This window comes from Panthera pardus, unplaced genomic scaffold (assembly GCF_024362965.1).
Source record: "Panthera pardus isolate Hobbes unplaced genomic scaffold, ASM2436296v1 HiC_scaffold_16, whole genome shotgun sequence".
NCBI classification, from domain to species: Eukaryota; Metazoa; Chordata; class Mammalia; order Carnivora; family Felidae; genus Panthera; species Panthera pardus.
The window spans coordinates 103,479,708-103,585,973 of NW_026526721.1; the positions used below are offsets into that span (position 1 = coordinate 103,479,708).

Genomic DNA, 106,266 nt, shown 5'->3' on the forward strand with positions numbered 1-106,266 from the left:
AAATCTGTTGCATTTCTATACATCAGTAATGAAGCAGCAGAAAGAGAAATCAAGAAATCAGTCCCATTTACAATTGTACCAAAAACCGTAAGATATCTAGGGATATAAACCTAACCAAAGAGATAAAATATCTGATTCTGAAAACTATAAAACACTGATGAGAGAAATTGAAGAGGACACAAAGAAATGGAAAAATATTCCATACTCATGAATTAGAAGGACAAATATTGTTAAAATGTCTATACTAACCAAAGTAATCTACACATTTAATGCAATCCCTATCAAAATACCCCCAGTATTTTTAACAGAGCATAACAAACAATCTTAAAATTTGCATGGAACCACAAAAGATCCCTACTAGCCAAAGCAACCTTGAAAAAGAAAAGCAAAGTTGGAGGCGTCACAATCCTGGACTTCAAGTTATATTACAAAGTTGTAGTGGGGGTGCCTGGCTGGCATGCGACTCTTGATCTTGGGATTGTGAGTTCGAGTCCCATGTTGGGTAAACAGATTACTTAATAAAATCTTTAAAAAAGAAAAAAGCAAAGCTATAGTGATTAGGACAGTATGATACTTATGCAAAAACAGACACATAGATCAATGGAACAGAATAGAAAACCCAGAATGAACCCACAGCTGTATGGTCAACTAAATCTTCGACAAAGCAGGAAAGAATATCCAGTGGAAAAAAGACAGCCTCTTCAACAAATGGTGTTGGGAAAACTGGACAGCAACATGCAGAAGAATGAAACTGGACCACTTCCTTACACCACACACAAAAATAAATTACAAATGGATGAAAGACCTAAACATAAGACAGGAAACCATCAAAATCCTAAAGGAAAACACAGGCAGTAACCTCCTTGCCATCTGTTGTAGCAACTTCTTACTAGATATGTCTCCAGAGGCAAAGGAAACAAAAGCCGAAATAAACTATTGGGACTTCATCAAAATAAAAATCTTCTGCACAGGGAAGGAAACAATCGACAAAACTAAAAGGCAACCTACAGAATGGGAGAAGATATTTGTAAATGATGTATCTGATAAAGGGTTAGTATCCAAAATATATAAAGATCTTATAAACCTGAACACCCCCCAAAAAACAAATAATCCAGTTAAAAAAAATAGGCAGAAGGCATGAATAAACATTTTTTCAAAGAAGACATACACATGGCTAACAGACACATGAAAAGATGCTCAACATCAGGGAAATACAAATCAAAAGTACAATGAGATATCACCTCACACCGGTCAGAATGGCTAAAATTAACAACACAGGAAACAACAGGTGTTAGCAAGGATGCAGAGAAAGGGGAACCCTCTTACACTGTTGTTGGGAATGCAAACTGGTGTAGGCACTCTAGAAAACAGTATGGAGGGAACCAACATATGATCCAGTCATTGCACTACTGGGAATTTCCCCAAAGGACACATAAATATATATTCAAAGGGGTACATGCACTTCAATGTTTAAAGCAGTATTATCTGCAACAGCCAAATTATGGAAAGAGCCCAAATGTCCATCAACTAATGAATGGATAAACAAGATGTGATATTTACACACACACACACACATATAATATATGATGTATATATATGATATATGTATCATATGTATATATATAAATGGAATTTAAGAAACAAAACAGACGAACATAGGGAGAAAAAAAGAAAGGCAAACCAGGAAACAAACTCCTAACCATAGAGAACAAACTGAGGGTTTCTGGAGGGGAGGTGGGTGTGGATTAAATTGGTGATGCTTATTAAGGAGGGCACTTAATACCCTCCTTGTGTTGTAATGAGCACTGTGTGTTGTATGTAAGTGTTGAATCACTAAATTCCACATCTGAAACTAATATTTCACTGTATGTTAACTAACTAGAGTTTAAATAAAAACTTGGAAAAAAAATCCTAGGCATGTGCTAGGGTGTGAATACATGTCAGCCATCTACTGAACTGAGGCCAGGAGGGGATGTGGGGCTCTAAATACATTTAAATAGACATTCAATTGTTTCTTCTGTTTTTATCTTTACCTTCACATCCATTTTCAGAAATACTAACTCTTTTTTTTAATGTTTATTTATTTTGAGAGAGAGCACACATGAGCAGGGGAGGGGCAGAGAGAGAGGGAGAGAGAATCCCAAGCAGGATCCATGGTGTCAGTGCAGAGTTGGACACAGGGCTTGAGCTCACAAACCATGAGACCATGACCCGAGTTGAAATCGAGTCTGATGCTCAAGCAATTAAGCCATCGAGGTGCTCCCAGAAATATTACAAATTCTTAAAGGTTTGGGATCTTCTCTAGAAAAAGTTAGCTGCTTCTCAGCTTTTCTTTTCATACATTCAGAAACCATTCATGGTTAGATGTAGGGTTGAGGGTTAGGGTGAGGGTGCCTGGTATCCTGCAGTTCAGAGACCTCTCCTGAGAAGTCTCCTTAGACTTCTGCTGGGTGAGAATAGACATGGCTATATACTTTTTTAAAAAGTTACAATTGCATGTCACAAATGTATTATGGGAAAGTAGAATGCACCACCCTGCTATTGGAGAACAAAGCAGAGGCAACAACAACCCAGAAGGGAAAGACTTGCTAAAGAAACTAGTATCTAAGCTGAAATTAGTTCCTTTAGAGCAGGGATAGCATGCTGTTCCACAGGCCAAAGAGGGCATGGAATATCTACCTGAGAGAAGTTGAATGTGTATGGACATAAAGTATGCTGGAGAGGGAGCAAGGAATGCAATAAATGATACTAAAAAAGCCAACCCATGGAGGACCCTGTGAACCCTGTGAAAGGGGGAAAGATTTTATTATGTGCATAAGAAAAAGACATAACTTGACATATATTCTAGATGCATTAGAATGAACATTGTGAAGAATGAACTAGAGGGAGGCAAGATTGGAGGAAGAGAGACAGGTTGGGAGGCCATTGCAGTAAATTAGCAGGAGATAATGGTATTTAAAACTAAGGCAGTAGAGATGAATTGAGAGATATTTGGGGAAGTAGAAATAGTGGGACTTGAAGATTGTTTGGCTAAGCAATGAAGAGTGAAAAATGAAGGTTGACACCCGGTTGCTGGCTTAAGTCACCCTGTTGACAATGATGCCATTCACCAGGATAGGGAATATAATAAGGAGTATTATTTTTCTAGTTTTCTAGTTGGAGAGATTTTGAGGAGGAAGGTAATGAGTTCTGTTTTGTCTATCCTGTGTTCAAAGTGCTTGAAGACAGTGAAGTAGAGACATTCAGAGTGCAGTTGGTGCTTAAGAGACATAACTGTCCTGAAGGCATAAATTTGGAAGTCAGCATTGTACGGATATTAACTAAAGCCATGAAGTAGAGAAAATCTAAAATCACCCCTAAATAATATGTAGAGTTAAAAGATTGACAGATTCAGTATACAACACAGGGGAATACTCACCTTTAAATGAAAAGCAGAAGAGAAAGAAGGTCCCTCAAAGAATGCTGAGGAGGAACAAAGAAAAAGGAAGAAAACCAGAAGATTGTGTGTACAGAAGCTAAAGGAAGGGAGATTTTTCCAAGAGTGTTAGGTGGGCAACAGGGTCAAATACTGCCAAGAGATTATATCAGGGAAGTCTTGGTGATCTTAACAAGATGAGTAGCAGAGGAGGTAGCTGCCAAATTGCAGTGGTTGAGGACTGAATGGGAGGTGAGGTGGTTACTGTGTCTGATTCTCAAACACCCACTCCCTCTCCAAAATTGGAGAATCCTAATCTCTGGTTACTGACTAGTGTAGACACATAATAATTACAGTACAGTTAAACCTTGAATTGAGAGTAACTTGTTCTGTGAGTGTTCTGCAAGACGAGCAAACGTTTCTAATAAATTTTAACTTGATAAACAAGCAATGTCTTGCAATATGAGTAGTGCGTGATGCAGGATGTCACATGATCACAATTGAGCCAATGATTCTTCTCTCTCTCTCTCTCTCTCTCTCTCTCTCTCACTGGAGATTGTGGGTAATTGTCGCCCATGCTCGGATGCTCGGTCTCAGGCTGTGATGTTTAGCAGAAATCGGTGATTTTTCAGAACATTGGGAGGTGTCCACAACTGGCACTCATGTATTTTCTGTCACTTCAAAGCATCTGTGGACAGTTCTTCGCTTTTCCATACAATAGTAAGCTTAGGGATGCTTTGCTTCATTCTAGGTCAGGCTGCCTGCTGATTTAGACCCTTTCCTCTGCTGCCTTATTGCCAATTACTTTAAATACAGTATATGAAAAGAGTTTATTAATACTATACTGTAGTCAATATCCGTGTAAGTGTATACAATGGCCCCCCATGCAGGAAAAGATTCCATTGAGTCAACAGATAGCAGTGATTCCATTAGTGATAGTGAAAGTCATCCTACACAGTAACCATCCTCTCTCTTGTCTCCCTCACACCAGCCACAAAAGTTTTCAAAGGTAAGTGCAGGTTAATTTTTTTCTTTATATTTTGTATTTTATTATTTTGTATTATATTACAGTATTGTAATCATTTTTATATGAATATTTTGGGGTTGTGGAATCATCTGAGTTTCCATAATTTCTTATGGGGAAATTCACTTTGATATACAAGTGCTTTGGATTACAAGCATGTTTCAGAAATGAATTATACTCGCTAACCAAGGTTTTACTGTACTAGTTTTAGACAGCACAGTACACACTCACTAGTTTAAGTAGAAAGAGATTTATTCAAGGGTATTGGTTAATTTACAGTATATCTGGGAAGGCCAAGAAACCAAGCTCGGTTGTTGTATGCTCATTGATAACACAGCCATGAGAAAAGCCCAACCACACCATGAAAACTTTCCAACAGAAAAGTTCTTGCTGTCACCACCTGATGCTTGATACCCATGAATCAGGATCTGGTCACTAGAATCTCTACAACAGCTGCAGTAGAAAAAACAAAAGCCTCTACATCTGTGCTTGCCAGAACTACGTGGCCTCTGCCTCGTGATGCTCACTTCTGCCTGCCAAGTCTGGCAGGGGTGCATCTGCCTGGCAGAAAGCATGAGTAACCCTCGCTATACTTCATGGGAGCCCAAAAAGGCATGCTGCAATGGATAGAAAAGGTGTAGAATGAGACAGTTGGTAATGTTTGCCACTGTCCATCCCTTTGGTTATTCAGCATCTGTTCATCTTTCTCCCCTTAAAATTGCACACCACAAACATAGATCCCTGAGGTTTTTCCACTGGGCACAGTTGCCTTCCTTGTGTGGTAGAAGCCCCATCTCCCCTTTAAAATCTACATCAAGCACTCCAGCCAATACATGTAATCCACCTTGCCTTGTTCATGAAGCATGAGGAATCCAAAAAGATCAGGTGTCAGTCTCAACCTCCAGTTCACTGTAACCACTTTTGTGTTTTCCAATGAACTAATTCCTCCCTTGGGTAGTAAGACTATTAGACCAGCAAAGTTGAAAGTTGCAGGGATAGAGAGAAAAATTTTGAGAGTGGGTCATTAAGCTTATTAGTGGGAGGTGTCACTCTTACTTCACATCCATTGGTTTCTGACCCTATGTATTGTGGCCATGAAAGATATATATGGAGTGCATCCTGACTGACAGCATTACAGCCTCATGGCTGGTATCTTAATTGGGTCTCCCAAAGGACTGTCTACCTTTCTAAAAGCCCACCCACTTTTGGGTGATAGGATACATGGTAGGACCAGTGAATCTCAAAAGCATTAGCCCAGGGGCGCCTGGGTGGCGCAGTCGGTTAAGCGTCCGACTTCAGCCAGGTCACGATCTCGCGGTCCGTGAGTTCGAGCCCCGCGTCGGGCTCTGGGCTGATGGCTCTGAGCCTGGAGCCTGTTTCCGATTCTGTGTCTCCCTCTCTCTCTGCCCCTCCCCCGTTCATGCTCTGTCTCTCTCTGTCCCAAAAATAAATAAAAAACGTTGAAAAAAAAAAAAAAAAGCATTAGCCCAATGCTTTATTTCATTCACCAATAGATTCCCTGGTCAGAAACAATGGTTAATAAGATACCATGACAAAAAAAAAAAAAAAAAAAAAAGATACCATGACACTGAATTAGGTGCTTGATAGGACTATAGATAAGGATGCAGGTAAAATTTTGGCATGCAGGGAAAGTAAACCTGTATTTATAGTTAATATGTGTTTGCACTGAGAAAAAATGCTGCCCTATCCATGATGGAAAGAGGCCTATGTAGTCAAACTGGCAGTAGGTGGTTGTTTGATATTCCAGGACTGAGGGCTAGATCAGGACCCAGCTGTTGGTCACTGCGGCAGGTATGTTAGGCACTCAGGAATTGTAGTAGCCAAGTCAGCCCCGGGGGCGGGGGGGGGGGGGGTGTTAATATTGAACCTAGGAATAATCTCCTTCCTTGCCATTATCAAGACTTTAAAAGCCTATTGAACAAACACTTAGATGCCTGGGAAAAGGCCAGTTTGGGAACATTGAGAGTATCCTCTGTAGTAGTCCTTGACAAGCATCCATGGGACACAGTTATTCTCGTAGTCTGGACACAATCTAAAGATGTCCATCTATGCATTTCTTTCCCCATATCTCCTTGTTACAGCCTTTCAATCTGTTTTTTTTCTATGACCTGACTTAGTTTTTCCCATGAACCAGTATAGATCCACACCTCAGACAAAATAGACTGTGATACATTCCTTCCAAAACTTGCATGAGTGCATCTGAAAACCTTGATGATGATTTCTTTTCCCCCATGAAGAAGAGGCAAAGTCACCTGCTAAAAGTGAGGGAAGAGGGGCATCTGGGTGGCTCAGTCAGGTTAAGCATCCAACTTCAGCTCAGTTCATGATCTCACGGTTCGTGGGTTCAAGCCCTGAGTCAGGTTTCGTGCTGACAAGTCAGAGCCTGGAACCTGCTTAGGAGTCTGTGTGTGTGTCTCTCTTTGCCCCTACCCTGCTCACACTCTCTTTCTCTCAAAAATAAATAAACATTTAAAAAAAAATTTAAGAGTTTCAGTTTAAAAAAAAAAGTAAGGGAAGAATGTGACAGAGTCAAAGATGTGAGAAATTCAAAAGTTTTAAAATACCCACACATGAGAGAGAGATGATTTGGAAAAATGATTTGGGGACAGTTTTGAAGATGTCAAATTACATGGTTATGCGATTTTTCTCCAGGAGCAAAGTCACTGCAATGGATAAAATATAGCATGTTACTGCAGCCTCAAGACTATTCTTTCCCCTATGTTTAAAAAGAATTGCTAGTTCACAAAATTAATTTAATTGTAATTCTAGCTAAAGTGGGGTTATTATTTAGATATTTTATTTGTTAATAGCATCTTTTGTCTAAGATATAAGAGTAATATATAAAAAATAAGTATTATTTGGAATAATCATCTTTTAAAATCTGTAAAATCAACTGATAACAATCGTTGCCTTTGGAAAGAGGAATTAGGTGGCTGAAAGATAAGAGTAGAGGGAGATTTACTTTTCTTTCACTCTATATCCCTTGTAGCTTTTGAATTTTATATCTATTCATAAAAAATACCTATACAATCTCTTGATGTGTCCAGCCTCACTTGATAAAAGTATGTTTCTCTGAGAGTTCAGGTCTGTGCATCTGTGGCCTTCTGTCTGTTAGGTCTACTCTATACCAAAGGGCACGTGGAGATGATTTTCTAAGCTATTTCTCAACATCAGCTACACAGAAGGACATTTTCCAAAATCTGTGTGATGAGTATGTGAATTATTTATTTTTCCCTGTATTTTGTAAACTTTCTATAATGCACATAGTCAGGGAAAGAACTCATAAATATTTGTCATGTATCCACTCATTCACTTGTCCCTGTATTCAACCAATTCTTAGCAAGGTGTGTGTGTGTTTTCTTAAAACCCTTATGTGATGTGTTCTAGGAAATATAGAGCTACAAAGAGAAAGCCTCTAGTTAGTCACCTCAATCTTTTTTAATGGGGCATAGTATAAATAAGGAGTATAAATACCTTCCAGGTATTTACAGACAGATATGTAGGAAAGTCCTCAATAGAACAGGATGATCTAAAAGCTCTGTGTAACAAACATTGTATTATGGAAGTGTAGAAGAAACAATTCATCCTGGGCGTATCAGGAAAAGTTTCACAGGGAAAGAAAAAAACAAAACCCAACACATATTTGAGCTATGTTTTGAACAATGATTAGAATTTTGGAGAAGAAAAAGAGATGGAAAATGCATTTCAGGTTGAGGAAACAGCTTGAGCAAAGGCATAAAAACACGAATATGTGTGGCAAATTTGCAAAAATGGTCACCATCTAGTGAGATAAGAATGCAGTGTGCATGGAAATACTTATGGGAGCAGGATGTCAAAAGGAACAGACAAGTCATGCTGCCTGAGACATGTCATACAAGATGCTGAAAATTTGTGAAAGGAAGGAACAAGTCTCACTCATGTTTTAGGAGGAATTATATTTAGGCAGTGTGATAACATAAAAATCATAGGCTTTAAAAGTTAAGCAGACGTAAATTTGAATCTTATCTTGTACTCACTAGCAGTGTCATCTGGGACAAGTCACCTAACTTCTTTGTTCTCAATTTCATCCTGTCAGATGAAAGCTGACAAATGAAAAGCCCTCAACACTTGCATGGCACACAGGAGAGGTTAAATAAATTATAGGTATTTATTTTTATGGCAATGTGGATGGTCTATCAGCAAGGTAGGATATTGAATATATGGGCTAGTTTAGGGACTGAAATGGAATCTAGGGAAGGTGATGAGGGCCCTAAGTTAACAACGACTATAGGAACAGAAATGGCAGAACATAAAACATCAACATCTAGTGGACAGAGGCCAGTGATCCTACAATGTATAAGACAGCCATCAAAAATAATTATCTGGCCCAAAGATCAGTAGTGCCAATGATGAAGAAACCCTATATTAATGGAAAGAAATCTAAAAAGTTGAATGAACTTTTGTCAAAAAATGAAAAAAAAATTTTTTTTATTACATTTATTTATTTTTGAGAGACAGAGCACAAGTTGGGGAGGGGCAGAGAGAGAAGGAGACACTGAATCTGAAGCAGTCTCCAGGCTCCAAGCCATCAGCCCAGAACCTGATGTGGGGCTCCAACCCACAAACTGTGAGATCATGACCTGAGCCGAAGTCAGATGCTCAACTGACTGAGCCACCCAGGCGCCCTTTTCATCAACATTTTTAAAAATTGGGGCACTTGGGGCTTAGTCGGTTAAGCATCTGACTCCAGCTCAGGTCATGATCTCATGGTTTGTGAGTTGGAGCCCCACATTGGGCTCACTGCTGTCAGTACAGAGCCCACTTTGGATCCTCTGTCCCCCTTGCTCTCTGCCCTTCCCCTGTGCTCTCTCTCTCTCTCAAAAATAAATATTTAAAAAATTTTTTTTAGTTATACACTATTTAAACATATTTAAAATATAATAAATATCCACATACTTACTACTAAAATTTAAGACATATTCATAACATGGTTTATCCACATCAAGGAGAAAGAGACAAAGCCATGAGTCTAGATCATTCTTGAGAAACACTAGCCCTCTGTAACTGAGAATGAGTTGTATCTGATGAAAGAGTACTTAATAATCTTCAGGTAAAGGTCCTTTGTTCCTCCTTCACAGAGCTTTAAAATGGAAAGTTTCTGAAAGGAATAATTTATTACGTTAAGAGTAACAGTTTTCTCTTTGGCTCATTAAGCAATTTAACGAATATCATTAAGATAGCATAATATCTAGAAAAGAAAGAAAAATTGGCAGTATGCTATGAAGAAAACTTTCAACAAATGAAGCATGACATTTCATGGGGACTTTGCTTAAATGGGATCCGACAGAAGAACACAATCTAGTCTTACAAGACCCTCATAGCTCCATCAAAATGTGACACTGGGGAAGGATTCAGTCTTAGCACGAGCATGCCCCCAAGTCTGTATATTCACTACACATGTGATCTCTTCCTTAAAGTGCCACAAACATAAATGATAACAATTAAGTGACTCCTTCAGGCTTTTAGTGAACATTAACACTTGTGAGATAAGTACAGAAATACAGACAAGGGACGTCAGACAGGCTTAAATACCAGCAAAGGAACTGGTGCCATAGTCAGGCCAATTCAAATTCACACCACAGCAAATTTATAAGAACTACAGCAAATTCACAAGAGTCACTCTTGGGCAGGTAATACTACAAATATAAAATCTGCACATGCCAAGGACCCATTGCGCAACTATTAAATTAGAGTACTTACCCTTCTATAGGTAGGCTCCCTTCTTTGATCCATACCTACCTACCCACTCAGATCTTATATTTACATGTGTATATAGGATATGCACTTTTAATCCAAAAGAATCCAGCTGCCTTAAGCAGAATTTGTGTGGATTATTGTATGTCTGTGGTTTAACATGCTCATGTAAAGCTCTAAAGCTATACTGTTCAATACATGCTGCATGTGTTTACGGAGCACATAAACCAAGATTAGTCTAAATTGAGATATGCTATGAATGTAAAAAACACATGGAACTTTGAAGACTCACTGAAAAAAAAGGAAAAGATCTCATAAATTTTATTACATTATTACACATTAAAATTACACTATTTTGGATATCTTGGGTTGAATAAATTATATTATTAAAATCAATCTTACCTTTTTCTTTTTACTTTTTAAATGTAGCTCCTAGAAAACTTAAAATTCATATGTGGCTTGCATTATATTTCCGTTAGACAATGCTAACCTACAACTTACACTATGCATCTAGCCATTTTTAGGATCAGATAGATTCTAACTCAGACACACTGCTAATATAATATACATGGCATGGAACCAAACATTCAGACATCAGTTTTGAAAGAAATATCTTTTTTTAAATGTTTATTTATTTCTGAGAGACAGAGAGAGACAGAGTGCAAGTAAGGGAGGGGCAGAGAGAGAGGGAGACACAGAATCCGAAGCAGTCTCCAGGCTCTGAACTGTCAGCACAGAGCCTGATGTGGGGCTCGAACTCACGGACTGCAAGATCATGACCTGAGCTGAAGTCGGACGCTTTAACTGACTGAGCCACCCAGGTGCCCCTCCAGAGAAATATCTTTAGACTGTACACTCAACAAGTGGCATTGTGTTAGATTACGCTGTGCTAGAATAGGAGTTGTCCTACTCATGATGGAGGTTTTATCCAGGAAGGAGTAGCTGTAGTCTTATTTTCTTGAAATGGAAACTGATGGAATCAATTATAAAAGGTATTATTTCTGGGGTGCCTGGGTGGCTCAGTTGGTTAGGCGTCCAACTCATAATTTCGGCTCAGGTCATGATCTCACAGTTGGTGGGATGGAGCACCCCCCCCCCCCCCACTGGCACCCACCCCTCCCCCACTTGTGTTCTCTCTCTCCCTCTCTCTCTCAAAATCAACAAATAAACATTTAAACATTAAATAAATAAAAGGCATTACTTCTGAATATGTACATATACGTGATCCCAGGGAACAGAAGGAATGATTCTAAGAATTCTTAAGGCAAAAGTCATACTTGATTAGACATTTTTTATAGGTAAATAATTAAGTGTAGAAAAAGGACTCTATAATATCTATTTTCTCAAAGTTCATTGTGACCAAATTCCATGTCGAGAGATATTAATAAATGGATGGGAAAATAGTATGTCAGAAAAGCATTTCAGTCAAGGATGGACATATTCATTAGTTATCACTACATAACAATATTATTGTAAGTTTAGTGGCTTAAAACAGCATACATTTATTATCTTTGTTTTGTGAGTTAAGTTTTGGAGTACCGCTGAACTGGATTCTCTGTAAGATGCAATTAAGGTGGTGACTAGGCCTGGATTTTCACCTGAGATTCAACTGGGAAGGGATCTGTTTCCATACCCATGGTTGTTGGCAGCATCTAATTTCTTCAGGATGCCAGGCAGAGATCCTCAATTTCTTGCTGGCTGTTGGCTGGAGGCTGCCATCAGTTCCTTGCTTTATGGTCCTCTCATTAGGGAAGCTCACAACATGGCAGCTTGCAAAAAAGCCTTCCAGCAAGACCGATGTTACAACCTCAGTAGGTGATCACATCCATGGGGCACCTGGATGTCTCAGTCAGTTAAGCGACCAACTCTTGATTTCAGCTCAGGTCACAATCTCATGGTTTGTGGGATGAAGCCCCATGTAGGCCTGTATGCTGACAGCAAGGAGCCTGCTTGGGATTCTCTCTCTCCTTCTCTCTCTGCCCCTCCCCTGGGCACGTGCCCCTCCCCTGCCCCTCATGTGAACACATGCGCATGCTCTCTTTCAAAAACAAATAAAATAAAAACTTAAAAACAAATGAAGTAATCACATCCATGTGACCAAGTACACCCCGTCACCTTTACTGTGTTCTACTCATTAGAAGCAAGTCACAGATCCACCCACACTCAAGGGAAGGGGATTTCACAGGACATGAATACCAGGAGGTAGAGATCATGGGGCCTCCTAAGAGTCTGCCCTATGTAATAGGGAACTGGCTTAGGGATAAAAACTAGGGAGAGGTACCACAGTGGTGCCCAAAGGAACTATAAGGACCATTTTAGTTATATGTTTCAAATGATCTGGAAGAGAAGAAAAATAAAAGAATTTCCTAGTCTTCCAAAGAAAATAATTTTCTAGAGATATCATGACATTGGGAACAAGTGAAGAAAGACTGGTAAATGGAAATCACAAGCAGCAACAGTAGCAACATCATTGGCAAGCTGTATGTGGACTTACATCTGAGAACGAAGACACAGAAGCAACAACTAAAACAGTCTTGGGGCGCCTGGGTGGCTCAGTCAGTTACGTGTCAGACTTCAGCTAAGGTCATAGTCTCAGAGCTCGTGGTTTTGAGCCCCACAATGGCTTTGGGCTGACAGCTCAGAGCCTGGAGCCTGCTTTGGATTCTGTGTCTCCCTCTCTCTCTGCTCCTCCCTTGCTTGTGCTCTATCTCTCTCTTTCAAAAATAAAAATATATTAAAAAAAAAAAAAAAAAAACTAGAACAGTGTTGGTGGCATCTAAGAGTAAGACAAGGTACTTCCCTTCAGGAAGTTCTGGTAATGTTGCCCTGAGAGGTTAGCAACAGTGGAGGAAAACATTCTGGTCAGCACCACAGCAAGAGAGATGTGGGTGCGTGGTGAAGTTTCTCAGAGATTCAAAAAAACTTTCCAGTAAAAGTCCAGATAAGATAGACAGACTCTGTGACTGCTTTGAAAGAGACAGGGGCGTGCCTGGGTGGCTCAGTTGGTTAAACGTCTGACTTTGGCTCAGGTCATGATCTCATGCTTTGTGAGTTTGGGCCCTGCACCAGGCTCTGTGCTAATAGCTCAGAGCCTGGAGCCTGCTTCAGATTCTGTCTCCATGTATCTCTGCTCCTCCTTTGCTCGCTCTCTGTCTCTCAAAAAAAAAAAAAAACAAAAAAACAAAAAAAAAACATTAAAAAAAATTCTTTTAAGAGACAGAAAGATAAAAAGACAATCTGTATTCAACTCAACAATACAGGGGTATTTGACTTGTACAAAACTGACTAGGCCGTAGTATATGGCTATCAAAGCTCAGAAAAGATAACTAATTGATTAATTTCTTTACTGATTCAGTTGATTATAGATGCACTTTAAACAAAACTCTCATAAATTAAACTCTGTTGTGTTTTGATATCTACCCTCATTTGTTTCCAACAAATATTTATTGAGCAGTTATCATGCTAGGAAATGCTATAGGTACTTTGAATAAAATGTGACAAAAAAACAGGTGAGGTCTCTGCTCTCATGGAGTTTATAATAGTGGAAAAGATGGACATTGAATGAATAATTACACAAATAACCATATAGTTATTACTGGTGACTGTTATAAAGAACAGGAATAGAGTGCTTTGAGAAAAATACAACAGGGGAATCCAATCCAGCCTGCCAGATCAGGATTCAAGGAAAAGTGACATTCAAGCTGAGACCTGAAGGAGGGTTTCTCCACCATGAGGATAAGGCAACAGAGGAAACAACACATAAGAAGGCCCTGAGATGGGAAGGAGTTTGAGGGATATGGAAGGAGGAAGGAGGTCTATATGGCTGGGGCATAGTGAGTGAGCAAGAGCTCAGAATGACAGTAACAATTACGCAGGACCTGGGAGATCATGTTAAGGATTTTTAAATTTTATCTTAAGGGCAATGAGAAACCACTTAAAGACTTTAAGCAGAGAAATGACCGGTATGGTCACCCCTCCCCCCAATTCATGTATAGAATCCTAACTCCCAAAGATGATGGTATTAGGATGTAGGGACTTTGGGGGTGATTAGATCATGAACCCCCCTCCTGAATGGCATTAGTGCCTGTAGAAAAGAGACTCCAGAGAGATCTCTAGCCCTTCAAACATGTAAGGGCATTGTGAGAAGTTGCCAGCTATGAACTGGAAGAAGTCTTTCACCAGAAGCATCTTGATCTTGGACTTCCAGGCCTCCAGAGCTGTGAGCAATAAATTTCTGTTGTTTATAAGCTAACTGGTCTGTGGTATTTTGTTACAGTAGCCACAACAGACCAAGACAAATGGCATAACGTGATCTCTCTTTAAACTATCACTCTCATAGCTGTTGAGAATTGGATTGGAGAAGGGGCAAGTATGGACATGGAATGGCCAGTGAGAAGGTTTTCACCATCAGCCAGAGAGATACATTCGTGGCTTGGACTAGGGCAATGACAATGAGATGGAGAGAGGTGGACAAATTCAACAAGTATTTTGAAAGTAGAAAAGTCACTGATTGGATGTGAAGTACACTTCACAAAAAGATGTAATTTTCAAGCATGACAACCACATTTCTACCACAAGCAACTGGATGGACAGAGCTACCATTTACTGATAAAAGGAACAACTAACTGGGAATAGATTTGAGGACAAATTCTAGAGGCTTCAGTTGAAAGATGCAGGATGCTCCTTTCTATTGCCTGTGGTGGTGGTAATAATGATTTTAAAAGATTGTAGTGATTAGGTAACAATTGAACCACATGATTTTTGCTTTTCAATACAATATAGGACTTAAAAGTTAGGAGATAGAGTGTATCTGCTACAGAAGCAGACCATGATGTTACAGAGGAACCTTAGATTTTTTCTACAATTTATTTCTGAATGGAAGTGCGAATGACACTGTCTTAGTTTGGCAATGTTCTCCATAATCAACTCTAGCAAGTTAGTACTAAACAAACCAAGCACCCCCAGTTCCCCATACTGGGAGTAGCTACCAGAAAGTAAAACTTTTTGAACTAGGATGAAACAATTCTTTCAGAGTTTGTATGACACAAATTAAAATCGTGAATGACCAAACATTGCTATTCTGAATATAACAGAATAACATTTCTGAGCTCTTGTCCAATTATCTGAGGATACTAAGTGACTATTTCTCTAAGGGTAAAGTGTATTCTGCCAACATTATTATTATGTTTCACCATGGTGTCCTGATTGTAAGTGTATCTTCTGTATTAACATTTTATAAAATTGATTCGTTCAAGTGTGTTTTACTGTTCCATGTTGGTTGGCTTCTCAAGCCAAACATTGTGAGACAGTTAAAAATGGCACTATGTCTTATCCAACTTTGAGCCAGAGTGCATATTCAATGAATGTTTACTGGATAAAGAAATGAATGTTTATTGTGTGGATTGTAAAATGTAGTGACGATCAATAATGGCTGTAAAAATGCAGAAATATGACAACTGAATTCAGTGTGGACAAGTGTTAAGAGAAATATATTGGAAGAAAATAACTCAGATCACACTAATGAAATATTGGGTTCTGGGCTATCAAAGTACAACCAAAGAAATAATCTAGAACATAAATAACTTTTTTATAGAAAATATCTATTCTATATTCTCTCTAGGATTGTAGCTTAATGCAGTGAACTGTAAAGGGAGACTATATTCACCATAATTTAGAAATGTAGTTTTCAGATATCAAAGATAAGCAGGTATTGATCATGAAAAGACAAGGAATTTCTTATGTGAAAAAAATATATATCAAAGAGCAGTGAATGGGGTGCCTGGGTGGCTCAGTTGGTTAAGCATCCGACTTCAACTCAGGTCATGATCTCACGGTTTGTGAGTTTGAGCCCCATATGGGGCTCTCTGCTGCTAGCGCAGAACCCACTTCATATCCTCGGTCTCCCTCTCTTTCTTCCCTTCCCTCACTTGCTCTCTCTCAAAAATAAATAAACTTAAAAAAAAAAAAGAAAAAGTGGTGAATGAAAAGATAAATATTTATAATTTGGCTTATAAAAATGGATTTATCTTTAACACATCTATCTCTTTGAAAACTATCAAGGTAACAATTACTTTAATGTTTATTTATTTTTGAGAGAGAGTGAGAAAGAGACAGAGTGCCAGCAGGGGAGGGGCAGAGAGAGAGAGAGAGAGATGGAGACACAGAACTTGAAACAGGCTCCAGGCTCTGAGCTGTCAGCACAGAGCCCAACACAGGGCTTGAACTCACAAACCATGAGATCAGGACCTGAGCCGAAGTCAGACACTCAACCAACTGAGCCACCCAGGTGCCCCTGGTAACAATGACCTTAAATAGTCATTCAGAGTCTGTAACACTGAGGGAGGGGGAATATTCCAAACCATAAATTAAAATGAAATTGTTTTAAATCTCTGATGCATGTTTCACTTATTACCATTTATTTCCATAGTTTGGTTTCTTTAGCATGGTTAAACTGTAACCTGAACAGTATCTATTCAATGATCCACAACAGGGCATTCTAATTTTTATTGTGCAATCATTTGTAAACCGTGGATCGTATCCACTTTACATGTAAGCAACACCAGTGATGACTCTCAGGAAACCAATGCTGTGTGGCTTTTTCCAACAGTGCAAAGTTTCATAGCCCAACCTGGTTTTTTAAGTCTTTAAAAGACTAAGATTGAGTTGCAAAGGGATTAATGCGCCACCTGCTCATCAATCTTAGCTTCAGAAACTGTTACTGTCTTTTTTAGAGGGAACCTTGAAGACTGGGGAGCAGATCTGGGAGGAAGATTTGTTTTTTTACTTGATAACTCCCTACTGTTTGATTTTCTTTAAGTATTTTTACCACATGCATTATTGATTACCTCACAATAACCACAAACCACAACTTAAAAAAAAAAAAAAGCTACATTTTTTTAAACTACAGAAGTAGTTTTTTTTATCTGCTTTGGAAATGGTGCTTTCCCCGAAGTTCCACAGAATTTACTAATATTGTTACTATAAAATCCTCTATTGTATTTTTTTAATATTACCTATTTATTTTGAGAGAGGAAGTGGATGCACGCATGTGAATGGGGAAGGGGCAGAGAGAAGGGGAGACAAAGAATCCCAAGCAGGCTCCCCACTGTCAGCTCAGATCCTGATGCGGGACGTGATCCCACGAACTGTGAGATCATGACCTGAACTGAAATCAAGAGTCAGACACTCAACCAAATAAGCCACCCAGAAGTCCCAAAATTCTTTATTGTATTATGTAAAAACAAAGCTGAATGTCTATATAGCCAATAAGAACAAATTAATTATCGTATTCCCAGGGTCATGGTATCAACAATAAACTGGACTCTTCAAAATTCAAATCTCACTTCAATCAAATATTTTGATCATACTGCAACAAACTTTATGTTAAAAGCTGCTAACAAAAAATAAAATGGACTGAGTCAAACTGAGTTAAATATTCTCATCTCTTAACCTCCAAGCTCCAATGAATGTGCCATGAGCAGTGAAAATGCGCTTTTTTTTTTTCAATTTTTTTTTTTAGAAAAAGGGCAGAGAATTGGACAAGTCATGAAAGGATTCAGTCACTGGGCAAGAAAGAAAGAATTGGCTGTGTTAGGCTCTGAGGTTAAGGTGCTAGGAAACAACACAGGCACAAGTCACCTGGAGTCCAGGGTCCAAATTCACATTGGAAATGAGCCCCAGATAAAGTGGTTAATGTTACCTGTGCTCATCTGTGGCTCAGTTGTACTAGTAAATTAACTTATTATGAACACTGGGCAAAAAGGTCTAGTTTGCCTTCATTTCCCTTCTTGGTAAGGAAGGCCCACTTGGAGATCCAAAGACTGGATTTGAAATTGTCTTCGAGAAGTTCTAGGACCTCTATGTTCATCAAAATCCAGTTAAAACATTTTTTTTTCCTTCAGCTGTATGTTGGCTCAAAGAAATGAAACCAGTTATGAAGAACTTAAAAACAAGTTGCTGACAAAGCCATCCCTTTTCTTTAAGATTTTTCAACATGCATTTAACTTGATGTTTTATGTAACCAAATTTAGAGGTTGGAAAAATTTCCATGATTATCTATGCTAGAATATACAACCTCTGCACATAGTCCAAATATCTCTCCAATTCACCTTAGTATTTCATATTTGTGGTTTTCAGTTAGGGCAGGATGGGCTTTACCGGGGTACTCTTAGTTTGGAAAATCTACCACAGTGATTTGAATATATTCAGTCTGTATACACCTCCAGTGTACTCTTTACACACATGCACACACACATCAGGGTCTATATCACTATCTGTCAGACTTATTCTATTCCATTATAGTGCCTTCTCATGGTTGAACAACTCATCCACCAGCAGAACAGATTTTATCAAGCTCAATTTTCTTGGGTTGTATTAGGAGAGCAATAGTCATATTTAATTCATTTCTTAAAATTGCACATGGTCTCCCACCCTGAGAATGATTGTTCTAAGTTTAGCATTCAGTTCTGCTAACAGCATCCTTTTCCTGAACATATTCCTCACACCTTTATGATGGTAAAATTCCAATTCATAATGCATTACAAAGGATTGCTCAAATAAATTTTGAGTGAGTTTTTACATAAGTATAATGTCTCCATAATATATTGTGACATTTGCTGCCATTTATTAACTGACATTGCTGCCACTTTAATGGTTCTGGCTTCCAAAAAAAATGTATTCACTTTTCACAAAATTGCATTTAGTATAGTAAGGCACCACAATCTTTGGATTGAAACCACAGGGTCTAAGATTGAAATTCTCATTCTCTAGTGATGCACCCATGATACGATAAAACAAAAGGTTCATATTTTATTTAAAATAATAATTTTTACTAGAATTACTCAACATTTATTATTTAAAAATATTTTAAGGCTACTTTTGAAAGTAAAGAGATTTAGCAGCTTTATTAATAAACCTGGAGGCAGCTGCCCCAGGAGCCCTGTGCTGGGTCTAAAGTGCAGGAGCCCTGGAGCCAGGCTCCAGAGTAGGAAGTTCAGCTCTGCTACTTTAATTTTGAAATCTTTCTTGAGGTTTTGTCACTTCCTTTTTGAATTCCCATTTATTTTGCTCTTTCATTTCTTATATAATTTTCTTCATGTGGTTTAACTTCATTTTGAACTAAAACAGTGCTTTGGACCTGCGTTTTGGGCCTGTCTTTCTGGTATGCTTTTATTGTCTATATGGCTGTTATTTAACTCCTTATTCTTTTTTCTTATAACTTCATCTGGCATCAGATCGTGATTTTTTTTTATTGCTCATTTTTATGTGAATTTCGTTTTCCTGAACCTTAAGAAGGAAGACACGTTCAGATAGACATTTATAACTTTGATAAAAAATAGGGCAGTTTGCTTTCCGAGGCTTTCTGAGTGTTTCCCTTTCCCACATTAGTCTGGATCTTCTCTTTGCTTCTTCACTGTTCCATCCACCTGAATTTTGACTGTGCTCGCAGCCATTTATCCTCAGCATGAGACCCTAGCCTCCAGGTAAAACAAATGGGTCAGTCTTGAGAGTTCTTGGGTCTAAACCACCCTGGGTCCTATAGGTGTTCCCTTGAGATTCTCAGCTTCCCAGTCACCCGCTAGCTGCGTGACCTTAGACAAATTGCTCTTACCTCTCTGTGCCTCCTCTTCCCCATTGGTAAAATGGGAAAAATAATAGCCTAATGAGGTTTCATTCAAAGTAGTTAAAACACGATTTGACAGGCTGTGATGACTTTTTGAAAGTTGGTTTAATAAGTAAAACACCCATCTGCACCTTCTTTATGAACTTACTTTAAGTTGTAAAAGCTCTCAGGTCAATTGATGGCAACTATCAAAAATCCTGAGTGCCTCAGGGTATCGACTCATGTGATAACCATAGTTAAAGCTTTGGTCTACCTGGTTAACATACCTCACACTATTTTGGTTTTAATAAAAACTATCAAGAGAAAACAAAACTGCTTAGGGTTCTCCTACTAGGAATGCAATTGCCCCTGTCTCCAGAATTTACTCATTTCTCATTATATCTACTTCATTTTTTTCCCTCCTTTGACTCTCTAGGAACTAAGAGGTCACTTTATTTGTTTATAATCAAATAGGACTTCTTAATACCTGGTATCATTAGCAAATGTGGCAATCTTTTTAGAAAGGCCCTGAGAAGACTTTTGTTAAAAGTCCAGAGCATTATTAAAAGGGTTTTGACATTTTTATTTTTTACAGCTTATGATTTACTGCTTCAAATTTCTATTATTTATAGTCAGTGTGTCACTTCTTTAACCTGTTGGATCTTATTTTTTTCCTTTTTAAGCAACTTTGCTTTAAAAAAATACAAATACCAAAAAAAAGGTAACCAACCAGGTTTTTGAAATTCAGGTTGCCAAAAGGTTTTTTGTTTTTTTTTTTTTATATCAGCTTAGAATATATCTAGGAAAATATGACCAACAAAAAAGGTGTGTGTGGTTGGGGGGAACTTATGACAACTAAATATAATGTGTAACCCTAGTTTGAATCCTGAACTGGAAATTTTTTTCTTCATTTTCTATAAAGAAAATTATTGGGAAAATTAATGAAATTTTAAAAATGTGTAAAAATAATTTTATATCAATTTTCCTGACTTAGATAAATACACTGTGATTCCATAAGAGAATGAACCCAAAACATGTGGGGTAAAGAGGCATCATGCATATAACTTATTTTCAGAGTTCAGAGAAAGAGCAAGGATGTTAAAGCGAATGTGGTAAAATGCGAACATTTGGGGAATCTAGGGGAAGGTATATGAAAATTCTGTGTACTAGTCTCTTACAACTTTAGTGAAAGTCTGAAATTATTTTAAAATAAAAAAGGGGGGGGGGTGCCTGGGTGGTTCAGTCGGTTAAGAGGCTAACTTCGGCTCAGGTCATGATCTCGTGGTCCGTGAGTTCGAGCCCCATGTCAGGCTCTGTGCTGACAGCTCAGGGCCTGGAGCCTGTTTCAGATTCTGTGTCTCCCTCTCTCTGACCCTCCCCCGTTCATACTCTGTCTCTCTCTGTCTCAAAAATAAATAAACGTTATCAAAAATATATCAAAGTTATCAAATATCAAATATCAAAGTTATCAAAAATCTCCCAACAAATAAGAGTCCAGGACCAGATGGCTTCCCAGGGGAGTTCTACCAGACGTTTAAAGCAGAGATAATACCTATCCTTCTCAAGCTATTCCAAAAAAATAGAAAGGGAAGGAAAACTTCCAGACTCATTCTATGAAGCCAGTATTACTTTGATTCCTAAACCAGACAGAGACCCAGTAAAAAAAGAGAACTACAGGCCAATATCCCTGATGAATATGGATGTAAAAATTCTCAATAAGATACTATCAAATCGAATTCAACAGCATATAAAAAGAATTATTCACCATGATCAAGTGGGATTCATTCCTGGGATGCAGGGCTGGTTCAACATTCGCAAATCAATCAACGTGATACATCACATTAAGAAAAGAAAAGATAAGAACCATATGATCCTGTCAATCGATGCAGAAAAGGCCTTTGACAAAATCCAGCACCGTTTCTTAATAAAAACCCTTCAGAAAGTCGGGATAGAAGGAACATACTTAAACATCATAAAAGCCATTTATGAAAAGCCCGCAGCTAACATCATCCTCAATGGGGAAAAACTGAGAGCTTTTTCCCTGAGATCAGGAACACGACAGGGATGTCCACTCTCACCGCTGTTGTTTAACATAGGGTTGGAAGTTCTAGCATCAGCAATCAGACAACAAAAGGAAATCAAAGGCATCAAAATTGGCAAAGATGAAGTCAAGCTTTCGCTTTTTGCAGATGACATGATATTATACATGGAAAATCTGACAGACTCCACCAAAAGTCTGCTAGAACTGATACATGAATTCAGCAAAGTTGCAGGATACAAAATCAATGTACAGAAATCAGTTGCATTCTTATACACTAATAATGAAGCAACAGAAAGACAAATAAAGAAACTGATCCCATTCACAATTGCACCAAGAAGCATAAAATACCTAGGGATAAATCTAACCAAAGATGTAAAAGATCTGTATGCTGAAAACTATAGAAAGCTAATGAAGGAAATTGAAGAAGATATAAAGAAATGGAAAGACATTCCCTGCTCATGGATTGGAAGAATAAATATTGTCAAAATGTCAATACTACCCAAAGCTATCTACACATTCAGTGCAATCCCAATCAAAATTGCACCAGCATTCTTCTCAAAACTAGAACAAGCAATCCTAAAATTCATATGGAACCACAAAAGGCCCCGAATAGCCAAAGTAATTTTGAAGAAGAAGACCAAAGCAGGAGGCATCACAATCCCAGAGTTTAGCCTCTACTACAAAGCTGTAATCATCAAGACAGCATGATATTGGCACAAAAACAGACACATAGACCAATGGAATAGAATAGAAACCCCAGAACTAGACCCACAAACGTATGGCCAACTAATCTTTGACAAAGCAGGAAAGAACATCCAATGGAAAAAGGACAGTCTCTTTAACAAATGGTGCTGGGAGAACTGGACAGCAACATGCAGAAGATTGAAATTAGACCACTTTCTCACACCATTCACAAAAATAAACTCCAAATGGATAAAGGACCTGAATGTGAGACAGGAAACCATCAAAGCCCTAGAGGAGAAAGCAGGAAAAGACCTCTCTGACCTCAGTCGTAGCAATTTCTTACTTGACACATCCCCAAAGGCAAGGGAATTAAAAGCAAAAATGAACTACTGGGACCTCATGAAGATAAAAACTTCTGCACAGCAAAGGAAACAACCAACAAAACTAAAAGGCAACCAACGGAATGGGAAAAGATATTTGCAAATGACATATCAGACAAAGGGCTAGTATCCAAAATCTATAAAGAGCTCACCAAACTCCACACCTGAAAAACAAATAATCCAGTGAAGAAATGGGCAGAAAACACGAATAGACACTTCTCTAAAGAAGACATCCGGATGGCCAACAGGCACATGAAAAGATGCTCAACGTCCCTCCTCATCAGGGAAATACAAATCAAAACCACACTCAGATATCACCTCACGCCGGTCAGAGTGGCCAAAATGAACAAGTCAGGAGACTACAGATGCTGGAGAGGATGTGGAGAAACGGGAACCCTCTTGCACTGTTGGTGGGAATGCAAATTGGTGCAGCCGCTCTGGAAAGCAGTGTGGAGGTTCCTCAGAAAATTAAAAATAGACCTACCCTATGACCCAGCAATAGCACTGCTAGGAATTTACCCAAGGGATACAGGAGTACTGATGCATAGGGGCACTTGTACCCCAATGTTTATAGCAGCACTCTCAACAATAGCCAAATTATGGAAGGAGCCTAATTGTCCATCAACTGAGGAATGGATAAAGAAATTGTGGTTTATATACATAATGGAGTACTACGTGGCAATGAGAAAGAATGAAATATGGCCCTTTGTAGCAACGTGGATGGAATTGGAGAGTGTGATGCTAAGTGAAATAAGCCATACAGAGAAAGACAGATACCATATGTTTTCACTCTTAGGTTCTGAGAAACTTAACAGAAACCCATGGGGGAGGGGAAGGAAAAAAAAAAAAAGAGGTTAGAGTGGGAGAGAGCCAAAGCATAAGAGACTCTTAAAAACTGAGAACAAACTGAGGGTTGATGGGGGGTGGGAGGGGGGGGGGGTGGGTGATGGGTATTGAGGAGGGCACCTTTTGGGATGAGCACTGGGTGTTGTGTGGAAACCAATTTGACAATAAATTTCATATATTGAAAAAAAATTTTTAAAAATTTAAAAAAAGATGCTTAAAAAATAATAAAATAAAATAAAATAAAATAAAATAAAATAAAATAAAATAAAAAGGGTTTTAAAAGTTGGGGAGATTTAGAGCAGAAAGATAGCAAGGTCAACGTCCTAAGGGTTTATTTGAGCACTTACAACATCCTTGAACGTTACACTCAGAACACAAAATCCTTATTTTGAAAGAAAAGGTGGGAGCTTAGAGTGCCTCAAATATTTGGCTAGGAGACCTCTACAAAATCTCTCCCTAAAGGTACTCACTTTGATAGGTAAACTTCCATTCCATATTAGCACAATCAATGAAATCCTAGTGGGCTAATCATTCAGGTTAATGCCATTAGAAATACCAGCACTATCAGATTGGCAGAGGTGAATCTAAATTATTATGCTAGCATGTGGGGCAATCATGAGCATCTGCTTGTAATCTGTGGGTGGGATTTAGATTGGTATAAACTAGTGCAATCTTTTGAGGAACAATCAGGTAGTATGTATCACATTTTAAATGTTCCTACCCCTTGGCAGTGGGGGTGGGGTGGGGCGCCACTCAGATGGTTAAGTGTTCAACTTGGGCTCAGGTCATGATCTCAGGTTTGTGAGTTCGAGCCCCACATCAGGCTCTGTGCTGACAGCTCAGAGCCTAGAGCTTGCTTGGTATTCTCTGTCTCCCTCTCTCTCTGCCCTTCTCCCACTCTCTCCTCAAAAGGAAAAAAAGCCCTTACCCTTTGACTCAGCAGTTCTACTTTTAGAAGTCTATCCTAGGTAAATAGTGGGCAAGTGAGCAAAGATGTATACTCAAGGATGTTCACTCTGTCATTGCAAAGAACAGGAGATATATGTGTCCATCAGTAGGAAGTTAAATAAATTATGATTGATACATACAAAAAAGTATTCTTCAGTACATCCATAATATATTAAATGAAAAACAAAACTAGTATGTATTTTCCTATGTATATTTACATTACTTATTTACATTTGAAATAGAAATATTTTATAGGTCTTTTTATTTTTTAGATTGAAGGAATACATGCTAAAATGAATTGTGGGTAGGTAGGTATTTAGAAGAATATACACTTCATTATCCATGGCAGACTACATAATTTGCAAGGCCCAGAGCAAAATGAAAATGTGGAGCCTCTTGTTAAAAAATAAAAAATTTCAAGATGGTGACAGCTGAGCATTCAACCAGGTATGGGGCCCTTCTAAGTGCAGGGCCCTGTGAGACTCTATAAGCGATGTGCCCTTGAAGCTGACCCTGGCTATATGCTATGCTTTCCACTTAGATATATGCTACACTGTTCTATCCATTACACTATATGATATACACTAAGACATACACTACAGTGTGGTAATATATGGATAGGTGGTTAGAGATATACACATTGTCTATCTCTGCCCCACCCCCCTCCTGTTGTTATTTTGGGTACTGTAATAAGAGCAGCACTTTGTGATAAGGGCAATCCAAGGTGTGTTTAAATTATTCCTAAAAAGAGCTAACACATTAAGGGTGCTGAGATTAACAATGTGCCGGTGTACCCCTTGGATCACTTCGCATGCCACAAGAGTGCCTTCCAGAGGACTAGCAGAAATTCAACAGAGATGTGCAGCCCTCCAAAGAGAATTCTGTGGCACATTTTAGTTACTTTTAATGAGGTTCTATGATAATGACTATCAGGACAGATAAGTGATAGGTAATTTCTTTCCTTTTTTCATGTGTGAAGTAGAAGTATAAGAAAAAAATGGGAATAAAAATATAACAGAAATTTCTGATTTCTAGGAATTAAATAGCTCTACTGGGCCACCCATGTATGGATATTTTTCTACAGCTCTAAATGGTTCTGTGATCTCCTTGAATTAACCAAATAATATTACTAGTTATTAGTTGACTTCATATGTCCACAAGTTAAATGCTTCCTCTGATGCTTCTATTTATAAGTAGAACTAAAAACCAAGAGGTCTAATTTGGGATCAGCGTGGCAGCTTATGTTCTGCCATGTAGAATATCAAGGTTTGATTAGGCAGATCTTAGGGTTAAAGCCAAAATACAAGAGAACAAGACATTCTAATATCTAATGGGCTCTAAATAAGATGGTTTAATCTTACCAGACTCTGATTTTCATTAAAGACAAAAACTTTTAACAGGGCCTCTGATGATGCTGGGATAAGTACATATAGGTGAGAGGACAAAGGTTTCCAGGATTCAACCAAATAGGGAAAGGGTGAGAAAAACATTAAAAGATTTGTTGTTAAATATTTTTCTGCAGTCCATCATACGGTAATCAGAGGTCAAAGTCTAACACACCAGGAGCTACAGACCTTTGACTTCATAGGCATCTGGAGAATGTGTTGAAGCTATTTGAGTTCTCCAAGACTTCAGGGTGTTGTATAAGATAATGACAGAACTGTAAGTAGAAAGCTGATAAATCCTATGAGTTGTGAATTTCAAGACTAATTTCTGTACTTAAAAGTCTTCAATCTTATATTTTTTAATTCATCTTCCTGAATTATATGTGTATATATGGTACTATACGTCACATATAATCTATGCTCAGTAATGGATAAAAACCACTAATAAATACATGAGAGTCCTCCTTATGTGTAATTATCCAAGGTAGTCATCTGTTTTAGGGTATCAGTTCTGTCTTTATTGAAACTACTAAAAATCACTCATATTCTTGAGAATTTTCATCAGGTTGCCTAGCACTACTATTCTCAAAATTCAAAACAGGACCCATAATACAGGTATAAGCTATTACAGTTGATAGAAATCTATCATTTTCACAAATGCAAAAAATAGCTCTATTTAATGCACTTTTCCTTTGTTTTCTGTATACTTAACTGCTTCTACCTTAAATATTACAATGACTTTCTTTTAAGTGATATTATATACACATGTGTTTGACATAAAGAACTTTGTAATGATATCCTATGAAGACTGAATGGGCTATGATTCAAGAAATACTGAGTTCCCCATTGATGAATGTGTTGCATACGATGAAACTGTTCAAACGAGAATTCAAGCACAAAATAGGTGGTTGGACAAGATAATATTTGTGTTCTCTTCTAACTCTGAGACATCATGAACACAAAACAATTCTTACCAGTCTTGAACAAGACAGAGGATGAGCAAAGAATGGAAAGGAGGCAAATGAGAGAGACACCATAAAGATATTATATTTATTCAATACAAGTTGCCACTGTTTGAACATGGAACCCAGGAGAAAAGAATAAAATATCAAAAACACTTAATATTTTCAGGGGCGCCTGGTCACTCAGTTGGTTGAGTGTCCGACTCTTGATTTCGGCTCAGGTCATGATCCCAGGGTCATGGGATTGAGTCCCGCATTGGACTCTGTGCTGAACACAGAAACCGCTTGGGATTCTTTCTCTCTCCTTCTGCCCCTCTCCCCCATTCTCACATGCACATGCTCTCTCTCTTGCTAAAAAAATTTTTTTTAGTAATTTAAAAAAACACCAATATTTTCAGCTTCAGAAACTACTTGTACATTAGCACCATTAGGTTTTTCTTTTTTGTTGTTTTGAAAGAATCCACTCTGAATAGGGTGCCTAAACATGGAGAACACTGAACTTCTTTGTTGGTACCAGAGATGGTTCCAGGAGATCAACCGGGATGTGGCAGGAGACCGCACTCCTGACTGTAACTGTGAGGGCATGGCCCTGAGGCAGAGGTTCGTAGACGTAAACCAGAATGTCTGGCAAATGGGCTGGAATTGAGCAGAGGAAGAACCGTTAGGAGACACATTCTGCCTCTTGGAATTCACTCAAGAACTGAGACAGGCCTGAGCCTTCAAGGAACTAGGGAAGGCACTGGCAGAGGATATAAGGTTTAAGCTGAAAACAAGGAACTCAGACTAGATGTCACAGGCTCAATGGAGTCAGTCTTTTTGAAGAATGCCATCAAGAAAATGGCATTTGAGAGGTGCCCAGGTGGCTCAGTTGGTTAAGTAGCTGACTCTTGATTTTTGGCTCAGGTCATGATCTCACCATTCATGGGACTGAACCCCACGTGTTTGGGATTCTCTCTTTCCTTCTCTCTGCCCTTACCACCCCCTCTCATAAATAGGTATTTGTAAAAAAGAAAATGGCATTTGAGAAAACTCAAGAGAAAAACTAGAGGCACAAAGGGACCTGGGAAAATATTACATAAATCTATTTAAAAAGTGAAATGGAGGGGCTTCTGGGTGGCTCAGTCAGTTAAGTGTCTGTTTGGCTCTGATCATGGTCTCAAAGTTCATGAGTTCAAGCCCCACATTGGGCTCACTGCTGTCAGCGAGGAGACCACTTTAGATCCTCTGTCCCCCTCTCTCTGCCCCTCCCCTGCTCGCACTCTCTCTCTCCAACATTTTTTTTTTAATAATAAAAAAATAAAATAAGATAAAAAGTGAAATGGGGATACTGACTCTCAATCTTGGCTCAGGTCATGATCTCACAGTTTATGAGATTGAGCCCCATATCAGGCTCCTAGCTATCAGCACTAATCTCACTTGGGATTCTCTGTCTCCCTCTCTCTCTGCCCCTCCCCTGCTCTCTCTCTCTCTTTCAAAATAAACAAACATATATATTTTTCAAAGTGAAATGGGAGGCACCTGGGTGGCTCAGTCAGTTGAGCATCTGACTTTGGCTTGGGATATGATCTCAGTTTGTGGGTTGAAGCTCTGCATGGGGCTTCTTGCTATCAGCATGGACCCCACTTTAGATCTTCTGTTCCCCCCTCTCTCTGTCCCTCCCCTGCTCATGCTCTGTCTCTCTCTCTCTCTCTCTCAAATAAAGAAAACATTTTTAAAAAGTAAAATGGAATTGGCTATTACTAGCCTGTAAATTTCTGTCCTTGAAACATTAATTATTTTGTACATTTTTTTAGTGAGAGCTATATAACCATTATTTCACATGTGCAATAGTTTGAAATATTGTATAACACATCACATCTATTACTGTGAAGGCTGTTTATCCTTATTTTAATTCTGTCCTTACCTTAGACTGAAACCACTTCATACATGAGATATAAGTCTGGATCTAGTAGTTCTCAAATTATGTTCCAGGAAAGAGTGCCATCAGCATTGAGTGTGCACTTGTTAAAAATTCAAATCTTCACATGCTGTCCTAGACCTACTGAGTTAGAAACTGGGGATGGAATCCACCAATCTGGGTTTTCAGTCGTCTTGCTGGTTCTAAAGCACTCTACAGTTTGAGAACCATGGCCTCAAGCATTTCAGAACTAGATGTCTTTAGAGTCTGTTTAGGAAAAAAATCCTGTTCTGTTTTCTGTCTATTCACAGTCCTATTCTCATTTCTGATTACCAATGTGTGGTAGTTTTTTTCCTATACCAAACAATTGTGTGACACCAGCTGAGTGAGAACAATTTAACTCAGTTCTTATACTACCTGGAAATAGTTTAGATCCCACAGGTTAAGAGCTCAGCCCCACAAGACTAAGCACTGCAGACACTAAGCAACTTAAGACACCAATCACAAGTTCAAGTTGTCACCTGTACATTTGACCGACCAGCTATATGTCAGAGATTCATATAACCCCCTCCTGGGATTTGGGGAATTTGCTAGAGCAGCTCATAGACCTGAGGAAAACAGTTTACCTACTAGACTACCAGTTTATTATAAGAGGATATAACTTGGGAACAGCCAGATGGAAGAGATGCATACATAGGGCAAAGTATGGGGAAAGGGGCACAGAGCTTCCATGATCTCTCTGGCTTGACACCCACTCAGCACCTCCACATGTCTACCAACCTGGAAGCTCTCCAAATCCATCCTTTTTGGGTTTTTAAGCAGGCTTCATTAAGAATGCATGTTTGATTAAATCATTGGCCACTGAGTCAACCAGTAGTTCCTCTCCCCTCACCAGAGGTCAGAGTGGGGTGGGACTGAAAGTTCCAACCCGCTAATCACACAGTTGGTTCCCCTGGCAACCAGCCCCCAGTATCCTTAGGGACTTTCCAAAAGTCATTGTATTAATATAAATTCAGATGTGGTTGAAAGGGGCTTGTTATGAATAACAAAAGACATCCATTTCATTCTGGAGCTATTTCAGAAGCTGAGAAAGAGAGATGCCCCTATAACTCTTATCACTTAAGAAATTACAAAGGTTTTAGGAGTTATTTGCCAGGAACCAGGGAGGAGGACCAAATATATATTTCTTAATATAAACCACAATATCACAGAGCTCCAGGAGAGAGCTGTATTATAGGCCAGGGAGGCAGCATGGTGGTTTTGTCTGTTCAGGCTGCTATAACAAAATACCATAGAGCAGTGCTTCTAAAAAACGGAAATTTCTTCTTTCTTTTTTTCCTTCTTTCCTCCCTTCCTCCCTCCCTTCCTCCCTTCTTTCCTTCTTTCCTTCCTATTTAAGTAATCTCTACACCCAAAGCAGGGCTGGAACTCACAACCCTGAGGATCAAGAGTCACATATTCTTCCAACTGAGCCAGCCAGGTGCCCCCAGAAATTTATTTCTCACAGTTCTGCAGGCTGGAAAGTCCAAGATCAAGGCAGTGGCCAATCTGGTGTCTGGTGAGAACACATTTCTTCATAGACCCCACCTTCTCACTAATCTCACTTGGCAGAAGGGATGATGGATCTCTCAGGAGCCTCTTTTCTAAGAGTACTAATCCCATTGAGGGTTCCATTCTCATGACCTAATTACTTCCCAAAGGCCCCACCTCCAAACATCATCACACTGGGGATGAGGATTCAACACATAAATTTTAGGAGGACACAATCATGCAGTCCAGTAATGGTCAACCAGAAACAGTGGGGGTTTTACAGCTAGTCAGACCTGGAATCAAACTGCGGCTCCAGCACTCGTCAGCTGGGTAGGGTTTTGAGTGAGTTGCTCAATCTCTCTGAACTTCAGGTTCCTTATTTTAAAAATGGAAAGAATAATGCCTACCTTGAAAGGTTACTATGAACACTATGAAGTTTATGTGCCTACATGGTAATCAGGAATGCTGGCTCTGGCATCAGGCCCAGTTTAAATGCCAGCTTTTCTCCTTACAGTGTGATCTTGGACAAATTACTAATCCTCTCTGTGCTTCAATTTTCTTATCTGTAAAGTGAGTTATGCTATACTTGCCTTACAGGGTTGTTGTGAGGGTTTAATGAGTTAATATGTATCAATTGCTTAGAAGACTACCTGCCACATAATTGCTCAATAATTACCTGTTTGTAAGACTAGAAATACAAATAAAAACAATGATAATAATAAAATATTACATGTACATAAAACACCTAGGCCTAGAGTTTGCTAAGTATTCAATATAATTATTACTGTCATTGCAACATTCTTTCTTATAAAGCATAGTGTTATAAGAGGTTCCAGTACATGGGCAGCCCTTGACACTTTCATACATTCTTTATATTCTAATGTCTTCCCTCCTCTCTGAATAAGCTCTGTATATTGTATTAATATCGATCTCCTAGTTTTGATAGTGTATAATAGTTATACAAGATGCTACCAATAGACGGGGGGCTGAGTGAAGGGCATATAGGACCTCCTTGTACATTTTTTTTAACTCCTGTGAATCTGTAATTATTTAGAAATAAAAAAGTGAAAAAAAAAATAGGGGTAGGGAGTTTACCTGAAGTGAGAAGTGTTGGGGCAAGAGGTTGGGTACCTCATCCACCCCCAGTTCCTTATTTATCAGTCCCTAGAATCCTAACCTTCCTCTTTACCAATGTGGGCTACTGGAAGACAGGGGAGTCTGGTGAGAGCTAGGCCAGGCTCCCATAATATCAGGTAAGGTATGAACTTGGAGAATGTCTGATGCATGGAATTCTAGTGTAAGGAACACTGTAATCCCTGTAACTTCATTACCTAACACAGTTCCTTGTGCACAAAGGCAAAGACAAAAAGATGTGCTCTTCTGGATCAAAATTGTAAATCCAAATATTTTCCTCATAGAAATATTGCCACATAATGTGATTAGGTTCTGTGATGTTCACATAAGTACTTTATAGATTAAGTAAATAGGCCTTTGTGGGGGCGCCTGGGTGGCCCAGTCGGTTGGGTGTCAGACTCTTGATTTCAGCTCAGGTCATGATCTCACAGTCATGAGATCGAGCCCCACACTGGGCACTGGGCTCTGCTGACAGTGCAGAGCCTGCTTGGGATTCTCTCCTCCTCCTCCTCCTCCTCCTCCTCCTCCTCCTCCTCCTCCTCCTGCCCTTCCCTGCCTCTCTAGATAAATAAATAAACTTAAAAAAAAAAAAAAAAAGCCTTTGTGGACTAACCTGGACACCTACCCACTAATTGTGACTATGTTCTATGGACATATTTCAAAGAACTAATCTTCAAGCAAACTTCTGAAACACTACCAATTTGTAAGTTATTATACTTAGTTGATGCTATTAACACAAAATTTTTAAATTGAGTGATAATGATCATTCTAGGCTCACTGATTTCAAGTTTCCAAATAGTGTTCTGCTTAACACTAATGTCTTAAAGTTCCCACTGCCACCCACTCTCTAAGTTCCTAAAATTGTTAGACCAAGAAACTTTTTTTAAACAAACATTTACTAAGTTTGGGGAGTTCCAAAAACTCTCTGTTTGAGAAACACTTCTATATCACATGATCAATCTTCCTGACTATTTGGCTTCTTAAATGGCTGTAGTAGTTATTTTTTAAAAATTAAAAACATATTTTAGGCCCAAATAAAAAAGCAAGTAAAAAAAAGCTTTAGGTAATCTAACCATGTTTGCTTAGTAGCAATACAAATAGATATCCACTAGTCATCAATGACTTATACACATATTAATTATGTTTCCTCCGATTAATTAGTAAAAAATAAACTTAAAAACTAAGTTAAAGAAAAACTATATGGTTCATTTCTCTCAATCAAATTAACACCAACAGCTAGCTTTTTAATTCATCATCTCTTACCATTCAGGAACTTCAGTCCAAGTAAAGAGGTAGTTTTTTGTTTATTTGCTTGTTTTTTCCTAAGCTCCTTAAGTTGGAAGTCAGAAAAGTCTTGGCAATAAAGAGGAATGAATGAAGTCTCCCAATTCTTGATGAACTACGTTTTCCTAAGAAAATTAAGGTATATTACCAAAGGTCCAGTGTTTGTCTTTCAAAAAAGGAACGAGTCCAACTATAAAAAACACAAATTACATTTTAGTTAAGATTTAGCAACAGGGGCATCTGGGTGGCTCAGTTAGTTGAGTGTGAGACTCTTGATTTTGGCTCAGATCATGATCCCAGGGTCGTGGGATGGAGCCCTGTGTTGCACTCTGTGCTGAGCGTGGAGCCTGCTTAAGATTCTTTCTCTCTCTCCCTCTCTCTTTCTCTCTCTCTCCCTCTCTCTCAAATCTAAAAAAAACCTGATTAAAAAAATTTAGCGATATATATATAATTGCTTCCTGTTTCAGCAAATACTACCCAGTACATAATTGTATGTACCCAGTACATAACCCAGTATATAATCCCCCAAACAGAAACCATAAGATCCATATTATAAAGAAACACTCTGCTAACTTCAATTTAATGTATGTATCATGAGAATACTCCAAACTTCTTAAATGAAAGAATTATCAATTATAATTCTTTTTAAAATTACATTTGATCAACTAAAACTTATGTAAAGCTTCACAAATCCTTTCACAAATCTCTGCTGCAGAACAAAGAAAGTTTTTTTATTCTGAAAGTGACTAAGGAGAATTTCATGATACATTCATGCTCTATAATATTTTAGACTTTTTTACACTAAAGTAGTAACAAGTCAAGATATGAAGTTAGCAGACATTAAATATCCTATTTAAAAACAGGTGTTATATATTATATATAAGTTTTGTAGTTTGATTATGACTATATTTCATATACACAAAAACATTTGTGAAACAGTCTGTCGAAATTGTATTAATGGCTGCATATACTTCCTTAATTCAGCAAATTAAATTTCTGAAATCTCCTAACTACAGTTAGAGCTACCATATCTTGCCAATTAGGTTGCCAATCTGCATTTAAGAGCTATTACCAACTCTTGGAAGAACTTCTTTACCCGTCTGATAAATTGTGTATATTCTATTTAGGAAGGACTGGAAGTACAGAACAGGTAGTTATAATTTCAAATGAAAAATTTAGGCCATCAAACAGACTACCTAAGCATTATAATTAAGGATAATTGTTCCTCTTACCAAAGTGTGTCACAACTATTTTTAAACATGTTGGGGGGTCTGCTCTGAAACCTATGTCTGATCTACTCCCTAAGCTTTATCCCTGGAAGAAGCAGATACCAAATTAAGAATTCTTAGGAGGGACCCAGTATAAATTAAAAGCAATAACAAGTCAATCCACATTCTTTTTTTAAAAAATATTTCATTTATTTGAGAGAGAGAAAAAGAGAGAGAGGGCACGGGCCAGTGGGGAATGGAGAGAGAGAGAGAATCCCAAGCCAGCTAGGTGCTCTCAGCCTGACACAGGGCTCAATCTCACAAACTGTGAGATCATGACCTGAAGCAAAATCAAGAGTGGGATGCTTAACCAACTTAGCCACCCAGGCACCTCTCAATCCACATTCTTTTTTTTTTTTTTAAGTTTCTTTATTTTGAAAGAGAGTGAGTGGGGGAGGGGCAGAGAGAGAGAGAGAGAGAGAGAGATACTGATAGTGCAGAGCCTGATGCAGGGCTCAAAGAACCAGGAGATCATGACCTGAGATCAAATTGAGCACTTAACCAACAGAGCCACCCAGACGACCCTCAATCCATTTCTTAATCAAGAAGTGTTAGCTTGTTTTTTAATTTATGGAATATATATTCAAAGAAACTTAGATTCAAGTCCTATATTTGTCAAAGTCACTGAGGGCATACTATGTGCCAAGCACTACTAGTTTCTGAATACATGACAGAGAACAAAACACATTCGTTCCTTGACTTCGGAGACATGCCAGAGACCTTCGAAAGACATTAAATAATAATAAAAGAAACTAAATCACTTTGTGGTTATTTCCTATTTGTACTGCCTCTTTTACAGTGGGTAACTGTGGTCACACCCTTCTCTTAGGAGTATTCTGCAAAGAGTTTTGCGAAGTTGTTTAACTACGGGAGACAATCAGTTGTAGCTGCGAGAAATAAAGACAGAATGATAGATGATTTCATAAACTTTATCTTGAAAGCTATCATGGAATTTATTCCAAGAAGTACAAAATATTCATCTATACATGCATATTGACAAGATAACTTCTATTCATAGTGTGGGAATTCACCAGCAGTAGGTTTTCTAGAATCCTGCTCATGACAAAAATCCGTAATGGTGACACACACATATATTCCAGCTTTTCAACTAAACTTATTTTGAAAACACCAGTGCTCCAGTGTGCAATGTTACTTCAATTAAATTATTCTTTGGTGAATAAGGATCTATAATGAATTTCATTTATATTTTAAGATCGGCAATGAACTTACATTCAAGTTAACCTTCAGAGTGAATTATTTCCAGGTACAGCTTGTTTGCCTAGGCGGTTGAAAGTATACAAAGTACTGAGAACTTTGCAAGTATTATTCTCATTTTAAAGGTTTTATCTCTCAGTACGTTGTTCTACTCATATATATACATACATATATATATATATATATATGTGTGTGTGTGTGTGTGTGTGTGTGTGTACATTAGTAAAGAAGTAGGAGGGAAGGAGGCGGGCGAGGAGTAAGAGTTCTCGAAAGAAATCCCCATACCTTGCCAAATTTAAACGCGCCCAATACTCCTACACCGCCCCCTTTCCTTCCGACCTGAGTTGCTTGCTGCTGCCTACTTCGTTTCCCTGCACATTTGAGGCGCTATTCGTTGGTAAATGTATTTTTAAACCATTTCCTTCTCCCATTTTCTTAAGCATTTGAATACGTTCCTTTGTAGTTTGTGTTATTTCTGCCTATAGTAATAACATTTCTGATAGAAATGTATTCCTTTGGGAATTCATTTCATTTCTCAACAGTTACACCACTATATTATGTCAGGTGCCACAATCCCCGTCTTCCAGAAGTTAGTACTTTGTGGCCAAGTAGCTTCTTTAACTTTCTAAAACGAAATACCTAAGAGGCGGTACCATCACCGGATCATCTGCGCTTCCAAGTTCCTACCTGTTGCGGGGACTTGGTCTGAAGAGATGAATCAGATTTGTCAAATGCATCCTTTCCCTTTTCCACCCACTGCCTTTCTCGCTTTCCGCTGCGACTCCCGAACGCACGTCACCCCTGCCGGTCCAAACCCCGAGGCTCAGCCCTCACACAGCGGGAACCCCCCAACCTGGGAATGGAGTTTGGTTTGGGGCCGGCTGGGGGCTGGGAGGACGGGAAGGCGTGTCCCGGCGAACTGAGCCGAGGCGCAGCTCCCACTTCCTGTAAAGCCAATAGAGCGCGAAAGGAATGCCCTAGAAGAGAGGGCGCACCCGACAAAGAAGTATGTACTTAACTCTGCTGCAATCCTGGAACACAGAGGTCTGGGGCAGCCCCGACAAGAGCAAACCAACTCCTACCCCGGCCTCCCCTTCCCCGCCTCCCTTCAAGTCGTCCAATTCTCTTTCGCTTCCTCCGGGTTGCTCCGGAGGCACGTGGTCCCTCCCCGCCCTGCCCCGCCGCGCCCCTCCCAGCCTTCCAGTCCTCCGGCCCTCCCTCCCGGCGCCGCTCTCTTCCCCTTTCCGTTTTCTCTTCCGCCCCCGCTCTCCATCGTCCTTTTTGATTGGTCGAGCGCACGGGAGCCTGGCTGACCAATCGGCGAGCTGGGCTGGCGGTGATGGGCGTGGCCGCGACTCCGGGGCCCTCAGATCGAGGCTGCCTCCCCCTCTCAGCCGGCAGCACATTCCGCCGCCGTTGCCGCCGCCCGGCCCCGCAGTTGTCTTCTCTGGAGCTGCCGTCGCGCTGGGGTTAGGGCGGGGGGGGGCGGGCGGGGAGAGGAGGAGAAGGCCGAGGCGGAGGCAGGTGAGAGGAGGAAGGAAGCGGCGGCCCGGCGAGCATTGCAGCTCAGGCGGCGGCCCGGTTCCTGGGAGTGTCGGTGCGGCGTGGTGGTTGGGGCGGATCCCGCGGGGCCCGGGCGGGGGAAGGAGTCACCGGCCCGGCCATGGCGGACAACGAGAAACTGGACAACCAACGGCTCAAGAATTTCAAGAACAAAGGCCGCGACTTGGAGGTAAACTCGGGGGCGCCGGAGGGGTGGGGGCTTTGGGCCTCGGGCCGATCTCCGCCGGGACTCCCAGTGTGGGGAGTAGGGGCGGGTGCCGCCGCCGGGCCGCGGGGGAATGGCGCTGGGGGCCGGCCCGTCCGTGACGCTTCTGTGAACGCGCCGGGAAGTTTGTGTCGGGCCTGGTCCACCTCCGCCGGGGAGCGAGGTGCTGGGGTACGGCCGGCGCGGCCTAGGCCTGCCGGGGGGAGCCGGCGCGGGTGCGAGGGGCTGGGCCGCGCGGCAGGGAGGCCGGGCGCGGCGAGTGCGGAGGAGGCGTGCGTGTGCCGCGCCGCTTCGGCCGGGCTGCGGCCCCAGCCCCGGCAGCGGCGGAGATTCCGGCTGTCCCCCGAGCCCCGACGTCTAGCGCCGCGAAAAGGAGGGCGGTGGGAGGTGGGGGGACAAGTGTGTGGCGACCGAGTGGGGCTCGGAACTTCCCCTGCGGGGTCCGCGTCTCCACTTAAAGGCATTTTTTCTGGTCTTCCCGACTCCCGCTTTACCCCTGCCTCCCCCCAATATCCAAACTACAGGAGTCAACTTCTCCGTTGAAAAAAACACCCCCGGCGTGAGAGGCCATCCTGGTGATGCTAACAGTGCCTTCCAGCGGCCTGTGTTTTACTCTGGATATAGCTGATTCAAGATGTGGCTCACGGTGTGCCCTCTTCCAGGCAAAGAATACCCCTTATTTCAGCTTGCTCACAAATCTCTTTATCCCCTCCTGAGAGACCACCAGCTGCATTCTTATATATAAAGTCCACAGGGTTATACAAAGCTGTCATCCTCTAGTCTACAGTATCCTTTCCCTCCACCTGCTGGTGGTGGTAGTGGGGGGATGGGGTGGGTTATGGAATGGCACCATAACGTTTTATTATTTTAAAAGGGCGGAAAAAAAAAAAAAACCCACCCTTCATTATCTTCGATACAGCTGCTCCTGAGGTGGTTAGGCTACATGAAGTGTGAGGGTGAAATCATAGACACACAACACAGATTTTCGATAGAAGACTTCGCTTTTAGTTTTAAGAGTCTAGGTAAATCGAGGTGGGTTTTTTTTTTTTTTAATAGTTCAATCCTGCGTCTGAATCAGGAATTTAGCTTTGAAAAGAAAGTGAAGTATTTTTTATGTTATTCCTCTGTCCTTTTTTGTACTGAGATCTTCAAATTCCCATCACCAGTTTCTGAACTGTGAGCATTTGCTTGACTGAGATAGAAACTATTTTCTGGGCTTTTCACAAAGCCATTCAGTCTCTAAAGTAGTTGGTGCTGTTTTTAGTGGTTTTCATAGTTTGAGGAGCTGTGACTGTGGCTCTTCGTTCTGTGACTGTTTTAAGGTTAACGTGAGACATTATCCTGTGATCCCTTTTTTAAATGAAAAATTTTAACATCTTTATTGAGGTAATTCATATGCTATAGTAATCACCATTTTAAGTGTCCAGTTTGTGATTTTCTTATTAAGTTTACCTCGTTGTGTAATGATGTGAAGGAAATTTTTTTTACTAATATCAGTATTTAGAACGAAAAAAAATTACAGAATTTAAAAGTATAAATACCGCTAGTGACAGAATCCAAAAAAAATAGCAATTAGATGCTTGACAGGTTCTAATCCTTTCCCCTCTACATTTCTGGCAATTTTTTTTTTTAAACAACTTCATTGAAATTAATTCATATACCACACCATTCACTTATTTAAAGTGTTTTTTGGTGTTTTCACATAATTGTGCAACCATTAGCACAATCAATCTTAGAACATTTTTATCACTACAAAAAAATTCTAACTCATGAGCAATCTCTATTTCCCAGTTACTCTCTATGTCTCTAGATTTGTCTATTTTGGACATTTCCTGTAAATGGAGTTATACAGTATGTGATCTTTTGTGAGTGGCTGCTTTTAGGTAGCATAATGCTTTCAAAGTTCACACATGTAACGAAAATGTAACAGTGCTTCCTTCCTTTTAGTGGCTGAATAATTGCTAAATAATATTCCAAACTATGGATATATCACATTTTGTTTATCCATTCATCAGTGGATGGCCATTTGCATTGTTTCCACTTTGTAGCTATTATTCATAAGGCTGCTATGAACATTTACTTACACATTTTGTGTGGAACTGTGTTTTCATTTTTTTTGGTTATATACTGAGGAGTGGAATTAATTGGATCATAGGGTGACTTTATGTGTAACCTTTTCTGGGATTGCCAAACTGTTTAAAGTGACTTTTTTTTTTTTTTTTTTTTTTTTTTTGGTAAATTGATGTTTCCTCTTATCATGAATCTCTTATTTAGTCAGATTGTGCTGTCTCTATTCAAACAATATTATGAGTGATTTTTAAAAGTAACCATAAATAGGAGCACCTGGATGGCTCAGTTAGTTGAGCATCCAACTCTTGCTTTTGGCTCAAGTCACAGGCCCAGGCTCGTGGAATCAAACCCCACATTGGGCTCCTTGCTGAGTGTGGAGCCTCCTTGAGAATCCCTCTCTTCTCTCTCTCTCTCTCTCTCTCTCTCTCTCTCTCTCTCTCTCTCTTTCCCTCTCTTTCCCCCTTTCCCCTCTCCCTCCCTCCCATGCTCTTTCTGAAATAAAAAACATTTTTAAATAAATGCAAATTAACCAAATATTTTTGAGAAGTTTATAGTGCCTTAAATGCATCCTTTGGTAACTTTAGTAACCATGTGTGTACAAAAGGAATAGTGATATTTTCACTTTTCCACCTAAGGAAATGACATTAATGGAAAATCATACTTTCTCCTCACTTCTTTAGTCACATCACCTGTAGTGAGACAGAAACATCTTTTATTATCCTTGGAGAACACTCGAATGGCCTGTTTTGTGTATTTATTAATTACATATATGTCTGTGCCTCAGAACAATTACTATGCCCATAATCCTCCCCTACAAATTGGTTACTATGTTTTGCTACAACGGTTTCTAAGAAAATACTGCTTTTTGGTTTAGGTCTTAATGATGCCATCTGTTTCACTGGGAGGTTTTTAATGAAGAAGTATAGACCAGTGCTAGTCAATACATTTTGTTTAATCCAGTACATCCAGAATACCAATATAACATCAGCAATGTAAAAAAAATATTGAGATAGTTTATATTCTCTTCATCCAGAGTCTTCAAAATCTGGTTTGTATTTTACATTTAAAGCATATCTCAGTTTGGACTAGTTACATTTCAGATGCTTAATAACCACATGAGGCTATTGGCTGTCTTATTGGACAGCACAGAAATAGAATAGCATATAGAATGAGATAATTGTACCACTTTTCAGTTTGATCTAACATTGTTTGATTTGAAATTAATAGGGTACAAAGTTTTAGAGTTTAGTGCAATCTCATATTCTCTAAATTTGTGTGTGACCTTGAGAGAGTCAGGTTTATGAGTCTCTCATCTGTAAAACTAGAGGTACTTAACATCTGCTTCATGAGTGTTGTGAAAATTAATGGGTTAATGTTAGGAAGATGCCTAGCAGTTCTCTGAGCATTTTATCTCTTTTAGCTGTTCTGCTAGGGGGTTAGGGTGACTTAATAGGATTCATTGTAATTGATTCTTTTATTCCCTAGTTTGCAGTTGGCTCTTTGTTTTTCCTCTGTGTCCATACAGAATTTAAGTTACATTGAACTTATAATTAACAGGGAAAGTTTTTAAGGTAGAGATCTGTAATTGCTCATTGAAGGGCAGTTTGGCCACAGGGAATTATTGACCCTTCTAAAGTCATAATTTCTAAGTTTTAGAAGTTGAAACTGATTTAGAGATTTAAATACGACACTGATTCTTACCTTTCATCCTACCATTCTGGGTGTTCCAAAATGTGGTCATGCTAACTTCTTGAAACACAAAAGCATTAAAGAAAGCATATGTCAGTATCCATGTAAAATAGTTTATAGGAATCTCAGGTAATATTCAAGACTCAGATGCTTTCTTGCAGTGTGGCAAAGGATCATCATTATTAGTTTAAGAAAAGTAACCATAGAAAGGGTACACCGAATGCAACACAGGAAATGTGTAGTGACCAAATTTCAAATAAAGTATATGTCAAAATATAGCAAATTAAGCTCATCTAGTTTAGGTTTTAGAAGTAGAGGGTCGACTCTTTTGTAGACTTTCAAATAAATCTGCATGATTTTTATACAAGTTCTGAGAGTATCCAGGGCCTAATAGAGCATAAATTCTGTTAGAAAATAATTAGATCTTATAAAAACACAATTAAAAAAAAACCCTAAATATTAAAGAATAATAAAATGTTATGTGATTGTAAACTTGTGATTGTCCACACAACATAAAGTATGAAGTCAGCTTGAACTTTAGAAATAAATAGTTGTTTGGTTGGCAAGAGTTTAATAAATTGATCAGCTATTTTGTTGTTGTTAAATGGCTTTGGTAGTTTGTAACTATACAGAGTGAAAAGCATTGTTAAGCTATTAAGTCTTGTTAACTTTTAGAGACTGACCTCTCTCATCACAAATCTTGGAACATATTTACTATACTTAAAATAACTACTGTCTAATTTTTCATATAATAGTCCAAGCATGTGACAATATGAAACATCTGATGGAAGTATAGTTAGGAATTAAATAATTGTTTTTGTGCTTCCTGCCAGCTTTCCTGGTTTATAAGACAGTCAATTTCAGAATTGCTTCATTGACAATCATCTTTGAGATATCAAAATGTCTTTGTTTTTCATAGTCAAATGAATATACAAGATTGGGAAGAATTTTAGGAGTGATTTAGCTGTAAAAGAATGAAATTACTTTAGAAGAAATGTGTAGGTAGTTTTTAGGCATTGATGTCTAATACCTCTTAGTGACTGTGGGTCCTCAGAATATTTTTAAGTGTTTTCTGGAACAGCATTCATATACTTAATTAAGGCCTATAGTGATAAAATGACAACTTGTGGTCAAGTCTAACCTTGAATGATGATTTTGGTAGTTGCTGGTTTAGTTTTGGAACAGAGAAGTATGATTGAAGGGAACTGACTTTTGAGCACACACTGTATATGCTTTTAATTGTATTCTCATTTCTCTCAGTCTAATAAGTAGGAATTAATTATTCATTTTATAGAAGAAAAATCTCTACAGTAAAGTGACTTAATAGCATCACATTTAAGGAATGATTTTAATTCAGGTACATGTCATAGTAAAGTGTGTACTATTTATACTATACCATATTACTTGTCTTTAACTTCTCTCAGCCTTCATACAGGTCTGAAAGTTGATTAAAAGGCTATATGTAAAAGCATAGTCAAATGGGTATAGTAGATATTCAATAAGTATTTCCTTTTCTCCCAAAGAGAGTTTTGGAAATAGTACATCTAATGTGACCTTTAAACTCTAGAGAACACATTTATAGGCTATTTAGATTTAGTAAAAGGGCTAGGGGAGACTCCTGGTTTTTTTACAGTTAATGTGAGAACAACCTCTGTATTGGCACCTGTTAAATAAGGACAGATATATACTGTATGTGCTTCTAATGGCCTCAGTTCAAAAGCTTTGGGAGCATAAGATGTGTTTATGCTGTTAAAAATTAAGAACCTCAAAGAGCTTTGTTTGTGGGTTTCTATCAACATTTATCATTTCAGAAATTAAAACTAAGAATTTTAAAAAATATTAACTCCTAAAAAATCATGAAACTATTTTATAGAAACATAAATTTCTAATGAAAAATAACTTATTTCCCAAAACCCCAAAAATTTGGTGAAAAGAATGCCCATGTTTAACTTTTTTTGAAGTGTATCTTATGTATGGGACAAGAAAAGATAGTTGGATTCTCATGTCTGTTTCTGAATTCAGTCTTTTGTGCTAATGTTGGTTGAAGTTTATGAAGAGTATCTAACCTCACACAGGCAGTTGGAAAGGGAGGATGTTTTAATAGGCTTTTCAGATAATTATGGAAATTTTTGTTTTTGATTCTATACAATAACTCTACAAAATAGTTTCTTAAGGGTTAGTTGCAATATGGAATCTGAAGCCACATCAGTGAACCTTTCATACTCTGTTATGTTAGAATTTATAGGTCTGTCTTGCACCTGGAATGTATCCTTTGCCCATGCCTGATTTTGTAACAGCATGTATTGGTCATTTGGAAAATACTAGTTCACAGAATTATATAGATCTTCTAAATACTGACACATTTTATTATATAATTAAAATTCACAATTATTGTCAGTTAGTGTCACCAAATAGGTTATCAGAAAAATCTTAAATATTGGGCATTTGTGAAGGTCACAGTGGTGGATACAGGTTTTCCAAAATTCTTATTTTCATTTGAAAGCTTAAATTTTATCATTAGCAAGAAACTCTGTAGTTGTTTCCCTTGAAGCCATATAAGCTCACTTTGCTCATTTTTGTGAAAACATCTGCCAGACTCTGTCTGAATAGCCATAATTTGTCTGTCAGTCGTTCTTTCAAGTAAAAATGGTGTTCCATGAAAAAATGACTAGTTCAGTTTGCAAATCAAGCTCACAAAAACTTTCTCCTTGAGACAGTCCTCGTATGGCAGAAGTGGGTATTTTGCAGAAGAGGTTTATGTGTAATCCCCATTTTATCACAAAATTTTAGAAAGTCTGGTTTTTAATAAAGGTAATTTTTTACTGTTTAATCAAGGACATTAAGTGAACTGGCTTTTTTTTTTTTTTAACTGAAATACAGTGAGTACTTATACAGCTGGGTGACATTGCCTTTAATTCATGCTCAAGCACCAGCAGTTTTACCCGCTGCATTGCACTGCAGTGCAAATATTAGCACGATAATATTAGTAGTAATATGAACATAGTTTTGATCTGTGGACCCTCTGAAAAGGTTTCCAATGTCCCCACAGGGACCTATTGATAACACTTTTGAGTACTGTTGTCTTTGTTGATTAGCGTTACTTCTGTAAGAGGTGACTGTCACTTTTAATTAATAAAGCTCTTAAAAGACTTTGTAGTATCACAGTTAAAGAACATGGACTATAGAGTCACACCAGGATATGAACCCTGTTTCTTCCATTTAATAGTTATGGAAGTTAACTTAATCTCTCTAAACCATTTAAATGCTTAATAGTGCCTGGCATATAGTATATGCAGAGTGAATGGAGGCTTTTTTTAAATTTCTTCCAGCTTGCTTCATCGTTCATTTTATCCAGATAACCCCTTGTGTTCCCTGTCAGAATAATATTTTGTTTGCAGTTCCTTTTTTACCACTGTGTACCATAACTCAAATCATAATCACGTAAATTGGAGAAGGCTTCCTTTTCCCTTCATTAGCACTCAAGTGAAAGCCTTTCTCCTGTGTGCTTCAACCAAATTGTGGCAAAATTACTAGTTTCTGACTTCATTTCTTTAATTCTGTGTTGTAAGTAGGTTAGTAAATACTTTATGTAGTTTGTAACTGTTTTTCCACAAGATTGTAAATTTAATCAGAAAATAGTTCTAATTCACAGTGTTTAATACCTGTGATGAAAAATGACTTAAGGTGATAGACATGCTGGTGATATAAAAGTAGCTTGACTATTTAAAATCTAAGCTTTTTCTATTACTGTTTATTTACTATTAGAACAAAATTTTATTGGCTGTCACTTTTACCGTAAATTTACTGTACATGAAACCTAACATAAATTACAATTTCAATAATTTGTTTTGAGAAACCTGTATTTTATTAAACTTTTATTAACAAAAGTCAGAATCCTAAGATAATATGGTGTTTTATAATTTGGTGGTAGACATATTTTTAATATTGGAAAGCAAATCATATTCTCAGTTTCCTATTTTTTTTTAATGTTTATTTATTTTTGAGAGGGAGAGCTAGTGAGTAGGGGAGGAGCAGAGAGAGGGAGAGAGAATGCCAAGCAGGCTCCGTGTTGTCAGCATGGAGCCCATTGTGGGAGTCAATCTCACAAACTGTGACAACATGACCTGACCTGAAAGCAAGAGCCAGATGCTTAACCAGCTGCGCCACTCAGGCACCCCATCCTATTCTTTTATGAAAAGTTTAGTTCTGGGGCGCCTGGGTGGCTCAGTCGGTTGAGTGTCTGACTTTGGCCCAGGTCATGATCTCACGTTCCGTGGGTTCGAGCTCTGCGTCGCGCTCTGTGCTGACAGCTCAGAGCCTGGAGCCTGCTTTGGATTCTGTGTCTCCCTCTCTCTGCCCCTCCCCCGCTGGTGCTCTGTCTCTGTCTGCCTCTCAAAAATAAAGAAATGCAATTGAAAAAAAAAGTTTAGTTGCTCAGTATTTATTCATAATACTTGTTTTAGTTTTTTTGTTTTGTTTTTGTTTTCTTTTTTTTTAGTTTATTTATTTTGAGAGAGACAGAGCGAGCCTCCGGGGAGGGGCAGAGATAGGGAGGGAGAGAGAATCCCAAGCAGGCTCTGGGCTGTCAGCACAGGGCCCAGTGTGGGGCTCAAACTCACAAACCGTAAGATCATGACCTGAGCAGAAACCAAGAGTCTGATGCTTAACAGACTGAGCCACCCAGGCACCCCAAGTACTTCTTTTAGTTTTTATAGAATGTCTTTGTGATTCCTTAAAGTAGGTATTACATAAATTTATTTAGTTAATGGTAATTATATCCTGATAGCTTTACAAGTAGTGTCTGCTTGGTTGTACTGAATGACCCTTATCCTCTTTGCCACCCATCCTGCCTTTTTACCTTGGTCCTTTGTACTCACTTTCAGCTGTTGCTGGTCCAGAAAAGCAAGCAAAATATAGTCTTAATATTTTCAAGTAATTGGTACATTATTCTTGGTTCTTTAGTAAATATGAAACCCAGTCTTTTTTTACTCTAAATAGTGGCTTTAAGGATACCCTGAACTCTTTCTTCATAATGTTGTTAGTATGAAAAGTTAAGTCTGATAGCTTTAGGTCGAGAGAGCTCATTTTTATACTATGTAGTTATGTTTTAAGGAAAAGAAACCCAGTTCACATTAGTTGAAACATAAGCTTTCATAACCCAGTAAGTCCAGGGCCACAACTGGCATTAATTGTGGTAAGAGTTCTAGTGAAAGTCTAGGGAAGACTGATTGATCAAGATTTGATTGCATGCTTATGCCTCAATTACTTTGGGTAGAGAAATATGGTTCTGTGATTGGCCAGCAAAAAGTCACATGTCATGTGTCCAGGTGTGTGTGTGTGTGGGGGGGGGTAGATGGGGAGGGATGTTGGTAATTTCACTTAACCCTCAGATTTGTCACAAGAATGAGGGGTCTGTTAAGAGTAAGTAAGAAAGGAAGAAAAAATTTACTGAAGACAAAATTATAAAGCAGCACCATTCAATACAGATGTAGAATGGTTCCTTATTTTGCCTTTGAATATTATGTGGGAATGTTTGTTGTATTACAGGCGTATCTATAAAATTGAACTCATTGTTGATCAACTGTTTTCTCCAAAATTTTGAGTGTTCACATTTTTTCTCTTGATGTCTTGAATAATTTTTCCCAGTTCCCTTTTGTTCTCCTGCTTTAAAATAGTAACAGTATTCTCCTCAAATGATGGAAAAGCTTAATTAGGACCAATGAACAAATACAAAAAGACCAACATCATTACTCATTAGGGAAATGGCAGATCAAAACCATAATGAGATACCATTTCAACCTGCTAGAAGGGGTTCTTTAGTAAGTATGAAAATTAAAGTAAGTAAACAAAAACAATAAAAAGTGTTGGTGAGGATATGGAGAAAGGGCACCCCTCATACATGGCTGATTGGAATGTAAAATGGTGCATTCCACCTTGGAATGTAGTTTGGCAGTTCCTCAAAAAGTTATACAGTTAACATGTGACCTAGCAATTCCACCTCTAGTTATAACACCCAAGAGATTTAAAAACAAGTGTCTGCACAAAAACTTGTACATGAATGTTCCTAGTACTATTATCCATTGTAGCTGAAACGGAGACAACCCAAATGTCCATCAACTGATGAATGGCTAAACAAAATATGGTCTATACATACAATGGAATACTATTCTGCCATAAAAAGGAATGAAGTACCACTGCATGCTATACCATGATGAACCTTGAAAGTATTATGCTACCTGAAAGAAGCCAGTCATAAAGGATCCCATACTCTATAATTTCAATTATATGAAATGTCCAGGATAGGCAAACACATAGAGACAGAAAATACATTAATAGTTCCCAAGGCCTGGGACAAGGGGCATATGGAGAATGACTGCTAATGGGTATGGGGCTTTTTATGGTGAAGACAGTAATTAGATGTAATTAGATGGTGGTTTATGTGCAACTTTATGCTAAAACAGTGAATTGTACACTTTAGGTGAATTGTATGGTGTGTGAATTATATCTCAAGCTGTATGTCTTTTTAAAAAAGCTTACTAGAAGTAAATAGGGACTGTGACAACGTTCCACTAACGAAGGGTCACAGGTGAACTCCTGTTATCTCTTTTTACCGACTTCTCCATCTGCCCTTCTCTGTGTTGAATTTATTTGTTCAGCAAATATTTATTCAGTTCCTGTGTCTGAGGTTCTGTTGTAAGCAGTGAGGATAGAATAATGAATAACACTGGCTAAATTATCATGGAGTTTACATTCTAGCAAGTCAAGATTTCTCAGATTCCTGCTCTAAACTGACCCTGTGGGGATATTCAACCTAACATAAATTGAGCTAGTGTTGTGGTAGATCTCTTATCTTTCTTTCCTAAACTCAAATTCGCCCCAAACATGAACAGAAAAGACATCCTAAATGTTTACTGTCCAGTAACTCTTCCTTTGAGGTTTGTGGAAATGCTGGATTTTTAGAGTGGAAAGACCTAGGGTTACATTTTAATAACTGTACGCCATTAGGAAAGCTTAATAAATTTTTTTAACCTCAATTTCTGTAAAATTAAAATCCACCTAATAGGTACTTGCTTTGATTAAGCTTTTAAGAATGCAGAGAACACCTTTTATTCGGACCAGGTCAAATGAGGTGGGATGTTAGGAAAATTAAGGAGCCAATTCTCACATTATGCAGCATATCTCAGGTAAGAGTGTCTTGGTGGTAGGAATTCATGGATACTCTTTGTGCTGCTCTGCCAGCCACTAACCCAGTTGCTAAGTTTTATTTTTCTCAGATATCAATGGTCTTATTAGTCTTTATGTAGTTTTGTGTTCAATTACTGAGAGAATCTGAGCTAATACAGCTCTGCCCAAGGTGAAACAGATTGTTTTTACTGGCCTGCTTATGGATTGGCTTTTCCTGAGTCAAGTGCTTTCCCTTCACCCCACCCCAGTCAGCAGTGATGTGAAAGAGGGGATGTCACATGATAAAGAACAGCCTTTGCTTGCTTCTGCAGCAGCATCCCTGGAAAGAGAAATTTCTCTTAGGGTTGTAAGTATGACATTATTTAGCTAATGTCACTCCATTCTTACTTTTCTGTTAACTTTCTACTCACTGTTAAAAATCTGGGGCACATGATTTACCTCATTATTAATCTCATCTCCACAGTGATTGCCTTATTTCTGCTTTTGCTCTTGTCCAATTCATAAAACAATCAGCGTGGTTCTTTTAAAAAATGAAATGGGGGCGCCTGGGTGGCGCAGTCGGTTAAGTGTCCGACTTCAGCCAGGTCACGATCTCGCGGTCCGTGAGTTCGAGCCCCGCGTCAGGCTCTGGGCTGATGGCTCGGAGCCTGGAGCCTGTTTCCGATTCTGTGTCTCCCTCTCTCTCTGCCCCTCCCCCGTTCATGCTCTGTCTCTCTCTGTCCCAAAAATAAATAAAAAACGTTGAAAAAAAAAAAAAAAAAAAAAAAAAAAATGAAATGATGCCCTCCTCTGCTTCAGTAGCTTCCCACCACATTTAGCTTCCAAACCTTTACTGAGACTTTCAAGGCCTTGCCACATCCAGTCACTATCTATTTCTCCTACCTCTGTCACTTTATTTTCTCCCTTAGTTATTATACTCTCATCTTCTTTTAAGTTTTTGAACTCTAACACTTCAATAGCTCTCTCCTCTTTAGGCTCTTCACACATGCTGGTCTATCTGAATGCTTTCTTCACTCCCTCTACCTGCATCCCCTTTCCTTCACTGCTTGGTTATTTCTCATTCTTTGAGTCTTCAATGTAATTTACTTAGAAATGCCATCCTCCCAACTCCCCACCCCCCACTGAGCTAATTGAAATTTAACCCCCCTTGTTGTTTTTCTTGAGAACACTGATGATAATTTGTTAGTGGGTTCACTCACTATTAATTTCTCCCGTCAGACTAGAAGCTCTGTGAGAGTACAATCTTTGTCTGTTTTGTATACCACTCTTTTCTTAATTCTCATTACAGGGCCTGGCATGTAAGTGGCACTTAAGTAAATACTTGAGGGAATTAAATGAAACTTAAAAAAAGACGTGTGTGTGCACTCTGATTAGAATTGATGGCTAAATCAAAAAATTTTTTAAGTCAAGGTAATTTTTGTCTCTTGAAATGGTAATGGCATGGTAATTATAGAAGTCTTTCAGAAAAATGGGAAAATAAAGTAATCTTCCATAATCTTACTGCTATTAATCTTTTAGAATGTTTCCTTTTCCTTGTGTACAGCTTTTCAAATATATTTGGACTTAATTTGGGTTCTTATGAGAATAACTCATAGTAGAATACAGCCAAGTTTCTCCACCTTGACACTAATGGTACTTTGGGCCAAATGATATTTTGTTGTGGGAGAACCATTCTGTGCATTGTAGGATGTTTTAGCAGCATCCCTTGCCCCTCCTATTAGATGCCAGTAGCATGCTCCCTCCCAGTGTTAACAGCTAAAATTGTCTCCAGAAATTGCCAAGTGTTCCCTGACTGGGAAAATCTCCCTGGATGAGAACTGTTGGGATTCACTAAGTTCAGTAGATTTCCCAGAACACCATTACTTCACTGAATTAAGTCAGTCAAAATTTTTTAATAAGTCACGTATTTCAGGCTGTCAGTTCGGTTTAGCAGATATCTGAGTGTTTCCTACATAAATACTAGGGAAGGGGCAAACACTAAACAGCAAATTAATTCTTGGGGTGCCTGGGTGGCTCAGTCGGTTGAATGACCGACTTCAGCTCAGGTCATGATCTCACGGTTTTTGAGTTGGAGCCCCGCGGCGGGCTCTGTGCTGACAGCTCAGAGTCTGGAGCCTGCTTTGGATTCTCTGTCTCCCTCTCTGTCTGCCCCTCCCCCGCTCATGCTCTGTCTCTCTCTGTCTCAGAAATAAATAAACATTAAAAAAAAATTTTTTTTAATTCTTACCTTTTTAGTTTATAATTCCCCCATTTGTATAATAACTTCATCTTAGACTCTTCTGCCACTTGGACAGGTAAATCCACCTTAACTTTAACACTCAGTTTTGCTTGTCTTATCTTTGCTTTTAGTGGATCCCTTGGAAACACCTTCTTGTTTTCCTTTTACTTTGCCATTTCTGATTTATATTTCTAGGTTGCACTGAAGCCTCAGTTGAATTGGAGGCGTCAGTTCAATATGGACTTTGTCTATTTTGTATACTACTCTAAATTCTCATCACAGAGTCTGGCATACAGATTTTCCTCATCAACAATTTGTATTGATCACTCATTGAACTCTTAGAGTAGTTATTTATGTACCCACATTTAGTATTTCCTCATGTAAGGTAATGTTTTCACTTGTTGTGTGTTTTGTAGAGAAAAGTATTGCAAAAGGGTATGTATGACTTATACACCAACAAATTGGATAACCTAGATGAAATGGATAGATTGCTAGAAACATACAACGTACCAAGACTGAATCTTGAAGAAACAGAAAATCTAAACAGACCTATAACTAGTAAAAAGATTGAATCACTAATCAGAAATCCCCCAACAAAGAAAAGCCCAGGTTCAGAGGACTTCATTGGTGAATTCTACCAAACATTTAAAGAATTAACACTGATCCTGTTTAAACTTTTTCAAAAAACTGAAGATAAGGGAATACTTTAACATTCATTCTATGAGGCCAGCATTACTCTAGTACCAAAGCCAAAGACACTACCAGAAAACTGCAGACCAATATCTTTGATGAATAGCGTTGGCAGAAATTTTCAAAAAAGTAGCAAACAATTCAACAGCATATTAAGAGGATTATATACTGTGCCCAAGTGGGATTTATTCCTGGAATGTAATGTAATGGTTCAGTATATGAAAATGAGTGTACTATATAACACATTAACAAGAATGAAGAACAAAACCACACATGATCTCCATTGATACAGAAAAAGCATTTGACAAAAATCAGTACTCCTTCATGATAAAAACCCTCAACTAGGAATGGAAGGAAACTACCTCAACATAATAAAGATCAAATATGAAAAACACCAGCAGACAACATATTCAATGATAAGTGAAAGCTTTTCCTGTGAGAATAAGAACAAGACAAGGATGCCCACTTCTACCAGTTCTGTTCAGCATGGTCTTGAAGTCCTAGCCGGAGCAATTAGGCAAGAACAAAGAAATAAAAAGCATCCAAAGTGGAAAGGAAGAAGTAAAACTATGTTTGTAGATGGCTTGATCTTTTTATGTAGAAAACTCTAAAGATCCTCCCAAAAAAATGTTAGCAGTAATTAATGATTCAGCAAAGTTACGGGATGTAAAATCAGCATACACTCCTGAGGAACAACCTGTAAAGTAAAGTGAGAAACATGTTTAGTTACAGTAACATCAAAGGGAGTAAAATACTTTGGAATAAACTTAACCAATGAGGTAAAAGACTTTTACATTGAAAATTACAAAACATTGCTGAAAGAAATTAAAGAGGACACAAATAAATGGAAAGGCATCGCATGTTCATAGGTTGGAGGACTTACTGTTAAGTGTCTACAAAGTGATCGACAGATTTAATGCAGTCTCTGTCAAAATCCCAGTGGTGTTATTTGTGGAAATAGAAGAGTCCATGTGGAATTGTAAGGAACGCTGAATAGCCAAAACAATCCTGAAAAAGACAAAAGTTGGGGAGGTCTCACACTTCCTAATTTAAAACTTACTCCAAAGCTATAGTATTCAAGACAGTGTGGTATTGACATAAAGTCATACATAGACCAGTGGAATAGAATAGGGAGCCCAGAAATAAACTCTTGCATATAAGATTTTTTTTTTTTATGTCAGAGATTTTTGACAACAGTGCCAAGACCATTCAGTGGTAAGACTGTCTTTTCAACAAATGGGGCTGAGAAATTTTGATATCCACAAGCAGAACAATGAAGGTGGACCCTTACCTAACACCATATGCTAGAAACTAAAAATGGATCAAGGACCTAAACGTAAGACCTAAAACAAAACTTAGGAAAAAAACAGGACAAAAACTTCATGACATTGTATTGGACAGAGATTTCTTGGGTATGACACCAAAGATGTGTGTGTGTGTGTCTTGTACAAAATAGGTGAATATAAAAAACTAGAAATGCAATTTTTTTCTGTTCTTTATTTTCTGACTTTTCCAAAGAGATATGTATAACTTCTGAATTTAATACATTTCCCTATTGTTCAAATGTTAGATAGTAAAACTACTGTAACCCCTTTCCTTGGAGTTAACAACTTAATAATTTCTTAACGTTTTTTGTGATTTTTAAATTATAATTATGCACTAATTATTTCAGTGCTTATAATTTAGATGTGGATCATTTAAAATTTTTTTAATGTTTTTTATTTTTGAGAGAGAGAGAGAGAGAGAGAATGTGAGTGTGGGGGGTGGGCAGGGCAGAGAGAGCGGGAGACCCAGAATTCAAAGCGGGCTGTCAGCACAGAGCCTGATGCGGGCTGGAACTCATGAACTGTGAGATCATGACCTGAGCCGAAGTAAGACGCTTACCCGACTGAGCCATCCAGGCACCCCTAGATGTGGATCATTTTAAAGTATTATTATTTTTAGTAGAATTCTTTTTAAAAACTGTTACTGTAGCTTGCCACAGTTAAATCTGGCCTCCTGTTGAATTTACTTTCAGACTTACACTCAGTCTTGAGTTATCTTTTTATTTGTTGGAGGTAAGAATATGATTGAAGACTTGCCCATCGCTAGTGGTGCTAATTAGAATTTTACTACTATTAATAAATACTATCTCTGAGAAATCGATGTTTTAGTAAGCATTTAACATTAAGCATTTAAAATGTCCCTTTTAGATCTCACGGCTCATGGGTTCGAGCCCTGCGTCAGGCTCTGTGCTAACAGCCTGGAGCCTACTTCGGATGCTGTCTCCCTCTCTTTCTGCCCCTTTGCCACTCACACTTTCTTTCAAGAATAAATATTGAAAAAAATTTTTTTAATGTCCCTTTTATTGTCATAAATGTAAAATTGGAATTTATTTGCCAGCATACATATTTAGCAAAGGCATGGATAAGTACCATGATGACTCCTCCTGGAGAGATCAGCAAGTGGAAATGAAAGGAGGTAGAAATAGGAAAGGAATGGGAAAACAGATTTTTGTAGTTACACATTTTAGCATTTGGTTTACCATATTTATTGGGTTGAACAACTGTTGTACCTACCAGGTATGTTTAAGATGTGATGATCATTTGGGTTGAAAACGCCAGTAAATTGCTTTTCTCTGAACTACTGTTGTGTAGGTTAGCTTTATATGATGTGATTGATTTGGTTCCTTGCCTACTTTTCCATTTCTGGCTTCTGACATTCTTCAACAGATCCTGCGTGCACCATCTTTTATAATCCTCTCTTTTTGTATAAGCTATATTTTCTACCTGGAATGCCTGTCTCTAGATCAGTTTTCATTTGTTCTTAAAGATTCAGCTTATATTTCATCTTCAGTCTTTCTTCGCTTACTTTAAACTTTTTACTGTCAAAAACAGTACATGCATAACACATTTATTAGATGAGTAAAGTCAAGTAATGTGTTTTAAATGGTGTTTGGCACCAAATGTTTGCAGAATGTTAGACTTTATTAAATTATATTTTTCTGTCATAAGAACTGCCACCTTAAAGCCATTGATAATGCTATCTCTGATCCGCCTTTGTATCTTCTAGTGCTTGACAAGTATGTGATTAATAAATGTTTGAATGATTGAGTGAATGCTTCCCAGCAGGCTGTAAATAATAATACTGTAGAATCTCATGCTACAAGGGGAGGGGAAGGTTATGTATGTTTGTGTATGTATAACTTTTTAAAAATTGTTTTATTGAGATGTAATTTATTTTGCCTAAAACCCATTTTGAGTGTACAGTTCAATGATTTTTAGTAAATTTTCATAGTTTTGCAACCATTACTACAATCCAGGTTATAGAATATATCCCATCACCCCACAAAATATCTCATGCCTGATTAATCATTTAACTTTTTATTTTCTCTTGGTGTTTTGTTTTGTTTTGTTTTGTGCTATGTTAACATCCCTGGGGTATAAAGATAGGCTGGATAAAATAAAATCACAGCATTATATGCCATATCTTCTGTATGACCAACTTTAGAATTTTTCTTCAATGAGGTGAGTTGACTCCTTACTAATCTAAACCCTCGTATTTTACTCAGAATTTAAGGTATTAAAATTTCATACAGTATAACATCGTCACATCTTAAATTACTAGTTTTTAGAGTTTTTTTTTTTCAAAAAACTATACATTGGTAAAAAGTGACTTAGAAATTAAGTAGGCACTAGTTAGAAATCAAATAGCTATAAATTGGAAAAGGAAGTACTGAACCCTGTTATCATAAGAGGAAGGTGTTTAATCCCTAGAATTATGATAGTGATGAACACTATCATAACTATTTTTAATTTGTTAAATTAAAAAATTATCTTGTGTTCTGTAAGATTCACTTGTTTGAACTTTTTTTGACAACTTCTTGTCCCCTTTTGCCTGAATATAGGATTTTGTAACTATATTTATTACAAGCAAAGAAATATAAAAATTCTGGGTTATCTGCCTAAACTATACTCCTTACTCAGCCTTTCTCTGCTTCTCTCCCCATCCCCCCATTGACTGCCTTTGTCCTTTAGATAGCTCTTTGGCCTATAAATAAGTCTTTGGCCAGTTTGTCAGCCTTTTGGAATTCTAATTGACAGCTCACCACATCAGTGTAAGTCATGTGAATTCACAACTATTATATTTGCATGTAGTATGTGAAAACTCTTTAAGATAAGAAAAGACTTAGAAAAATAAGCCTTCTATACCGCTTTCATGGGGCCCCAGAGAAATAAAAGTCCTTTATTTGAGATGGAGTTGTGACTTGTAATTGTCTAAATATCTAATTCCACTTTTAAGACATGGTTTTTTTACAATAAAAAACATGGGTAAATGCTGCCACACTGGTGCATAGGATGTCTTTCTACTAGTTCATTCGGTCTTCTCTTTACCTTGAAGGTAATAGCTTTTTCTCAAGAGAAGAAAATTCTTTTCTTGCTCTCTTGCTGTGTAATAGATTGTCAAATCTCCTATTTTGTAAATAAATTTCTGTCGGTAGTAGTAGCCTAAGGCTTGTGTCACTACTAAAATGTTAAATTGGTTTGATAAATCCTTTATTAATAGTTTCAAATTATCAGAAACTCCAAATTTAATAAGATGTAATGGGAAAAATTCTTTGAGTGTAAATATTTGTGTAATAGTGTATATTTAATATTTTATTTTTTGTGCAATATTTTGCTTTATTGAAAAGAAGTTAAAGCCCATTATAACTTAATTCTGCTTATTTATTAGATGGAATACTTACTAGTTTTTATTAAAACCTTTTTTGACCACAAATATCAGTCCCTCAGAAGTCTATTGTATAATCTGTTAAGTAGTACAGTTTACAGTTTTATTTTCTGTCTGTGAGACATTGGACCTACTTTTTTAGGACCAAATTTTTGTTGTTGTTGTTTACCGGAATTGTTTATTGATGTTGTATTGTGAGACAGTGCAAAGCCCACTGTCTTCATGATAGTGCTTTTTCTTTAGTATCAGCCATAGGCTCTAAAATTGGCTTGAACTGTATTTGATATTAAGACTTGAGGAAAACTGTATGGCTTAGTGGTTAATTGGCTTTGTATGAGACTGTCCGAATTCTGATCCTAGCTGTCCCACTATAGCTGTGTGGCCTTGGCCAATTAAGTAATTTAACTTCTCTAGGCCTCAGTTTCCTTATTTATAAAAAGAAAGAAATGTTTTGTGGTTGTGGTTGTTGTTTTTATCTCTTAAGGCTATAATAATTAAAAGATAGTGAATGTTGAAATTCTTATGATAGTACTTGGCCAAGTATTTTTATTCATTTTGCAGCCTTATTTGTATTTTTTTGATCTTTGTATTTTTTTAAGGGCAAAAGATTCACAAGGACTTTCTGAATGAAAATATAAGAAAAGAAACACATGAGAAGTTCAGTATCATTAATCATCTGGGGAAATGAAACATCTACATATGTATTAAAATGGCTACATGAAAAAGACTGACCATTTCAAATATTGATAAAAATGTGAAGGAAACTCTACTGTTACTGGGATGGACAGTTATACAACCAGTTTGGAAAACAGTTGGCAGGGATTTGGTTTTTATTTTTTATTCAAACATAATCAACATACAGTGTTATATTAGCTTCAGGTGTACAATATAATGATTCAACAATTCTATATACTTTTCAGTGCTCATCCTGATAAGTGTACATTAATCCCCTTAACATGTTTCACCTGTCAGCCACCTCCCTCTGGCAGCCAGCAGTTCTCTGTATTTTCTTTTTTTGTCTCTTTTTTTTCTTTGTTTCTTAAATTCTGCATATGAATGAAGTCATGGTGTTTGTCTTTCTCTGACTGACTGACTTCTCTAAGCATTGTACTCTAGCTCCATCCATGTCCTTGCAAATGGAAGATTTCATTCTTCTTTATGGCTGAAAAATATTCTGTTGTGTGTATATATATGTATATATATATATATGTGTGTATATATATGTATGTATATGTGTATATATACATATATATACACACCACATTTTCTTTATCCATTCATCTATTGATGGGCACTTGGGCTCCTTCCATAATTTGGCTATTGTACGTAATGCTGCAGTAAACATAGGGGTGCTTGGATTCTTTTGAATTAGTGTTTTTGTATTTGGGGGGTAAATAGTAGTAGAATTACTGGGTTGTATGGTATTGATATTTTTAGGTTTTTGAGAAGACTCCATACTGTTTTCCACAGTGGTTGCACCGATTTACATTCTCATCAACAGTGCACACAGGTCCTCTTTTCTCCACATCTTTGTCAGCACTTATTATTTCTTGTGGTTTTGATTTTAGCCATTCTGACAGATGTGAAGTGATATCTTATTGTGGTTTTAATTTGCATTTCCCTGATGATTAGTGATGTTGAGCATCTTTTCCTGTGTCTGTTGGCCATCTGTATGTCTTTGGGAAAAGGTCCATTCAGATCCTTTGCTCATTTTTTAATTGGATTATTTATTCGTTTTTGGTGTTGAGTTGTAGACATTTTTTTATATATTTTGGATATTAACTCCTTATCGGATATGTCATTTGTCAATATCTTCTATTCAGTAGGTTGCCTTTTTGTTTTGTTGATTTCCTTTGCTGTGCAAAACCTTTGTATTTTGGTATAGTCCTAGTTTAATTTTGCTTTTGTTTCCTTTCCCTGAGGGGTCGTACCTAGTAAAATGTTTCTATGGTTGATGTCAAAGAAATTACTGCCTGTGTTTTCTTCTAGGGGTTTTATGGTTTTAGGTCTCACATTTAGGTCTTTAACCCATTTTGAGTTTATTTTTGTGGATGGTTTAAGAAAGTGGTGTTCATGCTCTGTCTCCCTCTGTCCCAAAAATAAATAAAAAACGTTGAAAAAAAAATTTTTTTTTAAAAAAAAGGGACGCCTGGGTGGCGCAGTCGGTTAAGCGTCCGACTTCAGCCAGGTCATGATCTCGCGGTCCGTGAGTTCGAGCCCCGCGTCAGGCTCTGGGCTGATGGCTCGGAGCCTGGAGCCTGTTTCCGATTCTGTGTCTCCCTCTCTCTCTGCCCCTCCCCCGTTCATGCTCTGTCTCTCTCTGTCCCAAAAATAAATAAAAAACGTTGAAAAAAAAAATTTTTAAAGAAAGTGGTCCAGTTTGATTCTTTTGTTATTTTTTAAATATGTATCTGTATCAAAGCTCAAATGATCATCAGAAACTCACTTAAACAGAGATGGAATAAATTGGTTTGGTCAAAAATTGAGGTAAAGATTTCTGTACATATAAGATTACATATATAAGATTACATATAAGTACATATAAGATTACCCAATACATTTTGAGAAGGAATATTTATTCCTTATGTTATTCCCTATATATGGAATTTATATTCTAGTAGGGAGAGGGTAAAAATTAGTAAAATTATATATAGCATATTAGAATGTGATAAATGATACGGAGAAAAATAAGGCATAGAAGAGGAATAGAGAGTACCCAGTTGGAGAGTTGCTGGATGGTTAGGAAGGGGAAGACCTTACCATGGAGGTGACTTCTGAGAGATTCAAACATGAATGTGGGCACTGCAGATAGTGAAGGAACAGCATTACAACCTGAGGAATTCACAGTAGCAGTAATAATAATAGCTAACACATACATTGCTATGTGACAGGAGCTGTTTAAGCCCATTACATATATTAACTTATTCAATCTTTATATAGTATCCTATGCAATAGGTATTTTTACTATCCTCATTTTATAGATGAGAAAACTGAGGCATTGAGAGCTAGTAAGTAGTGTGGCTGAAAATTAAACCCTAGCAGTTTGGCCATGGAGTCCATTCTTAGGAGTTGCTGTAGAGTCTATTAGTGAAGGCCTTGAAGAGAAAATTTCTAGTGTGTTAGGAGAATAGCTAAGTTAGTGCAGATACAGCAAAGTGAATCAAGAAAATGATAGAACCTGAGGTCTGAAAGGTGGTAATTGAAAAACAGTTAAGGTTAGAGATTTGAGAGGACTTAAGCCATTTTAATGACTGGGCTTTTACTCCAAACTGGACAGCCTTTGATAGTTTTGAAAAGGGAAATCACATCATCTGGCTGACTTCTTATTTATTTATTTTTTTGATTTTTAAAAATTTTATTTTTTAAATTTACATCCAAGTTAGTTACCATATAGTGTAACAGTGATTTCAGGAGTAAGTAGATTCCTTAGTGCCCCTTACCCATTTAACCCATCCCCCCTCCCACAACCTCTCCAGTAACACTGTTCTCCATATTTAAGAGTCTCTTATGTTTTGTCCCCTTCCCTGTTTTTATATTATTTTTGCTTCCCTTCCCCTGTGTTCATCTGTTCTGTGTCTTGAAGTCCTCATATGAATGAAGTCATATGATATTTGTCTTTCTCTGACTAATTTTGCTTAGCATAATACCCTCTAGTTCCATCCATGTAGTTGCAAATGGCAAGATTTCATTCTTTTTGATTGCCAAGTAATACTCCATTGTATATGTATACCACATCTTTATCCATTCATCCATCAGTGGACATTTGGGCTCTTTCCATACTTTTGCTATTGTTGATAGTGCTGCTATAAACATTGGGGTGCATGTGCCCCTTCAAAACAGCGTACCTGTATCCCTTGGATAAATACCTAGTAATGCCATTGCTGGGTCGTAGGATAGTTGTATTTTTAATTTTTTTAAAATTGTTTTCCAGAGTGGCTGCACCAGTTTGCATTCCCACCAGCAGTGCAAAAGAAAGATCCTCTTTGTCCGCATCCTCACCAACATTTGTTGTTGCCTAAGTTGTTAATGTTAGCCATTCTGATTGGTGTGAGGTGGTATCTCATTGTGGTTTTGATTTGTATTTCCCTGATGATGAGATGTTGAGCATTTTTTTCATGTGTCAGTTGGCCATCTGGATATCTTTTTTGGAGAAGTGTCTATTCATGTCTTTTGCCCATTTCTTCACTGGATTATTTGTTTTTTTGGGTATTGAGTTTGAGAAGTTCTTTATAGATTTTGGATACTGACTATCTGATATGTCATTTGCAGATATCTTCTCCCATTCTTTTTGTTGCCTTTTAGTTTTGCTGATTGTTTCCTTCGCTGTGTAGAAGCTTTTTGTTTTGATGAGGTCTCAATAGTTGATTTTTGCTTTTGTTTCCCTTGCCTCTGGAGATGTGTTGAGTAAGAAGTTCCTGTGGCCAAGGTCATAAAGGTTTTTGCCTGCTTTCTCCCCAAGGATTTTGATGGTTTCCTGTCTTACATTTAGGTCTTTCACCCATTTTGAGTTTATTTTTGCGTGTGGTGTAAGAAAGTAGTCCAGGTTCATTCTTCTGCATGTTGCTGTCCAGTTTTCCCAGCACCACTTGTGGAAGAGACTGTCTGTATTCCATTGGATATTCTTTCCTGCTTTGTCAAAGATTAGTTGGCCATACACTTGTGAGTAAATTTCTGGGTTCTCTATGCTGTTGCATTGATCTGAGTGTCTGTTTTTGTGCCAGTACCATACTGTCTTGATGATTGCAGCTTTGCAATACAATTTGAAGTCCGTGATCTGGCTGACTTTTTAGAAAGGGGTTCTTTACTGGGTCCTTCCTCCCTTGGAGTCTATAAGTAGAATTCAGGAAGGCCTAGAAACTTAGAAAAAATTACATCTTTATTTTTCACTAACTTCTAACTTCTAACAGTGTTTCCTTCATTTAATAATGTAGCCAGTAAACTGCAGCAGTTATTAAAGTTACCTGTGACTTTTTGTCACCACCAGTAAAACATTTTTGCAGGATATCTTTATTATCATCACTTTGAAATTATAGTAGTTGTTGGACTCACTGCTAGAACCTGTTTAATGTGATAACGAAGTACATATATTACAGATTTTTCATGCTTAAATATTTTTGACAACTGTATGTCAATATACTTGCTTTTCTTTGTAACCTTATGTATTTCTTATCTGTATTTAAAAACACCGTGTGGAAGGTGTTCATTGATTTCACCAGCTGTCAAAGGAGACTGTGGCATTCAAGAATTAAGATTCCCTGTGAGGATTGCTTTGGTTGTTGTGATAAGAATGAACTGGGGAGAAGGCAGGCAAGAGCAGAAAGAGGGATACAAGTTAAGAGGCTTTTGCAATAATCTAGGTGAAGGATAATGGAAAGTTGGACCAGAGTAGTGGCAGAGAAGATAGTGATATGTAGTTGGGTTTTGGATAAGTTTTGAAGGTTGAACCAGAGGATTTGTTAGCAGATTGAATGTGTAACATGAGAGAAGAAGAAGAATCCAGGATTGCTCTAAAGTTTTTGTCTGTGCATCTGGAAGAATAGAGTTGACATTTACTGAAATCTCTTTGAAATTATCAGCAGATCTATAATACTGGGTATGTCATAAATTTTTTAAGCAGTAACATAAGGCTAATAAAAAGGTACAAAGAATAAAGGAACTCATGGTCTCACCCCCTATGTGAACCATGTGAGATCAGATAGAGTTATGTATGTTTGTTAAAAATCAAAAGTTTGGCTTTGGATATAAGTTTGAGATCTTTATTAAACATCTGAGTATTTGTGATTTTGCTATTTCTACTTGGTATGCCCTGACCTATGCAGTCACTAGAAAGAATGAGGGGAACTTATACAAAAAGAACAGAAACTTCTGTTGTTCATCTGAAGGTTTGAATGTTTTACAGTGAACATGTATCCATATGTTAGGTAAGTTTAAAATGAGAAAAATTCATATTAAAAGAATAAGAAAATAGTTACAGTATGTGATAAAAATTATGTGGTCATTAGAAATAACGAAAAAGAGAGATGCCTGGGTGACTCAGTTGGGTAAGCTTCCTACTTTTGATTTGGACTCACTCAGGTCATGGTCTCAGAGTTGTGAGATCCAAAATCCAGCTCCACTTCAGGCTTGGTGCTGGGTGTGGAACCTGCTTAAGAGTCTCTGCTTGCCCCTCCCCTGTGCAAGTGAATGCATGTGTTTGTGCACTCACTCTCTCTCAAATAATAATAATAATAATAATAATAATAATAATAATAATAGAAGATATTTGTATATACCACCATGGAAGGGCTCTAAACTCTATAAATTAAGTAAACAAAAATAAGGTGAAGACAAAATAAATCGATAAGTGTGTCACAGTAAATCACACAGTAAATCTAACACAGGTCACCTTTAGAGAAAGAGCTGGATTGACAGGTAGATGCCCCCACCCCTCCTTTTAAGCAGTTGAGTTTACTAACCTTGTACATGTATTACTTAAGTGTTGTGGTTCATATGGGAGGCGAGCTTATGGGTTCTATTATTCTTTGTATCTTTGTATTTTTATAAATGCTACAGTTTTAAAATTTTATATCTAATATAGAAAATCATACATATATATATATATATATATATATACTATGATCTTTATTATGAGTAAAATGTGACTATGTACATACATGACTAGAAGAAAAGATTATGGGATGTACATTAAAATGTTACTAGTGGTTTTCTCTGGGTGATGGAAATTGGGGTGTTTTTAAAAACATATTTTTCTTCAATTTCTTGTAGACTATGAGAAGACAACGAAATGAAGTTGTAGTTGAATTAAGGAAGGTGAGTCTGATTAATATTGGGTACTTCCAAGCATAATTCTAACAACATTATAGCATATATGGAAGGTACTAAATGTATATTAATCTCAAGTGCCTAGCATTTCTTTTTCTTTTGAAAACTGAAGGATAGGCTATTGAAGTTGGCAAGGTACAACTTGTCCACTATCCAGAAATAGAGATAAATGAATTCTTATGTGGCGTTTTTTCTTCTGTAATTTTTAATAATTTATATGAAGTGTAAGTCATAACTATACAGTTTTACTAAATAATTCTGCTATTTACAGGTGTAAATATGCCCTGAAAAGAACTTATTTTACTTATAATTTCATCAACTTTTCAAGTATTAAAATAAGTTATGTCTGTAAAAAAAGAAAAATAGGTTATAGTTGGAAATATATATCTTTAAATTTGTCCCACACATTTTAAGTGAAATTTAAGTGGCCCTAGATTTTTGTAAGGAATTGTTGATTTCTATCTGATTTTGAACTGCCCACCTTTTGCTTTGACTTTGTTTTTAGGTGATAAAGAGAAGCTCCCAGATGATGTATAAAATGGTTTAGTACTTTTAAATAAATATGTATGTTTGGTTCTGGCTTAAACTGTACACTATCTTTTTTAATCAGAATTTTTTGTTTTTCAGTTTGTTTTTACATAGTTCACGGTTCATTAAAAATGTAGTATTTGGGGTTTGGGTCTCAAATTAGTGTTGCTTAAGTGTTTGATTCACAATTTGGTTTAATTTTTCATTTGTGTTTTACTTTTAAAAGGCACTTCCTGTTTCATTTTGTAGGACAGGATTGCGTAACCTTTGTATGAAGCTATCCTTTTATTTAACTAAAGTTCTTTTTCTGATTTTTTTTTTTTTTTTTTAAGAATAAAAGAGATGAACATCTCTTAAAGAGAAGGAATGTACCACATGAAGATATCTGTGAAGATTCTGATATAGATGGCGATTATAGAGTGGTAAGTTATCATTATTCTGGTAACATAAAACAACGAATGAAAGATTTTACATAAAGAATTTTAAGGTGACTTTTTAACTGTGTTTTCTCTGTAATTTTTTACAGCAAAATACCTCTCTAGAAGCTATTGTTCAAGTAAGTTGAGCGTTTTCCCGTGTCTTCATTTGTATTTCTAATTACTGTGTATCTATATCAAAAATTGTTTTAATTTTTTATAGAATGCTTCAAGTGATAACCAAGGAATTCAGTTAAGTGCAGTTCAAGCTGCTAGGTAAGTTAAATTTTGAGGACATATTTAAATTTCATAACTTACACAGGAGTTCTGTTTGACTTTTCACTATGTAATACTACTGTGACTCAAATTTGATGACAAACAATAAAGAACAGTCCATAGACCAACTAAATTTACTTAAAAATTTTTGTTCTGGTTTAGTGTATTGATAGCAGTTTTTTCTAAACTCAGATAAAGTTTCAAGTTGCAGAATACATACAGATGCTAGGAAAGAGTTGATTTGACAGGTTATTGCTAGCAACGAATAGAAAAGCATTATTTATTTATTTTAATTCTTTTATATGTTTTTATTTGTTTTTGAGAGAGCACAAGTTGGGGAGGGGCAGAGAGAGAGGGAGACACAGAATATGAAACAGGCTTCAGGTTCTCAGCTGTCAGCATAGAGCCTGACGTGGGGCTCGAACTCATGAACCCATGAGATCATGACCTGAGCCGAAGTTGAATGCTTAACCAACTAGCCACACAGGCACCCCAAAAAACGTTATTTATAAAACTTCACTTTTTATTAATAGGTTTAATTTTATAAAAAGTCAGGTTTTTCATCTCCTGCCCAGGTAGCTAATTCTTTTCACAGTCCTTATTTTAATCAAACAATAAATTGAGTTATAAGCTTACTATAGCAGTGTAAAGGCAAGTAGACATTAAGATTGAGGGCTACAATTTGCAACTACGTGGATGGAACTAGAGGGTGTTATGCTAAGTGAAATTAGAGAAAGACAAATATCCTATGACTTCACTCATATGAGGACTTTAAGATACAAAACAGATGAACAAGGGAAGGGAAGCAAAAAATATAAAAACAGGGAGGGGGATAAAACATAAGAGACTCTTAAATATGGAGAATAAACAGAGGGTTACTGGAGAGGTTGTGGGGGGGGGGATGAGCTAAATGGGCAAGGGGCATTAAGAAATCTGCTGAAATCATTGTTGCACTATATGCTAACTAACTTGGATATAAAGGTTTTAAAAATAAAAGATAAAAGATTGAGGGCTACAGAGTTTCCCAGTGGATTTCCAGGTAGGAATATTATGTTATTTTGTATATTTCTGCTGTGAAATCTGTGGTCTAGAGGTGTATGCTCCTATATTTTAAGAGGGGAACCAGAAAAACTTGTTTCTGAGACCTCTATATTAATGAATAGGTTATTAGTTTTCCTACTTTTGTGTATTTTAAAAACCCTAGAACAGATAGGAAAATTATAGAATTAACACTATTGCCCACTACAGGTAAAAGAACTTCGTAGAGAGGACTTGGTTATGTAGGAAGAAAATCATAGGAGTATTCACATCTCAAAATGGCAAATTATGTTTATAGATAGAATGATTAAGAAATTTGAGGGGTACCTGGGTGGCTCATTCGGTTGAGTGTCTGACTCTTGATTTCGGTTCAGGTCATGATCTCATGATTCATGAGTTCAAGCCCCGTGTCGGGCTCCCGTGCAGAGGCTGCTTGGAATTCTCATTCTGTGTCACTGTCTCTTCCTCCCTGCCCCCCCTCCCCAAAGTAAATAAATAAACTGGAAAAAATTGATACATTATGCTCACCATTTTTCATTGTTGATTATTTGATAGTTTTGGAGCAACTCTTCTCAATAGGAGTTCTACAAAATAATTAAAGCCCTAAGGCCCCTAGAACAGATATTTTCAAATTAGGGTCTTTGTTTTTTTTGTGTTTTTTGTTTGCTTGTTTGTTTAATGTTTGTTTATTTTGAGAGTGAAAGGGTACACGTGTGTGTGTGTGTGCGTGCAAGCAGGAGAGAGGCAGAGAGAGAGGAAGAGAATCCCAAGCAGGTTCCACGTTGACAGCCCCAACAGGGGCTCGATCCCACAAACCATGAGATCATGATCTGATCTGAAATCAAGAGTTGAGCACTTAACCAACTGAGCCACCCAGGCATCCCTCAGATGATGGTCTTTGACTCTCTAGGAGATCCTGAGACAACTTCGGGGAGTATACAAAATCAAACTCATTTATCAATAATACTAAGACTTTACTTGCCTTTTTTAAATATGCTAACAATTTACAGTGATGTTGTAAAAGCACATGTGGTAAAACTTGATGGTACCTTAGCACAGATCAAGACAGTAGCATCAAACTGATCTCATATTTTGTAGATACTATATGCAACATTATGCACTCAGAAAAAAAGGACATTTCTGAATATTTAAGAATGTCCTCAGTGAAGTAAAATGAAGTAAAGTAAATGAAGTAAAATTCTTTTATTAAATCTAGAACCTCAATTAAGAAAGACTGGGTTATTTTCTACTTTGTGTTAAGAATTGTGCCATGTTGTGGAAAATACTGTGAAAAGCATTTAGTATAATTCTTGCTATGTAAAAAGTTTAGAACCTAATTGAGAAGGCAGCGAAGTGTATTAAAAATAGCGATACTTAATAGCAAATGTAAGCATATGCTGTGTAAATGTTCTTGGAATTCAGAGAGGGTACTGTGAAAACATACAACTTGAAATGGACTTTGAATAGATAAGAGTGTGAATAGACGGAAAAGAGGGCATTCCAAGTGTAGGGACTAGGATGTGAAGGACCTGGAAATGAGATTGAAATGGTGGGACAGACAACTGATCTATTGTTGAATTACAGAGAATGAGATTAGTTAGGTAAAATGGAGCCAACCTGTGGAATGGTTTAGGCTAGGGCAAAGAGTTTTCATTTATTGGGTAGTAAATAAGTAGCCATCACTTGGTTTATATAGAGGAATCATCTGATTAAGCTTTTATAAAATTGCTGTGCAGGGTATTCAAGTGAGTGAGGATTTGTGTCATCCCTATGTCAAATACGAATTTGAATTTAATTATATGTCATTAAATTTCACAAGGGTATGTGTGTCTCTTATAGGAAGCTTTTGTCCAGTGATCGAAATCCACCAATCGATGACTTAATAAAATCTGGAATATTGCCTATTTTAGTCCATTGTCTTGAAAGAGATGACAAGTAAGTACATTATTTTAAGAACTAATTTAGAATCTATCTTTTGCAGAAAACAAGATTTTCTAGTAGTTAGTTTGATCTTTAAAGAAAAGGGCTATAAGATGGAACTGAAAAAGCCAAAGGGTAAAACAGTGCAAGGTGTGTTTACACCAAGAGGTGAACATAAAGGCTAAAGAGGAACTTGAGAATGATACATTTAACTTTTAAGCTTTGAGAATTGACAAGTAGTAGCTTGGCCGGTAAGTACTTAAGAAAACTGTTGGGTAGTAATATATAGGTATCTTAATAAAGAGTTTTTACTAAAAATACGGACACCCAAGGAAATTGGATGCTTTTTATACTGAAGAGATATTGTAAATAATCATTGGAAGTTTAAACAAAAAAAAAAAGCTAGATGTATAGACACCTTTTGAAACAAAATATTTAATACTTTAAAAATGCTCCAGGAGAGGAATGGTTGGCAGATAGTGTATTTGGACCAATGTAAAAATCCCTACTGTTTAATTAAAATTATTTGTTTTTTGTAGTCCTTCTTTACAGTTTGAAGCTGCATGGGCTCTGACAAACATTGCATCTGGAACCTCTGAACAAACTCAAGCAGTAGTTCAGTCCAGTAAGTTGGTGATTGATGGATAAAATTATGGTTTCTAACAAAGAAGTTAGTAAAAAAAAAAATAGTGATTCTGTTAAAAGAATATATTATAAAATAATATCTATCCAATAACGGGGTAGTTGAAATAGGCCAACTTAAGTATATTACTTTGATCATGTTGTTCCAATGACTGACATTTTCTATTTCCAAAAATTCATTTGATGCTAAATCTGACAACATTTCCTTAGTAGCGATTATATTGTAGTTTCGCTTTATTTATAGGACCTCATACAAATACAAGTGTTTTTTCCCATTGCCATACTACCTCTTGGCCTCTCTTAATGAGATTTTCATCATGCGATTTAGAGAAATCTTTGATAAAGTAGTCCTGTTGAAAAATAGCTTGAAATTTGTTCATTGCTATTTTAATAGGATTGTTTTTCTTTTATGTTCCAAAAGTTGTAAGTGGAAGATTATTGGAAGTAATAACCTGAGTATTGTTTTCATTAATACTATTTAATTCTCTTATCAAACAAAGAAATTAATAATTTTAAAGAAGGTACTTCTAAAATGCTTCTCAGGTGTGTAAGCAGGATGCTTGTCTAACTAAGCCTGTTAAAATCTTAAGCTCTAATTTCTACATGATTTTAAAGGGGAACAGAGGTTTTACCCAAGTAAACATTTTATTTTGTAGACATTTCTGTTCTTATATTACATAGAATATTAATACTACCTTAAATCATGATAAAATTGGCTTAATTTGAGGTTTAAATGGGTTTCGGTTTTTATGTTTGGTTTTATTTTGTATAATTGACTAGTAAATTTTATTATCTCAAGATAATCTTTTAGTCGCTCATTTTGCTTCCTAAGTGCTTTTTCAAGATTAGAAGGAGGCTTAGAATTGGTTTTAACACTGTCAGTCTGTCTTATTTTACCAAATATAATAGATGAATGAATGATTTTTTATGAGTAAAGCATGATCTACATGTACTTAAAAAGCATTTTTCAAAGTAAAGTAATATCAGAAGAAAGAAAAAATGGAAGAATCATGTGTTCAATGCAGTATTACTCTGTTTAGATACAGAGTTTTCTCTGTTTCCCATCCTTGTTCTAAAGTAACAGAACCACTTTTTGATTCAGAAGGGCTATGTGGTACAGGACTCACTGGCCTGTCTGAAGACACATGTGAAGTTTGTTTTTAATTGAGGTGTAATTGACATAAATAACATTAAATTAGTTTCAGGTGTACAACATAATGACTCAAAATGTATGTATATACACCAAGGGGTGCCTGGGTGGCTCAGTGTTTCAGTGTCCGAACTTGGGCTCATGTCATGATCTTAAGGTTTATGAGTTCAAGCCCCACATTAGCCTCTGCACTTACAGTGCAGAACCTGCTTAAGGATTCTCTCTCTCCCTCTCTTTTTGCCCAATCCTGTCACACTTGCTGTCTTGCTCTCAAAAAAAAAAAATGTATACATCAAGAAGTGATCACAGTAACTCTAGTTTCCCCATCTTCATATCAAATTACATAGTATGCATTACAGTATTATTGACTACAGTTACCATGTTGTACATTTCATTTCATTCCTGTGACTTGTTTTATGACCAGAAGTTTGTAACTGTTGGCCCCCTTCTCCTGTTTCACCGGCCCCCTTCTCCTGTTTCACCCACCCCCAAAAAACCCTCCCCTCTGTCAACCACCAATCTGTTCTCTGCATCTATGAGTTTTATTTTGTTCATTTGTTTTTTAGATTCCACATGTAAGTGAAATCATACATGGTCTTTCAGACCTGTTTCACTTAGTACCTCAAGATCCATTGACATAATAATGGACAAAGATTTATTTATTTATTTTCTTTTTTTAATGGCTGAGTGGTATTCCATTGTGTGTGTGTCTGTGTCTGTGTGTACGCATGTGTGTGTATACATGTGTACATGTACACACATCTTGTAATCCATCCATCCATCATTTGACACTGTGTTTCCATATCTTGGCTACTGTGAATAATGCTGTAATGAACATAGGGGTGCATATATCTTCAAAGGTTCCCAGCGATTTCACCGTAAGTATCTTTGCTGAAAACACTTCCCCCACAAAACGCATTGGCTGTAAAGCAGTTTTGCCATAAAAGGTATCAGAAAAACTGGTTGACAGTTTGATTTGATAGTGTGTTTGTTTCATCAAATAATTGACAGTTTGCTTTCATTTCTCCATTGACACGGTACTCCCATTTTTATATTAATCTTAGCCCTCATAATAGTGTATACAGTGGCACAGAGTTTTGAACCCACATTTCTCCTAGAACTTTGAAACATCTATCAACAGACATGTGACAGCATGCTGAGAACAGAGAACAAGGTAGAAGACTTTCACAGTGCCATACAAAACTGTTACAAATATGCATGCATCCTTGTATTTAGAAACTTAATACCTCCCTTAAGGAAAAAATTTTAGCGAAAAAATGAGAAAAGGTGATGCCAAATAAAGAGATGAATCAATAAGGAAAAAAAATGTATATTATGAAAGAAAGACTTTGAGGACAAGTGCTTAGTCTGCAAAATAAAATCAGTTGTTTGCATAGAATTACATGAATCTACACACATTTTAAATGTATTCAAATGTTGTATTTTGCAATAAAGTCTTTTTAATTTTGTTAATGCATTTTTCATATTGCATTATGTCCTTTTATTTATTTATTTTTAATTTTTTTTTTTAATGTTTATTTATTTTTGAGACAGAGAGAGACAGAGCATGAACAGGGGAGGGTGAGAGAGAGAGACAGAGACAGAGACAGAGACAGAGACAGAGACAGAATCCGAAACAGGCTCCAGGCTCTGAGCTGTCAGCACAGAGCCTGACGCGGGGCTTGAACCCACGAACCGCGAGATCATGTCCTGAGCCGAAGTCGGACGGTTAACCGACTGAGCCACCCAGGCGCCCCTCATTATGTCCTTTTAAATGAATGCCTCTCTTTTATGGCATAATTGCCTTATGGCCAATTAGTTATAGGGTGAAAGTGTTTGTGGCAAAGATACTTACAGTAAAAATACTGGGTACTCTTCTTAAATTTGTTTTCATTTTGCTCAGATAAATACCCAGAAGTGGAATTACTGGATCATGTGTTTTTAGTTTCTTCATTAGCCTCTACACTGTTTTCCATAGTGGCTGCACCAATTTACATGCCCACCAGCAGTGCACCAGGGCTCTCTTTTCTCAGCATCCTGCCCAACACTTGTTATTGCTTGTCTTTTTGATTAGCTGTTCTGACCAGTGTGAGGTGATAACCTCCTTATGGTTTTGATTTGCTTTTCCGTGATGGTTCGTGATGTTGAGCATCTTTTCCATCTATCTGTGGGCCATATGTATGCCTTCCTTAGCAAGATGTCTATTCAGGTTCTATTCCCATTTTGTAATCAAATTTTGGGGGAGGGGGTTGGTATTCTTTATATATTTTGGATGTTAACCACTTACCAGATACATGATTTGCAAATATACTCTCATTCAGTAGGTTGCCTTTTTATTTTGTTGATAGTCTCCTTGGCTGTACAGAAGCTTTTAGTTTGATGTAGTTGCATTTATTTTTGCTTTTGTTGCTAATTGCATGTGAAGTCAAGTTCAAAAAAATACTGTCAAGAATGATGTCAAGAAGCTTACCACCAGTGTTTTCTAGTAGAAATTTTTACAGTTTCTGGTCTTATATTCAAGTCTTTAATCCATTTGAGTTCATTTTTGTATATGGTATAACATTCTGGTTTAGTTTCATTCTTAATGCATTTGGCTATCCAGTTATCTCAACGCTGTTTATTGATGAAACTGTCCTTTCCCCAATGTCTTTTCTTGCCTCCTTTGCTGTAAATTAATTGATTATATGTGCATGGGTTTATTTCTTTTCTGTTGATCTACATCCCTGTTTTTATGCCAACATAGGTACCATACTGTTTTGATTAATGTAGCTTTGTAATATAGTTTGAAATCAAGGAGCGTGAGGCCTCCAGTTTGATTCTTCTTTCTCAAGATTGCTTTGGCCATTCAGAATCTTTTGTGATTCCATACGAATTTAGGATTGTTTGTTCTATTTTTTTGAAAACTGCCATTGGGATTTTGACAGAAGCATGGAATATTGTTCCATTTATTTGTTTTTATTTGTTTCATCTGATTCTTTCATCAGTGTCTTGTAGTTTTTTGCATAGGTCTTTCACCTCCTTGGTTAAATTTATTCCTAGGTATTTTCCTCTTTTTGATGAAATTGTAAATGGAGTTGTTTTCTTAATTTTTCTAATAGTTTGTAGCATATAAATATGCTACAGATTTTTCTATATTGACTCTGCATCCTGCAACTTTACCAAACTCATTTATTCTAGTAGTATTTTTTATGGAGTCTTTATGGTTTCCTATATGTAGCATTATGTCATCTGCAAATAATGGCAGTTTTCCTTCCTTCCAGTTTGGATGCATTTTCTTTCTTTTTCTATTTGCTCTGACTAGAACTTTGAATACTGTTTTGAATAAAATTGGTGAGAGTAGACATCCTTGTCTTAGTCCTGATCTTAGAGGAAAAGTTTTTAGCTTTTCACCTTTGAGTATGATACTAACTATGGGCTTATCATATGAGACCTTTATTATATTGGTCTCTGTACCCACTTTGTTGAGAATTTTTATCATAAATGGATGTTGAATTTTGTCAAATGCTTTTTCTACATCTGTTGAAATGATCATATGATTTTTAACCTTCATTTTGTTAATGTGGTATATCATAATTGACTTGCAGATGTTAAACCATCCTTGCATCCCTGAAATAAATCTTACTCGATCATGACTTATGATTTTTTAAATGTATTGTTGAATTTGGTTTGCTAGTACTTCATTCAGGGTGTTTGCATCTGTATTCATCAAAAATTTTGGCCTATAATACTTTTTATTTGTGATGTCCTTGTCTGAATTTGGTATCAGAGTAATGCTGGCCTCAACTGATTGGAAGGGTTCCCTGCTCTTCACTTTCTAGAAAGAGTTTGAGAAGGATAGGTGTTAAATCTTTGAATGGTAGAATTCAACAGTGAAGCTGTCTGGTGCTGGACTTTTTATTGAGAGATTTTTGATTACTGGTTCAATTGCGCTTCTAGCAATTGGTCTATTTAGATTTTCCATTTCTGTCTTGGAAGATGGTAAATGTATAGGAATTTATTCATTTCTTTTAGGTTGTCCAGTTTATTGGCCTGTAATTGTTTATCGAAGTCTCTTATGATCTTTTAATTTTCCTTGATAACAGTTGTAACTTCCCAACTTTAATTTATGATTTTATTTATATGGACCCTCTTTTTTCCTTAGTCTAGCTAAAGGTTCACCAGTTTTTGTTTATCTTTTCAGAAAATCAGCTCTTAGTTTCATTGATCTTTTCTATTATCTGTTTAGTCTGTATTTCATTTATTTCTGCTCTGATCTTTATTATTTCCGTTTTTCTACTAACTTTGAGCCTTGTTCCTCTTTTCCTAGTTCTTTTAGTAAAGGTAGATTATTTGAGGTTTTTCTTGTTTCTTGAGATAGTCCTTCTGTATCACTGTGAGCTTCAGGTTTAGAACTGCTGTTGTTGCATCCCATAAACTTTAGCATGTTGTACTTTCATTTTCGTTTGTCTCAAGATATTTTTAAATTTTTCCTTTGATTTCTTCCATGACCCATTGATTGTTCAGTAGCATGTTGTTTAATCACCACGTATTTATAATTTTTCCAGTTTTGTGATTTTTATTTTCATACCACTGTGTTCTAAAAAGATGTTTGATGTGTTTTTGGTCTTAAATTTCATGAGGTTTCTTTTGTGGCTTAACATGTGATCTGTCCTGGAGAATGTTCCATGTGCACTTGAAAAGAATGTGTGTTCTATAACTTTTGAATGGAATGTTTGTGTATATATATATGTGAAGTCATTCTGGTCTAATGTGTTGTTTAATGCTAATGTTTTCTTACTGATTTTCTATCTGAATGGTCTATCCAGTGATGTAAGTGGGGTATGAAAGCCTCCCCACTATTTATTGCTGTCAGTTCCTCCCTTTACATCTGTCAATATTTGCTTTATATATTTAGGTGCTCCTATATTGGATCCATAAAGACTTACAAACATTGTATTTTCTTGCTGGATTGACCCTGTTAGCATTATGTAATGCCCTTCTTTGTCTTTTATTGCAGTCTTTGTTTTGAAGTCTATTTTGTCTGATACCCATAGCTGATACACATGGGATAGCTACCCCATGTTTCTTTTGGTTTCCATTTGCATGAAACCCTTTTATTCTATCCCTTAACTTTTAGTCTGTGTGTATCCTTACATTTGAGGTGAGTCTCTAGTAGGCAACATATGGATGAGAGTTACTTCCTATCCATTCAGACATTCTGTGTCTTTTTATTTTTAATGTTTATTTCTTTTTTGAGAGGTGGGGAGAGAGAGCGTGCATGCATGTGAACAGGGGAGGGTCAGAGAGAGAGGGAACAGAGGATCCGAAGTGGGCTCTGCGCTGACAGCAGAGAGCCCAGTGTGGGGCTGGAACCCACAAACTCTGAGATCATGACTTGAGCTGAAAGCAGACGCTTAACCAGCTGAGCCACCCCAGACATTCTGTGTTTGTTGATTGGAGAATTTAATCCACTTACATTTAAAGTAATTATAGATAAGTATGTGTACTTACTGACATTTTGTTAATTGTTTTCTGGCTGTTTTGTTGTTCTCTGTTCCTTTCTTCTCTTGCTCTCGTCCCTTGTGGTTTGATGCCTTTTCTTGAATGTTATGTTTAAATTCCATTCTCATTATCTTTTGTGTATCTACTACCGGTTTCTGCTTTGCAGTTACCGTAGGGCTTACATATATAGCTTTTACATATACCAGAGTATTTTAAGTTGATAGCAGGTTAAGTTTGAACACGTTCCAAAACTCCATTTTTACCCCCTGCCTCACATTTTATATCTTGTTATTTTGTATGTCCCTTTAATTGATGGGTGTAATTACAGTTATTTTTACTACTTTTATTTTTTAACCTTCATGCTAGCTTTGGAAGTAATTAGTCTACTACCTTTACCATATATTTCCTTTGTCTACTGATTATTTTTCCTCTCATATTTTTTCTTGTTACAAGTTAATGTCCTATCCTTTCAGCTTAAAGACGTCTCTTCAACATTTCTTGTAAGGCTGGTTTAGTAGTAGTGAATTCCTTAGTTTTTGCTTGTCTGGAAAACTGTCTGTCTCCTTCAATTAATAATAACTTTACTGGGTAGAGTATTCTTGGTTGGGAATTTTTTCCTTTCAGCACTTTGAATATATCATGCCTCTGTCCTGTAAACCATATCCTGAAAAATCTACTGATAACCTTATGGGGCTTATCATATATGCAATAAGTTTTTCTGTTGCTTCCTTAATTTACTCTTTTTATCTTTAACTCTTGACATTTTAATTATAATGTGTCTTGGTGTGGCTTTTTCTGGGTTCATTTTATTTGGAACTTTTTGGGCTTCCCTGATCTGGATACTGTTTGCTTCTCCAAGTTAGGAAAGTTTTTAGTCATTATTTCTTCAAATTAATTTTCTGTACCTTTCTTTCTCACTTCTCCTGAGAGCCCATTATGGGAATGTGTTCCACTTGATGTTATCCTGTAGGTCCCTTAGCTGTCTTCACTTTTTAAAATTTCTTTTTTCTCTTGCTGCTCTGTTGGGGTGCATTCCATTTCCCTGTCTTCCAGATCATTGATCCTTTCTTCTGCTTTATCTTAACTTGCTGTTGAATGCCTCTCCTGTATCTTTCACTTCAGTTATTGTGTTCAGCTCTGTGACTTTTGTTTGGTACTTCCTCGTATTTTCTGTTTTGTTGAAATTTATTCTATATTCATCCATTCTTCTCTCAAGATTGGGGAGCATCTTTATGACCATGTTTTTGAACTCGTTATCAGGTAAATTATCTTCATTTCAGTAGAGCTTTTTTCTGGGGTTTTATTTGGCTCTGTTCTTCAGTTTACTTACTTAACTTGACTTTCTGTGTTTGTTTTTTATGTATTAGGTGAAATGGCTCTCTCTCCCAGTCTTGAAGGAATGGTCACAGGAAGACAATGTTTTAGGCAGCAATCTGTGCTATGCTGTGGAGGTGGAGCCTGTCAAAAGTAGTCTCAGATTGTCATTCCCACGGAACCCCCAAATTTAAGACACCCCCCACCCCACCCCAGTGACCAGTACTAGGCATTCAGGGAGTATCCCCTATGTGGACTTTGTGCTCCTGCCAGCTTTGGCAGGGCCACAGGGGAGTGCTAGGCCAGGATGAGCCATCCCACTGGGTTTGGTGGGGTGTGGCTACAGCAGTGCTCAGGGCTGGGGTGAAGGGCTGGTGCAAGTTTTGCTAGCAAGGTAGTATGTATAAAAAATGGCACCTGCCAGCACCTCCATCCTTGGAGAAAGTTCCATAAGACCCTCATCCCTTAGGCTTTAAGCTTAGCCAATGAACCTCCTTTACATATGCTCTAGGTACTTTTCTACCTACTGCTTTTGTGCTGGGTCCTGGGGCAAGTGAGTCTTTGAACAGATTCTTTTAAGAGTGTACCCTTGGTTTCCTACAGCCTTTGGGTCTCTTGGACATAAGCTCTGTTGGTTTTTAAAGCCAGATGATTTGGGGGTTTGTCTCTGGTGTAGGTCCCAAGGGTGTGGGTGCCTGATTTGGGGCTCTAACCCCTCCTCAGGGATATGTTCCATATTTATGAGATCCATCCCACTTGTGAATCCCTCCTATTGCGGTGGTGGGTAGGAGGGGGGGGGGGGCATGGCTTTGTAAGGATGGCAGTCTCTGACTCTCTTATCTGTCTCAGTGTGATCTTTTTATCTTTTGATACAGAGGACCTGTTCAGCTAGTTCTGTAGAGAGCATTGTTGTATATGTAGCTGTAGGTTTGATGTGCCATGGTGGAAGGTGAGGTCAGGATCTTACTATGCCACTGTATTGAACTGCACCCTCCTGTTATTTCACATTTCCACATTCAAAAGTTATTTCAACAACTGGAGTCCTTTTTATTCCTCAAAATTTGAGAATAATGCTTAACCTGTAAGGAATTTATTTATCTGTTTGTTTATAAGGATTGATTTTTAATTTGGAATTTTATCCAGGTTTAATTATGAATGAAAATTTGCCAACTTGTTACGATATTTGTATGTTGAAACTGCCATTTTGATGGTGAATTAAGTGGTCTGCTAGTTAAAATTTTTCCATTATTCTTACCCTAGTAAAAAAACATTTAATAAATATTTTTTATATATATATATATACATATATATATATATATATATAAATTTTTTTAAGTGTGTTTATTTTGAGAGAGAAAGAAAGCTGAAATCAAGGAGGAGCAGAAAGAGAGAGGGAGAGACAGAATCCCAAGCAGGCTTTGCACTGTCAGACGGAGCCTAGTGTGGGCTTCAAACTCATGAACTGTGAGATCATGACCTGAGCTGAAGTCAGATACTTACCCAACTGAGCCACCCCAGGCACCCCAAATATATTTGTGATAGCTTTCTTTCTTCTTAGGTTTCAGCAAAAACAGATTGATTTTTGGTTTAGAGCATAGTATCTTTAGTCCCCTCCCCCCCTTTTTAATCAATATTATTGAAATTGAGCTCTAAAACTATTTTTAAACTTAAATGTAACTTACATTTTTTTCCTTTAGATGCTGTGCCACTTTTCCTGAGGCTTCTACATTCACCCCATCAAAATGTCTGTGAGCAGGCAGTGTGGGCACTGGGAAATATCATAGGTTTGTATAAAACTTGTAATGCTAGTCCAAAAATTATTATCATATACTGTGTAATAAAAATGACTACAAATAGTGAAAAATGAGAAACAGTTTGTCATTTTTGTACTGATTTTTGTGAAATAATTTATAGAAATTAAGCTGTTTTAAGTGTAAACCTATGGTAAATAGAATGAATTTTTGTTGCTTATGAAACGGTAATATCTTTTTATATATAGACAGCTTTTTAAAAAAATATATAGTCAATCTTAGTTATTTGAGTAATTATGAAATATGTATCTCCTTCCTTTATTGTGTTGATGTGTCCATTTTATTCCCTAACTCTCCATTGTCATAGAAACTACTAAAAAAAAAAAAGGTGGTACAAAATAAACCAATAAGTTTTCTCCATAATGGCAGTTCTAAAAAGAGTATAAATGGAAATTTTTAGTATTTTTTATAGATTTTAGTATGGTAAAATACAATAATGTTATCCATTATTATTGTGAGGTCGTCATCCTACAGAAGGTGTTTGTAGCTTATAGACCGTGACATTAAATGTTGAACACCATGATTACCATACCTTTCAGTTTTTCTTTGACATAATTGTAGGAAGAATAAAGACGATTCTAATATTTCAAGATTAAAAAAAAAATTTTTTTTAATGTTTAATTATTTTTGAGAGAGAGAGAGACAGAGTGGGTGAGCAGGGGAGGGGCAGAGAGAAAGGGAGACACAGAATCTGAAGCAGGCTCCAGGCTCTGAGCTGTCAGCACAGAGCCCAACACGGGGTTTGAACCCACAAGGTACGAGATCAATACCTGAGTCCAACACTTAACCAACTAAGCCACCCAGGCGCCCCTCAAGATTTGTTTTTAAACTAGATCTGAGCTTTATTCAAACTCCAAAATTTAAAAAAACTGTCCTCCAGTGAGTGGAGAATGGAAAAAAACTGGAATCTGAACTGTATTATGTCCCTTAGTATTAAAGTTTATTTTTGGGGCGCCTGCGTGGCTCAGTCAGTTGAGCATCCGACTTCGGCTCAGGTCATGATCTCACAGTCTGTGAGTTCGAGCCCCGCATCGGGCTCTGTGCTGACAGCTCAGAGCCCGGAGCCTGTTTCGGATTCTGTGTCTCCCTGTCTCTCTGACCCTCCCCCGTTCATGCTCTGTCTCTCTCTGTCTCAAAAAAATAAATAAAGGTTAAAAAAATTTTTTTTTTAAGTTTATTTTTGCCACAGACCATTGTTCTTGCATGGAAGTAGTCAGTATTACTTTAATGTACCTCTTCTATATTACCGTTTGGGGGGACCAAGGTAGAATGCAGAGGGATGGTTAGTGTCCCACAAGTAGGAGTTTTAAAATGGGAGAATTTCTCCGTAAAGTGTTATTCACATATGATCTGTTGCTGTTAAGAATGCTATCTTTTGTTGGGGCGCCTGGGTGGCTCAGTCGGTAAAGCGGCCGACTTCGGCTCAGGTCATGATCTCGCGGTCCGTGAGTTCGAGCCCCGCGTCGGGCTCTGTGCTGACAGCTCAGAGCCTGGAGCCTGTTTCAGATGCTGTGTCTCCCTCTCTCTGACCCTCCCCCGTTCATGCTCTGTCTCTCTCTGTCTCAAAAATAAATAAACGTTAAAAAAAAAAAAATTAAAAAGAAAAAAAGAATGCTATCTTTTGTGTATTCAAATTCCTTCACCCCTTTGCTTTTATACTAAATTTTAGATTTAGAACTATTAATGCAGTATCTTGATCTTTGGTTTTCAATTCCTGTGACATCGTAGAATAATTAGACTACATGGATGCCAAAATAACAGGGATTTTATCTCCAAATATTGCAGTGCAAAGAAAAGGGTTTTCATTTGTGGAATGTAATACTTAACATGACTTTCATGATAGAAATTACGGAAATACTCTAGATACAGAAATTCCATTTGGCAGTTCTCTAAGGCAATGATTCTCAAACTTTTAACTGTTTTCAGTATCCTATGATAAGGGCTTGAATTCTTGACCCAGAATTCTGGATTCATAGAGTTTGTTTTAACAGATCTGGGATAGGGCCCAAAAATTACTTTGGGAACCACTCCTCTAGGGATATTGGTTCATTCCTCCACCCACTCCTTTTTTTTGACATAGTTTTTTATTTTTTAACTTTATTTTTGACATCGTTTTTTTTAAATATGTCAAATAATTTGTAGTTAATACTTTTGGTACTCTGATATTAGGTCACAAGTATAAATTCTACAGATTTTTTTTCTAATAGTATTTTGATGTGTGTACATATACATATGTTTTTATTACATGAAAGTTTGTTAAACTGAGTACCATTGCGAGAGAAGGTAAAAGCAGCAGTTCTCTGCTCACAAAGTATTCTAAAGAATCCTTAGGCTTCTATTTTTGGATGGCATAAAAACATAGGTGAACAATTTATAAACCTGAATATGTAAATCATGTACCAAAAAAATGTTATTACTTTATGTTGCTTCTCTTGGCTAAAAGACCTAAAATGAGAACTTGGTTGTTGTCCAGAACTTCTTTGTAAGACTAAATAGCTACACTTTTATATAAAACTAATAGTTAAAAATCTAGAAAGCAGCATATTGAACCCACTGCCGTATGTTTTCTGAATTGCTTATTGTCAGTGTATTTTATTGAATTAATCGCTCCTTCCTACAGGTGATGGGCCACAATGTAGAGATTATGTCATAAGTCTTGGAGTTGTGAAACCTTTACTTTCCTTCATAAGTCCATCTATTCCTATAACATTCTTAAGGAATGTTACTTGGGTTATGGTCAACTTATGTCGCCACAAAGACCCACCACCCCCAATGGAAACCATTCAGGAGGTAAACAGGTGTTGTGTGTTTTCTTTTTTGTTTTTTAACTAGATACCATTATGTATATGTTTTTAAATCTGTATATTTCTCTCTTCAGATTCTTCCAGCTCTTTGTGTCTTAATTCATCACACAGACGTAAATGTGAGTATTTTTTATGTGTATATGTATGTATGTCTAGGGCTGCCTCTATGACATAGGGAAGAAAATCTTATGCTGAACATGATGTTAGTATACTCTATCAGATTTTTCCATTTCAAGAGCTGTAATAGCTTACTATTACTGTATTTACTTTGTGTTTTCCTGTATCATAAAATATAATTTACAGTGAAGAAATCAAGCCTAACTATATTTTGTTTTGGGCAATAACATGTTGGAGGGGGAGTTAAAAACTCATTTTGAAAATTCTTAAAGGTGTGTGTGTGTTGTTTGTGTGTTGCAAAAACTCATTTTCAAAGTTTTAAAGTTGCCAGTTAGTGATCTCTCCCATGAAGATTATATCTTTGATTGGTCAAGAGCTTTTTATGGAAGCTCATTTTAACAGCCTGGCCAGTGTTTGAGAGAATACATAGGCCTAATTGTACTTTCATTTTTTGAAAGATTAAAAAAAAATATTTGTGCCTTTATGTATGGGTTTGTATTCATAAGAATACATACATCAATTTGAGAACATCAGTTGCTCTTTAATTTCATTTTCACTATATTTTTCCATCTATGGTGACTTTTTAGTGGCTTCACATGTTTTAGAGAAAACTCATAAATATCCAAACAAGAAAAAAAGTTCCTGCAGACTAGATTTTTAAAGTAATCAATATACCTTATTCATTCTCACCAATACAGATGGCAAAAGAAAAAGCACCTCAGGAAGTATGATGAGGTGGGAAACTGCCCTGACTGCTTACAAAACCAGCCTCACCTTCAGTGTATTAGAAAAGCTAGAAATATAATGGGTAAAAGAAAGCACAGGGATACAATGCACAGCAACATTCAGGAACTTACGTGGTTCCTTAGAAACAGCTTGGTGTGATGACCATTGTTTGATAAGCTGCTTCATTCCTTTACAGTTTCCAGGGTAATACCATTTTTTCCAGGATCTGTCTAAAGCATATGGAACAAATCAAACTTAGAATTATATTACATCAAGGAGTGACATATGTACAGAATTCATTAAATTAACATGATCTTTGCTCTAAAGATACTTTGTTTTCAATCCTAATAGTCCAAGGTGTTTTGTTTTGTTTTGTTTTGTTTTGTTTTGTTTTAAAGGAACATATAAGCCATTTTTGAGTTTGGCTCCTGTAATACCAAGTTTTTTTATTAAATTACAAATTTTCACACTTTTAAAAAATTTCCATGGAAAGTTAGTCTGAACATTTATACCTCTCCCAGAAAACCTGACAACTTGATTGACCTTATTTCAGAGATGTATTGTGTTCTTTCCATTTACCCCAACCCAGTTGAAACTGTAACTCCCATCTTTCTTTTAATGTATCTTAAATTTCTCAAGCTAGTCTCATTATTCTTTAGTAGCATGTTTGCTAAGTAATATTGTTTACTATATAATAATATTTATTAAAAATATAATCTTTTTAGGTAAACTTAACTTAGCAAATTCTTAAATCAGACCATGAAAGAAAAAAATAAACTGCTTCCACAAAGCATAAGTGAAACACTGAAATTATACTGTAGTTATAATTAGTAAATTTATTATAGAACACTAACTTTAATACAGAAATTATATAGGAGATCAAGTCTGTTTAAATTGTGATTTTGATGTGAGCATATTAATGACATTTAGTGTTGGGCCTTTTAAAAAAAAAATTGTACAGTCATGGACAAGTAACTTGAAATTCTTTGCCTTTATCAACCAATTTTGGCATATGTTGGAACTCTAGAAAAAAGATTTACATTTGTAAGTTGAAATTTAGTTCTTTCATGTATTTCAATACCACCTTACGTGTGTGAATTCTTTGATTTGGAGTCTTCTTTTTACATTAAAAATAACCAAAGAGCTCTCTTTAGTTTTTGAAAGAAACAATAGCAAAGTGTTGTTTTCTCCTACCAGGAGATTCTCAGATGTTTCAAACATAATGTTGGTTTAGAATTTAAAAGGTTTCAAATGTTCCTGGCTTGTGTTTTGACACAGAGTTCATATTCCAGAAAGGCTTCGGAAGTAAAGTTCCAGGCACAATTACTTTTCCTGTGTCTTTGTCAATAACTGTATTATTTATGCAACAGTTCAACAGTTGCCCTACTTCCTTTTGGACGTAACTACTAATTAGACTTAATACAAAAGAAAGATGAAACACAATGGGCTTCTGAACTTCAGAATATAACATTAAAAATTATAGGTTAAATTATAGTATAATTTAGCTACAGAGGGTTTTTTTTTTTTTTAATAGGTAGTTTTGGCACATGCTGTAAATTATGCATTTTCTTTTTTTACTAAAACGTTTTTGATTATAGATCACACAGATTGATCTATGGTTGTTTTTAATGTTTCGATGTGCAGCTGTGGGACACTTCATTATTAGAGAAGTTGCCTCCAATTTTATAAGGCAAAGCAAACTGGTTGGAAAAGATGAAATTGCTATTAACTCCTAATACTTAAATACTGGCTCGTGACATACCAACACGATGCCAGTGATACTAGAGAACACTTGAACAAATACATCTAGCCCAGATGTTTTGAATCGCTGTGTATGTTGGATACTTAATAGTCTTTCCAACTCTGTGTATTTACTATAATATCTTTGGACTTATTCTGCGTCAGTGTGAGTATTTGAGAAAGAGAATGTCTTTTTCTATTTCCTGTATGGTGTACTGTGTATCTTAGTGAATTAAGATTAGCTACCAACCTGTGGTCAGGATTATAATTAACTGAAGCATACTGAATATGGCTAAAGGATTCACATACTTGATAACAGACATTGATAGATGATGTTGTTTAGTATAATAGAGATTAAGATTTCAGTGAATTGAGAGAAGAAGAAAAAAGGCAGTGGAACAATCATAGATTAGTCTGTATGGTTAAGAATTATTAAAGTTAGAAAATATTCAAAGGCTATTTGAATTTTCATTTTATCCCTTAGATATTGGTAGATACAGTCTGGGCCCTCTCTTACCTTACTGATGCTGGCAATGAACAGATACAGATGGTAATAGACTCTGGAATAGTCCCTCACTTGGTTCCTCTACTCAGCCACCAGGAAGTCAAAGTTCAGGTGAGTTTGTTGTTAATAATACAATATTTTTGTTTTGTTTTGCTTTTTACCACTAATTTGCTTTAAGCATGGCATTTAAAAATGGCCAGTTTCATTAGTTCAAAGTATATTTCTAGCCTGATAACACATCTTTATTTTAATCTATTTTTTTATTGAAGTATAGTTGACACAGGGTTACATTAGTTTCAGGTGTACAACATAGTGATTCAATTTCTCTATATGTTATGCTATGCTCACCACAAGTGTAGCTACCATCTGACACCATACAATGCTATTAAAATACCATTAACTGTATTCCCTATGCTGTGCTCTGTATTCCATGACTTACTCATCCAGTTACTGGAAGTCTGTTTCTCCCACTCCCCTTCACCCATTTTGCCCATCACCCCACCTCCCTTCCCTCTGGCAACCATCAGTTTGTTCTGTATTTATGGATCTGTTTTTGAGTTTTGTTTGTTTGTTCATTTTGTTTTTTAAATTACACATATAATTGAGATCGTAAGGTATTTTGTCTTTGACTTTTTTCACTTAGCATGATCTCTGGGTCCATCGATGTGGTTGTAAATGGCAAGATCTCATCTTTTTATGACTAATATTCCATTTTATGTATATACCATGTCTTTATCCATTCATCTATCGATGGACTCTTGGGTTGCTTTCATATCTGGGTTATTATAAATAACACTGCAATAAATATAGGGGTGCAGATATCTTTTTGGAATAAAGTAAGAACATATCTTTGAAAGGAGTGAGGTATTAATTATATCCCCATATTTAAAAAATGTATATTATTTTTGAGAGAGAGAGAGAGAGAGAATGTGAGCAGGGGAGGGCCAGAGAGAGAGAGGGAGACAGAGGATCTGAAGCAGGCTCCACACTGACAGCAGAGACCCCGATGTGGGGCTTAAACTCACAGGCTATGAGAGCATGACCTGAGCCAAAGTCAGGTGCTTAACCAACTGAGCCACCCATGCACCCCAATTATATCCCCATTTTAAAGATGAAGAAAATGAGGGGTACCTAGGTACCTCAGTCAGTAGAGCATGGGACTCTTGATCTCAGGGTCATGAGTTCAAGTCCCATGTGGGGCATGGAGACTACTTAATAATTTTTAAAATTTTTAAAAAGAGAGAGAAAATGGGGTAAGATTACTACAAGTCAACAAGAATCTTTCCCTGTCCCCCTATTCCCACCCCACCAAAAACCCCATCCCAGGTCAACTCCTTTGTTAATTACTGATTTCTAGGAATTTCTTAGGAAATTTCATGTGATAACATGGTGGCATCTGAAATAAGTACTGATATTTTAATTTTTTCTTTTTGTCCTGTTTCTTTTTGCCTACTCTACTCCTTTTTTTCCCCTTTTTATTTAATGGCCATACTGCACCTGGCAAGTTTAGTTAATGCTTAACTTCATTGGCACTGTGATAAAGGCTTTGTACTGAAATACGCTGCTCAGGAGCTTCCTAAATTGTTTCCTTTTAATTATTTCAAATTTTTGTTTTCTTTGTAATGTTTTTATTTATTTCTGAGAGAGCGGGGGAGGGGCAAAGAGCGAGAGGGAGGCAGAGGATCCAAAGCTGGCTCTAAGCTGACAGCAGAGAGCCCAATGTGGGACTCAGATTCATGATTCACGAGATCATGACCTAAGCTGAAGCTGGATAGTTAAGCTTAACCAAATGAGCCACCTAGGCACCCCTAAAATCTTCTTAACTTTTTATCCTTTTATTATTTCTAAATCCTTCCATATAAATATTTATCCCAAGCCATCTAGAAAGAGCCAAAAAAGAGAGGGTGAGAAGTTCACACAAATATTATGAGCAGTAACTGTCAAACTGCAGTGGTAAAGGGATATACAGCAAGCTCTCTCCCTACCCTTCTGATGTAAATAGAATGCTTTCATCTTATGATGACTTACAGTCTGGTCAATAATAGCATAAGGAAAACCGTTAACCTAATGCACTATTTCTCAACCCTGGGTGGACATTAAGATCAACTGTGAAGCTTAAAGAAAAAAAATTTTTTTTTTATTTCCCTTGCTTGACCCCTGGTGATTCTGTTTTAGTAAATCTGGGATATTTCCTAGAAACCTGGGCTTTAAAAAGCTCTTCAGATGTTTCTCATGTACAGTTAGAATGGAGATACACTATCTTAAAATGTAAAGCACTTTAAAGAAAAAGGGAACACTGAGCTGAATTCAGAAGGAATTAATAGAGTAGTTTGCCATTTAGGGTTATTTGTGGTTCACTAAAGTATTCTTACTAGGGCACCTAGCTGGCCCATTCAGAAAAGCATGTGACTCTTGATCTCAGAGTTGTGAGTTTGAGCCCTATGTCTGGTATAGAGATTACTAAAAAAAAATAAACTTTAAAAAATAAATATTCGTATACATATGTATTATTAAGCTTGCATTTCTTTTTTTTTTCTTGAACTTTTTTTTAATGTTTGTTTATTTTTGAGAGAGCACAAGTGAGGGAGGGACAGAGGGGGACAGAGGATCCGAAGCAGGCTCTACACTGACAGCAGCGAGCCTGATGTGGGGCTCAAACTCACGAACCACAAGATGATGACCTGAGCCAAAGGTAACGCTCAACTAACTGAGCCACCCAGGTACCCTTGAGTTTGCATTTCTTAAGTGCAATACTTATATCTTGGTATGGGTATTTGGTCTGTTTTTTGTTTTCTTTTTTTCAGAATGCATCTTTAGTTTTAATATTGGACTTCATTCAGAAATAGGGCTGGAATTTTTCTTTAGCCAGCTTTCAAAGTTAATGTTGTAATACTTGTAATGAACCTCCATGTAGGTTTCCTCTATATTCCTACTTCCCCCATCAAATTATTTTGACACGTCCCAGATAGTATATAATTTCATCAGCTTTTCTTAAAAAATAAGGCTGTATGTTTTTATATAATCACAGTACTGTTAGAGTATCTTTTAAATCTTAGTAAAATCAGGGGCACATGGGTAGCTCAGTAAGTTAAATGTCTGACTCTTGGTTTCAGCTCAGGTCATGTTGTTATAGCTTTGTGGGTTCGAGCCCCATATGGGGCTCTGCACTGGCAGTGTGGAACCTGCTTGGGATTCTCTCTCTCATCCTCTCTCTCTGCCCGCCCCCCCCCCCCACACTTGCACTGTTTCTGTCTCTTTCAAATAAATAAACTTAAAAAGAAAGTTAATATTAGAATCCAATCAGTATCCAAATTTTACTGATTGCTTCATTTTTTTTCCCACACTTTGATGAAATCTATATCAAAACAAGGTTGACATTGCATTTGGTAGCTTTGTTTTTATGTTCCTGTTACTCTACAGTTTTATTTTTCTTTCCCCTCTTAAATTTATTTGTTAAAGAAGCTGGGTCACTATGAAACTTTATTTATTCATTTTGAGAGAGAGAGAGAATGTGAACATGAGCAGCTGAAGGGCAGAGAGAGAGGGAGAGAAAGAATCCCAAGGCGGCTCTGCGCGGTCTGCTCAAAGCCTGACACAGGGCTTGAACCCATGAACCGTGAGATCATGACCTGAGCTGAAACCAAGAGTCAGATGCTTAACCGACTGAACCACCCAGGCACCTGACTAGAAACATTTTTAAAACAAATTAAAGACTTACTAAATAAATGCAAAGACATCCACATTCATGGAGTAGAAGACAGTATTGTTAGAATGATAGTGCTCCCCAAATTTGCCTACAGATTAAATTCAATTTGTTAAAATCCCAGGTGCCTTTTTGTAGAAACTTACAAGCTAATATTAAAATCCATATGAAAATACAAAGGTCCCAGAAATAGCAGAAACAAACTTTAAAAAAGGACAGTTGGGGACTTCTCACTTTCAGAACTTACTGCATAGTTTCAGTGAAAAAGACTTTGTGATACCGGCATAAGGGTAGACATATAGATCAGTGAAATAGAATCAAGAGTCCAGAAGAACCCATACATTTATGATCGGTTGATTTTTAACAAAGGTGCCAAGAAAATTCACTTAGCAAAGAATAGTCTTTTCAGGAAGTAGTGATTCAACTATACTTGTACAATGTAGCTGAGACTTACTAAATATATACCTATAAACAAATGAAATTAGACTCCTGTATATAAAAATTAGCTCAGAATAAACACCTAAATGTAAGAGCTAAAAGTGTAAACCTCTTAGAAGAAAACATAAGAATAGATTTTCGTGATAATCGATTATGCAGCAATTTTTTACATATGATACCAGAAGCATAAGCAATCAAAGAGAAAAGTAGATAAATTGGACTTCACCAAAATTAAAAACTTAAAAATTTTTTTTTTTTAATGTTTGTTTATTTTTGAGAGTGTGAGTGGGGGAGGGGCAGAGAGAGAGAGAGAAACACAGAATCTGAAGCAGACTCCAGGCTCTGAGCTGTCAGCATGGAGCCGGATGCGGGGCTGGAACTCACGAACTGCGAGATCATGACCTGAGTTGAAGTTGGGGACTCAACTGACTGAGCTACCCAGGCGCCCCAAAATTAAAAACTTCTGCTTCTAAGGACACCATCAAGAAATGAAAAGACAACCCAAAGAATGGAAAGGAATATTCGCAAATCATATATCTGAAAAGTGACTTCTATCTAAAATACATAAAGAACTTCTACAACTCAACAATAAAAAGACAAATAACCCCATTAAACATTGAACATTTAAATAGTTATTCAGAAAGATCTACAAGTGATCAATAAGCACATGAGAAGATGTTCAACATTATTAGTTATGAAGGAAATGTAAATCAAAGCTGCAATGAAGGGGCACCTGGGTGGCTCAGTCAGTTGAGTTTCCGACTTCTGCTCAGGTCATGATCTCATGGTTCGTGAGTTGGAGCCCCACATCAGGCTCACTGCTGTTAGCACAGAGCCTGCTTTGGATCCTCTGTCGCCCCCACCACCCGCTTGCGCTCTCTTTATCTCAAAAATAAACCTTAAAAAAAAAAAAACAACTGCAATGAAATACCACTTTGTATGTACCAGGGTGGTATAATCAAAAAGACAGTCACAAGTTTCATCAAGGATGTAGAGAAAGTGGAATCCATACACCCTGCTATAAAAACGTAAAATGGTACAGCCTCTTTGGAATACGGTTTGAATAGTACCTCAAAAAGTTAGATATAGAGTTACCATATGACCCAGCATTTTCCATTCACTGGTAGATGCCCAAGAGAACTGAAAACACCTGTTCACCCAAAAACTTGCACACAAATGCTTATGGCACTATTATTTGCCATAGCCAAACAGTGAAAACAATCCAAATGTTCACCAACTAATGCATGGTTAAATAAAAGGTGGAAATGGTGGTATGACATATCCATACAGTGGAATATTATTTGGCCATGAAGAGGAATGAGGCATCGATACATGCTACAACATGAATGGACCTTGAAAGTATGATGTTAAGTGAAGGAAGTCAGACCAGAAAGGCCACCCACTGTCGATTCTAATTATATGAAATGTCTGAAATAGGCAAATCAACAGAGATGTCTCAGGCATACTATAGTGGCTGTCAGGAACCCTTGGGGGGTGAGGGAAATGGGAGTGACTACCAGTGGGTACAGATACTCCTTTTTGGTGTGATAAAAATGTTCTGGAATTCTATATTAGTTATGGTTGTACAACTCAATGTGTAAGAACCACTGAATTGTACATTGTGAAAGGGTAAATTTTATGTTAATATGAATTATATCTCAATTGAGGGTTGAAAACGGAATCATTTGTCTTGTAAATATTAAAATTAGCTCCCCCTGCCCCCCCCCCGAGAAAACTGTAACTTGACAGAAAATGGTGTAATACAACAACAGAAAAATAATTGATAATTCAAATTCGTACAATACTGAAATCTCATAGTAAGCAGCTTTCCTTCAGAAGAGCACTGTGTTTTTGTTTTGTAATTTGTTGAAACACTGAATCAAAAATATAAAGTACCGTCTTCCTGTCTTTATGGCCCTAATTTACTATCCAAAATTATCCTTATTTGTTTGTTGACTGTCTTCTACAATAATGTAAACTCCCTAATCCTGTCTGTCCTAATCACTCCTCTGTTCCTAAATCTGTATCAGACACAACTTGCTCAAAAAGCATAGTTGGCGTGAATGAAAGAATGTATCTTTCATAATAGAACATCTCATTAAATCTTTTGTTGCAGACTGCAGCACTTCGAGCTGTGGGCAACATTGTTACTGGAACTGATGAGCAAACACAAGTAGTTTTGAACTGTGATGCTCTTTCACACTTCCCAGCACTTCTGACACATCCCAAAGAGAAAATTAATAAAGTAAGTATTTTTAAATACTACTTAATAATAATAATGTATAAAGTATCAGCAGTTTTCATTTATAAAATTAGGGATTCGGAAGTATCTATAATGATTACTAATATAAAACCATCAGCTAGATATCCAGAGAAGATAGAATATTTTTCTCTTTATATCATGGATCTTTATGATTTTCTGTATATAAAACCGGTAGTAAACAGTGCAGATTTGGCTCTCTTGGAAATGATGAAATAGAGATAATTGGGTGTTGAATGTTGTGTGATTGGAAACTTTTGATATGTAAGTTATTAAGCTTAATATTTTATAGACAGTAGAGTGTGTGTGTGTGCCATTTGTGTGTGTGTGTGTGCGCTCATGGAGGCTACTGAAAGGGGGCACTGACTGGTGATGCTGATATTGGAGTGCATTTGAGGCTGTTGTAAAAATACATGGGTTGTTGATTACAACGTTGCCGATGATTATAACCCAAGAACAGCTCACCTAAGTAGCCTAGCACCCTAAAATCTCTAACAGGTTCATCAAACATGGCCCTGTGATCTGATCCAAAAGAGCCTACTTCACACTAGCTAATACTAATAGTTTGTGGAGTAAAACTTGTTTCCTAATTTTTAACAGAGAAAATGTTTCCCTTTACATTGATAAATATAATAAATTTATTAAGTTTGATAAATTACCATAATTTTTATAATATCCTATGTAGGATAGGTAGGTAGATATTTTGTGTCTTATTTCATGCTAACTAGTTTTAGTGTCTATTTATTATGTATTAACTTGTGAAACACCTGACTACCATCATCTTGGCAAAAGTAGCAGCACTGTAGTGTAAAGGGTGGCACACAAAGATCATTAAGGTGGGCCAATGAAGCAATCAAACATTTGGTGCCACGTTAGCTCTTGAGAGAAATAGCACAGTGAATGACTTACAAATAAGTATACTAAAACAACCCACTCTTTCAGCTTTTGGGTCTCCATCATCATGGATAATTGAGAGACTTCCCAACTTTGGCGAGCACTCTCGATCACAATAGAATAGAGAATAAAGCACATTATGTGAGGGGGATGCTAAGTCTCATTTACAGTAGTTTCAGGATTTGTATCTGTATTACAGCTCATCAATTCCTTAGTATTTGTTCAGCCAAGCTTCTTTTGAGTCCTATGTTTGGGAACACTGCTTAAGAAATCTTCAGAAGGGTTAGTTCATTATGAGTTGGATCAGGGCCATAAACAATTTGTCCAAAGAAAATATAGGAGGGGATAGAGGAGTTGAGATTCCTAAAATTTTTATTATGGAACTCAGTCCATAATAAAATCATTTGGACATTGTAGCAAACATACTGAATTTAGGTCAGATGCAGATTTTAATTTTTAATGAGAAATATTGACAGAGTCTTGTTCTGCAGGAAGCAGTGTGGTTCCTCTCTAACATAACTGCAGGAAATCAGCAGCAGGTTCAAGCAGTAATTGATGCCAATCTTGTACCAATGATAATACATCTTTTGGATAAGGTAAGAAAATCCTCTTGCATGCATCTGGGTAAGAAGAAAAGGGTTTAAATTTAACAGATACACTCTTCTGTTTGTTTAATTAGAACCTATACAGTGGCATGAATAGTATAGTTAAGTAGTATTAACATGAAAACTTTGAACCCATTGATTTTTATATATAAAAGACATTTTTTAGGAACCCCTGACCCTTCTTCTGTATCATTCTTTTACCAAAATTACCATCGTCCTGGGATTTATTAAAAATACATTATTATTACTACTGATGATAATGTTCATGGTCATAATTATTACTGATTATAAATGCTTACATAGTCTCATCACTCTACATATATTACTTCATTTAATACTGTAGCTCCAAACTATGGTATAGACCAATAAATTTGCCCAAAATCAAACAGCAAGTAAGTGTGCTATTTAATTGGATGCTATATCATCTCTCATACTTACTTTAATGTTTGGGAAAGAGACCACAGTCACAGCATGAGGGTTTTTTTCTGAACACTGATCTGTAATTAAAGAGAAGATACCTCTGTCTTCTTTCCCTCCATATTTTCTACAAGCTGATAGTAAAGGCTTAGTTTCCTGTAGACTGGTAGATCAGGTTCAGTGTTTTAGGCAAGGCTTAATGCACTACTCTGTATTTCCTGATGATTCACATCAGAAGACACATACTGTTTGTCCTGTATCTCCAGATGTCCTAGATCTCCTGTTCCAGATTGATGAGTGAGCTCAGGTGTTCTCAGCCTACTGCAATTGATTGTTATAAACCTATCCACCAATCTTTTGCCTAGGGGTTTTTAGGTAATCAGTCATTGATGATCATTGCATGGATCCCTTATTTTACAAGGAACTGCAAAATGGTGACATTCTAATTCTGTCATTCTTTATGTATTACCTGTGATTTTTCAATAAAAAACTATCAGCTATTGGTTTACTCTAAAATATGTTTCATATAAGAAAGACAAGGTAAATTCTCATTATCACTCAGTTTTTAGAATAACATGGTTCCCTAACAACTTCAAAAGTTGACTAAGGTGGAGTTTTTAGTGTCCTTAGGAAATTACGAATTTATATCTTGTAGTCATTTTTTTTAACAAATTGTCCCTGACCAATGGGAACCTCTTAAATTTAGTGCCTGTGTCTTTTTTACATCTCCTCAGTAGTTTATGAGAGCTTCCTACCTTTGAATATGACATGATTCTCAAGCTTATTTTGTGTATTTTCTGATGTAGACTCTCCAGGATGCCCTTTTAGGTAGCAGATAGTATTTAAGGACCATAGTTCAGGTCCTAAAGATGACCATTGTTATGAGGTTGTCATTGTTTTTAGGCCTGAGTGAACAAAATAGGGGATCAGGGGGTTCTGGGTTTGTTTCTTTGTTGTTGTTGTTGTTTTTAAGTAGAAGATAGGGGTGCCTGAGTGGCTCAGTCAGTGGAGCATGCGATTCTTGATATGAGGGTTGTGAGTTTAAGCCCTACATTGGGCGTCGAGCCTACTTTAAAAAAAAGTAGAAAATATATAGTATTTTTGTGAACATAAGAATTCATAAGAAACGAATCATGAATGAAAGGAAACTATCAGCTGTTACTGGGTATTTAGGGTAAACTGTTTTTATTTTCTCTTCGATTTTATATTTTTATCTCTTTTATGCTGGAATCTTTATAAAAAGATTGCAATATATATTGAGATATATAAAATTTATCAAAATAACAAAATCACATTGCCACTAACAACATGACTACTCCACTTCTAAGATTTCCTTGACGGTTTTTTGTCTTCAGGATATTTTCCATCAGTGATGTACTTAAAAGTAATATATCACTTGAAATGATTTTTTGCATGTGTGGCTAAGTCACCAACATGAAATACAATTAGATTATTTCTGTTTTCTTTTGTTTGCAGAGTGGGTCAAGACTCAGTTTATTTTATTTGTTTTAAATCCAAGTTAGTTAACATACAGTATAATAATGATTTCAGGAATAGAATTTAGTGATTATCACTTACATTTAACACCCAATGCTCATCCCATCAAGTGCCCTCCTGAATGTCCATCACCCATTTAACCCCACACACTCCCCCTTCAGCAACTGTCAGTTTGTTTTCTGTATTTTTTGTTCTTTTTTTATTTTGTTCTTTTTTGTTGTTCTCTGTATTGAAGAGTCTGTTATGGTTTGCCACCCTCTTTGTTTTTATCTTACTTTTTCTTCCCTTCCCCTGTGTTCATCTGTTTTATTTTTTAAATTCCACATATGAGTGGAATCATATATTTATCTTTCTCTGCCTGACTTATTTTGCTTAGCATAATAAACTCTAGTTCCATCTGTGTTGTTGCAAATGGCAAGATCTCATTCTTTTTGATAGCCAAGTAGTACTCCATTGTATATATATGCCACATCTTTATCCATTTGTCAAGCACCGGACATTTGTGCTCTTTCCATACTTTGGCTATTGTTGATAGTGCTGCTATAAACACTGGGGTGCATGTGCCCCTTCAAATCACTATTCTTGTATCCTTTGGATAAATACCTAGTAGTGCAATTGCTGGGTCGTAGGGTAGTTCTATTTTTAATTTTTTTGAGGAATCTCTGTACTGTTTTCCAGAGTGACTGCACCAGTTTGCATTCCCACCAGCAGTGCAAAAGTGTTCCTCTTTATCCACATCCTTGACAACATCTATTGTTTCCTGAGTTGTTAATTTTTTAGCCATTCTGACAGATGTGAGGCAGTATCTCATTGTGGTTCTAATTTGTATTTCCCTGATGATGAGTGATGATGAGCATCTTTTCATGTGTCTTGTTATCTATCTGTGTGTTTTTGGAAAATCATCTGTTCATGTTTTTTGCCCATTTCTTCACTGCATTGTTACTTTTCTTTGTTTAGGGTTTTTTTGGTTATATAAAGCAAATGGTTATATAGTTTCCAGGTAAAAAATGTATGCCTTGTTTTAAAAGTACATACACAAAGATCTAATTTCCATTTCTTTCACATACTCTTCCTTCCTTTACAGATAATCATCTTTATTAGCTTTGGGGTTATTCTATTGTTTCTTTTTAAGTATCAGCAAATGCTTTTGTATTTGCTTATTCCCACCCTTTCTTACACAGATGGTATTGCTTTTTTTTATTAAAAAATGTGTATCCCAGAGATCATTCCCATAGCATTATATAGAGAGCTTCTTTAATCCTTTTTTATACCTACGTATGATACTCCATTATATGGATGTACTATAATGTATTCAATCACCTTACTATTTTATGATATTTGAGATGTTTCTAAGATTAAGGTTTTTTTTCTTTTTCAGTATTTTACGAGGGAATACTAGAATTACAGATAGACATATATGTAAATTTTGCTGTATAATATTCATCCCTGTCTGTAAAGATTGTACTGTTTTACACTCCTACCACTGACAGATATTTGGATTTTATCGGTCTGATGTATAAAAATAGATGCCCACTGCAACTTTAATTTTTATTCCTCATATTTACATAAGTTTTTTCTTAATTACAAGCATTTTTCCAGATTGCTAGTCTTTTTTTTTTTTTTTTTTTTACGTTTATTTTTGAGAGTGAGAGAGAGAGACAGAGTTTAAGTGGCAGAGGGGCAGAGAAAGAGAGACACAGAATCTGAAGCAGGCTCTAGGCTCTGAGCTGTCAGCGCAGAACCCAATATGGGGCTCAAACTCACAAGTGGCTGGAACTTAGGAACTGCAAGATCATGACCTGAGCCGAAGTCAGACGCATAACCAAATGAGCCACCTGGATGCCCCGCTAGTCTTCTTTATGTTTAATAACTGGTTATTATTCCATTTAGATTTATTGTAATTAGTTATTTCACTGTTGAGAATTTTAGTGGCTTTTACTTTTTGACTAGTATTGCTTCTAATACAATATATAGAAAGATACATAGTATTACTTGGTTTTAAATTATTTTCTTGGTAAATTCTCAAAGGTTCTCACCTATGAGAACTTCATATTATTAAGTATTACTAAGTATATTGCTAAATCATATGTATGACTTGTTAAATGATTTTTAAATATATTTTAATGGTGGACATTATCATTTTTAAAACTGTGTTTAAAAGGATAATTTAACTTGACATTTCTTTGATTAAAGTGAAATGCACATTCCCCTCCCTTTTATCATTGACTTCATTTAATCTAACTGAACAGTAAAATCAAGTCAGTTTGTTGCTAGGAGAGACTGCAAAAGGGAGTCTACATTTGTTTAGGGCAAATTGAGTTGAAAAGCTTTTCTTAAATGAAAATTATGGGGGCACCTGGGTGGCTCAGTCACTTAAGCACCCGCCCGCCTTTGGCTCAGTTCATGATCTCCTGGTTCATGAGTTCAAGCCCCTCATTGGCTCCTCTGCTGTCAGCATTGGAGCCTGCTTTGGATCCTCTGTACCCTTCTCTCTCTGCCCCTCCCCTGCTTGTGCATGTACTCTCTCTCTCTCAGAAATAGACATTAAAAAGTTCTTTTAAAAGTTATATATGCATATAGAAAGGCTAGAGGAAAACCTGGGGAAATAAACAGTTGAAAATAATTTCAGACAACATTTTTTCCCAATATCCTAAATTGAAGTTTGTATCCTTTGATTTTACAGGGGGATTTTGGCACTCAGAAAGAAGCTGCTTGGGCCATAAGTAACTTAACAATTAGTGGGAGGAAAGATCAAGTAAGTTCAGCTCTTATTTATTTCTCAAAACTGGTAAAAATAAAACAGTACAGATAATTCTAAGATTTAGATTTCAGTTAAATCCTAATTTAAAATAATAGCAAGGTAACAGGCATTCTGTAATTTTTTTCACCCCATATAAAAGTGTCACCTTGACTTCCTTTAGTTATATTTCATAGATGAGAAGTGTTCTCTTTATACCATCTTAGCCTCTAAGAATTTTCTAATCCATGGTAAGATCAAAGCACATGTAGTCAAGATTTTGGTTTTTTATTTTTAAACAGTATTAGGGAAAAATAGGACTTTTTAGGTTAATAGGGCAGACTGAAACAACTTCACAGATTCTCCTAACAAGTGACATCAAAAATAAAAAGAAAGCAAACAACAAGAAAAATTTATCAGCAGCAGACAAAGCAAGGAAGGCAGGGAACTAACCAAAACCAAAAAGCTGAGACTAGAAATTAGGGAAAGGAATGTGAGGTGCCTAGGTTGTAAAATTTAAAGTGGCACTCATTCTAGAGTTGTGTGGGTGACAGAGGTTAACATTGTGCCAAACTAGAAGAATAAAATGAGTTTTAAAGGTTTCAGATAAATTTTACAGATAGGTAAAAAGGGTGAATTTAGAGCTGATACACAATAAGCTGGTAATTGTCACAAGTGAGCTGTAGACTGGTGGTGAGCAAGGAATCCAGAGCAGAATATAAGTAATAGTACATGGTAATAACAGCATAACAAAATATAAAATGATTGAAAAATATTGTGAAAATTGAATTGAACCAATTGAATAGTGAATTGAAGGTGGCTATGAGGGCACTAAATGTTGTAGCACTCTCACATTGAATACTCCAACAACAAACGATTGTAGCTTTAAAAAAATCCAGCCTTTTAACAGATTTCATTATTTCTTAATCTTAAAGGAGAGGAAACGATCTTTGAAGAAAATACTTTTTATGGCATATGTTTCATATGAAGCTGAGTGATTCCTTCATTTTCACTTTTTTTCTAAGTTCAAGAAAAGTAAACACTACATTTAAAAGAGAAGGAATCTAATAATAAAACTATCTAACAATAAAGTCATAAAATAGTCTAATGTAGTCTAACATAACCTGAAAGATGAGGTCATGTTTCCTACTCAAAATTTTAAAGTCAGAATTATTTCAGTGAGATCATTTGGTACACAAAGTTCACTTATTATGTCATGGTGTTTTTATTTTTCAGGTGGCCTATCTAATCCAACAAAATGTTATTCCACCTTTTTGCAACTTGCTGACTGTAAAAGATGCACAAGTTGTGCAAGTAGTACTTGATGGACTAAGTAATATATTAAAAATGGCTGAAGATGAGGCGGAAACCATAGCCAATCTTATAGAAGAATGTGGAGGTAAGTTATAGGCTATTATTTCACATTTTAATGTTCTTTTTGTAACTACTTTTATTTTCTGACTAATGTAGCACTTCTGTATTTTTCTCAGATAATCAAGTAACAGAATAAAGTAAATACTATATTCTATATGTACAGTCCTGCTCAGCTTCTTGCATATGCTTAGGTAATTGAATTGCTGCCATGCATTGAACAGGCACTGTGCTAAGGTACTGGGAAAACAGTGGTAAACAAGACACAGCCCTTGCCCTCAAGGCATGTAGTCTAGTCATGGAGATAAATATGAACTGATTTAATGTGCTAATTACCCTAATAGAAATGTACAACAAAATGAAATACCTTATCCATCCTGGAAGAAGCAGGAAGTGACACCTGAGCTGGATTTTGAGAGATGAATAAGGATTAATAAAGTAAAAAGGGATGAAAGGTGTTCCAGGCAGAGATAACACCATGAGCAAAGTCTGAGGTGAGACCTAGCATTCAGCAAATAATAAGTAGTTCAGTGTTGCTGAATCACAAAGTACGGGGTAGATGGCTGCCTAAAGATGAGGCTGTAGATACAGCCAATCACCAGGCGTCTGCAGTCTTACAGAAGCTCTGTAGCACAGCAGATTCTTTATTCTATAGGTCAGTGGTTCCCAAACGTGACTGTGTGCCAGAGCCACCCAGAATGTAAACAGCATGTCTTAGCTTTCAACTCTTAGAATTGCCATTTAGATAGAACATAGAAGTCTCAAGTGTAGCCATGGAACAAAATGTAAATGTTACCAACGTGGATGAGCATAAAAGGAAAGGGATTTCTGACAAGTGGAGAAGTAAATGAAAGGAGAAGTAACTATAAGAGTAGGAGAACCAAATCTTCAGTTTGCTTGGTGTGGAGTTCAGAGGCTTGAAAGTGAATTTAATAAGAAAAGCATGTTTAAAGTTACTAACGTGACAATTAGAGCAACAGAAAAATAATGCCTAACTATCAAGTTAGAAACAGAAGAGGGAGAATAGTGTTAGGGAACCTAATTAGGAAGTTGAGTACCAGAAAAATTAAACATAGTTAAAAAATTTTTTACTACTTTTTTTTTACCATGTAAACATTGTAATTATTAAAAATTTTATTTTTATATATTAAAATTAAAATGTAGATCAGAGCCTTGCCTCCATCACTAGACGTAAGGCCAGGAATCTGTATTTTTAGGCTTCTCCATTGGATTCTGCCCCAGGGTATTACAAGCCATTGAAAGATTTTACCTGGGGGATTGGTATATTTAAATAGAGCATGGATAGCAGGGAGATTGGGACCATTGGAGACAAGAGGCAAGGAAGCCCGTTAGGAAAGTATACAGCGGTTGGGCCATAATAAATGATGACATCAAGAAATGGATAGACTTTGAGGTTTTGAGATTTGATGATAGAGTATGGAGGGAAAGGGGAACTTGGGCTTTCTCTCAGATTTCACGTTGTTTATTATCACCAAGTAAGAATACAGTAGATCGAACAATTCAGTTGAGGAGAGGCAAATAACAAATTGTGTTTTGGACATTTTAAGTTTCAAGTACCCATGAAACGTCTGGTGGAATTATCATACAGGTGTTTTAATTCTATGCATCTAAAGCTCAGAAAAGAAATGAAGTTGTAGATTTGCAGGTCCTCACCTATCTTAGTAGCTAAATTTCTTTTCAGATTTTATTTATTTTTTAAGCTTTTATACATAAGCAATCCCCATACTCAACATGAGGCTTGAACCCACAACCCTGGGGTCAAGAGTCACATGCTGTACTGACTGAGCTAGCCAGGCCTCCTAAATTTTTTTCACTTGGAAGTGCAGGCCCACAAAGTGTGTATAGAGTGAGAAATGAGCCCGTAACAGTTTCTCCCTTGTAAGCAATAAAGGAAGAACACTCATGAAAGGGCAATTTCACTTTATTTCAGAAGCCTTAAAATTATTACTCCTGTCAAACAAAACAAGATCCAATTTGCATATCACTTTTTATATATTCTTTTCTGCCTATGATTTAAAAAACTCATTAATGTTTATAGGGAAGCTTCTCCTTAAATACTGTGGTTCATCTTGATCATTTTCTATAATGCTTAACAGATGTCTTAACATTCATATTTATTAATCACCATTATTTTCATTATTTTTATACATGGTCATTATAAAAACTTGACAGAGGCTAGAAAGTAGAGAGAATCTGCTTTTAACTTGTAACGAACAAAAGCAGTCCATGTTGTTATTCCTTATACACATTGGTTATGTAGTATTCTGAATAGAGGTGCCCCTTTGCTTGCTTAAACATTTACATGCGTTTAAACACTCAAGTTGTTAACTTTTTAAGATAAATATGCTGCATCTTTGTGCATAAAACCTTTTTATTTTTAAGATTCACCTTTAGAATAGATTCTTTAAAAATCAGATTTGCAATCCAGAAATTGAGATTATGTGGTCCCAAGAGTAATGTAATTTTTTGTTGTTGTTGTTACTGAATTTTTTAAATATTACCGTTGTTTCACTTCATAAAATTTCTTGCAGGACTGGAGAAAATTGAACAGCTTCAAAATCATGAAAATGAAGACATCTACAAGTTGGCCTATGAGATCATTGACCAGTTCTTCTCTTCAGATGATGTATTTAATAATTTTATAGTTTTCTTAGTTTTATGTATAAACATAAATCTAGAAATATAGTAAGCAGGTCATACATGTATATATTTTTTTGGAATGGAATTAAGTATGTAGTAGTAAGGTCACCTCCAGGAACATAAATATTTTAGTATTTTGAAGTCCCTCAGGGTCACCTGGGTGGCTCAGTTGGTTGAGCGTCCGACTTCGGCTCAGGTCATGAACTTGGGGTTCGTGGGTTTGAGCCCCGCATTGGGCTCTGTGCTGACAGCATAGAGTCTGGAGCCTGCTTCAAATTCTGTGTCTCCCTCTCTCTCTGCTCCTCCCCCACTCATGCTCTGTCTCTCTCTCCTTCAAGAAAAAAAATAAAAATAAAAATTTTTTAAGTCCCTCAGGGCATTAAAATGTAGTACTAGTTCTAAGGGCAAAAAAAGATAAGGATTTTTTTTTTTTTTTTTTTTTTTTTTTACAAATGTATTGACATTAATAGTTAAAAATAGAATGAAATGTTCTTATTTTGCAGTGATGCTGAAAGGTTTGCTTGTAAAGTATCTTTGTTTTTTTTTTTTTTTAATCTAATAACTGGAAGTTTGTACCTTTTGACTACCTTCCTCCACTTTTCTCTTCCTCCACCCTCCACCTATGGTAACCACAAGTTTGATCTTTTCTATGAGCTTGTTTTTTGTTTTGTTAGATTCCACATATAAGTTAGAGCATATGGTATTTGTCTTTCACTGTCTGATTTATTTAACTTAGCATTAAATGCCCTCAGTGTTGATACATGTTGCTGCAAATAGCAGGGTTTCCTTTTAGTCTGAATAATACTCTGTTGTGTATATATACCACATTTTCTTTTTCCGTTCATCTGTTGATGGACATTTATATTATTTCCATGCCTTGGCTGTTGTAGATAATGTGCTATGAACATGGGGTGGAGATGTCTTTTTGAGTTAGTGTTTTTGTTTTCTTTGAATATATTCCTAGAAGTGCAATTGCCGAATCATATGGTAGTTTTATTTTTAATTTTGGGGGGAGGGAATCCTCCATACTGTTTTCCATAGTGGCTGTACCAGTTTACAGTCCCACCAACAATGCACAAGGTTTCCCTTTTTCCATATCCACACCAGCATTTGTTAACTCTTGTCTTTTTTGTGATGGCTGTTTTAATGTCTGTGAGGTAATATCTCATTGTGGTTTTAATTTGCATTACCCTAATTACGAGTGATATTGAGCATCTTTTCATGTATGTGTGTACCTTTTATATTTCTTTTGGAGAAATGTCTGCTCAGGTCTTTTGCCCATTTTTTAATTGGGTTGTCTTTTTGCTACTGAGTTATGATAAGGATTTTTTTTTTAACACTGGACAAGTCAGAATTTATTTTCACTTGATATCCTTATAGTTAATAACATAACATGTTTGTAAACAAAGCAGTGACACTAGTATATTCTATAATGTTTATGACAAGAATTAGTTAACCCATACTTAAAGATGTTGTCACTATTATTTTTAGTAGGTGACCAAAAATAAATATGAGGATAGATAAAATGGAAACAATAAATCATTGAGAAAGTTAAGTTACTGTATAATGTAAAGTGTAGTATACAAAAGTATCTTCATTTTGTCAGTATGTGGTAGTTGAAATTAAAGTATTAACTCATTTTCAGTATTGCCTCTTTGGAAAAATAAACCTAAAAGCAGTTATTCCTTTAAAAATTTTAACTAGGGGCACCTGAGTGGCTCAGTCGGTTAGGCATCTGACTTCGGCCTAGATTATGATCCCGCACTTCATGGGTTCTAGCCCCATGTCGAGCTCTGTGCTGACAGCTTGGAGCCTGGAGCCTGCTTCAGATTCTGTCTCCCTCTCTCTGCCCCTCCCCTGCTTGCACTCTGTCTCTCTGTCTCCCAAAAATAAATAAATATTAAAAATAATAAATTAAAAAAATAAATAAAATTTTTAAGAAAAGAAAATTTTAATTAGATACAGCCACCAGTGAATTTTTTTTTTTGATGATTCTCAACTTTTCAAAGAATAAGTAAGTCATAATACCCCCAACCTTTCCACATTATCAAAAAAAAAAAAAAAATTCAGTGTTAATGAAACATTTTGTTAAGTATATACGGTTTGAACATTAACCTGACAAAAACAATACTGGGAAAAAAATTTATAGACTATTTACCTACAGATGATCAAGCTAAGTTCTGTTTAGAATGTAATGCCATTTAAATAAATCAGAACTAAAATCCAGAAAAACATACTCTCTTAAGGGTATCTTGTATCACATGTCTTAGAATTGGATTTTTGGAAGTCCTAATTTGCAAATAGATACACACAAGACCTTATGATTTCTAATACCTCAACATGAAGTTATTTGTTACTCTCTTACATTGTGAAAAGAATAATTCAAATCAAATGCGTATTTATAGGAACTGTGCTGTAAATCAGTGATTTTGTGGTATTTCAAAAAGAACCTTTAGCTATAGAGCATATAGAATATTATTTATTCATTATAGCATAGCTATTATTTTACTGTTTTAAGCCCAAAGGTCATTTGTCTCCAATTGCTAGTAGAAAAGTATCTAAAGATTACATTTACTCTGCAAAAGTGACAGCATTAATTTCTCTTTTTTTAATTTTTTATTTAATGTTTGTTTATTTTTGAGAGAGAAGCAGAGAGACAGAGCGTGAGTAGGGGGAGGGCAGAGAGAGAGGGAGACACAGAATGCGAAGCAGGCTCCAGGCTCACAAACTGTGAGATCATGACCTGAGCCGAAGTTGGACACTTAACTGAACCATCCAGGTTCCCCTAATTTTTTTAATTAAGTCATCAACTTTTATCTATTTGCCCAGGTAAAAGAGAAATTATACATCTCAGTTTGAGATATAAAAGACCATCTCTAATTTCTTATATTTCACTCTTTTGGAAGATACCTATCTTGCATATTCTCTTAAGTTCCCTTTCATTTTGATGTCCCTTAAGAAAAAGCCTTTACAAAATATTCACACTTTCTTTTCCTTTTTTTTTTCTTTTTTTAAGTTTATTTATCTTGAGAGAGAGTGTGTGCGCAGGGGAGGGGCAGAGAGAGAATTCCAAGCAGGTTTCGATCCCACGAACCGTGAGATCATGACCTGAGCCGAAATCAAGAGTTGGGCGCTCAACTGACTGAGCCACCCAGACACCCCAAAATGTTTCAGCTTTCTAAAGAGATGGTGGGACAGTGTTCACTCTCCTCATCTTTCTCATACTTTTTTTTTATGGGAAATGAGAATATTTCTATAATGCTATTTATATAGCCTTTAAAACTAATTATCACTTGCGTTTTCTCTTTTCCTTTAGATTGATGAAGATCCTAGCCTTGTTCCAGAGGCAATACAAGGTGGAACATTTGGTTTCAATTCATCTGCCAATGTACCAACAGAAGGGTTCCAGTTTTAGAAAGATGTTGTGGAAGTTAGGTACAATGCAGCACTGAGATATATATATATATATACATATATATAAAAAGGTTTGATCCATCAAGCTTGGCTCATGGGATCTGCTGCTGCATTAAATCGGGAAAGAAAATGTGAAGATTTCATTTGGAATCACAGAAAATGCCCAAATGAGGTCAAGATGGCGAGTGGGTGCGAGTGAGAATGAGTGGCAAAATGTAACGAAAACTTTACATGAATGCTTATTTAGGTTGTTCAAAGTAAAAAGGGCTACAGGTCACAGATCTTCCGTGCCTGAGAAGGAACATTGACTTACTCTGTATCAATTGAGGGGAAAGTGCAGTACTGTCATCTTCAAGCCTTGTAAGCATAAAAGAGGATATGATGCCCATATAAGTCAAAGGAAAACGAGCCCAGGCCTTGCTATGAAGCAATGTGTGAATGGACAATGTTGAATGAATGTCTGGCTCAGTGATAGGGAGTCAGGTTCATCTTTCAAATCTAGGGCTCTTCACTCATGAAGCAGACTCCTAGTCCTGGAGTGACTGTGTACGAGAGTATGGTTGTGGTGCTGTATGTGAACGCATGCAAGCTTGATTCGCCTTCAGGGGGCTGATAACAAACCTAGTAAATCATCAAAGTGAGATCATAAGTGTTAATGTACACTGGACATGAAAACAAAGACCGGTTTAGCAGCAGACATTGGTTTACTCTGCAGCCTGTGTTTTCTATTCCCCCTCTTCCCTTTTCCCACCCACCCTCCTTTTTTTTTCTTTTTAGTTTTTATTTACTTTACCTAGTATGGCTTTTTAGTTGCTTCTCAAGTCAGAAAACTTTTCAGGAAGGTTTCCCTGTGCATTTGCACCAGATGAATGTTTGATGCTATGAAAAGCTTTCCATATCATCAAAACTAATTTGTGTAGATTTTTGCATGAAAAAAATCATAAATTTCCCTCAAAATAGACTGTGTTGCAGTACACAAGTTACCATAATAGTATAAAACAGTAAAATGTGCTTTAAAAAGCCATCCTTTTCATTTTCAGAGATAACATAAAGATCTTTGCATGAGGTAAATCTACAGCATAGTTCATTTTTAGATTTTGTTGAGTCCTGTAAAGAAGAAGAAGAAAAAAGTTTCAGTTGTGGTAGAATACCGTGCTGTGTTTAAATGTTACTTGTTTTCAAACTTTGTTTTCTATGAAAATGATATGGAAACTTCTAAAATGGAATTTGGTGCATATGTACTGCTGAATAAAGACCGATGAAGAGGTTTGAGTAGATGTACAAATCAAGTAATGGTTTGAACACCTTTAATAATATGCCTAATCTGTTCAATTGTTTTAGAATCTTTTTATCTTAGATGTAGGCAGCCATGAACAATCTATTTTGAGCCACTTTAGGGAGAAAACTTTGTATTTTTAAAACTTGCATAAAAGTTATGCAAGTGGTTTTTATAAATTGGAATAATACCTCAGTTTTGAGGTTATGCACACTAAATTAAATGTGACATAAATTAATTTGTACAAAAAGAACTCTTTATAAGGTGGCTCATTGTAGGAAATCCTGTGCCTTCCCCTTTGAGCACAAGTGTTGCATGAACAACAGTTTGCTATAAGAAACATACCAGATTAGCCACCATTAGCATCTATATCTACTTTGTGTTTAAAAATCAACTGGTAATTCTGAAACACTGTAGAATGGATAAAAATTATTTTGTGATCATAACTCTTTGTTGAACTAGAGTATTTTTGCAGCATTCCTTGTCATCAGAAACATGGTTAAAGTTTAAAACTAGAAGCAGCAGAAAACTAGCTTGTAAAATTTATCCAAGTAGAATGCAGGCTAGGCTGTCTTGGGGAAATAAACATTAAAACTTAAAGCAATGTTTTACATGGGGTGTGTGTGTGTGCTGTTTGGATTTTTTATATTACATATATATTAATGTAAAGTTAAGAGTATAACTGATTGGCTTGTTTTAGATTGTCCTTAAGCTTTTGACCTAGAACCAGAATAACAGAAGAAATGTCTTTTAGTACAGACTTAGTAATATTCTAACCCGCTGGATTTGTTCAGGTGACACTATCTTTGCTTCTGCTGTCCAACCCAAGATTTTGACCTTTCTTCATTCTTCCAGCAAAACGGACTGAGAAAGACAGCTTGAACTGTATTTTACATAATACTCTTAACTTCAACACGTGGCTCCAAATGGCAGATTACATACAAAGCTTGTTTTTTACAGAAGGCTTAAATTAACAAAAGGTGAACATAACGGTATTGTGTATCATCCATGTTTCTTAGTAAGCAAAAATCTGGCTCAGAGTAAGCCAGTAAAGTTATAAGAAGCCAAATGATTTTATAAAATAGTTATTTCTATAATACCTCCTAGTTGTGGATGATATCAACATCTGAATACAAGGGCTACCTGATGACCTAAATATTTCATTTCTACCTATGGTCTCATATAGGACATTGATTTTCTAATAGAATTCTTGGAAGGATTTTTCAGGGTCTGAAATTTGTTTCAGCACAGTTAACAGTTCACCACAGTTTATGAATTTAAACACAACTCTTTGGGGCGCCTGGGTGGCTCAGTTGGTTAAGCATCTGACTTTGGCTCAGGTCATCATCTCACGGTTCATGAGTTCAAGCCCCTCATCAGGCTCTCAGCTGTCATCACAGAGCCTGCTTTAGCTCCTCTGTCCCCCTTTCTCTCTGCCTCTCCCCTGCTTGCGCTCTCAAAAATAAATAAACATTAAAAAAACGTAAACACAACTCTTTGTTTTATTCTCTACTGATTCCTTTTTAACATAGAGCGTTATTATGGTGAGGGGAAAAAATGGACTAATGGACTAAGCCCTAACGTTCTTGACTTTTCACATCTTAAACTGCCTTTTGGAGCATTGAGCCCATCTCATAAAATAAGAATATTCTATTACAGAAGTGTGAGTAGCCCTACTCTAAAATATATCTTTAAAGATATTTTTTCCTTTCTGTTTTGTGTTCTGATGGAATTAGTACTTTCCACATTACTCTGAACCAAAACCAGGCATTTTGTATAACTAAAATTATTGACTAATGATTAAAAATACCCTGGAAGACCGTTTAACTCTTAGTTTAGGCTTACCTGGTAACTGCATTTCATAGGTTTTTTGTTTCTTTAAAGGTATCCTTGCATTGTAAAATGATGGGGTTAATTGTAACATCAATGTAATTTGTGGAACACCCTATTTGCATTCTCCATTGCCTCATTTCCCTCAAGAAAAAGGAGAAATTAAGCTTTGTAT

At 36.8% G+C, this 106,266-nt stretch overlaps 1 protein-coding gene, 1 long non-coding RNA gene and 1 other non-coding gene across 5 annotated transcripts; 2 read left to right on the forward strand and 1 right to left on the reverse strand.

The window, feature by feature from the left end:
* Positions 1–27,100: 27,100 nt before the first annotated feature.
* LOC128777291 (uncharacterized) lies at positions 27,101–36,534 on the reverse strand. Its single transcript, XR_008422526.1, has 3 exons — positions 36,056–36,534; positions 32,865–33,010; positions 27,101–27,676 (listed from the first exon to the last, which is right to left on the reverse strand). It is a non-coding gene; the product is annotated as an uncharacterized LOC128777291 (long non-coding RNA).
* Positions 36,535–36,781: 247 nt separating this feature from the next.
* KPNA4 (karyopherin subunit alpha 4) lies at positions 36,782–104,872 on the forward strand. 3 transcript variants are annotated; one of them, XM_019440464.2, is made up of 18 exons: positions 36,782–37,100; positions 37,661–37,798; positions 62,464–62,508; positions 63,381–63,470; positions 63,575–63,604; positions 63,688–63,740; positions 66,618–66,713; positions 67,238–67,323; positions 76,983–77,069; positions 79,717–79,886; positions 79,975–80,019; positions 82,968–83,099; positions 89,246–89,374; positions 90,775–90,879; positions 95,486–95,557; positions 96,776–96,938; positions 99,463–99,557; positions 102,888–104,872. In XM_019440464.2, exons 2-18 carry the CDS (start codon positions 37,715–37,717, stop codon positions 102,984–102,986), a joined length of 1,581 nt encoding a protein of 526 aa, XP_019296009.1. In that variant the 5' UTR covers positions 36,782–37,100; positions 37,661–37,714; the 3' UTR covers positions 102,987–104,872. The 3 variants fall into 3 exon arrangements, with proteins under 3 accessions (XP_019296009.1, XP_019296010.1, XP_019296011.1); XM_019440465.2 differs by lacking the exon at positions 37,661–37,798 and having other exon boundaries at positions 36,787–37,100; XM_019440466.2 differs by lacking the exon at positions 36,782–37,100 and having other exon boundaries at positions 37,671–37,782.
* LOC128777533 (small Cajal body-specific RNA 7) lies at positions 89,592–89,920 on the forward strand. Its single transcript, XR_008422777.1, has one exon. It is a non-coding gene; the product is annotated as a small Cajal body-specific RNA 7 (non-coding RNA).
* Positions 104,873–106,266: the final 1,394 nt, after the last annotated feature.

Excerpts from the sequence above, each read along its gene's own strand:
- KPNA4 (XM_019440464.2), top strand. The coding sequence starts at position 37,715 with ATGCTAACAGTGCCTTCCAGCGGCCTGTGTTTTACTCTGGATATAGCT. Across the intron at positions 90,880-95,485 it reads TAATACATCTTTTGGATAAG|GGGGATTTTGGCACTCAGAA; the intron begins GTAAGAAAATCC and ends TTGATTTTACAG. Across the intron at positions 99,558-102,887 it reads AGTTCTTCTCTTCAGATGAT|ATTGATGAAGATCCTAGCCT; the intron begins GTATTTAATAAT and ends CTTTTCCTTTAG.